This window comes from Simochromis diagramma, unplaced genomic scaffold (genome assembly GCF_900408965.1).
Source record: "Simochromis diagramma unplaced genomic scaffold, fSimDia1.1 OVJJ01000205.1, whole genome shotgun sequence".
In the NCBI taxonomy this organism is placed as follows: domain Eukaryota; kingdom Metazoa; phylum Chordata; class Actinopteri; order Cichliformes; family Cichlidae; genus Simochromis; species Simochromis diagramma.
This window is the reverse complement of record NW_024386782.1, coordinates 16,968,617-17,088,911: the sequence shown is the minus strand read 5'-3', so window position 1 is coordinate 17,088,911 and position 120,295 is coordinate 16,968,617. Positions and strand designations below refer to the sequence as shown.

General features: G+C 41.3%; 9 protein-coding genes across 16 annotated transcripts; 2 read left to right on the top strand and 7 right to left on the bottom strand.

Annotated features, from left to right (window-relative positions):
- Positions 1-3,750: 3,750 nt before the first annotated feature.
- On the bottom strand, positions 3,751-12,523 carry LOC120727838 (leucine-rich repeat-containing protein 52-like). The gene is made up of 2 exons (XM_040022392.1): positions 11,475-12,523; positions 3,751-4,672 (listed from the first exon to the last, which is right to left on the bottom strand). The coding sequence occupies exons 1-2, from the start codon at positions 12,121-12,123 to the stop codon at positions 4,344-4,346; spliced, it is 978 nt and encodes a 325-aa protein (XP_039878326.1). The 5' UTR covers positions 12,124-12,523; the 3' UTR covers positions 3,751-4,343.
- A 3,889-nt stretch (positions 12,524-16,412) lies between these two features.
- Positions 16,413-18,276, top strand: mgst3a (microsomal glutathione S-transferase 3a). The gene is made up of 6 exons (XM_040022396.1): positions 16,413-16,612; positions 16,956-17,082; positions 17,166-17,239; positions 17,351-17,408; positions 17,581-17,653; positions 17,746-18,276. The coding sequence occupies exons 2-6, from the start codon at positions 16,966-16,968 to the stop codon at positions 17,874-17,876; spliced, it is 453 nt and encodes a 150-aa protein (XP_039878330.1). The 5' UTR covers positions 16,413-16,612; positions 16,956-16,965; the 3' UTR covers positions 17,877-18,276.
- Positions 18,277-18,545: 269 nt separating this feature from the next.
- Positions 18,546-24,909, bottom strand: LOC120727839. The gene is made up of 6 exons (XM_040022393.1): positions 24,805-24,909; positions 24,498-24,678; positions 23,334-23,624; positions 21,543-21,818; positions 21,255-21,415; positions 18,546-19,627 (listed from the first exon to the last, which is right to left on the bottom strand). Exons 2-6 carry the CDS (start codon positions 24,562-24,564, stop codon positions 19,583-19,585), a joined length of 840 nt encoding a protein of 279 aa, XP_039878327.1. The 5' UTR covers positions 24,565-24,678; positions 24,805-24,909; the 3' UTR covers positions 18,546-19,582.
- A 140-nt stretch (positions 24,910-25,049) lies between these two features.
- On the top strand, positions 25,050-36,529 carry LOC120727832 (importin-13-like). Its single transcript, XM_040022376.1, has 21 exons — positions 25,050-25,400; positions 25,880-26,005; positions 26,137-26,777; positions 26,859-26,999; positions 27,120-27,261; positions 27,350-27,516; positions 27,643-27,763; positions 30,553-30,700; positions 30,912-31,093; positions 31,174-31,200; positions 31,379-31,513; positions 33,532-33,678; positions 33,834-33,914; positions 33,998-34,135; positions 34,243-34,339; positions 34,411-34,463; positions 34,545-34,611; positions 34,721-34,779; positions 34,874-34,963; positions 35,088-35,269; positions 36,395-36,529. Exons 1-21 carry the CDS (start codon positions 25,332-25,334, stop codon positions 36,486-36,488), a joined length of 2,907 nt encoding a protein of 968 aa, XP_039878310.1. The 5' UTR covers positions 25,050-25,331; the 3' UTR covers positions 36,489-36,529.
- Positions 36,530-36,658: 129 nt separating this feature from the next.
- fzr1b (fizzy/cell division cycle 20 related 1b) lies at positions 36,659-42,591 on the bottom strand. Of its 4 annotated transcripts, none has more exons than XM_040022389.1 (14): positions 42,191-42,576; positions 41,684-41,865; positions 41,459-41,560; positions 41,311-41,374; positions 41,067-41,194; positions 40,774-40,856; positions 40,489-40,672; positions 40,340-40,405; positions 40,150-40,252; positions 39,784-39,965; positions 39,145-39,378; positions 38,084-38,193; positions 37,503-37,595; positions 36,659-37,396 (listed from the first exon to the last, which is right to left on the bottom strand). In XM_040022389.1, exons 2-14 carry the CDS (start codon positions 41,759-41,761, stop codon positions 37,297-37,299), a joined length of 1,527 nt encoding a protein of 508 aa, XP_039878323.1. In that variant the 5' UTR covers positions 41,762-41,865; positions 42,191-42,576; the 3' UTR covers positions 36,659-37,296. The 4 variants fall into 4 exon arrangements, with proteins under 4 accessions (XP_039878323.1, XP_039878321.1, XP_039878320.1 ...); XM_040022387.1 differs by having other exon boundaries at positions 42,212-42,576; XM_040022386.1 differs by having other exon boundaries at positions 41,684-42,576.
- An 8,934-nt stretch (positions 42,592-51,525) lies between these two features.
- LOC120727833 (cAMP-specific 3',5'-cyclic phosphodiesterase 4B-like) lies at positions 51,526-99,310 on the bottom strand. 4 transcript variants are annotated; one of them, XM_040022378.1, is made up of 18 exons: positions 99,176-99,310; positions 97,092-97,160; positions 88,573-88,714; positions 83,603-83,850; positions 75,921-76,115; positions 75,777-75,813; positions 75,179-75,249; positions 74,421-74,470; positions 63,813-63,925; positions 57,595-57,688; positions 56,054-56,268; positions 55,864-55,962; positions 55,271-55,444; positions 54,896-54,995; positions 54,604-54,758; positions 54,373-54,495; positions 54,081-54,263; positions 51,526-53,986 (listed from the first exon to the last, which is right to left on the bottom strand). In XM_040022378.1, the coding sequence occupies exons 3-18, from the start codon at positions 88,612-88,614 to the stop codon at positions 53,615-53,617; spliced, it is 2,271 nt and encodes a 756-aa protein (XP_039878312.1). In that variant the 5' UTR covers positions 88,615-88,714; positions 97,092-97,160; positions 99,176-99,310; the 3' UTR covers positions 51,526-53,614. The 4 variants fall into 4 exon arrangements, with proteins under 4 accessions (XP_039878312.1, XP_039878311.1, XP_039878314.1 ...); XM_040022377.1 differs by lacking the exons at positions 88,573-88,714; positions 97,092-97,160; positions 99,176-99,310 and having other exon boundaries at positions 82,498-83,719; XM_040022380.1 differs by lacking the exons at positions 83,603-83,850; positions 88,573-88,714; positions 97,092-97,160; positions 99,176-99,310 and adding an exon at positions 77,641-78,539.
- A 3,196-nt stretch (positions 99,311-102,506) lies between these two features.
- On the bottom strand, positions 102,507-105,372 carry LOC120727842 (leptin receptor gene-related protein). Its single transcript, XM_040022398.1, has 4 exons — positions 105,193-105,372; positions 104,791-104,866; positions 104,166-104,349; positions 102,507-104,037 (listed from the first exon to the last, which is right to left on the bottom strand). The coding sequence occupies exons 1-4, from the start codon at positions 105,206-105,208 to the stop codon at positions 103,921-103,923; spliced, it is 393 nt and encodes a 130-aa protein (XP_039878332.1). The 5' UTR covers positions 105,209-105,372; the 3' UTR covers positions 102,507-103,920.
- Positions 105,373-108,249: 2,877 nt separating this feature from the next.
- LOC120727835 (phosphoglucomutase-1-like) lies at positions 108,250-113,851 on the bottom strand. Its single transcript, XM_040022385.1, has 11 exons — positions 113,102-113,851; positions 111,809-111,971; positions 111,378-111,524; positions 111,034-111,159; positions 110,400-110,590; positions 110,106-110,260; positions 109,911-110,026; positions 109,663-109,798; positions 109,000-109,183; positions 108,712-108,840; positions 108,250-108,502 (listed from the first exon to the last, which is right to left on the bottom strand). Exons 1-11 carry the CDS (start codon positions 113,357-113,359, stop codon positions 108,413-108,415), a joined length of 1,695 nt encoding a protein of 564 aa, XP_039878319.1. The 5' UTR covers positions 113,360-113,851; the 3' UTR covers positions 108,250-108,412.
- A 1,153-nt stretch (positions 113,852-115,004) lies between these two features.
- LOC120727840 (angiopoietin-related protein 3-like) lies at positions 115,005-119,923 on the bottom strand. 2 transcript variants are annotated; one of them, XM_040022395.1, is made up of 3 exons: positions 118,656-119,923; positions 118,272-118,382; positions 115,005-116,121 (listed from the first exon to the last, which is right to left on the bottom strand). In XM_040022395.1, exons 1-3 carry the CDS (start codon positions 119,160-119,162, stop codon positions 116,098-116,100), a joined length of 642 nt encoding a protein of 213 aa, XP_039878329.1. In that variant the 5' UTR covers positions 119,163-119,923; the 3' UTR covers positions 115,005-116,097. The 2 variants fall into 2 exon arrangements, with proteins under 2 accessions (XP_039878329.1, XP_039878328.1); XM_040022394.1 differs by lacking the exon at positions 115,005-116,121 and adding an exon at positions 116,128-117,518 and having other exon boundaries at positions 118,656-119,920.
- Positions 119,924-120,295: the final 372 nt, after the last annotated feature.

Below are 120,295 nucleotides of genomic sequence, written 5' to 3'. Positions count from 1 at the left end.
AGCAAATTATATCAATTTTGTTTGTGATGCGAAACAATACTATTGTACTCGCTGTCAGAATCAGTGTTAATAAGAGTCTTTCTACCCCAAGGGGAAATTAGAGGCAGAACCAAGGCTTCTGTCTCTGTGTGTTTAAGCATACGTGTGCCTAAGTATGGGTTGACCGTGAAGCACGGGGGTGTAACAAGTGCAAAATGTTCCATTTTACTTCATCCACTTAAATATTGAAATTCAGCTCATTCACGTGCTATGCAACAGGAAGCTGTTATTACTCAAAACCAAGCTTTGCAAACCTTCACCTTGTGTAAACGAACAGCAACTGCAGCGTGTACGTGTATTAGGAGAGGGAGACATGGGTTTTCCTTGTCATTTCATGTGTGTCACTGTGCTGACATGAATTGGGGCAATCAGCTATCCTATTTCCAGTCTGCACCCTCACCCTTGCCTGTGGCATCGCATGGCCTAATCAGTAAGCTGCAGCAGAAACTAACACAGGCTCACAGCCAAAATGATCGAGTTTATGTATGTATGTATGTGTATATATGAGAGTTTAGTATGGAGACCTGAATAGACCTGCACATTAAGCAATGCATTACTGACAGAACCCATGCAAATATTCCACCCAAAGCCATGGAAGCAATCAGGAGCACAGGACTGAAGGCATCTCAGCATACTGCTGTAGTAACAGTATATATAATTATGCATGTACCAATCAAAACATCGGTACATGCATAATTATATATACTGTTATGAGTCAGCATTAATTCCAATCATCTCTCTCTCTCTCTCTCAAGAGAAAACAAGCAACAAAAATTTGAATTATTTTCTGACTGTCTTATGTTTGTGGTTTATATTTGCTTTCTTCTTTTAATGGCTCTTAAGGAATGCAACAAGAAAACCTTTGTACATCAAACGCTGCCATGTGTTTGCCGCGTGAAAGGCCTGTGGTGACCAAAAATAAAATACCTGTGACACCACCTCTGACACATCCATAAATACTGTGTTTATAATATGCTATTATTGTGCATTCATTTCATCACATAAAATATAAAACCCTACCTTTTTTTTTCTTTTTGGACAAATCACAAGAATATGTGACTGGAAGTGCCAGTAAATGTGTGAAGAAAGGTTTCTCACTATTAGATGTAGATCACATTACAGAAAGGCATCAGTTTGTGCAGTTGCAGTTCAAAAAACCTTCACTTGTTTCGGCACACAAATCCTGCCACATTCAGTCGACCTTGACATTATCAGAATAGCAAATTAAACCCAAAGCCATGGAAGCAAAGTATTGTATAGCTAAATATATTTTGGCTCTCGTTAATTTGATTTAATGTGTGTGTGTGTGTCAAATGTCTTCAGTAAAGTATTTATTTTCTGCTTTGCTTTCAATTCTGCGATATGTTATACTTGGATACATCTAAACATTTGACTTCAAACACAGGAAAAAAGTATCTGATCTAATCCTTCACATGTCTGTCATAGCTTTTTTTTTTCCTTTAATCAAATGAATAATTCTGAGACAGGAACAGTACACATACAAAGGGCAGCCTGATGTCTCGGTTGAAGCAAGTTGATACTAAAGTCAGGGTCAATGGAGAGCAATTCCATATAAGTATTAAAAGCATGGAAGGTTTGTGACATGGAAACCTGAAGCACAGCAAGTGTTCATGTTTGCTATTTTGGGCATAAATAATGTTTGACTTTGCACAGTAACTCAGTCACCAAAAAAATACAAAGAATTGTTTTTTTTTAAGCATTTTGAAAAGATCACAAATAGGATGTTTTCGTATGTTACAGGAAATCCTATTTCATTCTTTAATGAACGTATACACACCTTGTAAGGCTTTTTGGTGCATTAACAGTGCATGCAGAAGTAGATAGGACACTGCACTCCAACCCAACAGAGTAGAAATCACTTATCACATTGTCCTGTTTGCTCGCCATCCAGCAGGGCCCACTGCCAAAACAGATCTCAGCAGCTGGCATTTGTGGGCTCTCTCCACTTCACAACAACTGTAGAACCTTAACACAAATACAGCCACAGCAGTTTGTTTCTGGGCTAATGATTAAGGGAAAGATGGATTACAGTACAAAATCATGCCCCAGCAGTGCACGGACTGACACTCTCACTGTGCAGAGTCACACATAAAGCTACATCGTACACTCTGTCACATACGTGGGGATAAATGCACTCCTTAAAAAAAGTTCCTCCTCTCCTTCCTGTCATACCTGTGGGTGGAGCGACAACAAGACATTTATAATGTTACACAGAGGAGCTCGAGCTGTGTCACAATTGTATTGCTTTGGTTAGTGCCATCATGGAGGTCCTTGAGAAAACTGTCAGTGTAAACAAAACAATTCTATATAAGATGGCTGTATGGTTTAACCAAACAGTGTTTGTGCATTTTATAATACTAGGAAAATGTTTTGTATATTTGAACTGGGTCTATAGTTACTACAGAAGATTTGGCAAACATTTCTAGTTTCCTTCTATTGGATTTTTTAGCGAATGCTGTAAACCAGACATGTAAAAAATGATGGTAATGCAAGATGAATTCATTTTTGTTTTTTGAGTGAGAGGCATATTTGTATCCATCCACTAAATATAAAGCCAGTACATGGTTAGCCTAGCTTGGTATTAAGACAATGGAACGCAAACAGCAACATTTTTTCTTTGATGGTTGGTTTTAACTCATAGATTTAGAACTAATCTAGCTGTAGGTGCGAATGTGAGCCATTGTCTGTCTCTCTGTGCCAGTCCAACCTCTCACCCTATGACAGCTGGGGGGATGGATGCATGGATGCATGGATATTTTGACTATGGCTTAGATATAATTGTCCGACTTAGATGTCTAAACTTATCCACACACATTTGTTTAGCTCTTAAATGTCTTAAGTGGGATTATTTTGCTATAATTTCCTTATAAGTTTAAACCTCTGAATGTATTCAGCATTGCTGCTCCTTAGACTGTATATCAAAGATGGATGTAGCTTCGGTTCCTAAAAGGTGAAGCTAATGTGAAAATGCCTTAAACCTGATTCTTTCAAATGGCCAGCAGGGGGCGACTACACGGTTTCCAAACAGGAGTTCAGCAGTTTAATAATTTATGGCAAACACCGCCCTTCAACTCCCGCTGTCTTTGACTTCATTAAGAGTTTTTTTTTTTTTTTAAATAATAGCTATATGGTCTCAGATGCTAGTTTCAATTCTTACTGAATATAGCATGATGTTTAGTTTGTAAACCATGATCCCCTTTAGAGATGGTTTATAAATCATTACTGTATGAGTGTGCAGTGTCCCTCCATTTCTCACTCAGATCCACCACTTTCTTGTCACATCTGGTTTCAACATCAGCAAATGTCTGTCTTTTAATTAAAAAAAAGTCTGTGTTGTTCATTTTTCACAGTGGTCAAGATCTTCTGTGCCCAAAACATATTTTTTCCTATAAACGTTATCAATGAGTTTTATTTTTATGATATCAATGCAGTGAAACAGCTATGGGCCAATAGCTGTAGACAGTAGATGAAGGTCTTTTTTGGAGGAAAATACTTTTGTGCTCCTTCACTGAGCTACAAATCCAGTTAGAGCTCTGTTTCTGTCAAGCAAGCCATCAACATCTTTAGTTCTGGTATCCAGCTTTCCTCAGTACATCCATTAAATAACCATAATAAAGCATCTTAGAGGAATATTCAGTGAAAAATGTACCAATAAAAAAGACAAACTGATCTGGAGAAAAAAAACTACAACTACAGTCACAAAAACACACTTTCCCTACTCAGTGTTAACAATATCATCAGCAAAGCACAAACTGTAAGCCACGTTTTCCGTCTTTATTTCAACTGGTGTTACTATAGTGCAGGTCGCAGTTCACAGGTAACCTGGGGGTAGGTCACTTTTAGCTTAAGATTCTATCTTTGCCTTGTCTTGACTTTTTTTTTTTACTTTTAAACTTTAAAATTTCAAAAAGCTGATTTTAAACTGATGTGAAGATCAGTCAGAAATATCTCTGTGAAAACATATTCAGAGTTTTTCTGAGATATGTTGTTTTTGAGTTTTTTTAATGCTAACTTTGCACATAAAGTAACAAAATATGTGGTCATATATTTGCATACATAGTCTATGTATTACCCAAGGACTGGAGACCTCCACTATGGCGACTACAGTGTGTGTAACAACACCTGGAAGCCCACTAAAAATGATAGAAACACATTCCTTGTTCCATTCATTAACAGATCCGAGCCTGATAAACGGACCCAGTTTCATGAGACTTCTCAGACAGTCGTGGAAGTTGAAAGGAGGCACTGTGGGAATCCATGGCGAGAGGGGTGGGATTTTTGTTTTAAACAGTATGTGAAGTTTTTAAATTCCCATTGTCATGGCCACTCGTGGTGCTCGCAGCACGGCCTGTCTCAATGCTTTCTTCCTCGTCGTCCATCTCGAGCTGCTCGTCTTTCTTCTTGATGTAGCGCTCATAGAGCACCATGATGACACCCATCACCCAGGCCGACACGGTGCCAGCAGCGAAGATGACAAAGCCGATGACAACAAAGAAAAGGTAGTCCCAGGAGCCGAGTGTCTGATGACATAACGTCCGTAGCTGGATGCCCACCTCCCCCAGTCGACGGCCCTGAGTATCAGCAGGTGAACCGCACACCGTCTGGCCCTCATCTGTCACACAAAAGTACACCAAGGAGGAACGGTGAGGATTAATCATGGGACAAAGTAACATATCAGCATTTTTTTATTGTTAGAAATCAATCCTTTTTTTTCTTCTTTCTTTCATAATATCAAAGAAACGCACCACAGACAGTTCACAGCTGTCCTAGAGTGGCACCGCTCGAGCGATGTCGTTACTGTTAAGTGACATTTTTAAGACACAAGGCAAGTGAAAGTTCATCAGATGTTTTTCTATAAAAATATTGTTTTCTTTATGATTATTAATTTAACTTTTTATTAAAACATCATAAGGTGGTTAACTCTCTAAAGCCTGAACCATTAATTTTTTTTGTTTGTTTGTTTTAAACTGGAGAATTTATTACACCTTCTAACAAATTTTAAAAAGTATAATAGTATAATATAAGTTTCAATTTGTATCACTTTTGATACATCTGGCATTTTTTGTGCAATTTATTGCTCACAGTTCATCTTAAACAAACCACACTGATGACATAGATGTCTGGAAAACACATGTATTAAATATGAGACACTTGGTGTCAGAGGGTTAAAGCTGGTTTAAATCAAGATTTCTCTATAGGATTAATTACAGCAGAGCTGTTCAAGCTCCTCAGCCTCAGCATCACACGGTCTCCTTCTGTTTTACTTCCAGGTGACTTATCCTCGCTGACTGTAAACAAACACCTCACAACTTTTATCGTAATAGCTTTAACTATCAACAAATAAACAAACAAAAAAAAAAAACCAGGTAAAATTGATCAGTAAATCAGTGGTTCAACTTTCTAACAGATCGTACAAGTTCAGAAAAAAAACTTCACCAAATAAAAAAAGCAAAAATGTACAAAATAGTAGAAAATGTGACAGGACACATATAACTCCTGTTATCCCCTCCACTGTACTATATCATTCATCCCTCCGATCTCTTCCAATTATCTTTATCAGAGTCGCAGGGAGGCTGGACCCTATCCCAGCTGCCATAGGGTGAGAGGCGGGTTCCCCCCAGGACAGGTCGCCAGTCTGTCACAGAGCTCTTTCTCTCTCACATGTTCTTCATCCAGTACTTTTACTTATGTACAGCAGATGTGTGTAAAACCTTTGCATCTAATTAGCATATGATCTATGAGATCCTTTGCTGTGAGAGTTGTAACATAATGCAAAGTACGATATCATACATATGGCATTAAAGAGAGCAGCCTTTTGAATAATTCAAGCATGTTTGTACTTGTTTTCCTCAACATTTGTAAATGGCAGCATCCTGAGACGAGGATATCCAAAACTCATTCACATTCATACTTCTAAATAAATAAATAACCAAAAGGCAGCAAATTGCATCATAATAATGTTGCTGTTTCTATCAGAAAACTACAAAAGCTTTAAGAGCTTCCTGCGATTCACAGTCTGCTGTTGATGCAGCATTATGTTAACAAAAAAGAAAAAATCATGGATGAAATATTCAAATTCCTTTTCCCTGCACAGGATTAGTGAATGACTTGAGCCTTTGTGTCTGCTTGAAACCACAGATAATAAGGGTTCTCATCATCAGGGACTGGATATGACTTCACTACAGTACTGAGACCTTGCTGAAATCCACATATTCTAACAAAATATTGAGTTCATTCGCTTTCGGAAAACTGCATGAACTATAATTTTAAAGCCCTCTGAATGAAAATTAAACACACCACATTATAGGTGTTGAGCCCTGCAGCAGCTCACCAGAGAGGCCTTTTTTTTAAGATAACAATCCTGAAAGCTGGTTGAGTCTTTTGTTATTGTGAGCAAAAAAGTGCAACACAGCGGAGTGTGGCATCTCCACGCGGCCACTGTTTTTAATTGGCTTCTGTTTTTTCAGAGCTTTTGTGCTAGGAGAAATTCCCACTGGGAGAGATGAAAAGACTTGGAAGTTTCTGCACAGGGAACAGTTTCCTGTAGCCCCATTTTCATACCAGCATGCTTAAAATACCCTGATTCGTTTTGCTGTGAGATGCATGCCATGGAATTGTAACAATCACATAACCCTAACAAACAGAGGAAAACTGAGACATGACCATCAGAGAATAACTGTAAACTTACTGCACAACACTTACATAAACATCTCATTAATATTGAACAGAGTGATCTCGTCGCACAAACTGCTGATAAATAACAAAACGTTCATAAATCTTTTTTTTTACTATGAAAAATGACAATGAAAACGTTTACTCATGTATTACCCTATAATTTTGTAGCTTTATGTCGTATGTAGTTGGTCACCCAGCTGCCAATAGTTTGCTGTATTGGACAAATTGATAAGAATTCAAATAGACTGAGAATGATGAATGTGATCTTGCCCTTGACCTTAAGCACAGTTTGGGTGAAGATCCATTAGGTGGTCATTGTGTGCAAATTCAGATCATTGTAGCAGAGATCATTGGTCTTTCAGCAAGGTAAGCTTTGACTTTATGAACATTTTACTGTATTCTGTGTTATTTCAGCTCACAATTTTAGATGACAATAAACAATAATAATAATAATGATGACCGTCAAAACATTTTATATACAGTACTGTGAAAAAGTCCCTCATTTATTTCTGTTTTAATAGAAAAGTAGGAAATAAGTACAGCTTACATTTATGGTATGTTTACACTTATACAGGAATATTAGACATAAGTAAAGTTTGTCTGAGCCAATCCATGACCATCACATTTGACTTTACAATATTTTGGTATACAGACGAGTTCATGGTCGACGCAGTGACTGAAGGTTGCCCTGGTCATCACCCCTCCACCACCGGGCTTTACAGCTTTTGTACTGATATGCTGTTTTGTTCCAAACGTGGCACTGTGAATTGTCGCCAGATATCGCCATTGTTGCAGAAGTCTTGTAGTTTGTTCGGATGCAGCTTTTTAACCTAAGCTGTCCTGACATGTTCTTTGTAGAGATAATAAACTTTCTCCTGGCAACCTTTCCAAACTGTTTGTCAAACTGTACTGTCATGAACTTTAACATTGAACATGCTAGTTGAGGCCTTCAGAGTCCGAGATCTAGCTCCTGTTTTTTTTACAGGTTCTGTAAACATTGCACAGTTTGAACTTCAGGTAAATATGCTGCGACTTCCACTCCTGGGAAGATTTGCAACTGTCTTGAATGTTTTCCACTTGTGAATAATCTTTCCCGCTGTAGAATGACGGACTTCGAATGGTTTAGACATGGCTGCACAAACCTTCCCAGACTGCTGGCTGCAGCAGCAATCGCTTCTTTAAGAACTGATGATCAGTTAATTAAGTGCATTTCATTATCGGCACCTAGCTGCATTCTGCATTTTAGCTTAATTTTTGTTAAACAAATAATGACATTGTGTAATATGTCACATCCTAATCTGAGGTTATGTTTCCCAAATTTTAATACCTGCTGAGGACCAAATCATTTTTATTATGTCTTGACATGAAAAAAAACCCTAGAATTTAAATCATCTACACTTCCTTTTCCAAGTATTGGCTTTTTATGAAACTACTTTAAGAGACACATAAGATTTTGAAATATTGGGCTGATGCCAATCCTGATGTTTGAAGTAACAGTTTGGCTAATAACCAGTTTGGTTTTCTTTAATTCCCAATTTCTGCCAAAAACAAAGAAGAAAGAAAGTTGTTATTATAACAGATAACTGTACTGTTTTCTTTCAGTTCTTTATGTGTTTTTGATTAATGAAGATCGGCCACGTCCATATTCACTGATGACCTCACGTGAATCAACAAGGCCATTAAATGCAGGTGTTTAGCCGTTATTGTTGCACCCTTAATTGCTCCAAGTCAACTCCAAGTCAACAGCATTTTTACTTGCTTATTATTATAGTTCAGCTGAATTTGTTTACTTCTTTCTGCGTCGTCGTTTAACCTGCACATTCAGTCATTTAAGCTAATTCACCTATTTGTTAATCGCTTTTCTTTCATTTTTATATCAACTGTTTAGTTAATATTTTACCTAATTGTTTTCAAATGTTCACACTCAATTACTTTTAGCTGTTTAAACCTATTCCGCTTGCTCACTGGCAACACATATAAAAACAGGCTCAGGTTGGTGGGAGGTGTGATTTGACAGAGGGTGACAGGGATCATACCGTCGCTTTCAATCAAACTACTCGACAATTCCATCTCACAGGGCGACTGAAATGTATGCTTCCCCTAATATATTATTCACTGTGCGCTGAAATCTCTGCTTTTATGCTCAGAGAAGCTCTTATGTGTCTCAAAGATTAAAAAATGAGCATGCAGCTGAAGAACACGAGGAGGCTCTGCTCCTCTAAGCTTAATAGCAGGGAAAATTCAAAGTCTGCTCTGATCCTCTCAGAAGCTTCTGCTGCTGCTCACTGTTCACACAATATGCTGCTCAAATTCCGACAGCCCTCCATGCAGACACAAATACGTACAGTGTGCATTCCCACTTAATGCACTGTACATGCATGTGTCTGCATGAGATTTAAGTTTCCAATCTGAATCTGCAAATGGTTGTGGATGCACATGTCCGCGTGTGTGTGTTTGCATATGCAGGTGTGTGTGTGAGGGGAGGCCTGACAGCTAGGAAGGAAACCCTTATGGCTTCACCCCCTATACCCCTACAGGGACTGACATCAAAGGACAGGGCTTTCCCTCTCTCCTTCCCCCATCCACACTGCTCTATTTCTAGACGCTCTCCTTATATAACAGCTGAGAGAGTGCTAATCTAGCCAGGAAGGCGAGACAGAGGAGAATCTGTTGGTTCCTTCCTGAGGCTTTATTTCTTTCGCTCCCTCTCTCCCTGTCTCTCGCTTGGTCTCGATGCATTTCCTAAACCGAGGAGACAAGGCAGGCCATGTTGCATGAGCCAGGTGAGACCCAGGCAAGCGATAACAAGGCTTGGGAGCCGGAGCTTGCAGCTGAAAAACAACCGTCTCTAAAATGTTTTTCTACGCCCCCCCCCCCGAAACCCCCTTCCCACCCCCCAGCTACACAAGTATGCTTTGTCTGTGTTTAAACGTCTCAGTGCACAAATCAGTCAGTGTGTAAAATCTGCGCCTGTGAGGGTGTGTATGTGTGTGAGTTTCTATAGTGTTTACCAAAGGCTGCGTGTAGATGTAGAGAATGTTTGTATCCATGTGTCCGCCTTCTCCCTCGCTGGCAGCTGTCACTGGAAGAGACTCAACTCCAAATTAAGCTAGACAAAAGGCAACGAGAGGCAGGAAAATGGGACAGCTCTTGCAGGACTCCTTTTGGACTCAGTCTGAGCTTCACAGGGAGCATGATGAACTATAGTGTGTGTGTATGTGTGCGTGTGTGTGAGAGGGAAAAGAGCAGGGGATGCCTTTTTAGTGAGCGTGGCAGTTGTATTATAGCTGTGGTGTTAGAATTATGGCTGGCTTCTTGCTCAGTAAATCACACTATAAATAGCAGCTGCCCTTTTGCATAGTGACACATCCACACCATTATCCACGAGCATAATAACTCAAAGTAAGAACGATGATGGAATACCGGACACATTTATCAGCTTGACAGCAACAAAACAAAGGGGATCAATATTTGATGGTGGAGCCATGATCCATTTATCACGCCTGCAACGCAGGAGCCTGATAGCAGATTGATTAGTCATTCTCAGATTTAAAAAACAAAACAAAAAAGAAACGCCTTGTTTCCTTCATCACTGCAGAGAGCAGAACAGAATTTATGAGTAAAGTCGCCAGAAGACAAATCAAGTGGGTCCCTGCCTACGATCTTCTTTCACCCTCTTTGTCATTTGATAGTCTGATTGCTGCCACGCTCCACTGCTGTCACCTGCGTCTCATCCCACTGAAAGATGAGAGAGGAGTGAAGTTACATCAAACTAACAGCACATTGCAGAGTTGTGGTGTACATGGATACCACATGGCATGTGTGTGTGTGTGTGTGTGTCATTATTGAGATGCAGACATGACAGGGAGTGACATGGTGTGAGGGAAATCCAGTAGTTAAGCCTCTGCATGTATTCAGAAAGACACAGAGTCATTCTTTCCTTGAGGGAGTCAAAAGGAAGAGCTTTGCTGCCATTTTGCCATCATGTTTGAACATCTTTTCTGTCTTATAAGAAGAATTTTAATTATGTAAGGTGTGAAAAAACAAAAAAATATCACAGTTAAAGGACTGTCACTTTGTAGGAGGACACCAATCTCGATTACCAACCAACGAGGCAAAATTGTTAACAGCTCCAGATGCACAGACTTTCAGGGCCCCTGAAGCTCTAATGTATATGTGCATATGACTAAGACCCAGATAAATTAAACGAAATCAAATGACCTTCAAACTATATTCCACAGAAGATGGGACAAAAGGGGTTTAATAGCTGATTTTGAATCAGTGCCTTGTGGTTAAACTGTGCAGACGTGGGGATTTCAATTCAGTGATTTCAAATAATAGCAAAAAAATTCTGCACATTAAACAGAAGTAATTCCAGCTTATAAACAATGACTTAGCCTCTAGATTCACCATAATTTTTAGCTATTAAAGTAGCCCTTTGTCTGTTTACTTCTAAAGTGCTTCTTCATATAAGTTGTTGCTTATCGACATACAACACAGCTGGATTTATGAAAGGTGCTGCGCGGGCACTTTGTTGATCTTATTAGTGGATGCTGTTCTGTTACTGAAAGAACCTCCATCGGGAGGCCAGTTTATGTAACTGAGAATTATCTAACAATTAAATGGAGTAACAATATTTGTGTATGACTGGCTCTCTGGGGCCTTTCCGCGTCTCACCAAAGCAAATGTAAGTGATGTTCTTTGTTGATAGAAAAAATAGAGTAGATAACTGACAAGACCTTGGAACTTGAAGCCCTCCAGATGGACCCACAAGGACAGGTCCTCGTTGTCGCATTCGCAGCTCCACGGGTTCCCGCTGAGCCCCACTGAGCGCAGGGCGGGCAGCGCGATCAGGGAGGTGATGTTGAAGACCGTCAGGTTGTTTCGGCTCACATCGAGTACCTGAAGGGCCGCGTTCTCCCCAAAAGCGTCCGGGTGAATTTCGGAGAGCCCCGGATTGTCCGTCATCCTCAGCATCACCAAGCTCGCCAAGGGGCCGAACGTCCTGTCCTCGATCCGGGTCAGAGTGTTGAAGGAGAGGTCCAAGTAGGCCAGCTTGCGTAGATTCCCAAAAGTGGACTCTGAGATCTCCGTCAGAGAGTTGTTGCTGCAGTCCAGGTACACCAGGTCAGAGAGGTAGTTGAGCGCGAGAGGCGGCAGCTCCACGATACGGTTGTTTGAGATGATGAGCTGCCGCGTGGCCAGCGGAAGGTTGACCGGGAAGGTGGTCAGGTGCTGCCCAGCGCACTGGACCACAAGTTGGTCGTCACACACGCACCTGTCCGGGCAGCCAGTGGAGATTACCGGGGATGAGGGGACCGCTTTCGCGAGGAGGAGCAGAACTAGAAGCCGCAGGGGTTGCGCGCTTGGCTGCGGGGCAAGACGCATGACACCGCCGAGGGCTTCATCAACCCTGTTTGGACAGAGTCGGTCGCAGTGACATTCTTCATTGATACATCATCACCGTGCGAGCCGCTTGTCCCAAGAAACGATCTCCGCCGAGGTCAAACCCAAACGTGCCCGTGGCAACCTCTCGCGCGTAATGTCTCAGTTCATCCTGTCTGTTGGTTCTGGATCCGACGCGCATCCGCTGTGCTGGACTTGACGGTCGGCTGCCTTGGAGCTGTTTCGAATTTCATGAATTTATTGAGTGTATTCTGCTGAAAGCTGTTCGCACGTCGTAAAAAAGCCGACGTCCTTTGATGCTTCGCTGCTGCTTGCAGTCAGTTGTTCCGTTACATGTTTGCCATCCTCCCGCTTTCCGAAACTGAATCCAAATAAAGGGGGCGCACTGAAAGGGAGGGGGGGGGGGGGCTGCGGAGTGATCTCACGCTCGGGAGTGAGATGGAGCGTGGGGAGTGGAAGGGTCTGGGCAGTGGAGGTAATGTAAGGCTGACATTAAATATTAAAGCCCGCGCACAGTTGACACCTAGTGTAAGGTGACCTGTGATGCTTTAGCTGGCAGCACGGGCGCTGTGATTACATCTTCAAACACTACTGGAGGGTCTGTGGGTAAAAGCTGCGTGGATTTAAGCATGTGTATGTAAAGATCTGTTTGTGGGGATGATAGCGTGCACACTTTTCATCAGCCTGTCTCAGGAGTAGGATCAGGTGTACCTGGATGTGCATCTCGTGGGTTTTCTCTGTATGTGACTGACTGTCACAGAGGCAGCCAGCCCACCCACTTGAAACTTTCCCTGATGTATACAGCCAGCAGATGATGGGCTGAGATGAGATGGTACTAGGTGGTCTCAGGCTGCAGTTGTTTTTCCTCCTCTTTCCAGTCTCAGTGTGAGCCCTGTCTCTATTCTTGGTTCTCTGTGTAGGTGTTGAAGTGCTGAATCAGACTCGGCGTGATGGAGGAGGAGGAGGAGGACAGATGTGCCGCTGACAGTCCGTGAAAGGCGCTACCCCGAGTCGACAGCCAGCAACCTGCTGAACGCTGACCGCTCGCGCACGTCAACAAAACCAGGCGGAAGCCTTTTACCCTGCGATGGTGTGTCAGAACAGTGGGCCCGTGTATAACCTAATGCTTTTTTCACGCTTGCGATCCATGTGGACTGAACTTAATCCACACAGCTGTTTTGCGTCAAGGATATTTAGTGACTTTATGGGGACATCTAGTGACGAAAACTTGGTAATGTTACACAGAAACAGCAACCATGTAATGGTCTTCGTGTAACTATTTTTATATAGTTTTAAGCTATTGCACAAGGATTTTTTTTAAAATAGATGTCTAAATTTATCTGCTCTCTATTTATGATCATACAGGAAGCAAAACTGTATAAACCAAACATAAGCCATAACTCAGCAAGTTCAGTCCAGCATTGTGCAAAGCCAAAGCTGATTTTTTGACAAAATCCCCAAATTTCCAAATATAGATGTTGGGGAATGTGCATAAAATGACAAATGAGAAATATGAGGGAATGCTGCAGGCATAAAAACATAAAATCTGGAGGCTTAAATATCTAGATGTGATATTTACAGAAAGGGTAGAAGAAGATACTTTTAAAACATTAAGAACATTGAGAATTTTTTTTTTTTTAAATCTAATCATCTCATATATACTTTGAGGAACCATTATTTTGAAAGCGCATAGCAGGACCAGTTCTTGTTTGATTGGCAAGCAGACTTCAAAATACAGGCTTTGCATTATTCCTGACAACGTATAACCTCTGCTATTTGTTTTCTTGGAATCTCCAGCAGGTACAGTCATGCACAGGCACATCTGTCTTACTCTCTGTTTTCCCTAAAATATTCATCATTATATTTAACCGTCTAGAATGGCATGGCAGAAAAATGCAAAACACTGGAAGAAAGAGCTGCAGCCGAAAGGTGTTTTTGTAATCCTTTAAATCTAGTGTTGTAAGAAGAATCCCCCTATTTATCCTATTTAATCTGCAGACATACAAATTTCTTCCGTTATAACAGCTGGTGTGAAGGTTATGCTGCTTTGAGTGTTCCTGTATTACAAGTCACACAAAGTAATAAAAAAAAAAAAAAAGAAATATATTCATGAAAGCATCCAATCACTGTTAAACTGGCAACACATCCTCACATCAGTATCTACAAGGATTTTACAAATTCAGGTCCTTCCCAAATACCAGGCTCTGAGCTGGGACCTTTTCTTTTCACGGTTTGCGTGCCCCTCGTGGTCAGACTATCTGCCACCATGGGCTGAGCTTCCACTGCCATCCTGATGATACACAGCTGTATCTCAGCACCAAACCCTCTAGTCAGTTCACTTCTCTGTCTCTCATTAAGTCCCTGGATGACATCTAAATCTGGATGTAATCCAGCTTTATCATATTGAAAAACAATACAACTGAACTCTTGTGTCAAGTCACGACTCCTGAAAGGGGTTGACCTTCACCTTAACATGGGTAAAGGTCATTAATTTTCAGGGGTTCTTAATCTGGGTGCCATCCTGGAGCCCGGGCTCTAATTCTCATCATATATCAGATCCATCTCTAGAAGTTCTTTCTACGACCTAAAGAACACCTCTAGAGTCTGACCTCATCTCTCAGAGTCCTCAGCTGAAACCCTCATCCATGCCTTCATCACCTCCTGCCTGGATTATTGCAGTGATATCCCGTTAGCTCTGCACAAGCTCAGAACTCACAGTTCTTACCTGCAACAAGTCCTGGCCTTACATCACCCCCACCTAACCTACAAACCACCACATGCTCTTTCTCTCCTGTACTTATTTAGTCTTATCCTCCCTTCCCTACACCCCACACTGCGTCCCCCAGTTAAAGGCTTACTTGCCATCCCCCTCACCAGGCCGGGGTCTTTTAAAGGACAGAGCCTTCAGTGCTGCAGCCCCCCACTCTCTGGAATGTGCTCTCCTCTAAAACACCCTGTCTTTGAAAATTTTCAAAAAGCAGTTGAAATGTTACTTATTCACAGAGGCCTTTGACCTTTGACTTTTTTGTGTAAAGGTGCTATATAAACTATTAAATGTCACTGAACCAATGACACCTCTAACAGTGGTGCGCATACCTCAACTTGACCTGATATTTGATACAAGAAACCCTGGCATGTCAGATCCCTGTTCCCCTCACCACAGGGCACATAATGTGGCTGCACTCCAGCCAAGAAAATCTGCGCTCTGCATCAGTTGTTGTGAGCTGGCTCACTGACATGGCTAATATAAGTCACTTCAAAAGAATGGGGCCATCGTTAATGACACTGGGCTCCCACTTTTGTCTGGTACGCCAAGTCAGAAAGGGATTAACTCTGCAGTAAACGTTGCCACATAAATCGTGTCCGGGTAGCGTAAACTCTGATTTTCAAGAGGAGCAGACTACCCTCATGTTATCAAATTATGTTTTGTTTTGTTTTTATTTCAAATGGGCTTTTTTTCTTTTCTAAGATTATGTCCTTTAAGAAATCCTTGCTTCTCCTGAGCAGTTAGGCTCGACTTTATGCTGTACCCCAAATATTTTTGGCTTGCGGACAATAACAATAAAAATAAAAGTGAAAAAAGAAAAACAATGGCTAACAAAATAATAATAATAATAATAATAATAATAATAATAAATAAAAATTCCAGCTTGTGTACACAATCAGTAAATTAATAACCATCATCCAATCATCAAAGGTCAGTTGGAGTACATTCACTTTCAATACTTCAGGGATCCTTTTACTTAAGTAGAAAGATTGTGTTGTTACTTATTAAAAAAGCCCCAAACTATTGTTTTTGACGCTTTGCAAATCACAGAAATCCATTTTAACTTCTGGTTACACATCCTCATTTCCGGCACCTCCTCCCCCTGTGTTGTCCTTTGTTCCTCCTTGCACCGCCCACTTAAAAAATCATGAACTCCCCTACTTCAAAAAATAAAAAACAAATACAAAAACGTACAACTTTAGTCACACCGGAGGTGAAGTTAACTGCAAGTTACTGGTAGCACAGTCCATTCACGCTGGTCAGTCCTGTTGGGGAGCAGGTTTGCATGTAAGATAGGCGGAACTAATCAGGAAATGTGGAGCAGTTCTAAGATAAGATAACTTGGATCGCTGACATTTAGCACATATACGCGCACGTATATAATGAGTCGGTGTTAGTATTTGCCTACAGGGCTGTGGTCAATGTGAAGCCTGTGTGGCGTGAGGAGTCTTTACTTCCGCAATGATGTGCTTATTTAAAAAGAAAAAAAGGCTTCGGTCTATCCTTACGAGTCTTACAGCTAACCTTTAACACGCATTAGCTATAAAACTGAATTGAAACGTAGATATCCCAGTAGTGGGCTGTTAGCCACGCCCCCCGTGAATGTTACGTAAGCCGCACGCATGCAGATATATTCAGACGGAAACTTCACGGTGGTTGGTGTTTTCCAGGGTTGTATCTGTGAACTTTGGTTGCTTCGTCAAGGTGAGTGTGTTCATGTTTATTGTAATTCGTGCGCTTTCAAAGCAGCCCTGACGAGTCATGGTGCTGCTGGTGTTTCTCGTTTGACCTTTCGTTTGTGAGACGTCCTTTATCTGCGCCGGTAGCTGCACGGCTAATTTTCTTCTCAGGTGTTCGAGGTAATTGTGTTGCATGCATGCATGTGACAAATAAAGAACCTTGAACCTTGTTAGAGGGTCTGAAAATGGACACTTTGTTTTATGTGTTAGCCGGGGGAGGAAACGCGTGCGTTGCCTTTCTTACCAAAATAAAAGTGTAATGAGTACTTTCGATATGAGCCACAATATATTTCTAATTCATTTTCCAGGTCTGTCAGGATGGTTGTGCTTTCCAAAGACTATGGATATGTGGTGCTGACTGGCATGGCCAGTATGGTCATGGTTACACATCTGGCCATTAAAGTTGGCAAAGCCAGGAAGAAGTACAATGTGCACGTGAGTATTCAAATATGGAGCACAGTGGAGGCTACCTGTTGAAAGGTGCTGTCCTGTACGAATGACCTTGTCACGCCTTGCAGTATCCTCAGATGTACAGCGACGACCCAGAAACTGGGAACATTTTCAACTGCATCCAGCGGGCACACCAAAACACGTAAGTATAGTAAGGTAATGTAATCCATGTCAGCAGCATTATGTCATGTTCTTTCATCGACAACAAAGAAGCAGGTTGATGTTAACGTCGCTCTTGTGACCTCCTCACCAGCCTGGAATCCTACCCTGCCTTCCTCTTCTGCCTGGCTGTTGGCGGTTTTCATTCACCTGTAAGTTTATTTTCATTGTGCTGCCACGTTGTATCTGCACCATAATCATACAAATTATTTTTGTCAACTGTGTCACAACGTTTTGGCTAAAAATGTTCACAACTTGTTGCATGCAATGGGTAGCTGTTCTGTCAAGTCCTGTTGCATCTGATTGTTTGTGTGGCTGTTGCAGCGTCTGGTCAGTGGACTTGGAGTCGTGTGGATTATCAGCAGAGAGGTTTATGCACACGGCTACTCTACAGGAGGTAAGAAACCGTTCAGCAGTTCACATCGATTTCTATTCTTCTTATATCATAAAACATGGTCAGAATGTATGTCTGTCTCTCATCTTAATTAGATCCTAAAAAAAGAATGAGGGGAGCTTTTGGAAATCTGGCTTTACTTGGGATGATGCTGGCCACACTGAACTTCGGAGGCTCTCTGCTGGGCTGGAGGGGGAGCTCACGTATGAGCCGTTTTGGTGTTTGATCCAATATGTAATGAAAATTTACGCCTGGGCCAATTCAGTCATCATCGCTATGGTGTAACTCATACACTTGCACTGTGCTCATCTTTAAGTGGTTAAGTCAGGTGTGTTAGCTGATCTGACTAGTTCTTCAAGACCTGTATGGCCTGATTTAGAATAATGCAGACTAACACTCTTGTAACATACATGAGTTATCAGTTTCTTATAATGTTAACAGCAATCTATGAATTGGGTCTAAACTCTTAATATCATCTACAGTCGTGCATTTATTAATGAATAAAAAGAAGTAATGATGAAGAAATTCCTTGTTTATTGTGCTGAAAAGGAACTTTGTACACTGAGTGACTAAAGATGGTTATTCAACTGTCCTGCTTTTGTAATTAAAATCCTCCATAACTTCTATTCTCCTGTTTGTCATAAAACTGACACCTTCTCATATCAGCTGTTTAATTTCTTTGCCTGAATGTGGTTAACAATGGCCTGTGTGTGGAGGGAGTGGCTCTTTTTGGAGTAATGTTCAAAGTGCACCTACCTTGTCTGGACAGGCAGGAACCAACGCTGCTGAAGTCTTAAGCGAATCATAGTTGACAATAGAAACTGTCGTTCACACAGTGACACTGCATAATGCCTGAGAGCTTACCCACCTATTATTGCGTTTGCCACACCCCACATACATAGATTTGATATATTTATTTTCATTAAACAGGAAAGTCATTCTTGCATTTCATCATACATCACTGCAGGCAGTAAAGTAACCAAGTTAAAACATCAGAGCTTCGTTCCACTGTATTTGCAGTGCATTCCAACCAGTCCAGATGGAGGACCCTTAAAATGATTCCAATGCTGCTCTCAAACCTCCACTGTGTGCGAACAACAATTTTACTAAGTGAGTTTTACAATTTACAGATATCTAAGTATTTGGCTTAGCAGGGTATCTCCTCAGTAAACACTGGCAGACAAAACATTTAAAGAAAAGCAATCACTATATTCAAGATTTCCATGACTTTGTGAACATAACTGCATGTTTAACAGCTGCAACAGTAAGTAATCTGCATTTGTAATTCAGGCTAAATTACAATTTGGAAAAATAAAGTGGTTTCCACTGTTGGAGACCTGGCGTGTCTGTGTCCACTTCTCCAAAGATGTGGCTTTTCAATTGTAAAATCGGTTTAATTTTTTGTCAACTTTCTGCAAGACCTTAGCTTCACATGATGCAGATTGGGCAATTGGATTTGAAAATGCACTTCACTAACATTTGGTCACCCAAGGGATTGTGATTGTTTTGAGCAGCTTTCCCATGAGCCTTCATTCTGCCTTACTGGCTATTCTTACAATTACGGAGGACTTCATGCGACCTTGATCCACATTACCTCAGATCACCCCTAGAGGGCAGTGTAACCGTTTGTGTCATATTAAAGTGCTGTGCAGGAGTCAGTCAGGGTCGCAGAGTCATCTTAATTTCCATCGGGGTGGGGAGTTCTCAGCACACTGAATGTCTCCAAAACTTTAAAAGGAATGTGGAAGAAACTTCCCGCTTAAAACATTAAGAGTCCTTGGTTAAATACGTTTGAACTTTTTCTTAATCGCTAACAGTAGGTTCTCAGTGCCAAAGAGAGGTTTTGCTCACATCCAAAGTGGTCTTCCTTTGGTGTTAGATTTGCTTCGGTCCTCTGAGTGATGGAAGTGACTGACAGAACAGGATCTTCTGTCAGTAGGTGTACCTGGACAGTGGCGTGTCCTCCATCAAATCATCCTAAATAAGGTGATTTTAAAAAACATTATCAGTACTCCACAGAGCATAATTCAAAATATGCGCTCACTTGCCACTTCATTAGGTATACCTCCTGTTGGAGAACTATCTAATGACCTAATCACAGTGCAGAGACTCGGTGCATTTGGGGTGTCGAACTCCAGGCCTCAAGGGCCGGTGTCCTGCAGGTTTTAGATATCACCCTGGGTCAACACACCTGAATCAAATGATTAGTTCAGTACCAGGCCTCTGGAGAACTTCAGGACATGTTGGGGAGGTCATTTAGCCATTTTAATCAGCTGTGTTTGATCAAGGACACATCTAAAACCTGCAGCACACTGGCCCTTGAGGCCTGGAGTTCGACGCCTGTGATTTAAGAAACTATGACTGTGACATGGTTGTTGGCACCAGATGGGGTGGGCTGACCTTCAGAAACTGCTGATCTACTGAAAATTTCCCACACACGCATCTCTATAGTTCACAGAGAATGGTCCAAAAAGGAAAACAAAATCCAGTTAGTGGCAGTTCATTGGGTGATATCTTGTTGATGTCAGAGGAGACTGCCCAGGCTGCTTGAGTCATACAGGAGGGCAACACTAACTGTAATAACTCTAATAAAAACTATAATAAACCACTTGTTACAACCCAGGTGTGCAGAAGAGTACCCTGTGGGTTAAGACATGGAAACTGAGGCTACATTTCATACAGGTTTACCAAAGTTGGACAATAGAAAATGTGGAGACATGTTGCCTGGCCTGATAAATCTATATCTGCTGCAACATTTTGGACGGTAGGGTCAGAAATGGTCGAAAACAACACGAGGGATCCATTGTGCGTTATATCAATGTTTCAGGCTGCTGCTGGTGGTGTTATGGTGTTGGGGGTGTTTTCTTGGCACAATGTCACAGACTATCTGAATACTGTTGTTGACCATACCTTGTTGACCTTTATGATCAGAGCATATTCATCTTCTGATGGCTGCTTCACACAACACATCATGTCACGAAGCTCAAATCCTTTCAAACTGGTATCTTGGCAATGAGTTGTCTGTACTCGGATGACCTTTACAGTCATCAGATGTCAGTCCAATCAAGCACCTTTGGGATGTGGTGAAACTGGAGATTCACATCATGGATGCACAGCTGATAAAGCTGCAGGTTTATCAGTTGTCATGACAATATGGACCAAGATCTCTGAGGCATGTTTCCAGGAATGTTTTGTTGAATCTAGACAACAAAGAATGAAAGCAGTTCTGAAGGCCACAGGGGTCCAGCCAACCACTAGCAAGGTGTAAATAATGAAGTGGCTAGTGAGGATCTAATAAAATATATGAAAATAATTTTCAGTTTCTCTTACCTAAGCTCTCGAATATTTTTAATCAGCTAAACCACATCTCAAGAGTAACCCCTGATCAAGAAATAAGCTAGCGGCCAAGTCACGTTCCAATATGTCATCTCTGCTTGCAGTTAATATTCTAACGCCCAAGTTCATCTTGACAGTGAAGGGTGCTTAATAAAAGATGCAGTTATTTGGTATTTGACTTTCATAAAGTTTGGGGATTTCTAAGATGGAGATTTTTTTTAAAAAAGTGGTGAAAATGGTAATGCAAAGGTACTAGACTGTATCTTACCATGGGCAGGTCCTGCAGACGATGGAACTCCGGGTGGTTAGTGCGCTGGCGGAACTTGAGGAAGAGGACGACAAAGACGATAGCTGTGGTGACAATAAACACTGACAGCAGACCAGCCAGCAGAGGGTCTAGAGGGGAGCTGGAACGGTGACCGGACCTCTCTACACGATAAAGAATTTGATATGATATGAAGAAAAATAAAATAGGTCATGGTAAAGGCAAAACAACTCAATGGGAGAAGCTTAAGGCAACACCCTCATCACACTTAGCACCTGCCAATCACCTTACCTTCACCGCCAAATTTATTTACAGACTGGACCTCCTTGTACACCGACCCAGCAGGGGCTCCACCTGGAGATGCGGTAGCTGTGTTCAGAGATTCAGAGTGTGGCCATGTGGTGAAGGTGGGTGCTGTGGAGCTTGTGTGGTGCACTGCTGGGGCTGGCTGAGATGAAAAGGTAGAGAGGGAATGGTTGGTCAAAGGGGTTTTGCCTTCTGTAGCTGCAGGGTGCAGAGGGGTGGTGCTCTGAACAGTCGGCGCGGATGAAAGGCTCTCTGCGGCAGCTGAAAGGGGGGATGTGAGCGCAGTGCTGTATCAATTCAAAACAGTACAGATTCTTCAAACGAAATGAAATGCATTCACAACAGCCAGAGGTAACGCTGCACTGCCCTGCTGACGTTAAAGCTGCCGCGATTGTGTTTGCGCAGCATGTGTGGCTCACGCCCTGACAAAAATCTGTGCACATTACAGAAAACCTACATTTATACGTTGTTCTTTGTCAGTATATCAGAACACTGTGAATCCCAATGCCCTGCGCTTTCAAGCATCACTGCTCACACAGAGGTACTCTTGAATCAGATAAATCCACAGTCTTTTCTCCAAGAGCTTTGGACTCTGAGGTCTCAGCTTAAAGCCACAGAACTACATTAAATAAGTAGCTACTGTTTGCTTAAGAATTTAAATATATCCCAGCGATTCCAAACAGTTGCTGCAGATTTGTCACGTGCACACCATTATGTGAATCTCCTGTTCCACCACATCCCAAAGGTGCTCTACTAGACTGAGATCAGGTGTCTGTGGAGGCCTTTTTTCACAACATAGTGGGTACGCACTGCTCATAAAGAGATGGACATGGTCAGCAACAATACTCAGGTAGGCTGTGGTGTACATGGCTCATCTGGTGCTAAAGGCCCAAAGTCTGCCAAGAAATCCGATGCTTGTTTTCACCTTAAGCAGGTCAACTCGACTGTGTCTGCATGCCTAAATCCACTGAGCTGCTGCCATGTGATTGACTGATTAGCTTTAATGAGCAGTTGAACAGGTGTAACGAAATAAAGTGGCTGATAATTGTTTATGCGTAGAACAATAACTTTCTCTCGGTGTGGGTGTATTTCATTTCACCTCATGCGCATGTGCCTGCACTGACAGTTTGGTGGGGGCTGAGAATGTGGTGCACATGGTGTGATTGACAGCCGGACTACATTCCTGCAGCAGAACGGACAGACTGTCAAAGTACTGTGCGGTGTCAGCAAAATACACAAACCACAAAAATGTTTGCGTTCTAATTAGATTATAGTGAGAATATTTTCAGCTTTCAAAGCGAGAAGCCACACACAGCCTGCACGTTATTCTGCAGGGACGGGGCAACAACAAAGGGTCAAAAAGGGACAAGTGAGAGGGATCTGTCATATTGTTATTTCTGTGCTTCTCAAAGCGGTAACACAGCATCAGCTGAGTGGGTTATTTTTATATAATCTATAAAAGGAATCTTTTAAACAAGGTTGCGACACACATTCTTATTCTCAGTCCAGTCAAGCAGGGGTCAGGTCAGGCGAGGAGTGTGTTGCACGAACATTGCTGGCAAAAGGGACTGTGCCCAAGAAGAGCCTGTGTTTGCAAACAGGCAGTGTTTAAGTGTGTGGGAAGTTTTATTTTAAGGCTCCAGTCTGGTCAATCTAAACAGACCGGACTTGAAAATTATAGATGGACAATTATAGAATTATGATATAATCACATAATCGCACGTTCCTAATTATAAAGATGCAGCTTTTTAAGACAAGTCATATGAGGCTGATTACCTGAAGGAGTTAGAGTACCGAGGTCTGCGTGCTGAGATGTAAGTGCTGCGGGGATTGCTGTGAACAAGTGGGTTTTAAGTGCTGCATCTGTCAGAGTCTCTGCACGGACTGTTCCTTCTGTCTCGCTGAGGGTTGTGGTTTCACCCGCGGATTCATCCCTGCCTGCAGGAATATGTGCATGCTCTGGGGACTCATTCCCACGATACTCTGTCAGGTTAGAAGATGCTGAGCTTCCAGGATGATTCAGGAAGACGGCTGGTGTGAAGACATTGGGCAGAGCACTGCTTTGACCTGTAATTCGATAAAGAGAACTCCTGTTAAAGAGACTTTGACTTTAGGACCGTTTTCCAGACTAGTGATGACTTTGTCACGTTTAGATTAACATAAAGGTATTTTAATTACTTATCAAGTGAGTGTTAAAATAGCAAAATAGTGTAAAAATATAACTTTCCCAGAGCGTGGTAAATTTTTCAATTTGAAGTTCATTATCAGTCCTGTCTCTTTCCCCTCACCTCCAAACAGTGAGGCTGGATCTGCTGGAGGTTTCTTCCTGTTTAGGGAGTTTTTCCTTCCCACTGTCACCAAATGCTTGCTCACCGGGGTCAGCTGACTGTTGGGATTTTTTTCCTCTATAATTTTAGGGGCTTTACCTTACAATCTAAGGTGACCTGAGGTGACAGTTGACTGAATTGATTTGTTTGGGTTCCTAAAAGTGAAAGGGTGAAAACGTTTTGCTTTATATTTGCTTTTGCGTGTGTTCTCGAGGAAAACGACTCTAATTTGTCAGTTCATCGACTAACACATTGACGTCCCCTTCAATTTCAAGTTTCTTGCCGTTTTAATCTACTTTAGGTGCTATTTTGCATCATGACAGATTCATTATGGCGAATTAAGAGTAAGCCAAGAGAGATGAGAGGAAAATCTAAAAATAAAAAAACAAAACAAAAGGAAAGGAAAGGAAAGTTAACAAACATCGTTTAACGAAGATGAAATGCAACCAAGAACCTGCAGCAACATGATCTCCGTCATCGCCTCAATCACACCAATAAATAGTCGCGTGCGGACTCGATTACGAGCCCGACTCACATCAGCGGGATGTCAGAAGTGTTCGCATCAAACACAAAGACACACAGAGAAAGAGAGAGAGAGAGAATGGCAGCTTACCTCTTGTCCGCGTTGTGCCGGACAGCACAATCAACACGCAAAACACCAAATGAATTTCAGTTTTCATCTCAGCGGCGGCAGGCTTCCCCCTTTAGATTACACAGCAGCTCTCCTCCGTGGCTCTCTGGGGTTGTTTCCGTTACGCGATTTGACAGGGCACATCATGGGTTCTAAAAATATCCTGAGGGAGTCAGGCAGAAGAGAAGCAGGGGTGGGGCTGGATGCGGGCGGTGTTGGTGGGTGGCACCACAAAGAAATAGATTCTAATGAGTAAAACAAGCTTCCCCGATAACCACCGCAAACTCACGCGTGGCCTCTCGTCTCGGTGTTTGTCCTTTCGGAGCCAATCATCTCTACATGGAAGTGTCCACAACGCGTCACTTTGCAGTCGCTGTTGCTCTGCTGCACCAATCACACATCAGTGCGTCAGAGGCGCAGTTGCGTGCGTCAGGAGCGCCCGTTCGAAGCGCCGTGACACCGAAGTGAACGCGCTCTTTGACAAGTTTTACTGCGCTGTTAATCACTGTGAAAACTAGTCTGCAGTATCAAACAGCTGAATGTGTGTCAGTGTCTTGCTGTGGCTCACAGCAAGGTGGTTGGCTCAGCCACCTCTCAGTTCCCACTGAGGTCAGCGTGTCGTCACGGCTGAGCGCACTGCCCACCTGTGTGCCGCACGGACAGCTGAATGACCCGCTGCGTCCTCTCTCGGCGTTGTCTTGACACACTTTAGAAGACGCCGAATTCTCCTTTAATTTTTTTCTTTAAAAAAATCAGGCTTTGAGCTGTAAAGGATATCCAGACGCAACAGTAAAAGAAACCTTCACCCTGTGCCAGATGGAGCCTCCAGGCAACCCGGGAGGCACCGCGGTGGAGCTGGAGTTAACGGTGGAGAATGTGGAGTCGGTAAGTTAGGATATTAGTCAAAACTCGTGCATTTAACTGGGAAGTTTGAGTTATGGAATGGAAACAGCAGCATGTTTTCCCAGGAAGAAAAAGAACTGCAGCACATTCTGCTGATATAAATATGATTTCATACCAAATTAGTGAAACGATTTTTTTTTTATCATGTAAATAACTGTAGTTTGCTCATCGTAGAGAGACTGGGCAAAGTGTAGCATTTGTAATATGATGCCAGTTAGAAGCACCTGCTGTACTAATAATAGCTAACACATGTGCTTTGGATTAGTTGCTGTGACAACACATTTTTCAGTAAATTCAAACATTTGGCCATCCAGCATTATTAATGATTATTAGTGGTTGTTGTACATGTTGCCCTGCAAATTTAAAGCCAGTTTTATGTGCTAAAATATTCTCGGCATATCCCTTTGACTTCCTACATCGCTTACTTTGTTCTCTGCACTGGTATGTGTTTCTCCATCCAGGCTCTCTACCAGCTGTACTTTGATCCAGACATGGAGCATAAGAATGTAGCCCAGAAGTGGCTGACCCAGGCCCAGGCCTCTGCACAGGCTTGGCACTTCTGCTGGGCCCTGCTCAGCCCTGACAAGGTCTGTAGTTTTTTTTCCCTCTTTACCCCCACGCTTCACTTTTCTGTAACAAACATTAGGCACCATAACTTAATACAGCCTGGTTGAATGTGAAACTAAGAGCAGCCGTGTGTGAATGTGTCGCTTTGCAGATCCCAGAGGTTCAGTTCTTCGGTGCCAGCACCCTGCACACCAAGATCTCCCGTCACTGGAGTGACCTCGCTGCAGACCAGCACGAGAGCCTGAGGACGCAACTGCTCAGCCATATCTTGCAGTTCTCTTCTGGGCCTAAAATGGTGCTGACTCGTTTGTGTGTAGCACTGGCCTCTTTGGCTCTTAACGTAATTCCCCAGGCCTGGTCTCAGCCGGTGGCGGACATGGTGAGGGCTTTCCAACCGCACAAACCTGATCCTGAAGATGGCTCTGGAGCAAAGGCCTCTCAGGACCCCCACACACATTGTCTCACTCTGCTAGAGCTTCTCACCGTGCTTCCAGAGGAGTTCCAGAGCAGCCGCTTGGCTCAAGCTCGGCGAGGCCAGCTGAGGGAGGCTCTTGCCGGAGAGTGGGCAGTGGTGTGTCCTCTGCTGCGACAGCTCATGCAGAGCCAGGACTCATCGAGTCAGGTGAAAGAGAAGGTGCTCAAATGCCTGTCTAGCTGGGTGGCACTAGATGTGCCTTTGGGGGAAATCCAAGAACTGCTCCAGGACTGCTTCACCGCATTGTCCGACCCAGAGCTGTTTGACGCAGCTGTGGAGACGATAGTTAACGCCATCTCACAGCCCGACTGCCAAAGGTGAGAAGCACAGCTGGATGATTAGGTGATGATGAGTGACATGCAGTATATGGGTGGATGACTCCAAACATTTGTGTGCAGGTACATTAATGCTCTACTGAGCCTGATGCCTCTGGTGCTCGGCCTCTATGACCAACTGAAGACAGCAGCTCAGGATGGGGACATGGAAACCTCACATGGTATCTGTCGAATTGCAGTTGCTTTAGGGGAAACACACTCCAGGTACACAGAGTAGCACACACCTACACACACACACACACTCTACCCTGTACCTGGGCTCCACCATTTGTCTTTTATGTCTGAAATGTTCTTTTATTTCTTACATTTCTTTCCCTGTGACAGAGTTCTGTTGGAACAGGTGGACCACTGGCAAGAATACCTAGCTCTGGTTAACATGATTCTCTTCTGCACGGGCATCCCTGGACACTACCCAGTTAATGAGACCACAAGTTCTCTTACTCTCACCTTCTGGTACACTCTGCAGGTATGGAGAGTGAAGTATTAACGTGTTGTCCATTAGGACAAAAGATTTATACTTCCTTTTTACAAAATCAGCTTGTTATCATTTTTAGGATGACATTTTGTCATTTGAGGAGGAGAAGCAGTCTGTTTACCTGCAGGTTTACAGGCCAGTTTACTTCCAACTGGTGGACGTGCTGCTTCATAAATCCCACTATCCCTCCCAGGAAGAGTACGCCTCCTGGTCCTCTGATGACAAAGAGCAGTTTCGTATTTACAGGTGGGTCTGGTGTTAATATTTTTTCTGTTTGATTGAAATTTGGAGGCTGACTTTAATAATCTACACTGATAATCTTTCTTCAACGCCCAAGACCAACTTTACAAATATGTTTTCCTGACTTTGTAGGGTCGACATCTCGGACACTTTGATGTACGTGTATGAAATGTTGGGGGCAGAGCTGCTCAGTAACCTCTATGAGAGGCTTGGCAGACTACTGATGGACCCCCAGCAGTCAGCAGTATGGCAGGTAATGCCCTGAATAACTCCTATTCAGCCGCTTAAAATGAAATTGTATTAACTGAATTTTCATACAATGAGCTTTTGATTTACTTGTAAAAACCACACAACCTTAAAAAAGTAAGTAAGCATTACTCAAGTGATTCAGGTGCTTCAGAAAGCCATTGAGATAAATGGCAAAGAGGTTGCATTCCTCTAAAAACATCACATACATACATATAATACATGCGTATAATAAATAAAGGAAAAATATAGTTCAAATATTCGTACTTTATTTTTCTCCTTCTAAAGCAGCTGAGACTGCTCATCTGAAAATTTCATTTACACAAGTGGAGGCAGCAGTTTGAGGTTTTTGTATTTTTCCCTAGATTTTGATCTATCTTGTATACAAGGACAGAGTGGCAGAAAACAGGTCACAAAGCATCGCTTAGTTCCACTTGTGATTATATAAAACCATGTGTGCAGACACTTGTTTAGTTACATTTAAAATCTAAAGGCTTCTTATTCTGAAAGTTTGCAGATTTTTTGGGAGGGTCTTTTTCCTGTTGCATGCAACCCATCGGTCTTTGAAAGATGAATGACTTTGTCATGGCTTTAAAGTAGTCCAGGTGTAAGACATTAACCACCCAAACAAGAGGCAAAGTAATTGAAGTCACTCATAAAAAGAGTAAACTATTATTTTCACAGTGCAATGAACATCTACTTAATAAAAAAAACGCATAAATAATAAAAGCATAAATTCTTTAATTACATAAATGAGTTACTCATTTGTGTAAGTCAGGAAAGCTACTGGAATTTACAGAGCAGTAATAAACCAGCTTGTCCCAGAGCTGTGCAGGAGAACTGATCAAATCAGCTCAGCTAAACAGCTGCTTCTGTTTTTCCAGCTTCTCACCCTACTCATGAGATTTTATATATTATATATATATAAAAATTCCTCGCTTGCCCCTGCGGGCGGTCTATCCTTCAAGCTCGGGTCCTCTACCAGAGGCCTGGGAGCTTGAGGGTCCTGCGCAGTATCTTAGCTGTTCCTAGGACTGCGCTCTTCTGGACAGAGATCGCCGATGTTATTCCCGGGATCTGCTGGAGCCACTTGCCTAGTTTGGGAGTCACCGCACCTAGTGCTCCGATTACCACGGGGACCACCGTTACCTTCACCCTCCACATTTTCTCGAGCTCTTCTCTGAGCCCTTGGTATTTCTGTTCCTTCTTCCTGATGTTGCTGTCATTGGGAACCGCTACATCGATCACTACGGCCGTCTTCTTCTGTTTGTCTACCACCACTATGTCCGGTTGGTTAGCCACCACCATTTTGTCCGTCTGTTTCTGGAAGTCTCACAGGATCTCAGCTCGGTCATTCTCCACCACCCTTGGGGGCATCTCCCATTTTGACCTCGGGACTTCCAGGTTATACTCGGCACAGATGTTCCTGTACACTATGCCGGCCACTTGGTTATGGCGTTCCATGTATGCCTTGCCTGCTAGCATCTTGCACCCTGCTGTTATTTGCTGGATTGTCTCTGGGGCATCTTTACACAGCCTGCACCTGGGGTCTTGCCTGGTGTGATAGACCCCAGCCTCTATGGATCTTGTACTCAGAGCTTGTTCTTGTGCTGCCATGATTAGTGCCTCTGTGCAGTCTTTCAGTCCAGCTTTGTCCAGCCACTGGTAGGATTTCTGCATATCAGACACCTCCCATATCTGTTGGTGGTACATACCGTGCAGGGGCCTATCCTTCCATGATAGTGCCTCCTCTTCCTCCTCATTCTTGGATTTCTGCTGCCTGAGGTATTCACTGAGCACTCGGTCAGTTGGGGCCATCTTTGTGATGTATTCGTGGATGTTCGTTGTCTCATCCTGGACTGTGGTGCTGACACTCACCAGTCCCCGGCCTCCTTGCTTCCGCTTAGTAAACAGCTTCAGGGTGCTGGACTTGGGGTGAAACCCTTTCTTGTCTTTATGTCAGTGGCTTCTATCTCCTCCTTTGGCCAGCCTATTACCCCAGCAGGGTACCTGATCACGGGCAGGGCGTAGGTGTTGATAGCCCGGATCTTGTTCTTACCGTTCAGCTGACTCCTCAGGACTTGCCTGACCCTCTGCAGGTACTTGGTGGTTGCAGCTTTCCTAGCGGCCTCTTCATGGTTCCCATTCGCCTGCGGGATCCCCAGGTACTTGTAACTGTCCTCTATGTCTGCAATGTTGCCTTCTGGTAGTTTGATCCCCTCAGTTCTGACTACCTTCCCTCTCTTTGTTACCATCCGACTACACTTCTCCAGTCCCAATGACATCCCGCTGTCATTGCTGTATATCCTGGTGGTGTGGATCAGTGAATCGATGTCTCGTTCACTCTTGGCATACAGCTTGATAACTGACAACTGCTCCATTCTGTTGTCGGTATCTTTAGCCAGTCTTGTCAATGATCTCACTGAGGGGGTTCAGGCCTATGCAGAACAGCAGTGGGGACAGAGCATCTCCTTGGTGGAGCCCGCACTTGATGGTGACTTGTGCTATGGGCTTGAAGTTAGCCTCTAGTGTTGTCAAATTACAAGTTTTATTGTCATATGCACAGTAAAGAGACATCCTTTACTGTCCACAACAGATGCCAAACAGAAAAATCCACATATAAAATAGATGAATACAATAAATTATCATTAAAAAAACAATTATAAAAACAGCAAGAAAGTTTAATTATACAAATAAAATAAAAGAATCTGAGCTGCTAAGCTAGTTCTATATATATGCAATTTGGAATGCTTCATGTCGTCTCTAACACCAGACTTTGTTTATTTCCATCTCCAGGACACTGAGGCGCTGTTGTTTGGCTTCCAGTCCATAGCTGAGACCATAGACGTGAACTACTCTGATGTTATTCCCGGTCTTATTGGTCTGATCCCCAGAATCAACATCAGCAACATTTTGCTAGCCGACACTGTGATGTACACAATAGGTACAGTGTATGTTCAGACACCTGCATGATATTGTCCTTGTCCATAGTAAAAAGTTATGCCTATTTTAAAAGAAAATTCTTATTTTCTCTTTTTCTTGCTTAGTCTGTGGTAACAGATCTTTGGTTGCTCGGCTCTCTTTTACGATCGTAGATTTGTGATTGTGATTTGTGTTTATGCTCAAATGGAAATTTAACATCCCTCGTCGAACAGGCTCACTTGCTGAGTGGCTGGCTGACCACCCGGTGATGCTGGGTGGCATATTGCCTATGGTGCTTCAGGGCCTTGCAAAGCCAGAGCTGTCTGTGTCTAGTGTATCTACACTGAAGAGGATCTGCAGGGAGTGCCGGTATGACCTCGGCCCCTACGCTCAGGACATCCTGACGGTGTCACAGGTCAGACACAGAGGCATACACAGCAACACGTAATCAGGGTTTTTAAACCATGCGGTGATTTGTTTACTGTGTTTTTGTAGGATGTACTGGTTAAAGAAGTCCACAAGGTGAGTTCTTAACCTTAAACAGTCACAGTTACTTTGAAACACAGACCATATCACCTCCCTGTCTGAGGGTGGAATTTATTATGTGTGTGTGTGTGTGTGTGTGTGTGTGTGTGTGTGTGTGTGTGTGTGTGTGTGTGTGTGTGTGTGTGTGTGTGTGTGTGTGTGTGTGTGCGTGCAGAGCAGCCAGTGCATGTGGCTGATGCAGGGTTTGGGTTTCCTGCTGTCTGCCCTGCCATCAGAGGAGATTTTAGGGAGACTGCACTCACTCATCACGCCTCACATCCAGCAGCTGGATACACTGGCCCAGCAGGAGGTAAATGTAAAAATAATAATAATTATATGCTTTAGTAAATTGATGTTTAAAAAAAATACAGGAAGTGCTGTAGTTTACAATTCTTTGTAAATCCAGTTGAATATAGAACATCCTGAAGCCTTTGAGAAAAAATTAAGAGCAGCAGTATTTGTATATTTTCTACAGAATATTAGTGTCTGGTTTATTTTGAGTGTGTTTGTATATGTGTAAATGTGGGTGGGTGGGGGTGGGGTAGTATTGTAATAGTCTGTAATGGTTTATTCCAGTGTTTACTGTATAGGGTGACCAGTCTTAATAACACATAGCAGACAAAACACCATCACTTACCTATTAGTATAAATTCTCAATGTTAAGTCAGTGCAATTTGAGTGAAACCATATCGATATGCAGTCATGTGAAAAACTAAGTCCATCCTTAATACAACCACAGGAATTAAAGTGACAGGTACTGCTAAGTGCTGCTAATCACATCATCATGTGATTAGCTGATCATCAGCAAGTGTGAGCACCTCTACAAAAGCAGCAGGTTTGGCAGTTTGCTGCTCTGAAACATTCAGGTGTGTGTTAACACAACGGCAAACACGAAAGCAGCCAGCAATAATCTTAGAGAAGCAATTATAGCTGCCCATCAAGACTATTTCCAAACAATCTGACGTCCGTCATTAAATAGTGAGAACGATTATTCACAATCTGAAAAAATTGAATTTAACAAACCAATGAAATTCTAGAACAATGTCCTAATTCAAACAAACAATGTTTGGCCATAGAGCACATCATCATGTTTGTCAAAAAACAAACACAGTATATCAGCACAAATACCTCATACCAGCGCTAAAGCACGGTGGTGGAGTGATGATTTAGGCATGTTTCACACCTACAGGACCATGCAGAAGTCAATGAGTCGACCATGAACTCGTAGGCATACCAAAGTATTCCAGAGACAAATGTGAGGCCATCTGCCTGACAGCTAAAGCTTGGCCCAACCTGTGTCATGCAACAGGACAATGATCCCAAACACAGCAGCAAATCTAAAACAGATTAACTGCAAAAGGAAAGAATCAAGGTGCTTCAGTGTCCACAGACACTGAAGCACCTTGATTCAGTGTCCACAGGACTGCAGAGAGTCCTGTGGACAACTTCTTTGTCACATCATTGTATGTAAATGCCAGGATGGAGTGCAAACACTAATCAACAGTGAAGACTCTGCATTGCATGATAGATACAGATACATACAGTTGTACTGATAATTATACTGGTAAGCTTCTATTATATGAAGCATAGTACTGTATTTTTTTGGCAAGTCTCGTCCTTTATTTTAACAGTGAAAATTCTTACATTGTAACTGATACAAATGTGATACTGAATCAACAATTACAGAAGAGGTGCTGGTGCCTACGAATTGTTTGGGTGACTTTGCTGTTTTTTTAATGCTGGTGACAATTTGGTCTGAAGTAAAAGAGATATTAGTGTGATTAGTTTGATTAGTTCATCATTTACTTCATGAGAGAAAAAAGAAGAACTTTCTGTTTTTCTGAAGCAGCTCTGCGTCTGAGTGTTTTTTTAAATTCAAACTGATGGGGGCAACCCCACAGCTGTCATCACATTTTGATTGCACTGTTGCACAATCCTGCGTGAATGTGACATCAGCGTTTTTCCACTCACGTCCCCCCTGCAGTTTAAAGCACTGACAAACAAGTGAAAACAGCGATGAAAGTGCACAAACAGTCATTTGTTATATAACATATCCACATTTAGAAAGAGTAACAATGCTTCCTTTGCAAATAGAGCACAGCAAGTAATCCAGAGTTGTTAGAGTACAGATAAAATGCATTTCGATGCGCAGTTTGTCAGTTAAGATGTTAAAAACATCTTTTCACACTGAGATTCTTAACACAGCTTTTACAGTAACAGCAGCGGCTTCACTCTGACACTTGACAGTTACTTGTCCTTTATTTTTTAAGCCTTTTTTAAGCTTTGCGCTGTACATATCAGACCCATGTACCTTCTCTCTCCCCACAGCTGAATCCCACTAATAAACAGAGCATCATCCACATTGTGGGGATGCTGGCCAGTCTCTTTACCACTCTGGACATCAATCGGCAGGCAGAGTGCTTAGAGGGAGCAGCCAGCTCCAGACTCCCAGTCCCCCAGAGCACGCAAAACCCAGTAAGTTCAGAGGAAAAACAACAGCTTGATTAGCAGAGAACAGTTAGAAAACCCACTATGCCTGTGGGTACAAAGTGTTAAAGTTCATATATAGAACTTCTTATGCTAATATTTTTTAATTAAAAACTATTCTTTTCTTTTTTTCGTAAACTTAGGTGGTCGTTGTGCTACAACAAGTCTTCACTTTGATCCAGACCATCCTCAGCAAATGGCTCCATGACTCGGAGGTGGTAGAGGTAGGAGGGTTTTCACCTCTTGCATAAACGTGTGTATGTGTGTTTCATGACTCACACGTGCCCACTGCGCCCCACTCTACCAGGCAGTGTGTGGGGTTTTTGATAAATCAGTTCGAACCCTCCTACATGATTTTGGACCCATGGTTCCTCAGCTGGGAGAGATGCTGGGGGAGATCTATAGCGCCTTCCCACAAGCCTCGGCTTTGGACCTGGCTCGGCAGGTACACCTCCGCATACACAGGCCAGAGTTAAAGTATTACTCCTCTGACTCTGACACAGACTCTCGCAGGCTCAGATGTCAGTCTCTTTGTTTCTGTATGTTTTAAAGATGGTTCACATATTTGCTGGAGAGGAGCATCACATCCCTCACATCAGAAGCCTCACTGAAGTGTTAACATCCACCACGCTCACTATATTTCAGCAAGGTAAAAAGAGGCTGCGTGGAAATGCACCTGTTTTGAATCAGGGCTTTTCTTACCGTGTGCTTGCTCAGCAGGTCCGAGAGATCATCCTGACATTGCTGAATCATTTATGGACCTTCACGCCCAGGTTGGTGGAAGCCGTGCGAGTTTAGGAGCGTCTAAGAAATTCATTGTTTGACTACAACGCCCATGTCTTCTCGTCTGTTAGATTCTTAAAAGGAAGCCTGATTTGTATCTGTCTGAGCAGTTCGATGTGAAAGCACTGTTTTACTGTGGTGAGTATCACCGCATGCTCATGAAAAGAAAATTTTACATTGTTTTTACAGTTCCTGCAAAAGTGCCTTTGTGTGAGTCACTCGCTGAATCAGTCATGTTTGTCTGCAGGGATCCTGTCACTCAAGTTTCCAGAGACACCCACAGTAAAAGCTGCCAGCCAGTTCTTTGTAAGCTGAGGCAAAAAAATGTGCAGACTTTCATATAACATCATGTTTCTTGTCAGAACTGAATTTCTCACCTTTTCTACCCTATTCCTGGCAGACAGAGTTCCTGAGTCGCTGTAAAGACATGCCCTCATTTGGTGATGTGTTGCAGAGGGATGGAAAGCTCCTGACAGAGACCGTTCTGCAGGTAAACTAGTGACAGTATCGGAGCGTCCACCTCAATTCGTTAAACCCATGGGTTTCTTTTTTCATTCTGGCACTGAATTTGTCTTTTAATGCTAACATATTGTACATTTTTCCTCCTCTCTCAGGCGGTTGGAGGTGAGTCTCCCAGCAGTCTGACGGAGCACTTCTCTGAGGTGCTGCTCAATCTAAGCAGGCACTGCCCGGCCCTGCTGTCTCAGTGGCTCAAAGAAACACTGCAGACCCCAGGGTTCCCCTGTGCCCAGCTCACTGCAGAGCAGAAACACACCTTCAGTCAGCAGCTTCTAAGGTAAAGTACAGCACCAAGTGGTAGAGAAGTATTACCTATTCGGTTAATGGACAAGTTGTTTATTGTTTTGTAGTTTTTCCTCTGTTCTCCACCACCGTGGTTTCTAAATCAGTCAAGATATGACTCAAGAGCAGAGGTTCAGCTTTAATTCGAGGGTTTAACAAATTTTGAATGTAACCAGTGGTTTGCGCCTTGTTGTAAATCCTCTGCATTTCCACTCATGAAAGTGTGTCTTGATTGTAGACATTGAGAATGCTGTCGAGTCGTTTTTCCTGACCATGAAAGTATTTAGTCATCATGTGGTCTTCTGGTGTCGGTTAGCTGTCCAGTGCATTCCTCTGCTTTTTTAAAATAAACCATACAGTAGATTTTACACCTCTCAAAGTTGTTCTCTCTCTGATAGGTTTATTTAAGTTTTTCAGCCTAATGGTGTCCTCACCAACTTGCACTGACTTCTCCTTGTGCTTCATATTTAAAATTACAGTCAAAAGATATAAAATACAAAGTCAACTTCAGATAATCTGTCTGCTTCACTTGTCATGAAATAACAATGAAACAAGCCTCACCTGACCAGGATACTGCTGTCAGTCAGTTTCCAATCTCTCTTTGAGCCTCTAAAAATGGCTGTAATTAATAAAGAGTGAATGCAAAACGTTTATAAGACCCCTCGAATTAAAGCTGAAACTCTGCCTTTTAATCACATCTCTGTTGCTTGATTTAAAATCCACTGTGCTGGCGTTCAGAGGCAAAACTGCAAAAGCTGTATCGTCCAAGAGATCATGGACCTAAGTGTAATGTTCATCGATGGCAAAATGGAACAAAACAGACTTGGTGTTTGTATACATTAAAAATAATTGTTAATAACAAAAACTTTTTAAATGTGTTGTCTGTAGTTTTGCTGTGTTACAAACTTGTTTCATTCCACGATAAAGACACAAAAGTATCAGCATGTAATGTGAACGCATTCGAAACATTACTGATGCCAAATTAGGATGTGAGACATGACTTTATGATATTTGGCCCATTTATAAAATGACATTTTATGATCAATGAGCTTTGGAGATGATTTCAAATACAAATCTGTCCAACAGCAAAATCTGTTCTCTTTTTTTTCCCCTCTCTAAGAGAACAAACCAACAAGCGTCGCGTTAAGGAGATTGTGAAGGAGTTCGCTTTGCTCTGCCGAGGTCCGCAGGGCTCTGGATACTCAGATTACTAGTCGGAGCTGCCAGCGTTGCATCCGACTTCCTCACCGGGTCTTTGAGAAAGGCCCACAGCTCATCCTCGTTTTCAGAAACGCTTTGGTGCTAAATGAGACTTAAGAAAGCACGACTGGAAAACAAGACGCTCCCACAGACACACTGAGTGGACACTTATAAGATAATCGAGTCTCTGTGCGACATATTTTTTAATAAAATATCCAAAGCAGGATAAAATGAGATAAGAGTCAGGGTGGCATTTTCGTATCTATAGGCAGGAATGCGCAAGGTTCCAAACCTGTGCTTCGTGTCTATGAACACTGACAAAACAACAATAAACACATGAAACTCTGCTGCAGCCACCTGAGCAACCGGTCGTGTTTGTTCACTTATTTGTGGTTCCCTCTTCTGTTGCATACTGCTGTAGATCATATTCACACATTATCTAATGAAAGAAAACCACCCAGGTCAGGCTTTGTCTTCTCTCTGTTACAAAGGAGCGCCTCTTAAAAACATCTTACATTACATTATTTAGCTTAGAACTCTTGCACAGGTGTACTTCTGCTGATAGATAAGAAAACGACTTGATCACTTTTCACAACGGGAAAAAACAACAACAAAAAAAGAACGAGATCAACTTGATAAGCAGACAACAAATTGTGACAAAAGACTGCTGTTTCTGTGTGTGTGTTATTTTTTTCTGGAATCGGTGACATCACTGTGAGGGATGGCAGTTGTCCGTCGAAGTTTTGCCTCCATCCTTTTGTAGAAAAGGATGAGAGTTTGTGCGGCGAGGCTAGTCTGAGTGTCGTTGTTTGACTCTGTGTATTACAGCCACACCCCGGCAGGCTCCTCCAGAGGACCGTCCCGACCCCCGGGCCGTTTACTATCGTATTCTCGTGAAGAGGTTAAGTACTGACTTTGATTCCTGGGAAGAGAAATACATCAAAACAGTGTGAAGCACATTAAAATGCATCAAGTTTTACTCATTTTCAGAAATTAAGAATATAAAGTTCTCGGATAATTTACTCTACCTTGGTACAGCGCGTCTTACTGAAGACGTTCCAGAATCGTAGTGTCTCGTCTCCCGCTCCTGTGACGATGGCCTCCCCGTCTGGTGACACAGCCTGAGAGGGCAGAAAAAATGTGGCATGTGAGAGATTTAACAGGACAGTTACAAAGACAGTTTTGAGATCCTTTAATATTCTCAAAATGTTTTTGATTTACATGCACTGAATGCAGTAAGAACAACAGCACAGGCATGAGCTTTAACTGGTGCGAAGACATACTATAAAATCAGCTTCTTTACTTATATAATACCACAAATTACCTCTTTATTACTGTGAAAAATAATGCAACAGTGAAGTGTGGAATTCACTAATGGAAGCAGACCGCAGGATTTAAATGCATCCCTAGTTTAATGTCCATTAAATGTAACACAGAGTGATTCTTGCACAGTTTTACTTCGGCATGTTGCTACCACAGCGGAATAAAAATGTATCCATACCCGCGAGAAGTGTGTAAGGTTATTCAAAGTGACAACTATCTATGGTTACTAGCAGGTGGCGGAACATGCACGGTGATGTGGTTCCGTTTAGCAAAACGGATAAGCGACCAGATAAACAGTGGACCGCTGTGGAGTGTCCTGTCAACTTTGGCCACCTGTGTCAGCGATGGATACTTCCACACCAGAATCTGGTTCTGAGAGTAGCCGTGTGTGCTCACCTGCAAACAAAGAGCAGCATTGCAGTTACCACTTTGCAGTTGTTTTTTATGCAGTCACAGTGATCTTTGAACAGCAAAAGTAAAAAAGGAAGTTATACTTAAAGACTTTTTAAACACCACTTTTATTGGAGATTATGTATCGGAATTTCAGGAGCAGGACCACGCCTCCAAACACGAGGTTCCCCTAGTTCTGCAAGCTGATCATTCTCGTTTACGTGCCCCACCCTCCCTCCCTCCTTGTTCTCCATTCTTCAACTTCTTCACTTCACATTTAATACATGGGGATCTGCCAGGCCCGGGAGCCATCGCCAGTCCCCTTCGATTCCTTCCCCAAACCGCAGCTCCATTCATGTCAAAGCTTTCACTTTTTCCTGCTAAAACGCTGTCAAACATAAATGAGGACGTGGGCCCAGCTAGTGAAATGAAATTTCAGACCACATTTGGATGGTTATGCTCTTTCCAAGAAAACACCAGTGTAAGACGATAATATTGGAATTTAATAACACACTGCAGAAGTCTTTATTGGTTTGAAACACCTTCAACATACTGCTCACTTCAATTTGCAACCATCTCTGGACGTCGAGCGTAACTAAGCTGTTTTAATTCAGGGTTTTGTCATGTGTGCACAGTAGAAACGCCTTTCAAGTATCATGTAATTCAATACAAAACCAACACCAGCTAGTATGAAAACTGACCATGACTCAGCACATCAGGGGTCGCAGTTCCAGCGAAACCGAACGCTGCATTACACAACACAGGTGCAATGTGCGCATTAGTAACTGGCTCTATATTAAGCTGTCCAAACGGGATCTGATTTGCTAATTTAATATTTAAGCTACTGTGTTCACAAAGTGGGTCTAACTAGCTTGATGACATTATCTATAGCCAGACGCTGCTGTGCTGACGTCACGTCTTAAGAGTGTTGGGCAGTGCGTGTCTGCGTCTCCTCACCAGTTCGTTGGCGTGTTTGGACCAGGCCAGGTTGCAGACCTGGGAGCCGGTGTCTGTGCTCTGCAGAGCCTGACCCGTCAGCGTGTTCCAGAAACGCAGGCAGCGGTCGGCCGTGCCTCCGCCTGACGCCAGCAGCCCGTGTTGGTGCGGAGACCAGGCGATGGCCTTCACTGCTGCCAGGTGGTCACTGTACTGCTGCACAGGGAGAAGGCTGGAGCTGTTCCACACCAGTAACTGTTCAAAAGGCAGGAAGAGGTCAGTAAGGAGAGCTTTGAGTTTAACTCTTTCTTCCATAAAGACCCTTAATGACAAGTTTTGACACCTCAGTTTATACCAATAAAAACATGCTGTGACAGCCATTAGAATCATTTCCATGGGTAACTCCATGGGCAGAGACCACCCTCGATATTTTCTAGTGTAAACCCAGTCTATTTGTTTTATAAGGAGGCAGAAATATAAAAGAGACCACTCAGTTCAGAACAAAAATTCAAGGGCTACTCCTAGAAGAGGCTAAAGAGGTACGAACAGCTGCTTTAAAATATATAGATATCAATACAGCTTGAATTTGCTTACTTTGAACCTTTACCTAGATTCTAACCTAAAACTTTCCTTAAGTATGTGCTGTTTTAGTCGCCTCACCTTGTTGTCGTTGCCTCCAGATGCAAGGTGCTGGTGATCGGGGGACCATTTGAGACCGCACACTTCCTGTCTGTGACCTTGCAGCCTTCTCTCAGCAGAAGGCGGCGTTCTGACGTCCCGCTGTAGGATCACTCGGTCTCGACTGCCAGAAGACAACTGCTCCCCATTCCACGCCAGGGCACCTTGGGCACACAGGGTAGGTTCTCTTACTCTCATGCCCCAGATAAAGAGATCTGAGCATGAGCTTAAAGGCTCAGAGCGACGGTTGTTCCTGAAACCACTACCAGCAGCAGGATAAACGGCTTCTCAGCGAGAGATGCACAAATCACATTTGACTGAATTCACTTCGCTCCTGCTCGGACTGACCTACTCTGGCTGAGTGGCCCTCCAAACTGGTCAGCTTCCTCCCTCCTGCTGCATCCCACACCTGAACGTAACCTTTGTGCGTCCCGACGGCGACCAGGCTCCCCTAAAACACGAGCAACCCACACATTATTGTTCTCCTGTCTGTACTCTCCTCTCTCGTGCCACACACAAGCAGCAGTCGCTTGCTCACCCTCTCGTTCCAGCACACTGACGTAACAGAGTCTCCGTCCACTGAAAGGTCACATAGCCTCGTCACCTGTTTGAACACAAAAATAAGCACTTCCAGTACTCCTTATCTGCAGCGCACCTCTTTAAAATCTAACCCACACCCCCACTTACCTGGCTAGTGCAGGCACTCCACAGGTAGACGCAGGCTCCCAGGCCAACACTCAGCAGGTTGCCTGCTGACCAGTCCACCAGGTTGAGGTAGAAGTCATCCTGCAGCTCCGGAGCATCGAGCACTTTGAAGGGGATCTTGGAGATCTTTCGGGCTGGTTTGCGGGGAGAGCGGAGCAGCTTGTGACTACAAGAAACAAAACATGGAGACGTTAAACCCCTCCTCCTGAAAAAAGCACGGCTCAAACACCTGATGAGTGAGCAGCGTGTGTGTGAGACATTTCATACCTTTTGTTACTAAGTGGAGAAAGAGAGTATGGTGAGACTTCACTGTCATTATCAAAAGGCACTCTCTTAGTGTGGACAGTGTACTGCAGAGAGGAAGCAGAACCACAGTTACAAACTGCCACCAGGTTTTGGTACGGACGTTGTCTCTTATGGCCAACTTGAGTCAAAAATAACAGCATAATACATGCGTGAAATGTTTATGACAGCCGCATGCAAATATCACACTGACAGCCCACGGGAGGAGTCGCTTTAAATTCACTTTAATGGCCACCCACACCCCCGTTGTCATTTACCCTAAAAAGACTGTGAGAGTCCTGCGAGAGGACTGCATGCCGCCGGTCTTCCGTGTGAGGGTCTGGCACCGTCTCGATCCCGGCCCCCAGCAACTCATTCCTCAACAGGGCAGCATAGGCCACAGCATCTGGAGGGGCGGCAGTGAGAGCGGTGATGAAAATGCTCGTGTTAGAGGTGCAGATCTGGACTTTAAATGATTGTTATAACACATTTACATAACAAATAATAATAAAGACTTCTGACCTTTGCTTGAGTCTGAAGTGGCGTCCTTTGCTTTATGGTTCTGACTGGGAGAGCGACAGTTCTCCTGTCAAGAAAGTGAAAGGTATGTCACCACTGGCCTGGATTACTGAGCTGTCACTGTTAGTTTAACCAAACGAACACCTCTCACATTGGCATAGTGGAAGTTGATGCTCCAGTTGCTTCCAGCTCGAGTAGGGATGAAGCGGTCCCCTGACTTCACACTGACAGGACTGCAGGTAGCACTCAAACACTAGGATGAACGTAAGAGATAAGCAGTCCACTAAAGATCAGTGCTAATAAAAAACAGCACACTCACACGAGAAGACTCTGCAGCCGTGCTGAAACGTGTTAAATATCGCTCTCTGTGCCTCACCTTGGTCAGGCGGGCCTCTGCGGGCAGGTTCTGGTGGTTGATTTGCCTCAGCAGCCGTCTCTCGTACTCTTGGTCCATTTCTTCGGGGATGACGAGCAGCAAGCCCCCTCTGCTGCTCTCCCCGCCCCCCCTTTAAACCTCCGCTCCCTCCCGGTAAGGAAATCCGCAGTGTATCCCCATGTCTGTGTAAGAAACGGCTCAGCTTATTTCACAGCAGAACCCATCCAGAACACAATGTGCGCTATCCAAAGACACGCGCACACACGCACACACGTAGCTTATTCGGCTAACAAACCAAACGGCCTGGTTAGCCTGGCGTCATCGTCTAAGCTCAGCTGGTTTAAACATACACGACTGAAAAGCCAATTCCGCTTACGGCGTTCATTTTAGCTTAAAGCGGGTAGATATGAAGCTAAAATAAAATGCTTCAGGGTGTGCTAATGACAGCCGCACCGTTGTCATGGTATCATGCTCGCGCACACAACAACCAATTTACAAGCAACACACATCAGCTGACGACTGTCATACCGACTGACACGGCGGCTCAGGTGACCACATCAAACATCATCTCCGTTTGAAAGGATCGGCGCTGAGGCCGGAAGACTTGTTGTTTTCTTCCAAAATCAAAAAAGTAAAAAAAAAAAAAAAAAAAAGAAAAATAGCGGTACACCCAAACGCTAACGGGACTCGGTGGTGTTGTTTATGTTCTGGAGCAAGATGGCGACAGCTGTGGAAGAAATTCTTTGGTTGACTTCTGCTGTCTGTGCAGTCAACGCAGTATGACTCAACAGCGACGCCCGCTGGCGACAGATGTTCACTGCATCGTTGAAGCGTAGCTTGTGATTCCTCGTAAGGACACAAGATGTCGCTGTTGCACCGTAAAATAAAATTACCCGACTCTTTGAATTCCCAATTTCTTTGTTGTTCTGTTGTTGTTGTTATTGTTTGGGGGTTTGTTGTTGTTTTTTTTTTTTTTTCCTTTTTAAAATAGATTATATGAAAGATTTAAGCGAGAGTAGTAGGGAAAACATAAAAAAATAATATTGATTAAATGAGTAAAACCTAATTCCAAGAGAAACAACACCTTTAACTTTATTTTATGTGTTTTACACATTTAATCATTAGTCATTGTTAATCTGTCTCCTCCTCTTTCACCTGAGCTCGGTTATGCCAAAGGAGTCTTCCTATTCTTCCTGTTTTTTCTTCCCACCGTCACCAAGTGCATCAGTTAAATTTAATTTTAAAAACATTTTCTTTATTCTATTTATATTTGTTTTAACTGTTACTTACTTAAACGTGCACATATTAAGAAGGAAAATGCAAATTCTTATCTCACATTGGTGTGTAGACACCAGAGAGCTATGTATGAGAGTAATTCTACAGATCTCAATTTTAACCAGTTTTTAAAGCATACGTCTCATATTCACCAGCTGCATGGCCATCAAAAGTTTTTGGGTCAGGCTGTCAGAGTATTGATAGCATATGCTTGGCTAGGGGCCCCTGTGTGAAACTTCAAAGTGAAGTAATCTTACTTTTTTTTTTTTTTACATCCCTTGCCTAAAAGCAATGGGGGTGGGCACTTTGGAAACTAAAAAGGCAGACAAAGGTCTATTCTCTGGCCTCTTTCATATAATATTTCTGAGCCAAACTGATAAAACAGAGAAAGGAAAACGGCCTTACTATTATGTTGGGGTTTTAATTAGAGTGACTGACATGGTAGAGTGGAGTCGAGGCATTGGCATCTTTGGTTGCACCCTGAGCTGCACGTAGGCTGTCTGCCAAGCTGTTCTCTGACATACTTCGAGACACTCGGTCTTCATTTACATGTCAGCAGATCTGGTGTGGGCCACACAGGCACTGTTTATAGATTGTGTCTAAGTTCCTTTTTGTGTTTCCCTGAATTCTGAAGGGCTTAAACGCCACTTTCGTGTCTCCTTTTCACTGTACTTTTTGTTTCAAATCTCACACCTCTACGCTGTGTAACAGTCTCAAACACGGAGTAAGAATGATGGTAATAAATTACGTCTTTGTGCTTTGCTTAAAAACTACCCTTATGATCTACGCTTCTTTGACAATGTCCTGTGGACAGAAGAGGCAAAAGTTGACCTTGAGCCAAAGGTGGTGCACAGTAACATCCAAACCTCATCATGGTGTGGACTGATTTGTTACCTTGGTAACACAGTAGGATGTCAGCATGTCTGAATTGGAAAATGCAACATTTCTTTACAACACGTCAATAAACTAACCTGAAAACAAGACAGTCAGGTAAAGTGCAAGAACTTCAAAACTGTAGTTAAACTCATTCTTTGCAGTATTTCAGGAAAGAGCCAGAGCTGGTCGGTGCCTCTACACAGGATTTTTCTCCAGTGAGTGAGAGGGTAGCTTCGCTCCTTGGGTCAAGAACGGGCCCTCACTGTTATTAACATTTATGTGCCAATGGCTCAGAGTACCCGGCCTTCTCAGAGTCCCAGAAAAGGGTGCTGGAAAATCCTTGATCTGAGACCTCGTTGTCCTGCTGGGGCACCTCGGCTGCTCATGAAGGCAATGATAACTGAAACCTGGAAGGGTGTTGATGGGGGAAAGGCCGGCAGAGCTGAACCTGAGTCCTGTTGTGTCAATGGACTTCGATGATGATGCATGATGAGTGTGTGTCATCCCTGCTGAAGACTACAAGCTGAAGAGCTTTAAGCTTCTCTGTGCAGCCTGGAAACAGGTGAAGCTGTGCCAGACACCTTGACTATGTTTCTACGATTCCAAAGAGTTCCCAGAGTTTTTTCTTGCAACTGTAAAGATCAGAGTAGCAGTTTAGCCATTGCTTTTAACTATCAGAGCCATTACTTTCCAGTGAAGTGAAAGGAACATTTTAATGGGGAAACTATGGGTCCTAGTTTTGATTGTAGATTTTTAGTTTTGCACATCACGTACCCAAACATTGTTGCAGACTCCCATACGCCTATTCATACTATGGCACTGCTCAGCGGCAGCAGTTACAATTAGAAAGGCGCTGCACAGACCTCTGGGGAACAGCTAAAGTAACACAAAGCAAAAGCGAAGCTGACTCAGCTCCAAAGTCCCTACTTTCCGATCTGGCCAAGCGCAGCAAGTTGGACTGGAACAAAACCGATCCGCTGAGGCAGCCATCAAAGCCACAGGAACCAAAAGATCTGCTGCCAACGCAGCGCAGAACCTCTGCAATATTAGGCAGGTTTTACTGGGGTGGTTGTTTTATGTATTTCAAGAGTTTATCCATTATTTTAACTTCATATCTTAAGTATTTTATCTGCTGTTTTAAGCTTCTGTCATTTATCTCTATCTTTTAGCATCACTTTTTGGCATTTTATAAATGTTTAGGATATATTTGTAAAAAAAAATAATTTTTAAAAAAAAATCTACATTTATTTATTATTTGTAGCTGTTTCACAATTTATTAATTTCTGTAAGCTTCAACCCATGTTTTTTTCCTCGATACCCGTAACACCTTCAGTAGTGGCACTTGGGATAAAGGAAGAACCTGTTTACCTGTCAATCATATCTGATGTCAAATCATTTTGAAATTGAAAGAACATTTTTGTCACGAGGTACAAGCTAAAATCGGTGTTATATATAAAAATGACTTTTATATATTCTTTATTTACCCCGGTAAAAAGTCTCATTGTAATTTTCTTTTTTAGAGATCAGGCCAAGAGGGCAGCAAAGATTGCAACAAATGTAACAACAGTTTCATAAAGATATTTTAAGTGTCCATAAAGGACTGGTTGGAGTAGGTACAGCAGTGCAAAGTCACGAGGTCATTTCTGTACTTGATATATAACCGCTTTGGAAATCGTGCAGGCTAGAGCTCATTTACAAGAATAAACAAGGATCTTAGACATAAAAACCACACACAAATAAAAACACCATCAATCATGTTTGGTCATCATTTTCTACTGAATGAGTGTTTTCACTTTTGATGCTTAAAAGAGATTTTGCTGATAATTATATAAAAAAATAAAGATAAAGAAACAGATTTGCACGTGCACATAATGACGTATTTTTGGACCGCTATATTGCTTTGTTTAAATGGAGGATATGAATACTTTTCCATGATACTCAGTCCATACATGCACACACAAGCAGACACAAAGGGATCCAAACATAGGGGTTACTTGCTAGAACCTATCTACCAATGATCGCATACTGCTTTAAAGGAAACCCAGCCACAACAGTGCGCCTTATCTGCGTGCTCCATCAAGTCCACACAGAGCAACGTGCAGTCAGGCCCGATGCCGACACGGAGGCCCAGTCTGGGGCTGCAGGGCAGCTGTTTGCCCGAGTCAGGGTGGAGGGGGAAGTGGAAGCCTTATCATTTCTGTTGAGTGCACACAGAGGAAGTTGGGTCAGCGCTTGCAGACGGTGACGCTCTCGGATCCTTACTGGAATTCACAACAAAACAACAATGGGACTGTGACTAATCTCATCTCATCTGTGATGACAAGAAATATAATAGTTTCAGAATGATGAAAAATTAAAAAGGAGAGAGTTTACTTGTCACGGTGTAGGTGTTGAAAGCAAACTCAGCATTATTCCAGGCAGAGAGCTTGTAGAGAGAAGCTTGTTGAAAGGTTTGTGCTGATGCACAGTGACTCGAATACAACCTTATCTTCAAATCCTGGTGGCAGCGTCACGTGTTGTTTGATAAGTCAGGTACACAAAAAGCGATATTATTTACTTATCTGAGCTGCATTTCCAGTGATTTTTCACATGAATTTGAACTGTGCTTTGGTGAAACATTAAAAAGGCAGGAATCACAGGCCAGAGTTAAACCCAAGTCTGGAGCAATGACCTTTAATAGTAGAGGATTATCTCACCTTTATAGATTCAGCTTACTGTATACCTTCAAATAGGGCGCACACAGCAAACAGTGTGGTATAGACCCCACTATTTTTTCTCTTTTTTCTTTCTCACTTTCTTTTCCCTTCACTGCAGGCTGCCACGGCAGCTCATGTTGAACGTTTCCTCCCACGCACTCGCTGACTTTGACACACCAGAGCCACAGATCTGCATGCCCTCCCCCTTCCCTCTGAGTGTGTGTGTGTTTAAGTCAAGTAAGTACAGCTATTGATCTGGGTAAAATCAAAAGCAACACATGCAGATTGAACATGATTTGGCTGACAGTTGAGTTTGGTCTTGATAACACCGTAGCCCATAACGGAGGCCCATTTCACAGAGCCAAGCTCATTCGCTAAGAAAGAAAAGACACATGGTTTAGCTCCAGTGGCAGAAAAAATGTTTGGAAATTAAAGACATCTAAGCTGAATTTAAAAGCTTGGAAGGCTTCTGTTGTGTCTCTGTGTCTGGACTGGGATGCTTCCATCTTTCCATCTCTTTCACACTTTTATCCCAGTGTCACAATGTTTTCAGCGTGTCTTTATGTATGCATGTGACCAAATGTGTCATCTCTGAGTATGCGTGCATGTTATTTTTATTTATTTTTCTTCCTCGTCTCACTGTGTACTCTTGTGTGCCTGCTGCCTTCCCACAGGGATGTTCCCTTCCATGTCCGAGCAATTCCCAGGCAAGCTGTATTCTGGGTAAAGAGCCCAGAGGAATCAGCACAAATGTCAGGCCGATGCTTTGTCCTTAAATGCATCAGGGTTAAATGTGATCTGACACAGACAGCTTTATACACAGGCTAATGTCCAAGGGTTGCCTTGAAATCTGGAAAAGCGTCTATCACAGGAGCCTCTTCTTCACAAACAGCTGCCAGCTTGGTCAGTGTAATTCTTCTGCACAGCTGATCGCCGTGTTTTCAGAGGCGACACCTCATTAGTGTCACTCGGAGTTCTCAAAGCCAGCATGCACGTATGGAAAGTTGAGAGAAAGAGTCCTTTATGGTTCAGATGTGTTGTGACTTTATTTTTTTAAATGGATTTGTGCGTTCTGTGCATTATATAACTGCTGCCATACACGGTTAATGCTTTCTGTGAGTAGTTGAGGCATTTGCATGCAAAGGCAAAAACCACACTCAGAGGAACAATGGCATATCTACGATGACTGCCGCCACGTTTGATAACTCGATGATTTGTGACATTTTCTGGGAAGGACACATCCTGTTATTGTCCCAATCCTGCATTTTAGAGTCAACGAGACACAACACACACACACACACACACACACACACACACACACACACACACACACACACACACACACACACACACACACACACACACACACACACACAAGGCCTTAGAGGAAGCTTAGCTGCCTCATCTGATCTTTTCCAAATTCATCATATTCTGTTGTGGGGAAGAAGTGTCCTTCTGAGCTCACTTCCTTATCCATCTGTCTCAGCCACTCTGAGATGATCTGTGCCATCCACACACAAAGCCTGGAGCGCTGTTGAATTATCCTGGAATGCCCCATTCTCATATTACCCCACATTCCCCCAACACTGAACGCCCAGTTGACTTCACTTCTTACTGTCAACCTGACTAAAAACAAACAGCAGCTGGCCAGGAGAAACTCCAGGAAGGCATTTGTTTTTACAAAGTGGATATGTAGAGAGCAGGTTTGTTTTGCTGGAAGTGGTTCTCTTCCTCTCTGCCTTGGCCCTGGGCCGCGGGCCCTTTCGGGTCCTGGCTGGTAAGAGTGGAGAACGGACGCTGAGTGGCTGTCAACTGGATCTGCTGGCAGTAAGAGCGTCCTGCCCAGCCTGAACCCAGACGGTGCTGCTGTCGAAGGCCCGGAGCGGGCTGCCTCCAGCCCAGCTTACGTCAGTCACCAACAAACCGCAAGGTTTGTGTTAGAGTTTCAAACAAACTCCCTGCCTATTGCTATGGCAGTATGGACCACCCCCATGGAAGCCTGTCTGCGCCCGTGTTTACCATAAACAGTCACCTCGTTTTCTGCTGAATCTAAAGGAAGACGAGGATGGTTTAGGGTTTCCTGGTGTCATCGAGACATCCAAAAACTCCAAGGAAAATAAATGAAACTCTGAGCACGGTCAAAATGTAACCGGTGATTCATTAAAGCTGTAAATTTGAAATCAGTGCGTGTTGCGCTGAACAAAGGACCTCTTGACTGGTCTTTCTCAGTTTTGTGCAACCAGGTAATTTTCATAGCTAAGTAATGAGTGCCTTTTAAACCTTGGTCACCGCATAAATGCAATAAAGTAACTGTCGGAATTTTTAGGGGAAGCAGAGTCATGTCAGGAACGGAGCTGAGACAGACTGGCACTGTCAGGTTTTAATAAATAAATGTTAGTATTATTATTGCAGATTGTCAGGAGATTATTCTCAGCATGAATCATGAGTAGATCACATCAGCGAATGTCGTTAGTTAAGTCTATGCTGTTTTGTCTTGTGGAGTTTGCCCACAAACTGAAAACTGTCAGAGCCGTCGTTTCATGTTTCTCCTCCTGTTGATCACGTATTCAGATGTTTATCTGTTTGGGTCAAGGTGCTCAAAGCCATGGGAGAGTGAATGCCCTGAGGGCCCAGCGCATAGCATCACTATCTCTACCTTTCCTGTTTACATTGCTGGCTTGCTGTCCAGCTATGCTGACCTCAGATCAGCAGGAAGAGCAGTCACTGTTGTCAGTGCAGGGAAGTGACATCACTGAGGGCTGAATCCAGTTGTTTGTTTTCCTTCTGTCACTTCTGGCGTTTTCCTCTGAACATACATTTGGTGTGATTCAGATCATTTCCACACCAGATCATGTTTGTGAGTCTAAAAAGAAAGTGTGGCACTCAGTACAGCTCAGTGAAATACAATTGGCTGCCTTTTATCTTTTTATCGTTTTTTTTTTTTTCTGGGTGACTGTAATACCGTCACAAAGAAGTTTGACTTGTTCCATATTCAGCACATGTCAACAACCCAAATATTCCACAAAAAGTCATGTTTGGCAACCAACATCAAGAAATGGTATGGCTTCCCCACAGCCGGCAGGTTCCAGTATGACTGGTATTTCATGAGGTGACAGAAGACACTGAAACCAAACCCACAGAAGAATAATAAGATAATTTTCCATTGAAGTTTTCAAGAAACTTGAAACATTCTTTTTGCCGAGTGCTTTAAAAAACTGTGCACAATAATAATACATGGTTATTATTTTAAGGAAAAATGTAGTCACGCTAACAGTGACTACATTTTTCCATTAACAGTGTTATTACCTGATAAATAAAAATCATTCAAGCCATTAGATTTGAGAGCATTCTCACGTTTCTTTGACAAAATGCTTTCATTATTCCTTTTGTCATTGTTGGCAGTTTTTTTCCTCCCTTTACTTAAGTGCTTGATTATTGCTGAACTTTCTGTATATAATGTTGTAGAACACTTCCCCCTCTTAGTGAATGAATCACTAATCATTCAAAAACTCACAGAGCATTTTTTGTTCTATTAATGTTTGATTTTGAACACTATTGCATGATTTCAAAACACCAATTTCTGGAATATGTCATCATTGGCAGGGAAAGGCCTGACATTGCACACTTGTGGTTTGCAGTTTAATGAAACCAGTCTTGAACTCCTGCGCAGAGTTTTGTACAATCTTGGGACACTGTTTAAATGTGAATAAAAACAGAATGCAATGGTTTGCAAATCTATTAAACTCAGATTTTATTCATAGGAAGTCACAAAATGTTGAATTTGTCATTTTAAATTTGATGGCAACAACAAATCTTCACCATCAAAAAGAGGAAATTGCACAGCATCAGTTTTCTTTCTTCTCTTTTTTTTCATGTGGAGATTTGTGGAGACATGTCTGGTAAAAATTTAATCTCTTACAAAATACTTGGTGCTTTTTGTGTTAATGTTACTTTTTGATACCTTTACGTTTTTCTATCAGTTAAACCAGCCAGCTGCTTTAGGGGAGATAGATTTGGCTTTCTTGAGACAGAGCTGCATTAGCGTGTTAGCGCTATTTATGCTGAAAGTTGGTGGCTTTGCTTGACTCATATTTACTGGAAATCTATGAGAGTGGAACCAATCCTGTTCAAGGTTGGTTAGCACTGTGTTACATACATCAGATTATTGAAAATAAAGGTTCTACAGTCTTCCAAAATCACAATGGAGAAAACTTAAAAAATACATTGTCAACATTTACTTAATTTAATTTTTGTTAAATATTTTTTTAAAAGGCAACAATTGTGTCCGTATACATCTGCGAACTAAGGAGACCAGCTCCTGGACTTTTGTCTGATATAGGATTCTAGCTTCTTTGTTGTATTTTCCATGTATTTTAACCAGTTTTCAGCTGGTAGTTCAGCCAGACCCCATGCTGTTCTAATATGTGGTGGTATGTGGTTTAGCAATGTCTTGCTGAAATGTGCAAGGTCTTACTTTAAATACCTCGTCTGGATATGCGCAGAAGATTTGTTTTTGTTTGCAGAGTGGTCAACCGCTGCCTCTCTAACATGCTCTTTTTACCCAGTCATGTTACTGACCTGTTGCTAACAGCAACAGTTACTCTTTTGATGCACCACCCTGAACTGCTTGAAATTTGTTGCTGCCATCAAATTTATTTTGCTCTATTGTGAATGGATTTAGGAGGTTTGCAAATCATTGCAGTGTTTTTATTCACACTTTACATTTTTGGAATTGGAGATTGTGCCTTAAAAATGGGAGAAAATAATGCGCAGTGTCTGTTTCTTCAGGACTTTTCTAGTTTTAACAGACTTTCTCCTGAATGTGTACCTTAAATTGCACAATGTGCAAATATGTATCTTAGGACAATTTCTAAATAGTTTAATGTGTATAGATAAAAACATTTAAATTGAAACTTAAATCTGTCTCCAAACTGGTTTTAACATCACTGAAACAAATGTCACTGATGTAATCCAATAACATTCGGACCAGAAGAGTCTGTTATACATGCCCGTTTTAATAATCTGATAGAAAACATTTGCTGAGCACAACATACACCGTTTTACAGTATACTGTGATGAAAACACTGAAAAAATACATTTGAAACAATGGTATAAATTTCAGCAAATATTTTTATAGCTGTACAATGACCTGTCACCGTACACATTATGCTGCAGTAAATATCCAGCCTTCGCCAGGAACAAAAGGACTAAAAAAGCTTCTGCTGCGCCTCGTATGAAGCGCTGCTGGCTCCCACTGCACAAACACTTCTGGCTGGAATTTCAAACGAAACATACTTTTCAAATCGTCAAAACTGACCTGCATAACTTTATGCTATGGTCTCATAGCAAAATACCTTGCTATACACGGATGAACCAACAAACGAGTTCAGTCAAACTGTCATTTGACACGTGGTAGTGCATATAAATAACAAATATACAGCGAATATTATCAATTCAGTATTAACATATACAAGAAAATGTAATAAATACACTGTTACAAACAGCTTAAGGGTCAGCACAACACAGTTGGGTGCAACACGACTGTGCAACTCTGTGACCACTTAAATACACTCTCGCATCCACACACACACACACACACACACACACACACACACACACACACACACACACACACACACACACACAGGAGAAGAATGACATATCGTGAAACATGAAACCGATCTCCCCGTATTATGACCATACAACGTGGTACCTCTAAGGAAGTGTTTGGACAGATCAGCAACCAGCTGCATAACTGTCGACGTATTCAAAGTGCTGCAATGAAAAACTACAAGATTCAATTATTCCATTACTGACAGGTGTTTCTGAAACTGCGCGTTCAGCCTTGAAGTCATTCAAAGTTCAAAATGAGTCAGCCTATTCATGAGAATACTGCTAACCACAACAGGTGTGTTGTGTGAGGCAATGAAAAGGGGAATTACAGGGCGGAGACGGTTTTTCCACACTGGATGGGGCTTAAACGCAACTGGGTTATGAAATATTTTCTTTTCCACTTTAATCTTGGAAGATTGCAGTGAGAATTTAGTCTGTAACTGGCTTTAAGTGAGAGGGAATCAATCCCGCCGCCGCTCGGAAGTTTGACTTGTCACACCATTTACTCTTTGGAAATGCGATCATTCTTTTGAGGGGTGGCAGTGAATCCAACAAAGTGCTTTCCTTACAGGATCTTTGGAGTTTTGGTTTTTGTTCTACAAAAAAGAAAAAAGAAAGGTTTTTCCTCTTTTACGAAATCTAGCCTATGAGTCATTTAATTGCTTACGCAGTTACTTGTTTGGATAAATCAAATCAAATTATTTGGTTTGACATGCTTGCTATGGTCTCTCCTTTAAGTTACAGATGCTGTCTTTGTCTTGGTTTAACTGTGTGTGCCACAAAGTGCAAATCGTGCTGGGAAGTCAGCTGATTTTTTTATAATATACATCCATTAGTGAAGAACAAGCTTATACTATTGCCAGAACATCAGGAAGACTGTGTGAGACAGCTATGTCCGTTTGTAGAAAATCTGACACACAGCTACATGAATGTGTTCAATAAATTATTTAAAAAAAAACAACTTACAAAAACACACACTTGTAAAAAAAGGCACACTACTCTTTTTAGACAAGTGTTAAAAAAACACTACTGGGTTAGAAATAACTCGCTGACCAGTAGCTGTGGTTGGACAATATAGGGTCGTATCCAATCTCGACACGATACAAAGAATCTAAATGAACATTTAAAAAAAATGTCCTGAAGTGCAAGTTTGAAATTTAGACTTGTCCCAGTACACGGATTCATACGTCCACTTCACATTCTCTGCCTGAAAGAACCCAGGTTAGGCTCTGCAGTCCAACAGTAGTCCCTTCTGTAAAGAACAGAGCCTACACTCTTCCAGCTCCCTTCCAGGGGGGCTCAAAGACAAACTACCGCAGGGTTTCCAAGCCTCGTTCGCAGGGGTGCCCCACATTCAGTCAGGCCCTCTTTGCCAAGCAGCTCCCGCCAGAGCCAAATTGCAGGATTGCTCCACTGCAATAAAATGAATTCACCAAAAACGTGCTACGCTCCAAGAACACCACCGGTTAAGCTATGTTTCCTCCGGGGAGCCGTCATGTGTTGTCATTTCTGCCACTTCCTGATCACAGGGAAGATGCTGTAATGTCACATTGTCACAACTGTCAGCCGTGTCCATCATTCCACTGTCTTCACCTTGTCCTTCCTGGTCATCCAGCGTTAGATCGAACTTGAATTTACTCGCTACAGGCCGCCCTTCCACCTCCCCGTGAGGTCCTCCTTCTCCATCACTGGTGTAGAAAGGAGGTGAGGGGCTCTGGGGGATCATGCTTTGGTACCAGTTCCTGTTGTCCTCTAGTGTATCCAGGATGTCCTGGGCATCGGGATGGACCAGGTCAGCCCACGTCTCCCACAGAGGGTGCACTATGTAATCAATGAAGCTAACCTAGAAAAGATAAACAGAGAGGATGTCAGTAAATATGAAAAATAACCACAGTTTTCAGGTTTTATTTTGAGAGCTGGATGCCTGTGTTCTCTACCTGAGTCCTCTCTACTGAAGCTGTGTGTTTGTCACACATTGGGCTGATTTCCATCCCCCTCTCCCTCTCTCTGTCTCCCTGGTGGAAGAACTCATCCATGATCCTGTCAGTCCACTGCCGGTACAGATCCAGAGGTTTGGTGGGGTTGCTCAGGTCTGCACAATGAACCATGTTACGGAGAACCTGCAGGAAAAAAAAATATCACCGTTTAGTATGTTTTTTTTTCTTTTCCTCCCTCTGTGGTAAATAGAAAAGTGTTTGCGTCTAATGTGCATACTAGTCTGCCTCTTACCTGCATCCTGTCTGTGTAGTTGTTTAGCATCAGGACACCAGAGCTGGTGACCTTCTTGGTTTCCACCATCGTTTTCAAATCCGCCAGCAGACTCATGTGTTTAGACATGTCGGTTGCCAAAACCTGGAAGACAGCAAGACATGAAAAAATCAATTTAAGAAAAACTGTGAAAACTGCTCAGATCCTGAGACGGGGCTGCTGCCTGAGACAGATGTGCAGACATTTCCTCACCATTTCTATGACCATCCTCCGGAGCGTCTGCCTCTGCTTCATGGAGAGGTTTTGGAAGATGTCGCAATTTTCTTCCTGCAGCAGTTTGAAGCCCACGGCCAGGTGGTGATTTTCCAGCACTGACTCATCGTTGTACATCAGGGCCAGCTCAGAGTCTAAATGCAAAAGAGGACAAGAAAAGGAAATTAAACATCAAATCAAGCAAATGTTTCTCCCTTTTTTCAAAATGTAGACCAAATAAATAACTCTAGCTGACTTTTTTGATGGATGTCGAATGAAAAGGTGGACCTACTTGTATTGATTAGGAACTGGTTGGAGACTCCTGGGTGGTCCACGTCATGAATGGCTGCTGCAAAAATGGCTGCCAAGATCTCCAGGTCAGTGAAGACCGCCTGTGTTTGAAGAGAAGGAAGTAAAGTAAAAATAAATTAGCAAATTGCTTACCATACAAGGCAAGGTATTAGTTTGAAAAACCAATCCTTCCATGTGTCACCATCTGTGGTATGCTCTTTCTATTGTTGCTATTCATCACAACAATATAAACAGTTCAAGTGAAAGGTGTGGCCGGCGGCGACACGCTTTAACTGTGCCACGTTTTAAAGGGCAAACTCTGAACACTTAGAAGTACTGAAAGCGAGTGAGGTAAGACAGATTTTACACGACTTACATCTAATGCAGGGGTGGACAGGAGGATGTGTGTGGACTTTGCCTCGGTCGCCGCGTTGAGGTTGTTGTGGTACGCTCGGTTAGTGGGTTGTGGTGGTGCGTGCTCTAGGGTCGCAATGACCGTCACAAGGTGTCCCGTTGGAATCTTGAACGTCCTCATCAGGCTCTCACCGTCCTTCCTGCCGGTGACAGTGTGGATTAGAAAAACAAGACTCCTGGCTAAACGTGCTACAGGATATTATATTTTCTCTACGGTCTATCCATCTAGCCACAGTTCAATTCTGAGTCATCAGATGGGGTAGTCCCTAAACTAGGGCAGGCTCCACCTAACGGGGCACTGACAGTATCTGCTGCAGCAGTAATACATTTTAAGTTATCTTTTGGCCTCGAAAGAAAGGGGTGCAGCATTTTTCTAGACCAAGTGAAAAAAAACAAAACAAAATATGTGCAGCCAAACTGATTATAGTCTGGAGCTAGCTAACAGAGCATGATGTACACACTGACACGGCTTGTGTGTGGGTTTGTTTGAATGGCTTCACAGTTTTCATGAGCTCTTTCCCGATTAAAGGATGGAAGCTGAGGCGGAAAACAAACCTGGAAGATGGTGTACATGACGCATGTGAGAGGTCGATTGTGAGAATGCTCAGCCACTTTGAAAATATTCAGGCCCCATCTGTTGATGTGTTCCAGGTCCTGTTAGAGAGGACACAAATTTAAGTGTTTGAGCACGTGAGACACCAGATATCACGCAAGTTTAAGTTTCTCCAGTCTGTCTGTCACTTACCTTTGACAACAATTCCTCCTGGTCCGTCTTGACCCCAAAGCGATTTCCAGTACCTCCCGAGATACTTGATGTATGGCTGACTTTTCTCACCCCACTGATCTGTGTCATCATCCCACCGTGTTGCTGCTGCTGTTGCTGCTGCTGCTGGCCCTGCCTCCTCTTTCTTTCCCTCGGCTTTGGAACTGGACACGGAAGCTCCAACTCATTCTGCTTGTCTGGAGAAAATAGAATTAACATTAAAAAAGGTGGTTTTCAAGACAAAAAAGCTGCAATGGCTGCTATTAAATTAGCAATCAATCCCTCAATGCCTGTCTTCTGCAATAAAAATACACTAGTAACAAAAGCAGGAAATGTGTAAAATAGCTGAATACACTGATGAGATGCAAATGTTTTATGAGACAAAGGCTCAGGCTGTGCTAATGAGTTGTTATGATGATCAGAGAAACATGGCAGTATTCCAGGCATTCTGTGAATCTGAGCCATGTGTTGGTAACAATTCAGAGAATCATGGAAAGATGGTTCACGTTAAGCCGAAATGTTTAGGGGAGGGACTTGGAAGTATGCGGGTTCAGTCGGTGCATGTGACTCATGTATTAGCTGAGTGACATTTCTCACTGTGTGTGAGCGTGAGACTCCCTCAGTCTGTACGTGTGCACTGCACACACAGCCGCAGAGCGAGAAAAAAAACATCTCAGCTGCGTCCTCCACAAAGCACAGGAAAATCATCTCCCTACACCTGACAGGTGCTAGCTGCAATGCAGATAAAACCGCAAAGCTTCAAAGATAAACTGAGCTGAGCTTTCATGTTTGTCTCTATCACCGCGCCACTTCTATTGTTAGCACAAGAGGTAGCTTTTTCTTTTCCTCTTTCCACCATGCATCCAGCATCTTGTCTTTTTTCTGTCATTTTTTTATGTTTTGCTGCTCCGAGGCAGGAAAATAGACACGTGTTCACTAACAAGAGCCACAACATTAGTCTGCAGTGAGCCCTTATAAGCTGGGAGTCTGGCTGTATGTATGCTGGTGGTGAGCTAGATGGGAGGGTAGAAAAACCTGAGGGGCAGAGTGGTTTGCAGGGCTGGCGAGCTGGCTGGCCATTAGACACGAAATGCCGCCAGGCTTTTTTTTTTTTAAAGACAAGCAACCACTGCTGTCCCACTGATGAATAATGCAGCATCTCTCTGAACCTGATGGCACTGTAAGCACACAAACACCCTCTCTCTCTCCGACTCACTGCTCCTAATCTCTCCAGAGGGAAGTCTTCCCTGAGTACAAAGCCCTCCCTCCTCCCTTCACATATCTCTGCAGTCGGAGCGAGGGGACCCTGTCTCCCTTCCAGACCAGATCAGACTGGTTTAAGAACAGCGTTGCAGAGGAACTGTGAGTTTCCCCACTGCTTGGCACATGCTTTGGGTAACCTCGCAACCTCTGTGACATTCCTGAAGGATGCTGGCTCACTGAAGTCATACATACAGCACATTTTGCAATGGCGCAATGTATACTTCAGGAGGTGTGTGGTAAACATGTGCTGCAGTGCTCACCTAGGAAGGTGCTGGAGATGTACTCTGACACTTGGTTGCCTGATCGGCTCATCTCAGACAGGTGGCTTAGCTCCCGGTTCAGCATCCTCTTGAACTGGAAGCAAAGAGATAAAATGTTAAGGAGGTAATGTGATTTATACGCAGAAACACATCCAGCAAATGAGTCTGACTGCTGTTTCTAAGCAGCGGAATAAACCCTTTCCTGTTATTTTCCACTGGAACATGTCCCATGGGACCATGTTCTCTGGATTTAATGAGCCATATTAGGTTTGTGTATTCTTCCCCAGTCTCCTTATCCAGACTGCTTCGTGTTTCAACACAGCATATACGATGTGTGCTGTGCATAGTTTATATTTCCTTTATGCAAATTTTACAGATAAGCAAAAGATGCCTGTTTTCTCAACACATGCAACCACTGAGCAAGATTAAAAACATGTCGTAATGCATTCAAAGAGAAATTGGGCTCTTCACCAGCAACAGAAAACAGACATGAATGTAGAATATGCACAGAAACAGTCCAATTAATGGAAAACCTCCTCTGGGACACACCTTAATGTATCCCCAGGACACAGAGAACAGGTAGTTGGCCTCAGGCATGGTGCTGAGCAGTGCTGAGCCCCCCAGCAGAAGCAGTAAGTGCTCCTCTCTGAGTGGACCCCCAAGGCTTAGATCAGCCCTACAGCCTGAAGCTCAAGGCGTCACCAAATCACCGCCTTGCAGCAGCTGACTACGGTAAAAACGCCCCAGCCGAAGTCTCTGGAGAGGGGCTGTGGCGGAGCCCTACATTCCCAGCCAAACGCGCCTCCTCCTAGCTTCCTCCATTGTTATCAAGGATCGCGAGCCACTGTCGTGAGTGATGGAATCCCCCTGGATGCGATCAATATTTCCTTTCCTCTGGCTGTCGCTGCCTCTGTCCCTTTCTTCAAACCTCCATCTCCTTCTGCCACCATCCAAAAATCATACAGGAGAAAATCCAGCCTTTCCAAGCCCAGATTTGGCAAGTCAAGAAAAAAAGGCAGTCTTCACGGCAGAAGGAGGAAAGAAAGAGAGGGACTGAAAAAGGCAGAGAGGAGGAGGAGGAGATGGGGGTGCGCTATAGCTGTAGAGTTCCCTGTGGCACAAATTGCTGGAGCCTCTCTCTCACTCTCTCTGTCTCTCTCTTTGCCTCCCACCCTCGCTAAAAACTGATGCTCATGCACAGCACTGCAGAAAATGAGAGCTTGGAGGATCCCCCACATCTTCCTCCCTATTTCTAGCTATTTCTCTCTCACTCCTGTGTTCTGTGAAACCCCCCTCCCACTGCTGTCTCCCTTCTCTACTTAAAATGCTCCCCCTGCACAGTAATGCAGAACAGATGCAAAGCATACTGCGCAACGTGAGACTTCAAAGCACCAGAGCGTTTATGACACGGATGATGAGACACAGACACAAACTCAGACACAGAACTAAACATATTTTAAAAACAGAAAATGGGGATATGCAAATAGTTCAGTCCATAATCGTGATGTTTTGCTGTATCAAGCAGACGACAGAGTTTTCAGTCTGCCATCGGTGTACCACCATCTGCATGGCAACCCGAATGCCATGGCAACAGAATCACATGGTCCTGTTCTCATGGTGGTCCCTACTTTAAAAACACAGCACTGCATCGTAAACATAAACAAACCTATCACAGAAACCGCAGCAGCGACGCTCCAGATAGGCATTTTTAAAATATAGCTTCTGTGCAAAAGGAGATCGGTTTTTATCTCCCATGCAAAATGTTCTTTTCGATTTGAATAAGCATATGCAAACATCACACCCCAAACTTGATTATGAAAACTATGTAGTAATGGTGTGTGCAATAAAGGCCATTTCCATAGAAAGTAATTGGGTTTTCCTTTTTTTATAACTCTGTATTCTAACTCCGGAAAGAAAATAGAAAACCTGTCATTGTGGTTTCTGCCAGATCTTATATTCTCTCTTATAATGAGTTCTTTTTGCTTCATACTGAACCAGACTCTCTGATCTCAACAGCTGTCTAATAGCTGTCAACCAGACAGCTAACATCTAGTTGACTGTGGAACTTGAATACCACTTTCAAAGCATTGGCTGCACTAAAAACCCAGAAAGATCAAAGAAGCTGGAATCAGTTGGCTTTAGTCTGCTGAAAGAGAGCTTGTAATTGATTCTTTAATGCAGCACAGTGTGGATTTGAGTGACCTCTAGGAAGTGAATTAGGCGCACAGCTGTATGTCAGTCACCCGGGGTTGTGTAGTTCAGCTGAAACACATCACACACACACACGGCACGATGACAAGGCTGCAAGTGTTCTCAGTAACCCAGATTACTCAATGCATGGCGCTAACTCATACATCCTTTTACGTTAGCAAATGATTCTCAGTTTCAGAACAAACTGAGGAAACTGAGAGAAGTTGCGCAAACTCTGACAAAAAAGCAATTTGCTCTCACACAATCATGAGCCGTTGTTTAATAAAGTTTAAATATTTAATGCATAATATAACTGCGTCGAAAAAAAAACAAAAAGCTATTGAAACAACATGCTACAAAAAGTAAAGACCAACATATTTTCAAATATGCAATCATAGAAGGAAAAAAACAATTCAGGAACATTTTGAGTGTAATTACTGACGAGCAAATGTATTTTTTTTATTTGAAACTAGATGTCACTTCAAATCCAGCAATTTATTCTTGAATAAAACACCATCTCCACATGGCACGCTACACTCCTACAACACAAAGTAAGCCTCTATAAAGATAACTCACCTTTTTCCAACTCGCAAGCATCTCAAAGTTTATCTTCTGCTTTTCAGAGCAGCATAGTCCCATTGTCACTCAACGAAAAAACAAACACAGCACAAAGAAATCCTGTAAAGGTCCAAGTACTTTAACTCGTCTCAGCGTGTCTGTGAGCCAGCCGTCTTCCTCTCTCTATTCTCTTTTCTCAACTGGCGTCAGGCAGGAAACTTATAGCAATAAAGCTGACTTAACTGACTGGCCTACAAAGTCTAACAGGAGATTGATGGCTCCTCCCTCCCATACAGGCCTGAGCGTGTGTCTCCACCTACTTCCCTTTTTTTTTGCTATAGTAATTCCCTGAGATCATTTACTGGCAGACATCCTTCTTCCTGTAGCCTCAGGCACCAAACTACTAACATACCTGAGCTCATCACAGAAAAGTCCCAGATAACAAGTTTAGGGGTCACGCTAAAGTTCCTGCTATATTAACTGACAAGAGAAATAAAGAAAAAGGAAAAACATAAAACGTAAAGAAATGGGATTTCTCAGGAACAATGTGACCTCATAATGCAACACCATTGCACTGCAATCGAACAAACCCCAGAGTGAGCACACGCCGCCTCTGTCGCATGCATGCGGCTGTTTCGAGTGTCAACACCAAATGAATGATGTCAAATTTACACTGTTTAGTAACACAACGACAACACATTTCCTCGAAGGCGTTGATCAGAAACAGGTAAGAACAGGGTTACAGTAGAAACATGTTTTCCATTCGCACTCTTTGTGCTGTCTTATTTTCCAAGATGAAGATCAGATGAAGAACAGAAGATTACAGAGGTAAAACTTTTTTAAAAAAAATTACGATTAAGCACCATAATCACCGCTGGAGCTCGTGTGATCTGCTCACCACCCTTTCAGTCAAATGGAAGTGCAGCACTATAATTTAATGTCCATTACGCCTGGTACAGCTACAGACCCACCGCTGCATCTGTTTCAATAATTTTGTCATTCTTTCCCCAGTGAAGACGGCGGGTGCTTCAAAGCTGAAGTGACCACACGTGAGTTAAAGTTTCCTACTCGCTTGTGTTCTCCTCGAGGGGCTTGCCTGCACGCTACCCGCAAAAGCACTAAACTCCTTTAACTGCATTCAGATGGCAGTGTTTGTCCAAGGCCGTCACCGGCATCGGCGTGGAAGTGTGGCGAGGTTAATGATAGTGAGGGGCAGGGAAGTAGCTCCCCGCTCTGAGGTCACAGCAACCAGGCTGGCGGTCAGCAGAGTGTGTGGTCTTGTAGCCCCGGATACACCTGTGCCCTTGGAAACTGAAAACGGAGACACCCCGGGTTTGATTGTGGCTTCAATTACATCTAGTGGTGAAGAAAAAAAGAAAACCTGACTCTTTGTCAAAACTTGCGTCAAACGCCCACAAAAACTGGGCCGATGGTGTAACAGTATCACTGGACTTGACTCCCAATTTTGCAATAAGAGCTCGATGGACCAATAAACAGCTTCTTTCTATCCCTGTACAATTGCACAACAATGTAGGACACTGATGAAACTTAACTGTAACATCATAAAGCTGTTGCCCAGTACACTTTTAAAAGATCAGCATTGGTCAACATTGGCACTGGCTCGTGTTGTTAGGAATCTGTACCTGGTTTGCCTGAACAAGTTGCTACGCTGCTACGGCCTAGAGGGCCTTTTCTCATTGTCTTGACAGTCCCGGGGATGTAGCTGTCTGTTAGGACTCAACCCCTATTGTCATCGAGTAACAAGTGAGCAGAGGAGAGGAGGCACAGGAAATACAGAGACAGGAAGCTGGAGTCACGGTCAGAGTCACCCATCATGGTCTGACAACACCCCCTCCCCATCCCAATCCTCCCTCAGACCAAAGCTTAGAGCACAGACGGAAATGGACACCACCACCCTGGGTGTTTATAATCTGATGTCGCCGTACAGTCTCCGCTGTCTGAGCAATAATGTGCCGCATACAGTAAATTTTGAAGTGAAATACGCACAAAGAAAAAAACAGGCTCATGTGCATCAAAGCAAAGGGAAGTAATTAGTTCAAAAATGCTGGTTTAAAAACCACAGTGTGTTTAAATTCAGTAAAACCAAACTGGAAGACTGGCACTTTTAAATGCTTAAAACAACACGCTGCTAAGACCACCGATGAGAACAGACATTTTCTCACCCTTTGGTTACATTTTTTGGGCAGTTATATTAACTATAAACTGAGTTTTACCATTTAATAACTTTCCAGGCAGCGTGAGACACAAGTACAGCTTTTAAACACGCTAAACTAAATGGTTTGGCCCCTTGTAAAGAAGATGCAGTTATAAGATTATCCTGGCATTATTCTATAATAATGGAACATATAGCAGATCTAGTTTTGCCTCTTCCGCAGCAAGCAGAAGAATAAGTTCAGTACTTTCAAACCAGCCTTAAGCAATAAGGGCCCTGCTAAATGAACTCACACAGAGCTACACCTTAGAAACGAGCCAATATCAACACAGCACTAAAATGAATGAAAAATGCATCTGGTAATGTTTTAATCAGCCCAACCTAGTAGTATAGCAAGCTGTGTGTCTCGGGCAGTTTGATTAAGGTAAGGATATACAAGCAGGACAGCCCTTTCCCTGGAATTCAGGCAATAACTGGTGCTCAGATGCAACAGGTAGTTCGCTAAAGTTGTTATGCAGCGAAGCAAACATTGACTTTTTTTTTTCTCCTTTTTTATCAAGAGATCTATAAAATGATGATGCGTGCTGATATGCTACCACAGAACAGCTGTTGCTTTGCAAATGCGTCAATGTGGCTAAAAGTATTTTACATTTTCCGTAGACTGTGCAAATGCACAACCACACAGAAACAAAGAGCAATTATACACAGATATATGCAGGCTGGCAGGTCATCACAGGCCAGTCAAGCCATCATCACAAATATCATGCCTTCAGTGAGCACGTTACAGAATATGTACCGTGATGGTAATAATTATAATTTTGCATTGCATAGTATGAGATATAGGTTACAATTATAATGTTTAACTTAAATCTTTTTTTAATTATGGTTTTGCACACTCTAATGATTGTTATTTCAGTGGGTAAAAAGAGATGTTGGCAAAATGAAGCATGCATGCAAGAGTTTGCTGTGCAATATGATTCTAGATGAAAGCACAGCACTATGTGCATGATAGCTTTTCACACTAATGAACTAATGGTTCTTTTGTGACTTGATAAAATCATCTTAATAACCTACTGTGCCCATGATCAAATACCCAAATAGTTTTTTTACCCCTGAAGTTAATTATCAAAAATGTGAATGTTTGTAGTGTTTTCAGGTATTTCATCCAGGAGGAGAGGCTAATAGCTTTTTATAAAACCACGGTAATCGATAAATACATGTAGACAGTCCCAGGTAACTTCACACATGCGTTGTTGTCACATTTACATATATTAATATATGGCCCAGATTGTCTTACCTTGTTGGAGGCCATGTCACTGACAGACCGGTAGGTCTGGATGGTCTCCAACTGGTCCAGACACCAGTCCAGCTCCTCCATGGTTTCCATAGCCAGCTTCTGGTAGGACTCATCTGCCAAGAGACACATGGACATGTAATCAGGTCTGAGAGGATCCATGTCCATACTTGATCCTCCAGACACCATGCGTGGCGGTCCAAGTGTCCCAGAGTGGCTTGATCGTAAGGGGCACTGACATGCAGAACCTCCGGAAGATGCAGAGGAAGATGAGGAGGTGTGTACGCAGAGCTCCTTCATCTTGTTCCGCTCCACCACCTCCGAAAGTTCAGGGGAGTTGTTTTCTCAAACAAACAGTGGTTATGGTCACTGTTTGCCGACTCGCTCTGCCTTTCTGTCTCTCTGTAGCCTCATTCTCTGCGTACCCCCTCTTTCCCTCCCTCTTGTGCGTGCTGCAAACCCCCTCCCATTTTGTCTGGTTCCCCCACCCTTGCTCAACTTCTCCCTCTCTCTCATTAAATTATCCCCCTCTCAGTTCCACTCGTTTGAAGAAGTAGCTTGCAGACTAGGCAGTTTGCTGCCTCCTGCTGTTGGTGTGTCTGTGACCCCTGCCCATTTAAATGAATAGAAATGGTGTATACATGCATTTAGAGTAAAAAAAACACAAAAACCCCAACTGCTTTTGGTGCAGGAGACACAATCATTTTAGCTTTTATTCCTGTCACTGGGATTACATCCAAACAAATGCATCTCTGTGAAATTTCATTAGAACTTTATAGACAATAGGAGCAGGAGGACGTCGTCACTACTGCAAAGACAACTCATTTCCAACGACTTCCTTTCTGACATGCAGACCACTTCAAGGAACCCTGGTGAACTGCATCTACAGCAGCTCACAGCACACCACCATGCTGCACAAACTGGTTCTCTCCTCTCTGAACCTCTCTGAGGGAGGAAAAAAAAATTATATCAAACATCAAACTTGTGTTTGCATAAGCAACACGAGAGGCAAATTTTGACTCCCTGAATTGGGGGGAGTCCAGGCTAGGGCCACACTGTGAGCCAAAGAAACCAAAGCACTTCCTCTTTGGCTATGAACTCCCAGAAAACATGGAGTGGAATTAATGAATGGTGGAGTGACTGCTGAAGGCAATCATAGCTGTCGTTTGATGAAATAACTCTGTCGTTAGCAGCTATGACTCACATGTGGTAGGTGCACAGTGTTTAGAAGGAAAAGAGTGGTTTACAAGAAAATCACTGGGAAGCTCAAACATGAGGAAACATATTAAAAAGTATCACTGCTCAATATGCCAATGTTTCAACATATTTCTAGCTGGAGGGAGCGAACGCTAAACATCTGGATCTCCCCACCTTCCTTTTCTATGGAAAAGACTGATCTCTACTTCATAGCACTTCACACATGGAAGAAATTTACCCCATATGCTCAGCACAACAGGACAGCCAGCGTGCTGCTCCCCAATTTACGTCAATATAGTGGATCAAAGCACTTCAAAGCACAGTGATGGCATACAGATTTTGAACCACCAGTGCTGAACAAAGAACTTCAATGCAACCCCAGACAATGTAGCACAGTTAAAGGAAATAGTTCACCTTTGAAAGTAATCAGAACAACACCCGGGATTCTTTTGAATCACAAAAAAGTGAACTTTCAGCTGTTTAAGTTCACTCAAGGAAACTCATGCCACTGGCTCCTCATATTACACGACTGCTACCACTTGTGTCATTTTTCGGGTTAGACTAATTTTTATTTCCTTAAGTTCCTGGTTGGCTGATTCAAAGAAACTTTGGCTTCGATACGACACATAACTGGATGCCAAGTTTTGCGGACCAGCCTATTCACAGACTCCACTGGCACGCAAGCCATGCAAAAGTCACTGACACAGAGCAGAAGTATAACATCAAAGCAGCTCATGCACAAGGCAGTGAGCTGTTGAAACTGGGTATACATCAGCGTGCGGCTGTCTTGGTCCATAGGGGCAGTAGACGTTGCCAAGAAGGTGTCACCACATCCTGCCCTCATTCCCTTAGAAGAGGGCGCATGCATATGCAGACATTTTAGCTGGGCACCTTGAAACATCAAAGGACTGGCTCATCTGCAAAGTCTGTATGATTGGGATTCGAGTCATTTTGAAGCTGGCAGCTTAATCACTGACAGAGTCCAGAACATATAAGAGTGAAACACTCAGACTACTGTAGAAAAGCTTGCTGGACCTTTGGCTTTTTGGGCTAAAGCAGTGGCTGAAAAGTTACATTTTTTCAAAGTCTGGAGCCAAACTTCCCTTAGTTGGGCTGTATAACAATGACATATGAGTTGAAGTTCTAAATAAAACAAAGTTATGCACATGCACACGGTATGAGTAGAAGGAATGAACCTATCATCACCTTTGGTTGTTCATAAATACAGTGTTAAATGGGCTGACATTTCACAGTGTCACCAGTCAAAGGTGGCGTGACGCACATTCAGTCTGAGAAACCTGCTTCCAGACAGAGTGTGAGGTACTTTTCCAGCCTGTTTTTTCAGTGGATGTCTTTTTCTTTTTCTTTTTTTTCTTGGTGAGTTCTAATGCTTTGGCCATATGCTGGAGGCTGCAAAGAGGACAACAGACCTCAGTGTGCAGAGAGACCTCGTCTGCCTTCCCCTCTCCCCCTTTTTCCCCTCTATCTCTCCTCTGTAGGGCCACAAACCAGCTTCTGTAAGAGCCATCCACCACACTAACGAGCAGGGCTGCTCCCAAACCACCATTTCTGCCAAAACACCTTCCACTTACATCCCCCTCACACTGCACCTCTCTATGTTCTCAACCTACCCCCATAAGCTGTTTTTCCTCAGTGTCTGACTGAAGAATTGCAGTGTCTCAGCTCATACCAACAACTGCCATGGACAGACCAAACACACACTTCAGTAAAAGTAGTACAAAAACAGCAAAATGACCCTATTAGGGTACATTTGTGTGTGTATCATTGGGTTAGCATTATTATTGTAAGCGACATCTGGGTAGCATTTAAATGTGACAGCTATACAGAGCAGTTTCTCATTAAGAAGCACAACACTGAAAAACTACACAATATTTTTTATTGTAAATGTTTTTTTTATTTTCTTTTAAACTTGCTTTTCACAATGGCTTTCTGTGTGAGAGTGGATTATAAGTTGGCATTTTTTATGCAGTATTTTGAGTTTTATAGCGAGGCTGACTTTAACACAGTGACTACAATGCCTTTAGTTGTGTTAATGTTCATTGTTAATTCACCAGACATTTGGAAAGTGCGGGAAAAGAAAGTTGATGGTCAACTCAAGACACCAATGGCTGACCTGTAAACAGACCAAGGCTATCTGCATGTACGCAAACACACATTCCTCATAGTGACCTCACAACATCACAAAAGAGAAATGCACACTTTGACACAGTAACTTGCACGTATTCAGTCGTTTGTTATTGATTTTGCATTGCACGTGGGGCTAAGGCAGGATGCGGGTCAATAATTTACCGTTGTATCACCTCCAATGTACGTCAATTTGTTCAAAAGTGCGAGAGGGGCGGAAGACTTTGCAAATTCATGATTACTCTTGCAAAAGCCTTTGCTCTTCGTGTCAATCATTTGCATTATGCCATCTGCTTTGAACTCTGAACATTTTCTGATTTTAACACAAGGTAGTATATGAATAAAATGCAAAAACAGTGTTGCACATATTATACTCTCACAAATAACGTAATTTATCAGTTTTATTACATTACAAGTATATTTTCAGAATTTTAAAGATTCAATATTTTTAATTTCTATATATCATGCATGCTTTTTAGATTTTAGCAAAGCATATTTAAGTTCATCATTCTGTATTTTATTTTCTTTAAGTTTAATTACTCATTGTGTTTCAAAATAATATATTTCATCATGCTTGTGTATATATAATTTTATCCTATCTATTGTTAAAAACCCTTACGAAAAAAATTGTCATAGCCACAGAAAAATTATATTAGCATACTGTTACAAGTTACAATTCAAATCTATTATTTCCCTTGCTGTGCTACAGGAATAAGTTGGTGTGCTATATGTGAGACAATTTTGTATAATGCTTTCCCTTTTAAGGTAGCATGAGATTTAAAGTGATATGGGGTGGACAATCAGAGACGGTCCAACCCCCGAAACCACGCCACTCTTGGTCTTCTCACAAACAAGCCTCAGTAATTGTGTCGCTTCATAGTTTACAGCTGTGAAATAATCTCATCGCCTATGAAAACAAAAGACTTGAAAACACAGATGCACATACAAACATCTCATCAAGGCCTGTTTGACGGCTCATTCACAATGCACCATGGAGCTGTGTTGGCACGGGCCAGTTAGAGGGAAGGGCCGCAGGGAGGTTTATGACTGTGCTGACGTCAATGACATAATTCAAATACTTAACCAGGCTGCACGCTTCCAGCCCTCCGGATCCTCTCCCCTGGCTGTGAGCCTGGAAAACCTGAAATGGAATCTTGCTGTGGAGCAGAGTAACTGCCGCACACAAGAGTGAAGCAGACTGACCAGACTGAAAATGACAGGTCAGTTCTTCTGGCTCAGTTTGTGGTGTACTGTCTGATTGTGTGTCCATTCACTCAATAACGTTTTGCTAATAGGAGGAAATAAATTACATCATATTGATAACAAACATTAGAAATTAAGTTCAACACCATTCCCCAAAAAGTTGTGACAGGTGTTAATAAAAACAGAATGCAACTATATGCAATTCTTTTGAACCCTATAATTAATTGGAAATAGTATGAAGACAACATTTAGAGATTCTGCAAGTGTTTTAGACATGCAGTTTTGAAAAATATATTAAAAAAACATACGCTCATTTTGAATTTGTTGCAATAAAACATTTCAAAAGTTTTTGGAAATCCTGTGAGAGGGAAAAATTTGGCTGGAAAAATGTGTTGCTGGCATCAACATCGAAATGAACAAACATTTGATATGGTGATATGAATGTTGTTTAAATGACTTGCAAATCACTGTATAAAGTTTTCATTTGCATTTTGCACTGTGCTCAAACCTCTTTGGGAAACAGGTTTGCATGACTCAATCCAATAGCCCATTAGCTAATCTGCCTCCTTAGTCACCAAAGCACCTTTTCAGGACTTGCAGGTGGATTTCCAGGTAGAGGACAATGCTTGCTTCACATCATCATTACCAGTGCTCCAGAAATGGCAGATGAATACTTTTTTGAAAAAGTATTTGGGGTTTCGGAAATTAAACCCTTTATTTATATTTACTTTCCACATGCATGCAACCCAAATCTCTTTAAACATGATTGGTTAACAAAATTCAGACTACAAGCAGTCTGCAAACGCAACCCAGGAAGCATCCTGCACCAAAAATCTTCCCCCTTGCCCACAAGTTCTGCATATTCATACTGATTACGTTTGCTATGATGAAAGTTTAAGTAATCTGATCAATTAGAAGATCTTGGCAACATTGCTAAAATCCTAATATGTTTTCAATTACATTGGGCAAAAGCAAATTTGGTTTGGAACTTTGGAAAGAACTTTGGGCCAATCTTCTTTACAGCACTGCTTCAGTTCACTGCTTGTGCAGGCATTCGTTTATACATAGCTCTCTTAAGGTTCCTCCATGGCATTAGATTGATGCCTGAAATCTGCACCAGTTCAGCACCTTGACTCTTTACATTTTCAACCATTCTGTTGTAGATTTCCTGCTGTGCTTGGGCTCACCATCCCATTACATGACCCAAGCTTTAGTAATAAAGCTTTAGCTATAGACAGATGGCATCACATTTGACTCTAGAATTTATTGGTAACAAAGAGGTCATGTTTGACTTAATGACTACAAGGTACCCAGGTCCTGTGGCTGCAAAGCAAATCCAAATCATCACCCCTCCACCTGCTTGATTGGCAGCTGGTCTGAGGTGTTTGTGCTGGCATGCTGGTATGTTTGACCTTTAACATTTAGCGTGCTAACTGAGGCCTTTAGCGTCCGAGATGTTGCTCTTGGGATTTTGCTGTTTCTTTAAGCATTAAACGTCCCAGCAAATTTACCTTAGTATGAATTTCCAGCAAATTCATCCTAAGGTCAGTTTGCTGGGATGTCCACTCTTTTGCACATGTGACCAATCCTTCTCACTGCAGAATGATGGACTTTGATGAACTGAAACAACAGCTTCTCTAAGCTAGTTTCTTTCCTGCTTTCTATTGTGTTAAGAGATCTAGATGCACCAGAGCAGCAAGCTACTAAAACTTCTGCTTTGATAGAGGTGCTCACATTTGCTGATGATCCATTACCGAAGTGCATTTTCCATAGTATGACATGCCACACTGTGTTGTTGTTCAAATTGATAGCATAATAAGCTATGAGGAACAGATAAGTTTTCATTATGCCCCGACAGGCAAAAGAACCTTTTTTTAAAAAAAACAAAACAACCCATGACTGTACACACAAATGCACGTGTGGCCAGCAACTCTCGCCCTGAGGTTTAAAGGGAAATAACAACCTATTCTTCCTTTTTACACTGTCAGAATAACTCGTTTCAGTTAGGTCTGTCATCACTTTTCTTCCACGGCATGTTTACTAAAAGTCACAAAAGAAAAATGAGTAATGCTCATTGTGTTGGACCACACACCCTGCAGGTTACGCACAAAGTCACGTGACCGTTTAGTTCCAAAGTAAAAAATGTGTATGTCTCAGTGCAGCGATCAGCTATGCTGAACTGATTTTCCTGGTTGGAAATGCATCATATTCTTGGAAACAGGTTCACTGAGCCACTGAACTATGCATCTCACAATGAAAGACCATCATTTTCTTACTGGCAATAACACATAAGAGGAAAAACAAGCACTTCAAATAAATGCTACTCTCGACTGCTCCCTTGTCACATGGGGTTGCAACATCGGGTGGCTTTGCATGTTTGATTTGGTAGAGTTTTATGCCGGATACGCTTACTGACGCAACTTCAAAAGACAATGGCATATTTCACTGATTTAACTCTTGGGTCCAATGGCTCTGTCATGGAATCCTTACACGGTGGTGTTACACTGTTTGCTGTCACTGGATGCAGAAAACACCCTTATTGCAACAGTACAGCAACATGCTTCAGATATAGTACTGTATCTTATCCTTGAGCAATAGACTTTCAGCAAGACAATGCTAAACCCCAAATTGCATGTATAAAAAGAGGATGGCTTCATACTGGAAGAATCCAGATGCTGAACTAGCCTGCCTCCAATCCTGTTCAGCAGCTATAATCAGACAAGAATGGGTAAACATTCCACAACCAAAAGCCCAGGAACTCATCTACTCACTTCCCAGACATTGCTGTTAAAAAGAGAGACGATGCTACACGGTGGTAAAAATTACATTTTTTGTCTATATTCTATTTGAATAAAATAAAATTTGAATAAAATGTGGGTTTATGAGATTTTCAAATCAATGCTTCCTATTTATATTTAAAATTTACATAGCACCTCAACTTTTTTGGAAATGGGGCTGTATATTTGGTCAAGCCACATGTTACGTTGTTGTTTTCAATTTTTTTTCTGACAAAATTCTTATATTTAACACAAATAAAATTAAGTAAATGTTGACAGTGTAACTTAAATCTAGTTGCAACTTTTCTCAGCGGTGACTTTGAAGGTCTGAAACATTTTTTTTAAACAATATGATGTATAAAACCTTGATGTAACAGTATAAAGAGCGAAATAGGCGGTAACCACCAATGTGGTTCTGTTTGAAGAAAGCCAAACCTATCTCCCCTAAAGCACCTAGCTGGTTTAAATAATACAAAACACAAAGGTATCAAAAAGCTACAATAACATTAAAAGCATGATATATTTTATAAGAGATCTTATTTATACCAGGGATCTGTATGAGAAAAGAAAGAAAGAAAGAAAACTGCTAGTGTGTGATTTCCTTTTACTTTAATTTAAACTTTTTTTTTTTCTTCTTTCAGTGAAAAGGATAAAAGTGTAACAGAAGATGGAAAATGTAGCACGAAATCTTGGCTACTTTGTTATTCTGCATGTTAATAAGTGAGCTGTGAGCTCTGTGGATAGTCAAGCTTGGGTTTTGGGTTTATTTGGTCTTTTTTCACTAAGCTGACCTGCTGCCCATGTTGGCCTCAAATTTAACATGTAGATATGAAATGGATAGTCGACGTTCTTAGGAAAATAGCAAATGTACTGTTATACAGTAGTTCTTTTTACTACTGTGTGTGCTTCTAGTGTAAACAAGATCACTTTTGATTTGAAAGTGGGAAGTCACGTAAAAATTGCTAGGTCCAATATTACACTTCATTTAAAAACACACACACATCAAGCAAAACAGTAGAATTTCATCACAAATTAAGCGGGAACGCATATATAGTTTTCCCTCTTGGGGCCAAGTCTAAAGCTAACTAGGAGTAGCCTTTTTTGAACAGGGATTTCTTAAAGATTAATTTCTGTGGGCGCTGTGTAATGACTAATATCTGAAAACAGTCTAGCGAGCATTTGCTCATGAGGCCATTACGAGATTTTACAGCTCTCTCGGACACATGACTAACCCCAGAGTTCATACCATCTGTGTTTGGCTAATGCCAGTAATAATCGCTGCAGATTAATCATCAGGCCTTGACTGTCAAAGACGTCATAATAAAGCAACTTCTCAAAAGTGCTATTTATCAGGCATGATATAGAGCAAAGCCTGTAATCTGAATCAGTAGGGGAAGAGTGAGCTCTTTGTTGCTCGCTGAGCTCACGAGACTGTGTGCGATGTGGCCAGTTTGGCTAGCGAACCATAAATTGCAAACTCATAAGGGGGAAAACTTCAATCCCATCACGTTTCTGGAGTAAGTCGAACAGCGCAAACAGCCTGCAGTGACGCATTTGCAGCTGAGCTGATTTTTAGTATACCCCCTGCTTCTTGTTTTCTTCTCATTATGCCCCTTCACCCACTGGCTGTGGTCACGGTTGTGCTCTTCTTGTTTATTTCACCGAATTTGATATGCTACTCCCATACTGCCAGATGATTATCTCTCTCTCTCTCTTTGACCTTTACTGTGTTTTCATTCTTTTGTATCTCACTCCCAGCAACAATCTGGTAGCTCTCTTGATATGTCTTGATGCCAATGTGTGCATGTGTCACCACATCATCTTCTGTCTTGATTTTTATTGTCTTTCCCCGTGTCCGTCTATAATCCCTTTATAGAGCTGTCCAGAGTGTATAAGTGCGCACTCATTTATGCTGAGCTCATGCCCAAAAAGACGCAGGTACTCTTTCTTTTCCACTACTGGGGATTTTGCCAGACTAAAAACACAGAGGGAAAACAGGAAAAATCTGTTCTCCTTTTCCGGTCAAAGAGTCAAGGAAAACGGGACAGAAAGCAGCACAAGGGAGGATATGATGACATCTTTCATTGTGATATTGTTAATTGTTGTAGCTGCGTACTGAACAAACTCAACCGTCACCATTATTTAGTGGCAGGTGTACTCCATTTTCTCTATACGCTCAGAGAAAGCTGAGAGCAGCAAGATTCCCTGGTAGGACAAGAAATACAGTATATAAACCTCCGAGCTCTGAGTCTCAGAGGCTTCAAATTTGTTTTTCTTGTTTTATCTTCCTCATGCGTCATAATGGAAGCCAGTGAGATAGTTTCACTCTGCACTGATTACTTGGAGGTCATGGTTTGTGAGAAATGTGGAGGAGGAAGGACAATAAGAGACTCACAGTTGTGTTGTATTTTTCCTGCTGTGGGACACTCCTCGCAGCCCATCTGTGCTGATAGGAAGTCGAGCACCCATGTGTGTAGGCCATGCTGACGTCAATTGGACTTGAAGAACCAGTGCAGCAAGAACCAATATCGACACCTCCCTCCTCTTTTTCTTTCACTTGTTGCCTTCTACCTAATCTGAATCTAAACCAGTAGGTGCTTCTGTTGTTCTCACACTTTGGTTTTTCCTCGGTGCCTCCATTATGACACTTCACGGGAATTTTGCGCATTACCAAGTCACAGTTTCCTCCTTGAATAACGAAGGCCTGCTGCTTATATTTGCATTTGTGAAAAGAGTCAAAGATAACATTTTATCCTGGCTGGGAAAACATCTAACTCAGTACTTTTATGGAAATTTAAAAGAGGAACTATATTTCCTTATGTAAATGTGTGTTGTGTGCAAAGGGACAATCTATTTGAACACTGCAGAGGCGTGAAATAAGCAATCCATTGTATGCCACTTTCACGTGTTTGAAACCTAAACTATTATTTTTGCTAACAACTGTGCAGACTTCAGTTGCATGCAAGAATCCCCATCTGTGTAAATGCATTACAGCACATGCATTGGAGAACAACTGGACATCACTGGCTGTTCCATTTGTTTTCTTTGCTTTTTTTCAGTTCAGCATCTTTCTTTTTTGGCACACTCAAAACTTTAACTGAGCATCATTCTGCTCAAGCATCAAAACCTGGAATTTGTAATCTCAGAAATTGCAAAAGCCATATAAACAGCACAGACAGTTAGCACTGTATGTGTGTTGCAGGGTGCAACATTTCCCAGAATCATTCATTCTGATAAGGGTGATAATGAACTCCCTTTTCTTTCTTTAACAGAAGGCTTAATCACTCACCTGACAGGCATACTTTGGTGACATGGGGCTGATTTGTAGCGGGAGACCTCCTGCAACAGAGAAATAATTGACAAAGTTTTAGAAATTAGGAGCCTGGAAACATTCTTCCATCATTTATTTATTTATTTATTTCATTTGGTTCCAGTCGGTCTTTGTTGCCATAAGATAAACACAAAACAGCTCCCTTGGTTCTCTGAACAGGTCTCAGGCTTGCGGTGACCCTTTTCTATGAGGTCAGATTGACTCAGTGTGCACCTCTGGCAAATGTGATGCAACTACAACCACTGACCCAACTCAGTGATCACTGGAAACCTGTGAGCACTTCCATGTAAAAGATGATGTTAGTGCCTCTCATAACAAAAAATAGAATTGAAATGTCACTGTGTCCAGTTTTGTGTCACCAGCAAAAGGCTCTTGAGATATGTGAATCTCAGCATTATAAAAGTTTCTGAAGCTTTGGTGCCCCCAAGTGGAGCATGCTGGCATCTCCAACCATTGTCAAAACAGACACTTATGAGCCACAACATTAAAACTACCGACAGGTAAAGTGACAAACACTGATTATCTTCTTATCTGGTGCCTTCTATAAAACAACACATGGCACAATCAGAAGTCCTAGACTGATCTTAATGGTGTGGCTTACTGGTGTATCTCCAAAAACTAAAATCCACAGGCAGATTTTTCCTCAATAAAAAATAAATATTAAATTGTGGATCATAAAAACTCTAAGTACAGAAACTAATAATGATCCCACTTACTTATTAGATACACACTGTACATTTGTCAAGGTGGTGAAGTTGTTCCTAACTGTCCGAAGACTTGCCAGAACCTAAAGAGAAGATCAAAAGACTGACGTAAGAGAAAGAATGTGCAAAAAGTAAAAGTGAAATTTAAAACAAGACATTTTGCATGAAAATAAAATAGTGTGAAAAATGTTTAAGGACTATAACTTACCTCTCACAGGAGAGCATGGAGAATAACCTTTGCTATTGACCATGTGTTTAAAAGAGAAGTGTTTTAAAAAATTGTGATTCTTTTATTTTATGACTAATTTGGGGCAAATTACTGTTTTTAATAATGTAATTAAATAATATGGCACTAAATATCTCTATATTATTTATACATTTCTATACTGTTTGTCTGAAAAGGTTTCTGCAATGAAGCTGAAATCCGAGTGTAGAGTTCTTCTGCCATGCCGATGTTGTTATATATCCTCATTGCCAATTGTGGGCAAAGAGTTCAATATGGCGCCATGGAACATTTAGATTAAAAAGTTATTGTGAGAAATTGTGTTTTATATTCTGAGATAATTGATGCTCTTTGTACTTGATCTATGGAGCTATGACAAGCTCTTACCTGGGCAAACGGTGTCACAATCAAGTCTTCTCCATGTCTGAAAAATGAGAGTAATGAAAGGAAAGCCTGTTACACAAACAGACAAACACATAGCTAACTGACCACCGAGTCTAATGTGACAATGCTGTGATTAAAACCACTCACAATTCTCCAACGATGGAAGAATTTCGGGATAAGGATTTTGGTGATAGCTCATAGTCGCTGTCAGAGCGGTACAGGAAGGACTCCCGCCGCTGGCCGTAAGCTGCCAAATTGGGATGAAGAACCAGACCTGAACCTGGGGATGCCTGAGGGTCTGATGGGCTGCAGCACACTGATGGGCCATTCTCCCCTTCAAAACTAAAAAAAAGTTAAAAAAAAAAAACAATCCGGGGGGAGAGAAGAAAATATCAGGATGTGATTCTTTACAACGCAAAGCAAGTTCTTAAATCTATTAGTTTTAAAAGCATAAGCCAAAGTCTGATTGATCATCAATCTTGTCATTTAGATTTAACTTTTAAATCATCATCGTCATCTTGAAAATACCTTCTGTAATCTACCTGTAAGTACTGGCTTGCACAACATGTTGACAAATCCTATCCAGGAAGTAGATTATTGCATAAATCCTAAATTACTCATCCATTCATCCACAGCTGAAAAAAACAACAACTATAACACTCATTAAATAAGTATGCTTTACTGTCTGTACAAGCAGGGCTGGTTTTACTGTAATCTGCGCGTCTGGTTTGTTTCTTACAGGAACACTGTCCATGACAGTTCCATTCAAACTCAACAGTTAGGAAATGACATACAAAGAGTGACCAGCTGCCTGATGTGTGATTCAAGGCACATTTTTGCTTTTTTACTAACTACGTTTTCTTTTACAGTAACTGATGCACTCACAAGCATCTACCTACATCTTGATTACCTTCCCTCATTGTTTAAGATGAATGTATTTGAACACTAAAATTGAACTAATGATAATAAACAAATTTAAAAGGAAGACAATACAATATTGTAGAATTTATGGCTTTTCTTAGCATGTGATGCTTACAACCTTGATGCCATCTAAAAAATTCATATATATTAAAATTGTTTTTAAAATTGACAAGCAGAAATCAGAAAGAGCAACCAGAGAACTCATGCTCAGAGCAAAAATAAACCAACATGCTAACTGCTAAATGCAGCTTTCCTCCATAGTTGTTTGATCAATAAAAACCACCACAGATGCACACAGAGACATAATCTGTTTGTCACCACAGAGTTTATGTAGAGGACCGGGACGAGTTATTGTGTAACCAGATGATTGGGTCAGATGGACAGGAGTTTAGAGGTGCAAGGTCAAACTGTCAGTGCCCAGCGGGAATAGCAGATGGCACAAACCATGAAATGGAAAAATAACTCAGAGTCCTTAGCTTGATTACCATTTACATACTTCATTTTATTAGAAGTGCCACTTCATGTTTTCTCCACGTTAAAGCCCGCCTCTTTAATTTCTCCTACATGTGGGATTAACTAGGCGCGTGTCCCACTGAGACAGTCCCACACCTCTGCCAGAGAAGCTCAGATTAATGTGAGAACTCTGATTACACACATGCAGGAAGACCAACGTCATCTGTGTTGTGCTTTGCGTCATTCAGTTTCAACAAACAACATATTTTAACTACAGCTATCTAATCCCACAGTGTGAAACCAATCAAGAACCTTCAGTAAATATGCAGTACAGTGGAAATGAAAAGGTTAAAAGAAAAAGAGCATCATGTTAAAATCTACCAGTGAAGTTATTTTTCTAAAATATTGACATGTAGAGTGAAAAAAGGACTCATATACATATATAAAATACTCAGTGCAATAAAAAAAAAAGAGAAAACTACTGAAACATCACCTTGGAGCTGAGAGGTGTGCTCTGTTGACAACTTCCTCACTGAAGTCAAAATGTCCAGCTCTGCACCTAGGAGACCTTCGAAACATTTTTCTCCCTCTTCAAGGTCCACATCGAGCAACATAAAACAGTGACACTGTCTGCTCACTCATACATACACACACACTTTTGCAGCCTCCCCTTTCTGTCCAGTAGCAGCCCACGTGCTGGAATAACGTAGGCTTGGCAGATGCTAACATGCAGATCTGGGCTGAAGCGCAGGAAAAACGCACCAGCTTTATCCCTCTGTATTAAAACACAGCGCCGACAAGACTTTACAGTGGGACGTCGCGATTAAGTTGAAAATCCAGATCCTCATTTATTTGCCAACTTTGGAGATTATAGTTAATGTGCATTTAATGTACACTGTATATATTTCCCCAGATGAGAAAAAAAAACATCTGTGTGTTAAGAGACAGTACAGTGACTGTGTGGTGTAAAATAAAGAGGAGAACTAGCAGGAGGTTTCTGATGCCGTGATGTGTTATTAACCCTCTCAGGCTCAAATTAAGTTTTTGTTGCTAATGCACAAAAGAATACCTGCAGTGGTACTTCTGAGTAAAAAAAACTCATAAAATATGTATGTGGGGTAATCAGGTTGTTAGCTTTTAACTGTTGCAAATCTGCAACACCTGCCTTGAGAAGGTTAAAGCTGCAATATGGCTAACACTATTACTGTGCTCTTCTTCTGATAGCAGACAATGTATTATTAGAAATTCTCTGGAACTTAGCTACTATTTATAAAACTCAATGTCCATAGCAGTAGTTGATTTCTGTGATTAGGCTGAAGGTCTGTTGACTTGGTTGACATGTGGAAGACTGAGGAGAACCAGAGCTTAAGTAAAAGCCTTCCACATACAGTACAGTGGGGCAAAAAAGTATTTAGTCAGCCACCGATTGTGCAAGTTCCCCCACTTAAAATGATGACAGAGGTCAGTAATTTGCACCAGAGGTACACTTCAACTGTGAGAGACAGAATGTGAAAAAAAAATCCATGAATTCACATGGTAGGATTTGTAAAGAATTTATTCGTAAATTAGGGTGGAAAATAAGTATTTGGTCACCTCAAACAAGGAAAATCTCTGGCTCTCACAGACCTGTAACGTCTCCTGTAAGAAGCTTTTCTGTCCCCCACTCGTTACCTGTATGAATGGCACCTGTTTGAACTCATCATCTGTATAAAAGACACCTGTCCACAGCCTCAAACAGTCAGACTCCAAACTCCGCCATGGCCAAGACCAAAGAGCTTTCGAAGGACACCAGGAAAAGTATTGTAGACCTGCACCAGACTGGGAAGAGTGAATCTACAATAGGCAAGCAGCTTGGTGTGAAAAAATCAACTGTGGGAGCAATCATCAGAAAATGGAAGACATACAAGACCACTGATAATCTCCCTCGATCTGGGGCTCCACGCAAGATCTCATCCCGTGGGGTCAAAATGATCGTGAGAACGGTGAGCAAAGATCCCAGAACCACACGGGGGGACCTGGTGAATGACCTGCAGAGAGCTGGGACCAAAGTAACAAAGGTCACCATCAGTAACACACTACAACGGCAGGGAATCAAATCCCGCAGTGCCAGACGTGTTCCGCTGCTGAAGCCAGTGCATGTCCAGGCCCGTCTGAAGTTTGCCAGAGAGCACATGGATGATACAGCAGAGGATTGGGAGAATGTCATGTGTAGGGATGGGTATCGTTTAGGTTTTATCCGATACCGGTGCCAAATCGGTACTTTTGAAACGGTGCCGGTGCTCAAACGGTACTCAAACCGGTGCTTAAAGAATGGAGAACACAAAATTGGTCCAAAAACCTCTCATGTTCAGCTGGGTTTTTTTGTAAAAAGATAACAATGTGTGCCTTTTCTGCAGCTATGTGGCATATATGGCATCACTCTTGGCTGGAAGCAGTGCTTAAACAATGGAAAAAAACACAAACTTTGTCCAAAACCTCTCATGTTTAACTGTTTTCCACTTCTTCTTTGGTCATTTTAGCCTTTTTGGCCAGGGTGAAGGGAGTATCTGCCATCAAACAAGAAGACAGCTGCATGTAGCTATGATGATGTTTGCTAGTTCACCTTACATGCATTAATGTAATAACGTGGTTAGCCTACTCAACGTAAATTACACACGAACAACATGAAGCTACTCATGCAGAGAAGAACGGCTGCTGCTGCCATCATCATCTGTCATCATTTCTGCTACACTGACAGGGCTAGGGGCCAGGACTCTATTCTTCGGGTTTTTGGGGGATGTTGCTCCGGGTCCGATAACTGGCAACCCACCCGACGTGCACGGTGTGAGGTCTCGCAGCAAGCTATCAAATACGGCGCATTTCTGGGCTTTTAAAAAAACGCTATGCGTCGCCAGCTGTTTAATCGGATTCTTGGTGTTACCTCCTTTGACAGTATCACAGTATCAGCTTAAAGCACTTGTTGCAGGCTGCTGAGTTTGCATATTTTGCTGTGAAGTACAGCCAGACTTTTGACCGCTTCGCCTTGGACATTTTTAATCTGTAGCTCTGCTCTAACAGAACGTACGTACCTGGCCCCGCCTACTATCCTCGGAAACGTAAAATGATTGGCTAGAAGTGTATCACAGCTCAGGAAAAAAAAGCACCGAAATAAAGCACCGAAATGTGCGCTGCTTTTCGGTCTGGTTACTACCGTTTATGTCAGAACGCACCGGACACCGGTACCCATCCCTAGTCATGTGGTCAGATGAAACCAAAGTAGAACTTTTTGGTATAAACTCAACTCGTCGTGTTTGGAGGAAGAAGAATACTGAGTTGCATCCCAAGAACACCATACCTACTGTGAAGCATGGGGGTGGAAACATCATGCTATGGGGCTGTTTTTCTGCCAAGGGGACAGGACGACTGATCCGTGTTAAGGACAGAATGAATGGGGCCATGTATCGTGAGATTTTGAGCCAAAACCTCCTTCCATCAGTGAGAACTTTGAAGATGAAACGAGGCTGGGTCTTCCAACATGACAATGATCCAAAACACACCGCCCGGGCAACAAAGGAGTGGCTCCGTAAGAAGCATTTGAAAGTCCTGGAGTGGCCTAGCCAGTCTCCAGACCTCAACCCCATAGAAAATCTGTGGCGGGAGTTGAAAGTCCGTGTTGCTCGGCGACAGCCCCAAAACATCACTGCTCTCGAGAAGATCTGCGTGGAGGAATGGGCCAAAATACCAGCTACTGTGTGTGCAAACCTGGTAAAGACCTATAGTAAACGTTTGACCTCTGTTATTGCCAACAAAGGTTATGTTACAAAGTATTGAGTTGTATTTTTGTTATTGACCAAATACTTATTTTCCACCCTGATTTACGAATAAATTCTTTACAAATCCTACCATGTGGATTCATGGATTTTTTTTTCACATTCTGTCTCTCACAGTTGAAGTGTACCTCTGGTGCAAATTACTGACCTCTGTCATCATTTTAGGTGGGGGAACTTGCACAATCGGTGGCTGACTAAATACTTTTTTGCCCCACTGTATATACAGCGGGGTCACAGTTCCACATAGGCCTGGAAATCGTCAGGAAATCTGATGCTTGGATTAACATTTAAAACCACCAGAGATTATGAGGGGTACAATGAATTTTACAGACTACTAATCAAATCAAAGATAATTTATGATCTGACCACAATGTCAGATTTTAACTTGCATGTCACTGCCTGGTACAGCAAAACATTGCTCACTAAGCAGCCTTGTGGTAGTGGGACTTGGATCATAAGTAGGTGAAAGTGTCAAATTACTTTTCTAGTTGCATGATAACCAGATGTATCTAAAGAACAACCAGACAGGTCAGAAGTAGTCACGCTATCAGCACATTGATATGTTTTTTCACTTAGACATGAAAGTTACAAATTAATTTGATCAAAGACAGAGAGTCCCAAATAGAAAATAGGAAAAAAAAAGTACTGTCAAAAAATGGCCTGACGCTAAATGGCTTCTCAGGAGAAAAAACAAGGCTAAACTCTTTGGACTGGATAAAACCATTACCAATGTTTCACAACTGACGATTGAGGAAAAAAAAATCCTGTTTCCTGATGAATTCAAGTTTGTGGCATTAACAGAAGGATTTATTTAAGAAGGGAAACAAAGGAGAGAATCGTGCCGTAGTCTATAAAAACAACATGGGCTAGCCACACACATTAATGTAAGTACATCCCAGAGGAGAAAGTCCCAGCACGCTGCTTTGCTCAGCGTGTACTTTTAAAAATATTTTAAGAACTAAAACATTTGTGATGAAATCACGCCCCAAGGGTGAATTTCATCATCTGAGTATTTCAACACTCTGTACGTACAGCACAGGGATGTCTGCCAATCGCTTTTGGTCCTGGAATCACAAATGGCTTTCCAGAGGTGTCTCACACTTTTATCGTAATAAAGCGTTTGCTGTGTGTTTTATTGCAAGCTCGCAGTGACAACTCCATGATATTGGGCTATATAAATAAACTTTACCTTATGTAAGGTATGACATAAAGGGGACTGTTTCCTGTTAATATATCTTTTTTTTTATGTGTTATTTCAGGGTCTTTTTCCAAGGCATCTTTCCACACCAATGAGTTATTTTTAAAAAATGAGTCCCCTGAGCTCTAACTCATCCTGGAGCAGGGACATTTTTGACAACCTGAAATAAACGACTTCTAAATAAGGGTCCGCCTGAGTTACTAAATAAATCCACAATCACGACTACCTGCTGTAGCTCTTCAAAAACACAATACAGCTGACAAGCAAACCCACTACTTGGGTTTCAATCCTCTATTTTATTTATTTAATTCTCTCTTTAACACCCTCAAAAGAATATCCTTACCATGCGCTGGCTACAGTGAAGCGTCTGTATCGATGAAGACGTCTGATCGTTGCCTGCTTGCCTGAGGATCTTGGTGAGAGTTTCTGGCCAGAATGACTAGAAGTAACACTGCAACAGTCTGCCTGGCCCAACCCGACCCCTTTGAATTCTATACTAGTTTCCATTAAAGAGTCCGCTTTACAACCAAGTCTGATGCCGGACAAGACTGCACTAAAATATTCACTCACAAACTCAAATAAATATGTCTGAACGTATGATTTTTTTTTATTGGTTGATATTATCCAGACAATCCCCCACTGCATTATTCATAATGCTAATCAATATGAACAGAAGCCTTATCAACAAGCTGACTGGCTACTCAAAAGCAGCTGGAAAACAAAGCAAAAAGTTATGGGGCGTCTCCAGTGTTGTGCAATAAACAGAGCAAAAGTTTCTCTGCTCCTGACCTGTAATCCAGATAAATCCAACCCATGTTTTTCAAAAGCACAAGGACATAGTATAAGCCTTATACATATGAAAGCAACAAAAAATACGGACACCAGATAAAATAGATTCAAAAGATCTCAAAAAGCGAAAGTAGTTTGGTGGGATGAATTATAATTGCTCAACGAAATAATACATACGGGAAACTGCTATTCAGCAACTTCAAGTGTGTGCATGTTCTTCCCATGTCTGTGTGGGTTTTTCTGGGGAACTCTGGCTTCCTCCCGCATTCAATAGACATGAATCTTAGTTTGACTGGTGATTCTAAATTTGCCGTAACGTGAATGTGTTGTCTGCCTCTTTGTGTTGGCACTGCGATAGACACATGAGCTGTCGAGTATGTACCCCGTCTTTCACCCAAAAAAAATTCATAAATGCCAACTTTGTTGCTTGCTTGCTTGCAAATCTAATGTTAGATCTAGATGGGAGAAAACACCGGCCTCCCGCTGTTACCCGGTACACAAGCTGTGCTGCTTTTCTCAAATTACTACATTATTACTGCAGCACAACAAAAGCACAAACGCAGAGAAGTACATGGAAAAAAGATTTGCCCAAACGTGCGCAGCATCGGTGCCGCCTTATAAAGCGTTTGAGCGTGTCAGTGTGTTTATCACAGCCTCACCTGTCAGGGTCAGCCTGTGTGATGTCAATGCGAGGCAGAGAGGCGATGGGCAGGCTCGTGGGTCTGCTATGGGTTACGGGATCTTCTTCTGGTGTTAGCGGCCTTCCCCTTTCCCTCTCCTTCTCTGCCTGTCGCCATGACAACGGAGGCAGCTGCAGATTGCCAGAAAACCGCCTGTGGACTTTGAACACCTCCACCCCGAGAGTGTTGCCTGCAGAAAACTGTCCCACAGGAGGCTCCTTATTTTCCTGACAGAAAGGAGATAATGAATGTTTAGCTTTGATACGAAATTGTCTCAGAAAAAGAAAATCAGTAAGGGAAAATGTTAAAGAAGTAAAAAATGCGCATAGCACATAACAAATACTATAAATAAGAGGATAAAATGTAAAACCATGGGGGGAAAAACGTGATTTAAAAAATAAAAATGGATGGATGAAATTAACACCTTGAAGTTTTATGCATTCACAGGCCAGTGAAACTCTACTTTACATCCATGTCCATTTGCACTTAATTCATGTGAATTCAAGCCCTAGGTTTTTTCGGTCAACTGCAAAACCTAAAGCTTCCAGCTGTGGTTGGAAATGCAAAAATAAATAAATAATAATAAATAAAAAGTGCCAGCTGATATGTCGATGAAGCTGTGCAGAGTGTAAATATTGTATGTTTAGTGCGTCTTCTTTAGCATGAAGTTTCCAGTATGGATCACAGAGTGATTCATTGAAATGATGGGTTGTAAACAAGTCAGCGTACTGAGGAAACAGAAATGGGCTGCCAGAGCTCATTCTGCATATATCAAACAATTTATGTTCACAGCATGCAAGAAGAAATTAAACACGTCAAAGATTTCATGCAGACAAGCAGCATATGAAGCACAATAACAATGAGAGTGGGAAAGGACGGGGACTGAAGAATTCCTAGAATGGGTCTGAGGCTATCGAGAAATGATTTGGTTTTTTATGTCAATGTGGCCACAGGAGGCTAGACAGACAAGAAGAGTGAGAAATACAGAAGCTGACAGCTAGTGTGAAAAGGAAAGAGCGCGAAGCTACAGTCTAACCTCCCTGTGATCCAGACGGAAAGCTTACCACTGTTTAACAACAACAACAAGGCTCTTTAACCCAGTCAGTATCTGATATCTGAGGCAAATACTCTTATGTTGCCCTGCAGTGTTATTTTCTAATGTAAACATTTCATATACACAACAGTCTTAGTATAGATTTTTTAAGAGAGCTGTGAACACGTGGAACAACTTGAAAAATGAACTTAGTGCTCTCTAGTGGACAAACCATGCAATGATTCATTCAAATAAACCTATTTCACAGACACCATTTAGAAATGAAACTGGGGTTTAAAAAGTAGTGAGGGCCAGAACTGTTTGTTTTAATGTATCACATTTAAATTACAGCACTTCTGATCCAATGACCCAAAGAAAAGGCTACACTTCTGCAGAAACCAAGTCCTAGAGTTGCAATATAATGAAAACCAGAAACTGTAATGAATTTATTCTGTACACTTTCCCCATTCTGAAATATAGAAGACGGATGCTGAAATAAAAATAACAAAATACATAATTATTCCTTTGAAATTAAAACAGCACAAAGTAAAAGTCACTTACTCGATTGCTGTGGTTCTGATTCACTACCCATGCCTAAGCCAATCAAATATCATTACACACTGATTCACCTCTCATTTTGAAAAAATAAAATAAAATAAAATAAAATGAAAAAATAAAATAAATAAATAAAATAAAATAAAATGTAGATCCAGACTTTAGTGATGTTATAGTTGGTTAAGGCCATGTATGAAACTGTAGGCAAACACAACTGTTACTAATGGCATTAATGAAGATTCTTTACATGATATCTCATTAATTACATGGTAACACTGGGAGTTTAATCTTTGTATAGTATCACATTTAAGTCAGTGTAACAAAGAGCCAAAAACACAGGATCAAAATTGGGAAGCACATTTGATGACAACAGTGAGGAATAATTATATGGTAACTTTCAAAAACATAATTATGCTTTCAATATTTGGATTAATAAAAAGTAATACGATAACATTAATATGCTAACTCGATAACAGCAATATTTCAAAAAGTAAGGAAAATTGTGTTTAATCAATTATTTCAACAAATCTGATACCGTTGGAAATCCTGTTCATTTCCCCTAAAATGTCCCACATTTGTAAGGAAAATGCATTTGTGGGTGGAGCAGCAGAGTTCAATATGTGGATGGCGCCCATGAAAAACGTGACAAATCTTCTCTGTCAAACTCGAAATGACCACTGAGAAAAACATTCCAGGTAATACGGTTATCCAGTTACAGCAGTGATTCTTCACTGGTGTATGGAAAGCACATGGTAAACTCAACTGAGTGTTCAAACGGATAGATGTTTGGACAACATATAGATATTATTTAACTGACATTGTACACAGCCAGGTGTCTGTCTAATGGGAGAAATGAGAGAAAGATTATGTCATCCCATTTCCTCTTTAATAGTAATAGCAGGAAAGTACCCTGCAAGACATAAATGAGAGATAACTGCAAAAAAGACGGGGAACAGGGAAGAAAAAGACTCCGAATGACAGAGTGAACACGAGATAGTTGAAGAAACCAATGCAGAGATGGGAGTGTGCTGCCCTTTTTTCAATTGTCAGTAAACCCACTGCTCTTCACTCCCCGGCTCGTTCAGTGCAATTTGCCTGACATATTGCTCCTGTCTTTTTAAAGATATATTCTTCCTCTCCCAGGAAAATGGGTGAAAATTAAATCTGGCAAAACATAAACTGTCCAAAAAACCAATCGAAGTTTGTTTCCATTTACTAAACCACTTGTCAAGCAGAGAACTAAATAGTCTCCTGTCAATATGTCAGTGTTATTGGGTAAATTATTTATTATTTGTTTATTGATTGCAACTGTTGTCTCGCTATGTAATTCTATTTCTCCACTGATCACTTGCCCATGACATCAGGAAGAAAGTATAAGGCCAATTCACCTTGTATATAAAGTATAAGCCAGGGGACGAAACATTAGTAAACCTGGATTTGTAATGTGTGTCAGAACATGGTCATAAAAGGAAAGGAACTAAGATGAAAGGGAAAACAACAGATCTCAAACGGAGGTAGTGTAGCTGCACAGAGTCAAACAGAGGTGGAGTGGGTGTTTTCTCCAGGAAGATGAAAGGCCTTTCTTGGCTGCAGAGCTGAAACAGCTCCAGTGTTTTGTGGGGCACTTCCAAAAAGCCTTTTTGAGAAAGGCGATCATAAATGAGACGGCTTTAGGAGTGAAGCTCCAACAGCATGGCTTTATGTAGTGACTGAATTATTAAACCTTTCAGCAAAGATGGGAAAATGACTCTTGCTTTAATTATGTAAGTACTACACAATCTAAAAGAAACGTAGGACACATCAAACACTGTCGCATAGCAAATTCATGCTTAAAGAGTTATTAATCTTCTCTGTGAAGCAAACAAAAACCTCAAGCTTGGAAATGAACAAAATTAACACACACGGTGGATAAAAAGAAATAAACAAATCTCTTTAAATAAAGTAATCTCTGTTACACTTTCAAAACTACCAAACGCCAACATGTGAGTCATTTAGGGAACACTACAGCAGCCCACTGCCACAGCCAAATTCTCACATAGTGGGAAACACTGCAGTGCACAGCTATAAAAAGCAGTGTAAGTAATTACTGAAAAAACAGAACAAGTAGAGAAAAAATATTTAAGGCACACCAACATACTATGTAGTACATCCACTGACCAGCCAGTTTATTAGGTACAGCTTACTAGTATCAGTTTGGAACCCCTTTTGTCAAAGGTGCTTTACTTCAAAGAGGTGCTGGACAACACATTACAATACTGGTACCATATGATACTGAAATCAACTTTCTTTTCCATTCAGAGCTTCAGTAGGACGCCTTCACCATGCACCGAATGTATTGAGTTACTGCCACGTAATTGGCTGATTAGATATTTGCCCTAACAAACTGTAGCAAGGGAAAGAAACAGCCGACATCATAAGGTTCAGAAAAGAGAGCTCTATTATGAAGCTATCAAAAATGTGACCACCATTACCAAAACAAATGTTTGCATTACAGTAAAAATACAAAAAAAAGTAAAAAATGTTATATATCTTGTCATGATTAACCATCATGTTACATTACACTGGATATTTCCTTCAGCTAAGAAGCAAACACAGCACAGAAATGCTTTGCATTAGGCAGGCAATAAATTTAAACAAGAAATACATTTTTGTATAGCGTAATAAATTCTAAAGGGGATAGAGGGTGATAAAGGCCAGTCACAGCAGGAAAACTTTCATCATCCAGAATTTTACTTGGCCTCTGTGCTCGTGTTGGACAGTGTCATTGTAAATGAACTGGCCTGCCTGCCCAGTCATAAACACCCCTGACACAGAGGAGAAGCAGATGGGCCTCTCTGTCAGATCCTTGTCCTTCCTCCTCTTATCCATGTTTCCATTCAGTCTATGCCCTGAATGTTTCCTAGTGTGAGCTGTACTTTAACACATTCATCCTCGGCTCGCTCTGCCTCTTGCTTCTAAAGTCACTCCTCAACTCTCAATCTCCATCTTCTTCACTTTCTCGTACACACACAAATCATGAACACATGCACAAACACACACACCATCTCCCTCTCTGCAGTGTATTCTGCCAGATAGCGGTCTGTTGTGTACAGTACAGTCATCTGTTTGTGAGTCACTGACCGCCACACAGACATACTGCAGTGTGTTTTCCTGCTAGAGCTCAATCTACCTTTATTCAGAAGGAAACACAAGGAAGACAAATATTACAAAATATATGGAAATTGCACAAATACGGAACCAGAAACCTTAAAGGTGAGGCACAGAATTTCAGATAAAAGGAAATTACATATTGCAGGCTAATGAATGCATGGACGGACTCATGATTTAGCAGATGGTTGGTGGGAAAAAAATCGGCACTTACATCACCTGGTGTTACTCCATGCGCACTCCTACTTTTCTTCATCCTGAGGGATGCGCAGCCAGACTCTCCGTCTCTGTGTCAGATCCTCCAAAAATTCAGTTCTTTCCTGCGTCCTGTGCTGTGGGCAGCTTCACCAATACGCCTGCACACGGGAAGCAGGGAGGGTGTGGGAAACAATAGCAAGTAGCAAATTCCAAAAGTTATTCTGCCTCAATCATAGTAAATCTGTCTGCATTTGATGTCAGACTTGCTTTAGCCTTGCATCAGACTTGAACAGTTTTGACCGGCTATATGGTGTACATGCAGTGAATAATTTGATACAAAGAAACAACACTGCATGAGCTGTGATACGTTGCTTTTCTCTAAGCATTTAAAAATCAGTGATTTACCAATTCCATCATTTGGATAAAAAGCATATAAAAGGTAATATAAATTAAAGGCAGTAAAAACCCTTCAGAAAACTGTAAGACACAACTGGAAAGCTTAGCATACTTTCAGTGTTAATGCTAAAGCAACAACAATCACTTTTACAAGCATTCTATCTATGCCAGCAGTGTGGCTTAGAGAGGCAATGCCATTATGTTAGCCTTAGTTAGTCATTGTGAATCAGAATGAAATACATTTATTTGTTGCCATCAAATTTTCTACAGACATTCTTGGTCTCAAGAAATAAAGCCTAGGGCCTTTTTTCGAATGGTCATAATGAAAGTGACATTCCTTACTGTAAGTGAAATATCTTTGACAACTATTGGATGGATGGACACAGAATGTGATCATGTCTTTGTTCTGATCGCTTGCTGATCACATATTCTGTATCATGTGCCCCTCTTAGTCTTGTCCTTCTTAAAACCGCACACAAGCCTCTTAAATATTAAGTGTTTAAACAAGCACTACTGTAAAAAAAGGGTTTGTTAAAAAAAAGAACCACGGTTTGTTTTTTATAGTATGCTAAGAATTACTCATTAGTTAGGGGTGTGATACATACAGTTGTGCCTGAAGGCTTTTTAGTGAGATGCTGCTCACTGCAGAGCCCAGGACTCTTTGTCGCAAAGTCTTTCACGCACAAGCTGATATAGTGAAACGGTATATTTTCCAAATCAACACACAGGATTTGAACCCCAGTTTGTTGGGTGAAGGCACTGATTAAGCCATTCATTTCCCACATCATACCAATAATTTGTACCTTGCCACTTGACACTACCTCATCTAACTTTCATTTAACTGAAAGCAGAATAAAGGATTTTGAAAATGATGATGGTGTGATCGTATGCCAGCATCTATGGAGGTCCGAACATTCTGACCTCAACAACGAACAATATACACTTTTATACCCATTAGGTTAAAGTCCCTAGCTGTCTGATAGAGGACATGCATTGCTGTTAGCAAATGAGTGGCACCCGACTTGGTCTACAGAGCTGGCCTAGGTCAAGTTCCACTCATTTGGCTTTGTAGTGAGTATCACTTTGACTGCTTGCTTTTAACCCAGTTCCAGTTTCTGCCAGCTTCTCTGAATGTAGTGACTGCGCCCTCATCAATTATAGAACAACCACAGCTGGTGGAAAATCACCACAAGGCAGGAATGACTGACTAATCAATGTGACAGACATAAATCAATGTTTTCCATGTCATGATTGATCCCCACAGTGTGGCACCCACATTAACCTGAATTTGGCTGGCACTGTGTCCTCGCTAATAGATGTTCAAAACAATTACCTAGTGTATGTGTGGTGTGAAAGTGACTTCAAACTGCCCTCCCAATGAAAAAGTGACTGTTCCATATAAAGTGTTTTGCTTTTTTACTACAAACTGACAGTTGTTTAAAAACTACGCCACGTGTAGATCATTTTCTGAAAAGTTAAACAATTAATTCAAATAATTTTGAGAGCTTTTTAAATCCTCAGCAAGACTCCTTGGGTATCCACAACCTTTTCTTCTGAAGTGTGCTTTTCTTTAGATATTTCTTTCATTTATTTTAACTATAGCATTAACTAATAAAAGATCCATTTTAACCGTGGCACTGTTTCAAACAGTGTGCAAATATGTTGTAAAAGTTTCATAAGATTTACTTTTTTGCACAACTGTAAACAATTACATTAAAAATAATAATAGAAATGGAAAGGTACAAAGATGAATGTACAATAAACCAGCCAACAAACTGATATATTTATGATAACCTTTGATACAGAAATCCTGAAAACACTACAGTACTTGCTTTAGGTAACGTATGCAGCTGCAATTCTTCTGACAAGAGCAACATGCTCATCTATCCTTGTGTGGGGAAAGAAATGCCCACAATCATGGGAAAAAGTACACACTGAAAATGGCAACTAGTGCAGCTGGCACTGTGACATTTCTTTTTAAGACTCTAAGAGTCAATCATTTTTATATAATTTAAAATGACAGAATCATTTCCTCAAACTTAAGACATATTTGAACATTTTCAGCCCACTTAAATAAAAAAATCTTAATCTGTTGTACTAATGCAAGGGAAAGCAATAATATTAGTCTAAGGAGTTCTTAGTGTTATTGGCTTTGAGTCACAATTTTGGGATGTGTGATAAATTGCACTAAACTATTTTCTAACAACTACCCAATAAAATATTTTTAAACATGACTAAGGCTGAGACTTCACTAGCATTTATAATGTTTTATGGAAAAACCATTATCAAAGGCAAAGTTGTTTTTTTCTGTTAAAGTAAGTGCTAACCTATAATTGCCCCAATTATTAAAATTTCACAAATTTCACACAAGTTATGTGATTGGAATGTTCTTTCTTTATTATTAATAAACGTATCATTAACAACAAGCTACAGATTTGCCAATTATTTACTTCAAAAGCGACACCTACACCAGGAAGAAAACACTGTAAGAGTATTCTTAAAGGTATATATTCCCATGCCCTCGCATAAAGGTCATGTTACAGATTATCAGCCTGACCTGACCTGAAAGCCAAGGACTATTGTAGTGAAAAAGGACTGCAGACAGATGGTGAAGGGCTATGCAGAATCATGCAATATAAGCCCAGCACTGATAGACGTAATCCTACAATAGTTTTAAAGCTTTAACACTATTAGCACAATTAATCAAAGGAAAAGATGACTGTGTCCTTGCTTCATCAGAGATGCTGAGAAGCATGTGCTCAGTGTACAATATGCCCAAAAGTCCCAATTTAGTGTAAGTGTATAGATGTAATACATTTTTTAAACAAGGAGTCATGGGAGTTCGCAGTCTCTATGAGACCACTTATTGTGAATTTAGGTAGCATACACTGTTTAATTATTTGTTGCTATGCCACTGAGGCTACAATTTGAAAGCTGTGCCATTTCCAACTGTTCCAACTTTTACTGAGGTAAAACAGCAAAGTTATAATTTGCTTTTTATTATGGTGTTCTGTCAAAGTTTGGTTTAGTTTCCGTTTTGGTTCATTATATTTCAGACGATATTTTAAGGAGATCAGTAGATTGACAACTGAGGCTCACTGTCAACAAGGAGCCATTATATAGATGTACTACTGTTAAAAAAATGTTTGTCACAGTCTTGCTCCTTGCCATTTGCCTTAATAAGAATTTCAGGGCTCTGTCAATGCATCTAAGGAAGGGAAAGCCCTTTGAGGCTTGAGCATTTGAGCATGAAAGAACTCTCAATCAAAACATCAGAGGACTTAAGACAGTAGATTACACAGCCTCCACTTACTAGAGAGAGAGAAAAAAAGCTTCCCCTGACCTCCCATTTTCACAGCCTCAGCAAAAGATCACCCCCAGGGGTTGGTCTCTGCCTCTACAAATAATTGATTGTTGATGTGAAGCAGGTACCAGAATGCATGGTCATGAGGCAGCACTCAAGATAGTGATTGTAAGAATTTGGCATGGACTTGAAGAGCACATCAGAGAGCATTGTGCTATATGGATATTATCATTGCATTAAGGGGAAAAAATAACAAAAAATCTTTGCTTAATCTACAACTCGAGAGCAATGCGCAGGTCATGGACAGCCTTGGCTTTACCGTAATCAGTCACTGCACAAAACAAAGCTGCCTAAAAAGCTTCAAAGTACACTATAAGTGTAAATTTTCCTAATCAGATAAACTCCATTAGGGGGGCAAATCAAGATATGTGTAAGACAGCATAACAGTACACTGCCTACAAAACATAATTTACATTCCCTACAAGGTGTGATGATACATGATTTTGAGATACATGATAAAGTGCACCAATTAGATTATTAAAATTGTAGTTAGCGATACTATATTTTGTGTGGGGTTTCCATCGGTTCTATCGTTTCCTGTCACAGTCCATAAGTGTGAACATCAAATAAAACAAAAGCATTGAATTGGGGAAGCAGGGAAATGCCTTAATGCTGTAAGAGCATGCACAGTAAATGGGAAGTTCACAATATTAACAAAAACTAGCGTCTGCAATCAGAGGTCTGCATGGCCGAAAACGAGAAGTGACAAAATTCAGCCATCTGACGAGTTAATCTATGTCACACAGCACCCATGAACAATGGAGAGCTGTGAAGGGTGAGTCATTAATTGAAAATAGCTGGTCACCCACACAAAGGTACCTTTTGTGGTGGTAAAACAAAGAGGGGTAAAGAAATCATGCGTGGAACTGTGTTAATATTACATTCAGTTACTCTGAAGTCCAACAAGGGGGGCTTTTGAAGCCATCTATGTGTCAAAACCCTGAAGGAATAACTTTACATTTATCATTTACTAACACGCAAAGATTTGCTTATATGACATGTATTTGTTTGGCAAACTGACTTCATTGACCTAGCATTGAACTATTCTGTGTTGAATTAAATTAATGTGTGAATGCCAAATGGAGAAGCTAGCACTGGTCACAGGACAAGACAGCTGTCGACATTAGGTTCCATTTGACTGTTATGCCCACCCACGTTTATTCCATCTAAATCCCACTGAATGCACTTTATTCAGTCCTAAAGAACAGCAATTTAAACATGCAGGCTGTTCACAGATTGTATCTCATCTATATGACCAAATGCAAGAGGTTGAGTGCTCTTGTTTTACTGCCTCAGGAAGATAACAAAGACATAATGTTTTTTTCCTCCTTACATTTCAAATCATAGAATAAACATGCAAAAAAGGGAACTGAAACTCATCCAAATGAAGACTAAGTCAGAGCCACCCGCAGTTTCATTTAAGCCGAAAGACATCAATATGTTATTGTAGGGTGATTCAAATGAAACAGCTCAATGATCGCACACTGCATATCAAAAACATTTGCACACTTTATCTGTTGAGTCTAATGTGGCAGATATGTAGCTGAAGGTTTACGACAATCACTATTTACAACCTTCAAAGAGCAAACAGACGACAAGAAAAATAAATAATCAGGCCTCCTGGAGGACAATATCTCCAGAGTCATTTCTTTAATTTGCACAGTTTTAAGGTTACTTACTTACTTATTTATATTTGCACAAGCCTGAAAAATAGTACATGTTGTGGGGCATAATGCTAAAAAAAAAAGCTGTTTTGTAGATGTAACAGCTTGAGAAAAATGACAAGCCAAAGTTAGACCCGTTCCCAAGAGGAGAGACACATATGCATTACAAATGGAATTTCAGTGAAAACTATCTAAGCTAGTGACAAGTACTTGCTTTTTTTCCAGAACTTCTGGAATATCTACTTGCCAACTGGAGTAAATGTATAGACACTATTTATAGGCTTCCTGGCTTCATTAAAAAAAACAATCACAGAATGTTATATATGATTGAAGAACCTCTGCTTTCACAAAAGCACTCTAGGCACCATTTTGGAAAGATCCATATTAATGTAATTCCTACAGCGCTGAATATGATACCAATCAATATTTGCCAGGCTCCTCCAGCACAGAGTTGATCTGTTAATTTCCTCTGAATGTACAAGGTAAAGAACTGCATGTCAAGAAAAATACTTGTTAGACGGTTGCAGCAAGTTTTAGGCAGTCTTATTTTTCTATTTTTATCCATCCGTCCCACACTGTGTGTGTAGGCTTGTTCTACACACAAAGCAGTTGTTGCACTTCATGCAGGTGTACTTGTATTTACAAAGTTAGAGCGCACTGACATAATTATGTCCACAAATATGAATAATCATTTCATAGAAAGATACATTGTTACAGATCAGAAATATGTCAGAGGCAATTTTCTACACAGGCTTAAAATGTTTAGACCAAGGAACTGATTAGCTGAAAGTAATCTGTAACTATTATGTGTAACTACAGTACTATTTAGATAACTCACTTTTTAAGCAAGCTTTCAAGCAAAATGCTGCTTGTCTCTACCAGGGGTGCCACCAAGGAGGGGCTAAGGGGGGCACTGCCATACTTAACTTTAATAGCAGAAAATTAACTAGGCATAACACTCCTTTCTTTTTCTTTTTTGCCATATTTTACAAGGACCTATATTTGGCAACAGCATAATAAAACTAGAAATCTGTTTTGGTGTGCCTTCAATAAACAATTGATTAAGAATGAAACACAACTGAATGAACACAACTACAAGTGTTATAAACATTTATCAGATACCTTATGAAGGAAGAAACCTCTCAAAGAGTAATAGTTTTACACTGTTTTTAAGCTTCAATCAACAACTGAATTTCCTAATGTTAATGAGCATTTCTCATTTTAGACTGCTTGCAGTTGAGAGCTCTAAACTAAGTCACATTTGCATTCAGTGCAAAAGTAGATTCAAGCAGAAATGAGCTTTTCAGACGAGCGAAGACTGAGAGGAGTTTGTTGAGGAGGGAGAGAAACAACACACCAATTTGTGGCAGCTGAAATATGACGTCACTGTGGAGGCCACAGGGAACCCACTGCCCTACTGTACAGACACAGAAAGCCAGAGACACAGAGAGAGAGAATGGGTAGGCCAGACTCTCTGAGCCTGTTGGTACTTGTAGATTGTTCTTCTCTCACAGCATGTGCTTGTTATATTGGCACTGTGAATAACAGTAATGGGGGAGGCAGACCAATTTCCAGCTTTGTTGTCTTACAGACTGACTTGATTGGTTTAAAAACATAAATACAAATAAATAAATATTTCATGCAAAAATACCTACCTTAAATAAGATACCTACAATCACCCTCGTGTACTTATCATGTGTAACTAGCAGACTAGCACAAATGACTCATTTATTCATATTCAGCATTCATTAAAAATACTTTTTTTTATATTTGGATGAAAGAAATGACAAAAAATGTTTATTTCATCATGAGCCTTAGATGTTGTGGATTCAGACAAAAAGAACAAAATTACACATAATTGATGGGGATTGGACTCTGGACACATGGCAGCAGTGACTCTGGATGAGTCACTCCTAAGAGTTTCTGACAAAACCAGCAATAATTAGAGAGAGTGCCAGCTTTGAAAAAACACTCACGCTGATTACCCCATCATATTCAAGTCGCTTTAATAACATGCACTCAGGTATTGTTACTGAAGTGCTCTCGGTGTCAGCTCTTCATCAAGTATCCATTTACAAGAGGAAACTTGGTGTACCAACTACACAGGCTAAAGCTTTTAGAGTGAAAAATAACAGCTGACTTGGGGAGTAAGGCGGTAACAGAAGGCTTGGCATGGTGTGCAGGATTCGGAGGTGGGGGTGGAGATGGTTCACTGATACGGCCTTTGGTGAGCATCATCACTGGCAACATCCATGTAAACATAACCGCAAATCCAGAAATGAATCATTGTGAAGCTTTGATATGCCCTCTTGGGACATACTCCTTGAGTTGAAGTGAACAAATTCTTTACAAAAAGTTTCACAACGTTATCTTGGGGAACCATTTTCTCTTTCCCACCAGCACCTATACCAATATCTGTTCTGCAACGAGAACTAACTGAACAAGAACTAGCCAATATTTCCTTCGTTTGTTGTTGTTAGTATATTCAGGGTTTCTTGCTTCAGATCTGGCCTTTAACAGGAATCTATACACAACTATGTCCACATACTTTAAATTCACTGAGCCTGTGTTACCTTACATGACAGATGTCTGATTTTTCTTTTATATATTTTGGACCATTTCATAAACAAAATATATATATTATATTTGAGTAAACAAAAACAAAATTGATTAAAAAAATTATTGAAAATATGGAATTTAAAACCTTATACTGATAAGCAGATGCCTTCAAATTGCTCAATTTGTCTGACCAACATTTTAAAACCACAATTTAAGGCACTTTAAGAAATCATTTAAGAAAAGTGGGAAATCTGAGGGGAGGATTAGTTATGTATTTTTTCTTGAAAAACAGTTTCACACATCATATTAATACCTACCGCATATGAATTCTGAAAAATGTCACGTAGTACAAATGCCCATAACCCCATCGCACTGAATTATGGACTTGATATAAAATTATACCGAGCAATTTCAACAAGCAGCTCTGCAATATACTGCAAGCAGAATTCCTCTGCATGGAAACTAATAGAAAAATAGATAATACTCTATAATACCTATAAAGTGGATTCTGGCCACAATATTTCCTCTCAGTGACTGTAAAGGTGTACTTACAGAAGGAGCTGTTCTCCTTGAGACCGTGGTGAACGGGCGAGCAGGAATTCACATCAGCAAATTTTCGACCTGAAGGAGAAACAATGTATGGATTATAACTGGACTGATCACATTTCACAGTGAAATCTTTGAGAAGGAAAAATGCTGACTGATCGCAGTATTTTGGTCAGTTGAAACTATACGATTGATTGTAGACCAGCACCAATGGTCCATGATATATCTCTTAGGGGAACCATATACCATATTCTGTGCTTGTGCATTCAATCATGCATGCAGGGATTTCTGTATTTCCAGTCAGCTGGAGTTTCCACCCAAACATGACAAACACCGGCTGGAAGCCAAACATCACAGTTCAGCGACAAGAAAGGCAGGACAGTAACAACATCATCATTAGTACCACCAACCAAGCAACCACTAATCTGTCTGTCTGACAGCCCGCCTAACAAAAAGCTGTATGTATGCGCCCTCTTTTTCAGCCCTGTCTGAGAATAAAATCACAAAGAGGCCAACTGAATTCATACCCCACGACCCCAACGGACATCATAAATGCTTTGAGCTGGGCTTAAAGGGAAATGCAACTAAGTTTCAGAAATGTAACATGCGTCAATATGTGACATTCCAGCGAAATGTCACAACTGTGGGGTGTGGGGTGGGAGCTCATGTCGGATGCAGAACCAACACAAAGCTCTGAAAAGTGATTATTAAGAAGAGGAAAAAATGAAACCTATGGTTTTTTAATGTTCAAACTTTGGAATAAAAAAAGGCATACATTGAAAAATATACTGTTACAGATCCACGAAGTCAAGTATCTAGATTCACTCCTGCACAAAACAAAAGGCTCCCACAAAAAAGAAACAGAAACTCTCAAAAGTCGGTCTCAATGTTAACAATTGTGAAATTAATAAATGGTGCAAATGACTTATATTCTCCACGCTAACAGTAGCATTCACAGCAAACAGTGTATTTGGAAAGGACCAATGACATCACCAGCCTGCTGACATTTTAGCATCTGTGTGTTGTGCCTTAGTTTTACGGATGGATATTCATGTACCAATCAATGGCTACTGTTGTGCCCCATTTAGCGCTGTGAAAGACGGTAAAAGACCTTTCATAAGATGACAAACAGTGATGGCTTTAATTAAAGTTCACAAAGTTCAGCACCAATAAAAACTCAAAGGGAGATGATGAACTTGAAAGTGTTGGAGCCATTCCCAGTAAATGTGTCACCACTGTGGACCTATATTCATTAAAGCTAGACAATCAATATTACTAGAATATTGTCGTCATTTTTCGAGCAAGTTAAAATAATGAGCCTAACTAGTGCTATCCATAATTGACTGACCTCATCCAACCCTGACTTCACTGCTTAATGGGTTGACAGGTTTTGTTAATGTGGGTCTATCCAAGTTTTCTATCACACCATCTACAGTTCACAAATACTCCCTTTCTCGCCACCCACACAATTGTCACAAACTCAGACATAAATCAAACTCGCTTGTTTAGGAGAGAAATCACTAACTTTGATTTCTTAGGTTAGACTCAGTAAGTGCGTCTAACCTGAGAATCTAAGAATGTTTTTAGTGTAACGCACACACACACTAAAAAAAATTGAACAAGTCGACTGTCAACAGGAAGGGAGATGCCCACAAAGAAAAGTCACCGGAGAGATAAGGAGCAGTCTGCGCAGAGACACGAAAACTGCGTGATATGACTAAATCAAAATACCTTTCAGTGCAACTCAAGACATCCGAGTGTCGATCGTGTTCCACCCAGAATAGCCTCGGTACAGCTCAAATTACGGAAACCTGTCATCTGAACGTCCTGAAACTCATTTTTTCGCAAATATCTGAAATAACTAATTCCATTATCCTTTCCTGTACATATTTTAAAGGGATGCTGCACACATTTATCAAAACTTCAAAAATGTCGCGTGGGCTATTGTTGTGTGCTACAGAGGAAAAACAACATAAAGCTCTGAGTGTACAAATGATAAGCTCGGTAAGTTTTTTTCTTTATTTATTTTCCTGGAAGCTAAAGAAAACGACAGTTTGTCTATAAGAGAACGGTTAAACGTGGTCTCTTACCAGTAATAGGCTTTATCCGTTTTCCGACGCGCTCGTGTCTACTGCAACACACTGTACGCACTGTTCCTGTGCTGCGCTCCGAGCACGCGCCCCCTTTTATTAGGTTCCATTTGTGCCATTCGCGCTCGATCCCTTTCACGACCTCGCGAGCGCATCGATTGGCTTTAACATCCACGACGCAAATCCTTCCGCTTACCAATGGCTTTACAGCGCTCACGCCCTCTGTGGCTCCTCACTATTGCTGCCTGTTCGGCATCGTCCATTTGATTTCCTGCCAGCGCAAGATATGGATTACTATTTAATGGCTCTACAAGTCCCTCTGGCCCTCTGGCTTTCATTAACTTCCTCATATGCGGATCGTTTCTGTTAAATAGCGGTCAGGAATACTGAGCTAAACTGAAAGTTATCCACACTATTTATTTTATTTTTATGAAAAAGGTTAATTATATGTTTCACATACAAAATAATTATCTACATGCAGTGATGTGATGGACCTGTCTATGATCTATTATTCTTGCCCATGCCAGCTGGAACTGACTCAAGTTGAAAAGCTGCTACATAGATAAAACAAGCCAGTGCAGAAGAGCAAAGAACTGAAAGTTCAACAATTCAATCTTGAGACTTGCTCTGAAAGTGAATCAGTCCTCGTAGATTCCGAGGTTAAAATGCCCAACTTCAGCAGATTAGATAGAAATGATGTAAGTTTCCATTCTAATTTTATTTTTATAACACCAAATCACAACAATCGCCTCAAGGCGCTAACAATCAAACTAACCCCCTATGAGCAAGCACTTGGGACAGTGGAAAGGAAAAACTCCCTTTTAGCAGGAAGAAACCAGGCTATGAGAGGGACAGCTATCTGCTGGGACTGGTTTGGGGTGAGGGGAGGGAGACAGTTTTTTTTTTTAATAACTCATTTGTTTGGAGTTTGGTTTCAAGTTAAGGGTGTGAACATTTTGACTGTGTTCACACAGGCAGTGCTAGCCAGCGACTGTCTGCTAGACCTCGCTTTGCTATTTTGAGTCACTGAGCTAGATCTCTTCACTGTGTTTGTGCTGTTGCTCGCATTTAAAGCATTTTCAGTGGATTCATCTGTTTGTGCTCCAGTTTTTTTGTGAATGAAAATCTCATACAGTTTATGAATGCTAACCAAGACTGCTAGATAGCTGATCATTTAGCACTACACTTCTGGTGACAACATAAAACAAACAACATAAAATAAATACGGAGGTGGCCAAAATGCTAACTACATAACATGCTAATGCTAATGTGCATCTTTTATATTCAGTCTATGTAGCCTACAGACGGGTTACAGACCTGTGAAAAGGAACAAAGTTTTCCAAGGGCAACCTCATGATTGTAAACTGATTAAGATCTTACCAACAATTCCAGTATTGGGTGCGATTTGGGGCAATTCTTATCCTAAAACTACTATATAAATACAGTCTCATCAGTTTCATTGGCCCATAGACCAAATGCAGGACGGTAATGAAAAAAATATTCTTGTTTTGTGGGAATCTTTTTTTTATTTTGGCAACCACTATTCTACAGGAAAAAGTAGGTATTTAAATATATATCTGCCTGTTCTAGTTAGAATTACCTTCAGCAGTGTTACTGCACTGTTGTTAACATTGTGTTACCTCTTGCTGCAGTGCATTATGCTTTACTCATTTCTTTTTGGTCTTGCATCGTTTAACTGGGTTCTGTTGCGCTGACTGTGTGTCTGCACTGAGCTGTACAGTGTGTTGCCTTTGACACTGCCACCCACCACAGCGGCAGTGTCATGTAGTGTTTATTGCAGCATCACACATTAACAAACACTACCGTATGCGTGTTGCACAGTGTGTTGCGCTGTTATGTTACTCAAAACTCTGTTGCATTGTGTTGTGTTCAAGGGCATTCTCGGGAGTGTTTTAGAATGATTTTGATGCCTTGGTTGTTGCCAGGCAACAGCTGTCCTGAAAGAGAGATGAATGGGTGTCCCTGGGCATCTTTTTCATCTTCATCTTTCCTTTCATCTTTCTTTTCTTCTCAATGCTTCACTTTCAGAGAGATTATGGTGAGTATAGATGTAGTTTGACTTCAGCACTTACTCTCTCTCCCTCGGCAGACACTTGCATCACATCAAGGTGCCAGCTTTGTAGTCGGAAGACACGATTCACATGGTACTAATCCCACTGATGTAATTGAAGAAGCATTTGGCTCTTCTTTCTAACAAATTGTTAGTTTTCACCAATCAATCCCCAACTTTTCTTTACAAAATGATTTTTTTTTTAATCTACAGCCATGTTAAGGCCTCTGCTTCATTCCTGAGACTAGCCCACTAGCGTAAATTGACTATAAAAAGTCTTTGCAGGGTGCCTCAGTAGTGCAACTTGCTGGCATTGTTTCACACAGGTGGCTGAATTCATCATGTTAATGCCTTCCAAAACCAGATTTACATTTACTATAATCAGTATCTAGTGTTCAAGTTCTTAAAGTTTGCATAAACATGCAGTGAAGACATTATGCATTGCACATACACAACTTTGCTATTGCGTTTCAGAAGAGACTTTTACGCAGCAGCAATGATACAGCTGCTAAACCTGTTTGTAGAGATGTTAGACTATAAACTATACATGTTGTGCCCACTCTCATATAAAAGGCAATTAGTGGAGGCAGGCAGCATGCTTTACATATAAACAATAATAATTCATATGCAGAGTGCGGGTTCTTTTGTTTTGTGGAGGAAATGCACTCATTTCAGACTGGTGAGGCGGCTTCGGCGCATCCCGACACACATGAAGAGAGAATGGAATTAAACCACTCAGGTGGTGTGCAGCTGCGTGGTGGATTTCTGTCACATGCAATTTAACCCTGAATAGGTAATGTTGGGTTTTATCACTCCTTTGTTATGCGGTTTGTTCACAACTGGCATTGTTGCCAGTCTGCATTCATTACTAATGCTTGTGTGTTTGGAAATTGCGGAAAGGGAAAGTAGAAATATGTTTTTCAGTGAGGATTATAAGCTTGTACGCAAACTATGAAGTAGCAAACATAAATAAATAAACAGATAATTAAAAATTTAGCAGCTGTTCACACCTGTGTCAAAATCCAACCAGAAGGAAATGATTCCAAAACACTCACCCACACAGTTTCTTTTCCACTTCTTGTCTCATGAGAGGCCCTTTCTGGGGTTTGCTACAACCGCTACTGCTGCTCTGCTGTATAAACAGTGCGCAGGTGTCTGATTGGATGCATCAGCCATCAGGAGCGACAAAGAGGTGAGATGTACAGAAGTCAAATCAAGTTCTCATCAAATCATGATCAGTGAACAGACAGAGCCCGTGCATTTGCTTCACTACACAGAGAGTTTTAATCAGTGTTAGAAAAGTGCAATCAGGAGCTTATAAAAAACTTACAGAACTCTTAGGCACTCCTTAGTGTCTTTAAAGTGTGAATATAGCAGTCACAACAGAGAACATACACTTTCTTCCCGTTGATGGACTTGAACATGTCAGTTACATACAAACAATACAACATTTCCCTCTGAAAAGCAACTGTGTAGCAGATGTTTAGGAAATCAGGAATTTTCTGAGAACATTTCTTTCTGTGACAGGTTTCGTTACACATGCTGATCAAACAAAGCTCATCATTAGTTATTGACTGACTATGGGAACATTACATGCAAGGATGCAAATGTTAAATTAAAGTTAAAGATTTCACCAGGCCCTGATGGTGAAAAACAAATTACAACCAGACCCTTTGAAAGGTACATTGTCTAAGGCAGGCGTGTGTGAAGAAGTATGCGAGAGAAGGCACCTACTAGGACAAAAATAGCAAACATGTACAGTATTTACCATTCAACAAGTAAAAAAACAAAAAAAAATGAATTCATTATGCCATAACATTTTGTCAGGATTATGGATTGCTTTGTAATGTACAGAAGAATAAAGTTTAATGGCTACTTTTTCTGGACTGATCGTACAAAGAGTCATTTTTCAGACGCCTCGGCTGGCTTTTGAGGATCGTGTTACTGTGTTACATTTATTTATTTATTTTTAAATATAGTTTAGTGGTGAATATGCTCCAGTAGAATTACAGTCTAGAAATTATCTTTGGTGAAAATGTAAACAACTGCACCAGAACACAAAAAATAAAATGCTTGAGGAATGAAACACACAAACAAAAACAAAAGCAAAACAACATACTTAACACAAATATATATTTACCTGATTAGGAGTCCTATAACTTGCTCTGTACTAGCAAAGAGTGCTCATAATAATAAGCAAGCTATAACTCCTCCCTTAAACAATGAGGACAGATAATGCAGTATAAGCTTTGCAGTATACATTACAATAGTTATTCTTTAGGATCCCTTTAGGATATTGATTAACTGAGGCATAATAGCTGCAGTGAGCAGGGTGATTCAGCAACTGAAACAAAGGCAAGACGAAGAAAAGAATCATATATGTGTTAATGTGGATATTGATGGCACATAAGAGGGGTACAGACATTCATTTCTCCCTGGTCCCAGACGTAAGGCACATTACAGGGCACACAGTTATCTCCAAATCTAATCCCCACCCCAGTATAAAAATCAGCATGACAACACGCTGGTTTCATTTGACATTTTGCTGCCTACACTAGAGCTTCATCCCCCATTGAGTGCAGGACACATGTGCCCCTCAGTCTGCAGTCTGTTCGTTCAACTATCCACCTACCCACCCACCCACCCATCTGTCTGTCCACTTTCCAACGGCACTTTACCACTGCTCCCAGCTCCAGTCATCCCCGCCTCCAAACACGATAAAAAAGCCTAAGATGGTGAGAAAGATGACGGCGTTTCCGGTCATCACCAATCCACAGGCACCCCACTTGATCTGCACGACAGAAATGGCCCATTAGATTTCCACTGTAATTTTGTTTCCACTGCACATGCACTACTTGTACGCACAGATGAATTCACGCTCATTTAGTATCCGAAACTAAATAAGTAAAGAGAACTCACGGTGTTGGTACGGGCCAAAACAATGGGTAGTCCAAACGATGATACCACAATGCCAGTTGTTAAGAAATAGGCCAGCTCTCTGCAGGCATTGCTGGATTCAGAGTCGTCACTGAGGCGTCTGGATATGAAGGTCGGGATGGGACTTAATATGTAGAAAATCAGGACAAACATCGGCCAGTAGACCCTGCAAAAACAGATGAAATTGTCAAAAATATTTACAAAGGACATGAAACACTCGTCTTCAAAAGAATGGAACATCTTAGCACACCTGAAGTTCAGTTTACTCGTCATTAGGAGTTCTAAAACTGTGAAACCAGTTACAGAAAAATGTTCTGGGGCTCTTAGGGTGATTTCCAGTTTTGAAGTAGTAACTTCAGTCACATCAGAAACTGGCATTCCTGGAGTTTGACCAACAAGAGGACTATAAGGACTATAAATACAGGCCTTGACTGCATTGATCTGGCCTTTTTCTTTTGTCTCCAATCAAAAGTCACACAATGTAACTGCAGAGTGAATGATGTTGTTCAGAGCTCTTTGATAAACCACAACCAAAACTCAGTTATATAATAATGTAAGTCAGTGTTATAAAATAGCACGTATAGCTGCTGATACGTTTACAACTTACCCGTACGTTTCTATTGCACAGCCCAGCAGAAGAAATGTCAGTCCAATAGCACCACTAAAGGACAAACCAACCAGTGCTAAAACGAGACACCAATAACTCTACATTAATCACAGAGTTGTTTTTGGCCAAAATATAAAACAAATACACGGTAGGCGTGGAGCACTCGTGGCAGAGCTAAGAGTTAGGATACACTAGATAATAGCAACAACTCTAATGCGTAAATCAACAGGTTAATAACTTATCTGGCAACAGATCTTAATGACCTGCGACAGAGACGCGAGTTTCGAGATGATACAGCAAACGTTTTGACCAGTATGGAAAACTCAGCTTACAAACTTTTAACTTCAAAAACTTTAACACTCAACTCTCGGCTGACCCAGCAGAGCCAAAATTAAAAAATACCTTTAATGCCTGCCATTGCGGTCAACGTCTGAAAATCCCCTCTTTGTGTTTATTTCTGCTCTTTGTGCACTGTTTACGTGCTCGGGCTCGATGTCGTCGTACAGGAACTTCCTGCTTCCTCGGTCGGGTTTTCCTTTCTTTGCATCAGGTGACCTCCTTAAAGCTACAGTAGCTCTGCGGCTAGCTGGGGCTTGAGCTTCTTTACCGATATACTGTAATCTTGACGGGCAAAAAGTTTCACCTCACACCATTCACCAAGGTTGACCCAAACAGTCCTAGCTGGTGACGTAGTCTCTCAATGACGAGCACGAGAGGATTTAGCGCGTGCCTACAGCGGGCTTTACACGTCTGCGTGTTGTGTTACAATATAAGCTGCTGCAGTAATACAGACTACATTACTTATTCGTTACTCAAGTGTTTTAATTGTTTGTTACCTTAATTTCCCCTACATTTTAAATGTATATCAAGTCTATCATTATTATTATTATTATTGTTATTATTTATGACTATTTATCTTACCCAAGAGACTTTCTTGTAGTTTTTCCTTATTGAATAACAACTACTATTACTTGAGTAAAAGTCATGACCCTACTTAAGTAATAGAACTAAAGTTTCAGTATTATAAAGTAGCTAAACATTATTCAGAATTATATAAAATATACTGCTGGATCGTAATTACTGATTTATTATGGCATATGTCACTATAATCTTACAGCTGGAGCTGGAACAGCAGCTTCTGTACAGCTGGGGAGCTTTATCCACAATAATATAGTATAATACACTGCTTGAAAAAAAAAGGGAACATGTGATCATCACAGTACAAGAAATAAAAAGTTAAAAACGTTATAAAGCACTGAGTCCATTCCCCTTTGTTTGTGCAGGTACACTAGTGAGGCAATAAGAAAGCAATCCCAGCAAAAAGGGTCTGGTTTTGCAGGTAGTGGCCAAAGACCGCAGCCCTGCCCTCTTCCCTTCTGACTGATTTTTCTGTAGTTTTGCTTTTTAATCTGTTTTCTTGTCACTGTCTGTAGGTGGTTTCGCAAGTCGGTTTGCTACATCTCCCAACAGAGCGTGTGGATAAGATGCCATGCTGTGACACAAGGAGAGTTGGATAGGCCCGTATAATGGCATAAACCCATCAGCAGGACTGGTTTCTGCTCCTTTGCGTGAGGAAAAACAGCAGGAGCACTGCCAGAGCCTTATAAAATGACCTGCAGCAGGCTACTCATGTGCATGTTTCTGACCAAACTGTCAAAAACAGACTCCATGAGCACGGTATGAGGCCCCAGCATCCTTTAGTGGGACCTGTGTTCACAGCTCAGCACCATGCAGCCGGTCTTTGCCTGAGAACAACAGATCTGCCAGGTCCATCACTGTCACCCAGATGAGAGCAGGTTCATGCTGAGCACATGTGACAGGTGTGAAAGAGTCTGGAGATGGCAGGACAAACCTTGTGATGCTTGTAACATCATCTGTGAAGCAAACAGGGCACCAGTGGCAGACCAGTCAGTTCTGGTGTTCTCTGGGGGCATGCCAATCAAGCTGCCCAGTGCTGTTACCCCAATGGAGTCCAGTTCAGCATATATTAGATTCATACTTTAAAATCTGCAAGAACAATATGAAACTATGAAGGCACTATATTTACAAATAATATATCCGGGTACAGGTTCTGTACTCTGGCCCTATACATGCTCACATCCAACAGTGTTGGGCATTACTAGATTTGCAGATTACAATAGCATTGGTGTGGAGACACCAGAGGAGCCAATATATTTAGACCCCAGACACACCCTTGAATATAATACCATGTTATGGATTTACTTATCTACAAAAGGCATGAAAATACCTTTTAGTGCTTCTTAGGCACCTTTATACTATGCATGTAAATAGGTTTTGATTTTGTTTACTGACATTAGGTTTATCATTCATAAATACCTGACTTTTGTGTCCTCCTTAGTTAAGTTCCTCCTCCATTTGCAGTCTGTAATATAATATTGTATTATTGACGGACAGATCCTGATCACAGAGTAACTATGCATGTAAACTTGTGCAATCTTGGACTGAAATTTTTAGTGGAACCAAAACTCACACCACGACGGGCCTGAGATGAACCACAGCTGGCCTTCCCCTTGTTGTGTTGTTGTTCCCCTTCAGGTTCAGTGCATTATGGAGATGAAACCAGACAGAAAGGGACAGTACTTCAAAGGGCATGAGTGATCACAGAGCTGGGGCAGATGTTTGTGGACTTGTGCTGTTGCCGTCCAGATGGAAATTATGTGGTGCACTGACCAGATATGGATAAGCTATTTGAAAAAATATTTTCTTGCAGTTTAAAAGTTTCCTTTGTTGTTTTTGCTTTGTTGGTGTACTAAAAAGGTATCAGCATAAGTTGTACTTACAGATAGTGAAGTAAAAGAAGAAAAAAAGAAAAAAAGAGGACCCTTGTCACAGTGAAACTAAAAGATCTTTAGAAGATGTTTTCTTGGGAGCAATCTTTAAATGCTGACTTGTTGCTTTTTGTCATTTTCAGACTCAACAGAGTCAAACGAGCTGGAAAGCCGTCACTCACTCTCAAGCACCCACGCACTCAACTTCAATTTCAGGTTATTATTCCCCTAAATTAAGGGGTACGCATGATCCAAATGACGGTTTTAGAGGATTAACGACAGGAAACAGCCCGTTCCTTCTTTTTAAACTGAGCACCTGCCTGTCATGTTCTAAGTTTCTCAACTGCACATGTCAAGTAGTCTTCAGTAATAACTGGTACAAAAAGAAAAAGATTTTTTAAAAAGAGACAGTGCTGATGCTGTTTTTTAAAGAGTTTCACTGAGGAAGTGAAAGTGCTACTTTATGAAAACATTATGCTCAAATAGGTTCAATTTTTTTTCACTAAAAACGCTGACCTTTCTGTAATCTTACAGATTTTAGTCAGGGCCTCACTGGTGAGAATGAAAATGACAGTTAACAAAAGCAAAATTGAAACAAAGTAAAGTAGATGTAATATCATCTGCCATAAAAAAGCACCAAAGCATGCCACAACCGAACCAAAAACAAAAACGCTGTTTAATATATCACATTTAATTTCATTCAACTGCACACTTTTGCATCATATGTAGCTACAACTGGATTTGAGACTTCCTTTATAAAAAACAAACACAAACACAAAAAAACAGGATGGAAAAACTTAAAAAAGAGCGTTATTTTGTCAATTAATAAGGAATCATATAATGACAGACGGACCAGTTCGACCGGTCCTGTGATGAAGCTGAGAAATCTTTAGAGCGATAGTGGCAAGGGGTGCCAGCATCACCTGTCCAAAACAAGGATGGCACAATTAGAGACTCATGCACCTTGCTGCCATATGTAAAATCATCCAAACAACCACAGAGCAGTAACACTGTTCCTTTTCACCACACAGCGCTACATTTCATTTAAAAAGAGTTTCTGCTTAGTAATTCAAAGGTTTGTCTTTTTTGCCTGTTCTGGTCAAAATGCAGTTTTCACTTTTAGATACTCCACCTGTGCATCCCCAAAAACGTGTTCTTTCTCGTAGCTGTCGAGATAGATTTGAACTGTTGCCCCATCAAAACTGGTCCCACTGAGTCTGTAGATGATTCGAGAACCATCAGAGAAGATTATCCGCAGCCCCTGCAGTGAAGACAGCCCAGCACAGACTGAGATACATTTTTTTAGGGTTTGCAAACACAGCTGAGAGGCTCTGATGCTGACAAATCGCATACATTATGCATCTGTGTATACCGCAAGACTATCGTTACAGAAAAATGCACCACAGTGTTTTTCGTGTACCTGGTTCCTGGAAATGGTGCCGTCTACCGGGTCTGCATACTCAAAGCTGTCTGCTTTCTCCACCTGGTAGATTTTGTCTTCCACAGCAAATCTTTGCCTCACAAAGGTCTTGTCGGTGATTGTGATCTCCAAATCCTCCATCATTTCACATGCTGCATCTATGTCTACATTCTCGTAGTCATACCTGGGCAAAATGTAAAGAGTAGAAACAAAAATCTAATGAGAAAAAAAAAAAACGGCTAAATAAATAAATAATAAACTAACAGGTACTTATTATTGATTATTGATGCCTTATTTTACATATGTTTTGTGATGTGGCTTAATTTGTGTTGATAATGAATATTTTGTAATCAAAAGTGAGTCAGTACAGACAATACTAATACTAATATTACTACTAATAATATTCTCATGTTAAATGTTCTTTCATACAGTGCAATACCACATATGTTCCACTAGGTGTCAGTAATGTTCTACATGTGTCTTCACATGTCTCGTCGACCCACCTGTTACAGCTTCATCTGTATCAGTGACACAATTTCTGCTTAACTATATTTCAGCCACTTAGAACAAACAAATAAGTAAACAAATAAAAAAACTTTATCACATAACCTCATTAATAACACTGTGTTTTTTTAGTGTTTTTTTAGTGTGTCCACATCTCACCTGGTGAAGTAGTTTCTTCCATATTTTAGCCAGTGATCCTTAACTAAATCTTCCACACTCTTCTTTCTGGTGGCCAGGATAGACAGCCATGCCAGCACAGCCCAAAGCCCATCCTTCTCACGAATATGGTCTCCTCCTGAAGCGTGAAGTGGAATTAGGTTGACAGTGTTGAGAAAACATAAAACAAAAGCCCAGAATCAGAATCCTCGTCTTCTTCGATTTAGTTACTTGGCACGGACACGCAGTACCTGTACCAAAGCTTTCCTCTCCACACAAAGACAGCATGCCTGCATCCATGAGGTTCCCAAAGAACTTCCAGGCAGTGGGAGTTTCATATAGCTCGATTTTCGTTGCCTTGGCTACTCTGAAGGAAATACAATGAAAGAGTATTCTAAGGCAGTTTGTTTTGATGGTGATATTTGAAAAGCAGGCCACACGTTTACCTGTCTAATGCCGCACTTGTGGGCATAGTACGAGCAAAACCTCTCACCCCTGCATGCTGAAAGTACGGGATGCAAAAAATGTTGTCAGCAATCACAGCCACGGAGTCAGATGGGGTGACGAAGAAGCCATGTTTACCAAGGATCATGTTCTGGTCCTAGAAAGCAGAAAGAGGTTTCTCAGGCCCAAGGAAGTGTCTTTTGAAGCTGCATTTTTATATTGCATATATTCTTGTAATGTTTGAAAAAAACCAAACAAACAAGTAAAAAGCAGAAATAATAACTCGGTAAGCCCACCCCATCGGCATCAAATGCTGCACCAAAATCATACTGTCCGTCTCGCATGCTGTCAACCAGATCTGTAGCGTATATGGGGTTAGGATCTGGGTGTTGACCTCCAAAATCCTCCTTAGGGACACAGTTAATGGCAGAACTGGCAGGACAACCCAACTCAACACACAGTATTCTCCTCACGTAGGGTCCTACCGCTGGAGAGCGGACAGGTGAGAGAGGACAAAGATGAACTAGGCAGATCTGGTGTAGCACAAAGTATTTTAAAACAACAACAAGGAGAAAACTGAGGCTCACAGTGCTTCAGCCCTGACTTTTTGTTTCAGTGTTTGGGGACGCTCAAAATAGATTTAGTAATCTAATGAGAGTAAAGTCACAGATCTGACAACCCAATGTTACCTCTCCCAGAATAGAACAGAGCCTCAAACATTTATCTCATTATTATCTCCATTTTGCTGTAATATTGTTAAGCTTCTCTTTTACGTTGCTGACATGAATGTGAGAAATATGGAAATCATATAGATTTGAATAGCATCATGCTTCATAAGCAAATGAGTTAAAGAACTTGCTGGAGTTGCGTGCAAATATAACTATGACATTATACGATAAATGAGTTAGTTATGAGAGCATTTTCTCTGACCTCCGTGCAAGGCATCCAGTCTTATCTTGAAGTGGTTCTTGCCAGACAGAAGCTCCTTCAGAGCAGCAAAGTCAAAGATGTTCCTCAGCATGTTAGCGTAGGACTCCACAGAGTCTACGATTTCCACTGCACAAATCAGAAACAAAACTCTATCCATCATCAGGGAAAGAGATACATAAATACACTTACAATACGCCTTTCACAAAGAAAAAAGACAATATGTGTATTTGTACCTGCAAAGAATATATCTGGTCAATCATATAACTAGCCTCATATCCCTTTCCCCCTGCATGCTCATTAATTTCGATGATGAATGAGAGACTAACATTAATGCTCTAGTTCACCTGTGAATGGCTTGAACTTGTTCTCCAGGTCAAAGGTCTGTTTTCCCATAGTTGTCAGATCCACTTGTAGTCCAGGGCAGATGGCAAACTCCTCAATGGTCCTGCTGATCTGAAAGATCTTGTTTGTGACTGCTTCGTTGGCTGGGCCTGGATGAGGCAGAAGAAGCCTGGTTTTATGATGACAGTGTAAAATTGCAGTATTGTAATAGTAGAAAAATCTTCTATTGACAGGAATAGTGATACTGAATATTGTGTGTTGTTTTGATGTGTTTGAACTTTGTCCCAGATTTGTGTCAATACAAGCATCACATTTTCTCTGTGTCCGAGCCACATATCCGAATGAGGCCTTATTAAATGCCTGACTTCTCCTGTATCACTATTTTGCACTTGGCCATTGCGACTGCATGCTTTCTTCTCTCAAGTTACCATACCTCCATTTGCAGTATTAAACTTAATGCCAAAGTCTCCATCAGGTCCACCGGGGTTGTGGCTGGCAGTGAGAACGATGCCTCCGATGGCTTTGCATTTCCTGATCATACAGGAGACGGCTGGCGTGGACATTATCCCGTGGTGTCCAATGATCAGACGACCCACCTGGGGAAAAGTCACATAGGCATTTTTTTACTTGGGTGAGAAAATTACGTATCTTGATATATCAGCGTGAGGCAGGGGTGGGAATAGCAGTAAATATCAGGTTTGTCACAGGTCTTGTCAGAAGTAAATAGGATATTTTATTTCACAAACGGCACTTGCGGCACACCACGAGCAAGTTCTATCATTTGTACGTGTATTTTAAATCCCTCTAATTATATCATTTACCCGGCCCAATTAGCAGACAAATTTGGATCTAATCTGGAACACTTGTGTAGGCCATATGTGTTCCAAACACCTGACGTGTGCTGCGTTTAAAGTGTCAGGTGTTTATGTCGGCAGAGAAAATAAAAAGCAACTGGTTAGGTTAAGTGGCTAAGTGGTTAGGTAGTATTTCATGCAAACCAGTGCTAATGTGGTATAGAATAAACATCAGGTGACCTTTCAGCCCACAAATTAAAATGCAAGTTATTTGCTTTGAAAGATCAGTAAATGGTGACTGAATGTAATGGTGGCGGATGTTTCTCTGCCAATAAGACTTAAGCCTTGCTTTCATTAATCTCCCAGGAAAAGGATCAGTTATGCTACTAAAACAAGGGGATACCCTCCCCACCCCCACCTCCCCGACCCCAGGTAGCTCAGATTATGTTTGCGGGAAGGGTCCTATTATTAGAGGAGGCAAAAAAAAAGTCATAGAGGGAGTGATGGAGAGCATTCCCTCGACACGGAGAACTCTGGGACTTGGAAGTGTTTCAAAGTGACATTTCCGATAATTATTATTAGATCGGATATTAGATACTGAACAGAGATTAGTGTAATATCTAGTCAGTATCTTATATCCATATGCAATTTATCATTTAATTTAAAAGTTACAATTATTTTTTTAAAAATATAATTACATCAAAAATTATGTTTTTTTAAGTTTTTTTCTACTTTTTGATTATAGTTTAGACAGTAAAAGCAAAAGTCACAGGTTGCAGTTGACATGAAGGTACAATCGCTGACAAAGAGATAATAAGTTACTGGGGCAGGTGACACTGACACACATGCAGTTATCTGCTCATGTGCACACTCACCTGCCAGCATGCACACACAAACAACGTAAGCAGGCCCTTACACATGGTGACACTGACCCCATTGGCAGCTGCCATCTGCACAATGACCTGAGTAGCCGTTCGATTGAAGAAGCGTCCGTCTCCCCCCACCACCATGGTTGAACCCTGGCGATCGCGCAGGTCAATGGAAGAGAAGACACTCTGGATGAAGTTGTGAAGGTAGTTCCTTCTGGACTGGAACACATAGACCTTTCTCCTCAGGCCGTTGGTGCTGGGTCGCTGGTCTGGGTAGGGGGCTGTAGGGACAGTCAAGACCTGCAGAGGGCTGTTGTCCATTGTTTCAAAATAAAGGTCTAACTTAATGCTGCAGCACAGACAGCGAAGGGGAACTTGTTATTTAGAGGGAAATCCCCTGTCAGCTGACATGAGGAATGGTACGGAGGAGCAGAATGGAAAGGAAAGAGTTTGACTCCTCCTATTATTTCACTGGAAGCAGAGGGTGCTTGTGCAGCCCAAAATAACCTTCCAAACTAATGTGTGTGCAGAGGCAGGCAGAGTAACTGAAGAAGCTGCTTCACACATGTGCAGGGAGATCACTGTCAAGTCTGCATGGCAAAACACAAAGAAGTGTGTGTGTGTGTGTTTAGGTGTGGTTGTCGTGTGAATGGTTTGTCTATTTGTTTAGTCCTGCAGCTGTGATTAGACTAATTATGCATAAAAGAAGTATGACTTCTGTCATCAAAGTCATGTCTCACACTATCTCAGGAGAGGATATTTCTCGTTTTTAATGCTGTTTGTGGAAGCAGACAGTGGGACAAGCAGTCAGAGTGTAATCGGGAACACACATGTGAGTTTTTAAGGAAGTATCAGTTTTCACATTAGACATACTTCATGGTGCAATCAAATCTCAGTGAAGTCATCTGCACGCGATGGAACAAGACTGCCCTCTGGAGTTTACTGAGCCCTCCTAACCAATCAGTAGAAAAAAAGTTCAGCCTTTTGAAATATTTGTTCAAAAGTCAGTGTGCCATGTAAAATAAATAAATAAATAAACATTTATTTCTTTTGTCTGCATAAATTTGGGTTCTGTTTTAGTTTTTTGTTACTGAAACAATGTGAAAATACAACTAAAATGTATTTATTTTGAAGTTATTTAAAATGTACTTAATTAAAATAATGCAAAAAAATACATTAAATATTGAAACCACTACAGCATGGATTTAATTATTTATTTGTTTAATGGGAGACATAAAAAATTCACCTTACTTTATGGGAGCTTGAGGTCTTTGTTGATATATCAAACAAATTGGCCCCTCCTCCCACCCCTTACCAGAAATTAGTTTGTTGCGTCAGGGTAACAGTGTGCTATAAAGGTACCAAAATGTTACCGTTTTCTCAGACTCATGCAACAAAATCAGGCAATCATATGGTTAAGAGTTTCAGTGTGTGTGACACTGAATGTCCTGTATGAGAAGCTTATGAAACAGAGTTGGATATGATATTTATATTATTTGACTTTTAGAGTATCATTGCATCCTGGTACCTTACATCTCACTGCATAACATCCTCTCCAAGCACCTGAACACACTTCATTTACTACACATGCACATTATATATGTATGACCCTCAGCTGACCTCGGATCTCCTCATTTGTCCTCAGACCTGATTCCAGGATACTCTTACTCATGCTCGCTCTCATCCAGTTCATTGTTCTCACTGTAATGTGTCACATGTAAACACATTCTTTCCTTCCATAAAAGGTTCGTGTACCCATTTCCTGTAAGTTGATACAAATTCATGTTAGTGTTTGGTTTGCCTGTTTATATTTATACATCCCACCAGTCAAAATGTCAGAACAACTTTTCTTCCTTACAACTCCAAAAATGATGCCTGTTGTTAAATTATATGGATTTCCTCCACCAATTCTACTTCATCTGTAACGACTCTTATATATAAAGCAAAATTAAGCTCTCAATTTTTCTCCAACACAGTTTTAATCCATTACAATTCTGACAACAGTAGTGACAAAAATTTATGCGTTTAGCATTTCAGAAGTGAATAAATTCCTGTTTTTAAAGTCTTCTATAACAGTTATTTGATTTTTGTGATAATAACAAATATATCAAACAATGAACCTATTAATCACGACAAAAGCTGACACTTTTAGATGCTGCTCTTGTTACATAAAAAAGGTCAGCATGAAAAACATATAGAAACAATTCAAGAAGAGATTGTGGAGCCTCATATATGCATCCAACTTTTTCCTTTCTATGTCATGGTCCAGTCAAGGGATCCTTCCCAAATTGTCAGGGGTCAGTGAGTAAATGTGACCCAATATAAAAACTGTTCATACGTGACTGTTTCTTCTCTATAATCTGATCCTTGTAACATATAAATAAAAACAGAATGTAATTATTTGCAAATCTCTTAAACCCCATTTTATTCACAAATAAAATCATATCAAGTATGCATATGGAGTAAATGTATAATTTTAAGTAATACATGAGCTCATTTTGAATTTGATGGAAGCAACATTTCTAAAAAAGTTGGGAACGGGGCAGGAAAAAGCTGTAAGCATATGTGGTATCGGAAAGAAACAGCTGGAGGAACATTTTGCAACTAATTATGTTAATTAGTGACAGGTCAGTAACACACTGGGTAAAACTCTGTGAACAAATTGTGGAAACTGTGAAGACTCTCACCATCTGCAGTAAATGAGAAAATCAAGAGATTTGGGGAAACCTGGAGAAATCGCTGCTGCCAATGACAAAAATCAGTATTGGATGGCGTGATTGTCAGCACCTCAGATGGCACTGAATTAAGAACAGACATGACCCTGTTATAGAAATGGATCAGATCAGAGAAGGACGTCTGATTCAGGGGAAGTCGATTTTTGGGAGATGCCACTGGAGGAAGCCACATGATAGATGGAGATCTGGGTCAACTTGAAAGAAGACGCCTTTTACCTGACATCCCCTGGATCCCTCTCCTACATTCAGTCCACTCCTTTAGTTTCATGTGAAGATATCTCACATTCAGGTTAGTGTCTCCACAGGTGCTGAACCAGCATCCACTTAGAAAATGATAGAAAGCGCATACTGTGAAGACAATAGTAGACAACAAGCATTCATTATTCCTATTATCTGATTCAGTTTATTCCCATGGGATGCAAACCAACTGGTTTTCTGGTGGGCACAGCTGGTGTCCTGATGGTTGTTATGGTTCCTATACTTTGTGGAAAACATCACGCCTGTGAGGTTGTTCATGGGTCAGGCAGATTTCCAGACACGTGCGTGAGGTGAATGGTGTAGTTGCTTGTTGGCCCATCAAGGTAAAAATCTGTATTCGATGAAGCATCTGTTCTGTCTCAAGTCCTCCAGATCTATGTGAAGGACAGAGTTGCCTGAAGAGGATAGAGACTGAATCCTCCTGAGACAAAGCCAGAACTCCTCTGTGTGCACGAGAGAGAGATTTGGAGGCTCAGAGCCAACATGGTTTAACAAGTAAACATGAAAAGTGACGCAGACAAAGATGCTCACAGGGGTGCAGGCACCCTGTGTTAGTCACAGAGATTATAAAATTACATGCTAATGATAGTAATGATGATAAGAATCAAATGTGGAATTTGAGAATTTATTTTCTCTGTAAAATCTCACCTCCATAATCTCCAAAACCATTTTCATACTTTTACTGATCAAAATTTACTGAACCATCCTTTCTCTTACTCCATGGTCTAAGTTGAAAACATAGAGAAGAGGGGATTTAAATTTAAAGCTTTTATATTTGCACGGTTTTTAAAACCTTTTTTGGCTGGCCACCACTCATTAATAAATGAGTAATGATCCTTCGGTAATGACGGAGCGCTATTTTGTTTTTCTGAAGTAGAGCTCCCCTGATTCATCGAGTACTTCATCAAACAATAATTCGTTTGCACTACTTAATGCCTCACACCTCCCAGACAGGATTTTTGGCTTTTCTTTGCCTTGTATACAGTATTACACAAATTTGGGATGTACAAATCAAACAATGTGGTGATATTGTGACTGGTGACAATTTCATACTGTATGTGTTAAATTAACCAATAACCCGTTACTGATAAATAACTATCTTTAGAGGTCTTATTCTTTTTTGTAATTGTTAGTAGCGGAGTCTATATTTATCAATCGCATTCATTTAGTCCTTATTTGCACAGTTCTCTCATGAAACTGTATTAATGACATGCTGCAAACCACAGGAAATATCCTGGACACGCTTGTAAATGATGAGCATTCGAGGTCTGATTGAATATTTCAGGTTTTTAATAACACATTACAGATATCAAACCATTAAGTCGCTCACAACATCACCTTAAGCTTCATTATCCATATTATTGATTGTTTTGGTCCTGCTGGTAGAGCCTGAGGTCAGGTAAGGGGTGAGTGTTGGAGCTTCAGCGCTGAAGGTTTCTGGCATCTTCTCAATGGTCTCCTGGGCTAGCTAACATGTTGGCTGTCAGCTGTGGAAAATTGTCAGAAAAACCTTTGGCTTGCAGAAAAAAATCTTCTCACTGACTCTATGTAGAAATCTTCAAAAGCTTTTTCAGTGAAATGTATAAAGCACTACAGCACTGGCTCAGATGATCAGCATCTCAGTAAGATTTAGATTTGGAGACTGGAGGCTGCACATGCTTGTATGTGCGCACATATCACAGTATAATTCATGGACATGGTCAGAAACAATACTTAGGTAGGCTGTGACAGTCAAACAATGCTCAGTCAGTACAAAACACCCCAAGTGTGCCAAGAAAACATCCCCCACATCATTACACCACCACCATATCTAACCATTAACCCAAGGCAGGATGGATCCATGCTCTCATGAGCTTCACGCTGCTTTCAGCAGCTGAAATCAAGACTCATCAGAACTGGCAACCTTTTTCTGATCTTCTATTGTCCAATTTTGGTGAGTTTGTTGAATTGTAGACTCCGTTTCCTGTTCTTAGCTAACAGGGTAGACCCCCCAGTGTGATCTTCTGCTGCTTTAGAGATGCTTTTGCCAGGTACTTGGAGATGATTACAACTAAAGTTGCGTTTGAGTGGAATGTATTCACTCTGACTGAAGTGACGACAGGAGGTGAATCATGCATTTTATTTTCTTAGTTAGCTAAACCCTTCCCAGCGTTATGCACATTTGTTATGGATGAAGAGTCACCACCAAACAAAACAATCATAAGATGCCAATCATTTTTACTGAGGTCTCTATTATTTACCTTTTCCTCTAGAATATTGATCTTTGTCCTCTGGTAGATGAGCTGGTCACTTAGTTCCCTCACGGCGTTCAGCAGCTGTGTAATGCTTTGCTCCTGGCTCTGGATCACCTCCTGATCAGGGATGAATGTTGAAAAAAAAGAATGATTGTTAATAATAATATAGTATTGTGAGCTTGTATAACAGCATTCAAACACTGAGAGAATAGATGGAAAACAAAGATTATTGTAGTAGCCAAAAAGCATAAAGGTTGTCTGATTTATTTTAGAGTTTATTGTTGCACAATACTGTTGCAGTGATCTTTTTTTTTTTTCTTTTTTTTTTTTACCTCAGCAAAGTACAGAAACATCAAGTGCAGGTTTTCTTTCTAACAACAGGTTACTCACCCTAAGGCTATTGATCTCTGCTGCTCGTTCACTCGGCACAAGGCCAAGTGACAGACTGCTCAGTTTCTCCTCGAGGCCCTCCACTTTATTCTGCAGTTGACTTTTCTCTTGCAGGATGCTGTTCATCTTGGAGCTGATCTCTTCAGAAAAGCCCCTGAGTTCTTCATTGTTGGCCATTAACACAGTAGCAGTACTCTTCAGTTCTTCTTCTGTCACCTTGATTTCGCTGGCCAGCACTGACAGCTGGCTGAAAGAGCGATTGAAGATGTTGAGTTTTTGGAAGATATCATTTATCTGTCCCTTTGTTTTCTGCGCAAACTGCCGCAGGCTCTGACCCATTTGGAGGAGGCCATTTGCCGGGAGATACACGTCATCCAAAGCAGCAAAGCGGGACTGACTTTCAGCAGGAGCCTCGAGGTGGAGGACCGGAGGTTCCTCTTCGCCACAGAGGGCAGGAACACAAGCAGCAGCCAGGGCAAACATGAAAACAATTCGTGTTATTCTCATACCTCGCTCTGTGACGGGATGAAGAGTTCCTGAGTGAAGATCCAGAGCTTTATACTCTGTCTGATATCAGATTAATGATTACCACGTTAGCTGAATCAACATCTTTCTACAGAATATAGTTTTCTCCTCTCAGGGACTGTTGAAAGTCTGTTTGGAACTTATGCTTTATTCAAATTTTAAAGATTAGCATGTAAGTGTTATCGTCACTTGGGATGATACAACAGCATTCATTCACAGAATAACACAAAAATCATAATTGTTGCTAAATCTATATATAATACATCTATAAATTATATAGATGTGATGTTTGAAGCTAGCGTACAGGACTGTGAAAACCTGTGCAAACAGGAAAATACAGAGATTTTACAATTCTAACAAAGTTGAATGAAATGACTGCCTTTATTCATCAGCACAGTCTGAAATCCCCAAACACAGCTTTCTTATCAATTCTTTAAGTAGTCTTCAGCAATAGTTCTCCCGGCTTCTTGAAGGACATTCAAAGATTTTTGGATTTGTTTGGTTCTTTGTCGAGATGATCTCACACTGTTTCAATAATGTTGAGGTCTGGGCACAAATCCTCGACTGATACCTTTCTATTATGTGTTTTTCTATCCAGGTATGTTTTTAAGCTTCTTCACAGACACCCTTTCACTGAGACCATTTCTGAGGCTTCAGTGAACAGTAAATAGATCATCTGAAAGGCCAGATCCATCTGTCAGATGCTGTGTCAGGTCTTTGATGGATTTTTTCCTATTTCTTAAGGGCATTAATCTGCTGTAGATAGTTTGTTAGGCCTGTCACTTCTTCTTTTGTCTTCCACTTGTCCAGTTTAAAATTTTAAAGGACACCCTGCACACCATGCTGAGATCTGCTAAGCTTTCAGCTAATAGCTCTTTGGAAATCACCTTGCTGGTACATAAAACACCATTATATGCCTCTCATTTTAAGAAGAAAATGCAAAAGAAAATTTTAGAAAACTAAAGAAATGTAAACAAATGTCTTTTCACTGGAAACTAGTAGCAAAGTGCCTAAAGATATAATTTGGTGTATTTTTTGTCTGTGCTTGAAAAATTTATAAGTCAGTGTTAAGTGACTTAAACAAACAAACAGACACAAAGAAAAACTTTAAAAGA

Coding starts and splice junctions, on each gene's coding strand:
- LOC120727838 (XM_040022392.1), bottom strand. CDS start 12,123: ATGCGTCTTGCCCCGCAGCCAAGCGCGCAACCCCTGCGGCTTCTAGTT. Junction 4,673..11,474: donor GGAGGGCTTCAAGTTCCAAG/GTCTTGTCAGTT, acceptor TTTGTGTGACAG/ATGAGGGCCAGACGGTGTGC.
- mgst3a (XM_040022396.1), top strand. CDS start 16,966: ATGGTTGTGCTTTCCAAAGACTATGGATATGTGGTGCTGACTGGCATG. Junction 17,409..17,580: donor TTGGCGGTTTTCATTCACCT/GTAAGTTTATTT, acceptor TGGCTGTTGCAG/CGTCTGGTCAGTGGACTTGG. Junction 17,654..17,745: donor ACACGGCTACTCTACAGGAG/GTAAGAAACCGT, acceptor CATCTTAATTAG/ATCCTAAAAAAAGAATGAGG.
- LOC120727839 (XM_040022393.1), bottom strand. CDS start 24,564: ATGAAAACTGAAATTCATTTGGTGTTTTGCGTGTTGATTGTGCTGTCC. Junction 21,819..23,333: donor CGGTACTCTAACTCCTTCAG/GTAATCAGCCTC, acceptor CCCCCCTTTCAG/CTGCCGCAGAGAGCCTTTCA. Junction 21,416..21,542: donor AAATAAATTTGGCGGTGAAG/GTAAGGTGATTG, acceptor TTTATCGTGTAG/AGAGGTCCGGTCACCGTTCC.
- LOC120727832 (XM_040022376.1), top strand. CDS start 25,332: ATGGAGCCTCCAGGCAACCCGGGAGGCACCGCGGTGGAGCTGGAGTTA. Junction 31,201..31,378: donor TGGTTAAAGAAGTCCACAAG/GTGAGTTCTTAA, acceptor GTGTGCGTGCAG/AGCAGCCAGTGCATGTGGCT. Junction 31,514..33,531: donor ATACACTGGCCCAGCAGGAG/GTAAATGTAAAA, acceptor CTCTCCCCACAG/CTGAATCCCACTAATAAACA.
- fzr1b (XM_040022386.1), bottom strand. CDS start 41,761: ATGGACCAAGAGTACGAGAGACGGCTGCTGAGGCAAATCAACCACCAG. Junction 39,966..40,149: donor GGGCCACTCAGCCAGAGTAG/GTCAGTCCGAGC, acceptor TGTGTGCCCAAG/GTGCCCTGGCGTGGAATGGG. Junction 37,596..38,083: donor AGCGGTCCACTGTTTATCTG/GTCGCTTATCCG, acceptor CTGCCCTCTCAG/GCTGTGTCACCAGACGGGGA.
- LOC120727833 (XM_040022377.1), bottom strand. CDS start 82,799: ATGCAGTGGGGGATTGTCTGGATAATATCAACCAATAAAAAAAAATCA. Junction 56,269..57,594: donor CATCTCCAGCACCTTCCTAG/GTGAGCACTGCA, acceptor TATTTTCTCCAG/ACAAGCAGAATGAGTTGGAG. Junction 54,496..54,603: donor GGAGGATGGTCATAGAAATG/GTGAGGAAATGT, acceptor GCTGTCTTCCAG/GTTTTGGCAACCGACATGTC.
- LOC120727842 (XM_040022398.1), bottom strand. Junction 104,350..104,790: donor TGTGCAATAGAAACGTACGG/GTAAGTTGTAAA, acceptor CTGTTTTTGCAG/GGTCTACTGGCCGATGTTTG. Junction 104,038..104,165: donor TTTTGGCCCGTACCAACACC/GTGAGTTCTCTT, acceptor TCTGTCGTGCAG/ATCAAGTGGGGTGCCTGTGG.
- LOC120727835 (XM_040022385.1), bottom strand. CDS start 113,359: ATGGACAACAGCCCTCTGCAGGTCTTGACTGTCCCTACAGCCCCCTAC. Junction 109,184..109,662: donor GGAAGAAACTACTTCACCAG/GTGAGATGTGGA, acceptor CATTTTGCCCAG/GTATGACTACGAGAATGTAG. Junction 108,841..108,999: donor GCACCATTTCCAGGAACCAG/GTACACGAAAAA, acceptor TCTTCACTGCAG/GGGCTGCGGATAATCTTCTC.
- LOC120727840 (XM_040022394.1), bottom strand. CDS start 119,162: ATGAGAATAACACGAATTGTTTTCATGTTTGCCCTGGCTGCTGCTTGT. Junction 118,383..118,655: donor CAGAGATCAATAGCCTTAGG/GTGAGTAACCTG, acceptor ATCCCTGATCAG/GAGGTGATCCAGAGCCAGGA. Junction 117,519..118,271: donor TCAATATTCTAGAGGAAAAG/GTAAATAATAGA, acceptor AATTTTCCACAG/CTGACAGCCAACATGTTAGC.